The following is a 120223-nucleotide window of genomic DNA, read 5'->3' as shown; positions in this document are numbered from 1 at the left end:
TATTAGTAATAAGTCGTATCAAATCTCTATCAGATGTTGACTTGAAAATTTGAAAGTGGTAAGGTAGCAAGCTTAAACTGTAAATGTTACTCATTCCTATGCAAATTGGAATACCATCAGTGAAATTTATTTGTCGTTGAATATAGTCTTTTCAATAGTTTTCACTTCCTAGAAAAATATTTAACCTCAGACAGTATGTAACCTGGTGATTTTCGGGGTTTTTTTTAAGTTTTTTTTTTTCCAGGAAATGTGGTGTCTACAACGTTTTAAAACTTATATGCCTATATTCCTTTAAAGTCCGCTGATGTTGATTGTAGGCAATCATGCAAGTTAATTGTGTTTAGTAACTAAACACCTAAAAGGTATGATAAACGGAAACTACGCCGTTTCTTGTCGCCGACGGTAAATACCGAAAATGAGCGGAAAATACGTTTATTTACGATGATTTAGTGGGCGGGAAAATGGGCGGAGCTTATTTTATCTTCTATTGAAAAACGCGTAAAGCTGGATTATGCTGATCTGAATCATGATGGTTCGACAATGTAAAGCTAAGAATGTAACTTCTGTTTTGAGTATTTGAACACTTGGTATTGCTACTATCAGTTAATGTTTTGTCGTTTAACAAATTGTATTTTGTTGAAATGCATGTTTACAATGTTAAATCGGCAAACTCAATCCAAGTATGCAACATTGGAGTTTACAAACAAAGAAATACAATTGTATTTTTTCCATTAACAAACTGTTCAACTCAGATCAACAAGGCTGGATTTTTGGCAACGAATAGCCTCCATATAGAAAGACTATTGAGACAACACACTGACTAAAAGAAACTTGTTTTACAATAATTGTTTCTAACTTCATAAATGTGTTTTGAGTTTTCCTTGTATTCATTTTGCATTCATATGTCTTGAAAAGTAATTAAATGAACTCATGTGTGGGATTACGTGATATTCGTACTATTATATTATATTTTTATACTCTTAACTGTCTTGGAAATTCGGACAGCAGTGACACTTAATAATTAAAGTGTCAAATTAAAGGGACTCCACTGATGTCTAAAAACCTAAAAACATAAAGTTTTAATGTCATACAGATGGGGCACTTAAACAGACATATATGTAAAGATAGTTAAGAAATGTACTTAGAAAATAAATTGAAAATTGTATTTTTATGCTTTTCTTAGACCGATTTGTATGAAAAGCGTTGCAACTCTTTTCAGTATTGGGCTTATTTTTTAATAATTTTAGAAAAGGAGTGAGCAAATGATCTGAAATTTTGCACAAAGGTAATTGGTCTTAAAATGGAAAAGTTATCTTGAAAAATTATTTTCAGTCCCGCCTTGTCAAAAAACCTCAGTGGTGTCCCGTAATGCTAACAAAGTACGGATATATGTTTGTTGATTTGTGTACACACTTTATAATATGCTTGATTTTTTTCAAAGGTCGGTCGATTTTGTCCGATATTAAGATTAACTTGTTTTGTTTTTTTTCTACTCAGCATAATTAAGTTCAACCATATATTCCCTGCATTCTTTTTGTTGCATTGATAAAGTGTATATTAATTCTACAATTATTTAGTTCAGATTATTTTGTTGATGTTTAAGGCTATGTTTTGACAATAGATTGGTTGTCCCATTAAAGGTAAACTTGTACTATACTCAAAGCTGAAAGTAATAATAACTTACAGTCGTCGTACATATAAAATGAACATTAATTGACTTCATGGTATGTTTAAAATTCTACACATTATCGATGGTCACAATATGAATATATACTGTCATTTAAGAAAATAACAGACTGTTTTTTATGAAAGGAACAACTTTACTTGTCCGGTTATAGAACAGCCAGCTTCCCAGTTTTAGTTTATTCATTCGTTTAGTCAAATTAGGCATATTCGGCAAGAATTTCAGAGGTTTCAATAAAATCTGTGATAAGCATATTTTTCTCAAGAATAAGCATAGTACATGTATATCTTTTATAAAATGTAACATTTGAGTGATAAGCAATCAGGTTGCGTGTTTCCATATTCTTATGCATTGTCTTATTTGTAAGATGATAAATAATAATTTATAAACTGTATTTGCATTAAGGCTATCATCTTGTTCCAATTTATTAGATTTTTTTAAACTTATGTTAAACAATCATTGACAGAAGTCAGATGTAAAACGTATATTATAAACAAACACTTGCAAATATAACGAATGAATGTCTTTGAAGAAATACTTATGCTCTAATTCGTTACACTCAAACGAACATAAATCATTTACATTCTTTATTAATACACCTTTGAAATAATAAACAACACAACACAGAGCTCAAAGGAGCTAGAGGGAGTATTTGTAAGCCGTCTCCACTAACCGTTTATTTTCCCAACAAACAAAGACAAAATGGATATAAATATACATGTCAATTTTTGTTAAGTTTGTTTGTTTGTTTGATTTTTTTTCCCAACAGTATTTAAGACATATAGGCGGGAAGTTTCCTAACGATCGTTCTGGAGAGTTACACCAGTACTAGACTACCTTCCTCCGCGCTTAACTACCAAAGCATCTCCCGGGGATCGACCCACGCCAGAGAGGTAACTGGATTAGAAGTCATCGACTCTAACCCCTCGACCACGGAGGCGGTAATTTTTATTAAGACAAAAGCCCAAAAAAGCTTCCACATGACTTACAGTAATAAATTTTCTAAGCAAATTCATCTGTTAATTAAAGTATAAAAAAAATTTTTCGTTGTAAAAGTAAAGAAAATATAAAACTTTCCCCAATATAAACTGAATAAAGAGAAGAAAAAAAAAACAGAAGTTTTTGAAAAATGTTCGAAAAGTCCAGTTTGCTGCGAGCGGGATTCCAACCCTACTCCAACGTTGGAAGGGGGATTGGTATTGTTGAAAGGTGAACCAGGCTCAATAACCAGCGTCTCTTCGAACCCATACCTGACAATTAAAAAACCCAAATTTAAGCGGTCTAAATTTGTATGTCATAATGGGAAAAAGAAACGAATTTTGGGGGAAAATTATGAATAAAGGCAAAGAACATATATAATTTCTCCCTGAAATGAATTCATTTCATGTACATAATTATATGCAAAACAGAAATATAATTCACAGTGAATCAAAACAGAATTAAATGAATATGCCTCATCGATTTTGAAAGTCCATGGATATTATTTATTTTGCGTTTAAAGTTTACTTTGCTCCGAGCTGTACATAATCCTGAAAAAGAAAACAATTGTAAGAAGCATTTACAAAACTTTCTGTATAATACGAAAATATTTCAATATTTTCAGAAATACAACATCCAAACGGCTTGACAAATAAACCTCGAAAGGCCGCTTTACTAATAATTAACAAGAAACTCGTGCACTATTGCCGCCAAAAAACATAACTTCGATTACTTCCTTATAAGGAAAATACTAAGTTACGGTTTATGATTCCGATAATAAATACATTTATGCTCTAATTCGTTACACTCAAACGAGCATAAATCATTAACATTCTTTAATAATATACCTTTGAAATAATAAACAACACAACACAGAGTTTAAAGAGGCTATAGAGGGAGTATTTGTAAGCCGTCGAAAATAAAGAACGGGACAAGTGCAAGAACACCTAAATTTTCTAAACTTAAAGAAAATATTTTATTAAGGTTAACATATAATGCTTCATACGTTAAAACAATTATATGATTATAACAAATTGAAAATATCACATCTATACAATGCGTTTTTAATTGACTTATTTTTATAAACCCAAGTTTTTGTAACACTCAAGTTTTCTTTAATGTTTTCAAGGAAGAAACCGTCCTTAGCTTTGACGCTTTTCCATCTCCCATGTTTTTTAAACAACCTGTCTGAAATATTGTTCATTGCGCTAACTGTCGCACCACCTCTTCTCAAACTAAGTGTTCCATAATCATCCGCTTTAAGAACCAGAGAATTTAATAATTCCCTAAACATTTAAGGACTGACGACTAGTATTTCTAAATACGTAATCGTTACGTTTTTTACAAAAGGAAAGTTGACGGAAGAGATAAAAATCGTCGTAAACTGAAATATTGCCCTTTTTGAAAAATATTTGCAAAATGTTTGAGGGACAAGTAAAATTGTCAGTTTTCAAAATTTTGATTATTTCCCCTTTGTTAGACTGAATCTGTTTGATCTTGATCGTACTTTCACTTCAAAAATAGTTTGCATGGAAAGTAATGTCACAACCACCTTTAAGCTATATAGTTCGGAAAACTCTCAAAAACCCTGCCGTCATAATGTGCAAAACCTATGTTTTACAAAAACTAGCGATCTTAGATGATACAAATTTGCGTTCGAGGATTTGGAGGATGCTTTCAAAGATCATATCTTACTATAATAACAGAATCTTATAGGGTTTTTTTTTTTTATTTTCGATAGGCTGACCGCATATTTTCATGGCAGAATCTAACATAAAAAATGACTATTTTAAAACTACATGGGTTCTTGACTTCCGAAATGTCATGTACCCATTTTAAACTGTAATGCAATATTTACCAAAAACAACGAAAGAAATGAAATCGAATGGTAACTTCTATTACTAGGATATGATTATGTGGCATCTAGCTTTATCGCAAAAGTAGACCCTCTAAAATTAAGTGATCCAAGTAAAGATTTTTTGTTTTCGCCAAGGACGATACTAGAATTGCTAAATTCCAGAACATCTTTAACATAAGACTTCCAACTCAAATCTTCATCTTTAAAGACTAAAGGCCAGAAAGCAGCGGATTGCCATCTAGGAACAGCTAGCACACCTAACGAACGACAACTTATGAGATGCAAAATCGCTTACACAAGCTAATTTAACGGGGGGAACCAACCAATTATTTTCACCGGACCAGTCTGCCGAAAACGTATTGACTGCCTCACAGTCTGGGTTCCAGAATTTAGAGTTGAAACGCATACTCTTCCTATTGTTGTAATTTGCAAATCTTTCTATTATGAACGGATCCCAGTTTGAATTGAGAAAAGTAAAAAATGCATCAGATACAACCCAGTCGTCAACATGTAATATTCTAGAATAGAAATCGGCGACTACATTATCCTTACGTGGAATCCACGATACTGTACTGCAACACAAAAATAATGGAATATTGAAAGTGCAAGAGACTGTAACTCTTTCTTTGAACTTCCTGACTGAACAATGATTTCACAGGTTTTGCTGTCCTTGTACCACTGTGCGTGTTAATTAACAAAAAACTTTGACAACGACATAAGTCCCCATTCAATGCATTTTCATTCCCTCCGAGTCGAACTTTTTGTTTTTTCTTGGTCAGACCATTGTTTGTGTGCAATGCATTCTTGCGAGTTAACTTTCTGGGGGGAAAGAAAAAACCAAAATCACTTAAACGTAGGAAAAACCTGGTGACAGAAACTTTTTTGTTGGGAAAAAAATTAGATAATTAAATTTGGGCCAAAATTTGGGGGACCCCAAAAATCTAATTCCCGGGAATTAACACGGGCCCCTTTGTGAAATAAAAGAATACTGAATCCCCGCTAAGACTTTCATTTATTTTTTTGTTAGAAACCTAGTATTAAGCGTGTTTTGATCACCTAAAACAAAAATGCAGGGAGGAAAACACCACCAGCAATTTGGTTTTGAGGGGAAGGGAAAGTTAAATCCTTTTTTGGGCTTATTTTTTAATTTGTAATTTTCCCGTTTTAGGATTATTTACCCCCCTTTGTTTTTTTTTTAAATAACCAGTTGAGGGTTGGGAAAAATAGGGACTAAACCCTCTCAAAGTTTTAAAGGGGATCCAGAATTTACTTTTTTACATCATTCGGTAAAAACCCCGATTTGCGTAAAGAAACTGGTATAAAATTTGAATTTGTAACCGCTTTTTTGTAAGAGGAATTAATTGACCAACTGTCGTCTAAATAATCATTAATTTTAATTCCATGTGTTCTCCAGTGCGCAAAACTTTTGTGAAAATAAAACCCGCTGAACACAAACCAAAGGGTAAGACGGTAGAAACAAAATATTTCGTTTTGTTTTTGTCTTTAACTGAGAAACCCAAAAAAGTTTGTTGCTTTGCCGATATATCTATATGATGGTAACCGGACTTTAAATCGAATTTAAACATAAATCCTCCTTTTTTATATAATCTAGTGCCAGAGTAACATCCTTGAAACGCATTTTTTCTTTCCAAACATATTGATTTATATGTCGTAAGTCTTATATGAGCTGCTTTCTGCCTAAACCGAAAGAGGGTTTTGAAAGAAACCACTAAAGTTCTGCCGGATTCTAGTAATTCTGAAATTGAATCTAAAACAAAAGGCATGTTATCAAAGGCTGATCTGTTATTTTAAAAAAAAAAAAATAGATTTTAGCGTATGAGTAAAAGGGAGTAATGTATCCCGTTTTGAATTACCTCTTTAATTATTAACTGTTAGCCCCAATTTTCTTCCCAAAATTTTATATTCTGTTTAAATCTGCCTTTTACCGACGTTTTATCTAAAGATTTATTTTCTTGAATTTAAAAATAGTCTCTGTGTTTATTATATGTCACAAAAAAAGAATGAAAGTTAGAATACTTAATTCTGATTTCATTAACTTCTTTGGAAGGCCAAGAGCTATTTATATGGCATTGGTGAAGTTTGTTTAAAAAAAAAGATCAGGAAACGAATTATCAGCTTTACTAATTTAAATATAGAGAGCGGACGGGTTGATTACAGGTATCGAGGGGTTTCCTTATTGTATATGTATTTTATCATTGGCAAATTTCATTTTCTACCTAAATTCTATTGATTCGACAATTACATTTATATGGAACGATTTATCTAAAAATAACTTTTAGAATCTTAAGAAAAGCTGAAAGCTTAATATAAGTATGTTTGTTTTAATGAACTGAAGCTAGCATATTATAATATGCTTGTTACTGTTTCTTAAAATTTTACCATTCTGGTTTGAATGCAGTCCATTTTCATTCAAAAAGTTATTCTTATATTCCTAAAATATACTTTTAGAGTTAAGATCAAATGGAAAGAATCTTGTTTAGTGGACCCTGGTAGTACCTTTGTTATGCATTTTTCCTGTTACAATGAGTTATTTTTGCTGTAGTTTTAAAAATAAATATGTAAGTCAAACGTGTATGGGGCTGTGGTGTCAGTAGCACCCAGTTCACAAGCATGCTGATATTATTTGAGCCGTGTCACGACAAAACCAACATAATGGATTTGCGACCAGCATGGATCCAGACCAGCCTGCGCATCCGCGCAGTCTGATCAGGATCCATGCTGTTCGCTTACCAAACCTATTACAAGTAGAGAAACTTCTTGCGAACAGCATGGATCCTGATCAGATTGCGCGGATGCGCAGGCTGGTCTGGATCCATGCTGGTCGCAAACGCATTACGTTGGTTTTGTCATGGCGCGGCTCATTTTATTTTGGCTAAAATAGCAAATTTAAGTAGTTTTTATCCTATGGATTTTGCATATTTAACATGAGGATACTTGAAACATAGCTTTCAGAGTGTTGGCCGTGTTTCTCATGTGCACCTGGAATTCCTTTAGACAGCTGTACCAGTATCGGTTTCATTTAATCACTGCAACACATACAAAAATAAAATTAAATTTATTTTGTGTTTCTTTCTTTAAGGCCTCCCCAAAATTCACAGGAAAGACAAAGTCAGCAACAAACTCACGTGATAAGATCTGTGTAGTGAGATAATGTACATGTGACATATGTGTTAATTATGTAACACACTGATGCTCATTTTGTAGTGACATTGTACAGTGAAATATGTGTTAACTGAATAACACCAACTTGACAATGATGGACCTCTCAAGTGACAATACAATGATTTAAAAAAGTATTAATGGACATGATATATGTATTAATATTCAAAATGCTGATTTTATCTTCTGAAATACATGTAATGTCTTAACCCATTACTTCATGAGCTTTTTGTGAAAAAATGGCTGTTTTCATTGAAAAGTCTCCCGTTACAATTCAAATTGCTTTAAAACTATCAAAACTGCTTCAATACTAATCAAACTTGGCACAAATGTCTGGCGTTCGTTTCACATAGGCCTTTTTATAATAATAATAATAATAAACACTTTATTTCATGAAGGCAACATATTAAGAAATACATATCTTATTTACAATATGGCCTTCAATTAAACAAGATAATCAAATTCACAAATATGTACACACATATCAAAAACATAAACAACAACCATTCAAATTGACAGACACATGCATACATCAGATTCATTTTAAAAATTGTATATCAAGTAAATATTTTTCCATATTTCTTTTAAAAGCATATAGAGACGAAGACTCTTTAATATATAAAGTTAAATTATTCCATACTTGCATTGCATTATTTCTAAAAGTTCTTTTAACATATTTTGTATTAGATCTTACATATATTATGTTTCTATTTGTAGTTGATCTAAGTGTATACTTTTCATTTTTCGAGAACACTATGCAATCTGAAATGTAGGAAGGAGTCAACCCTTGTATAGATTGTTCAAAATCTTATCCCAAATCTTCTTAAGCTAAAACAAAACGAAAAAGTAAAAGTGTGTGAAACGAAGACATATATACCTCTACGACACTCTATACCATGTTAGTTTTTTTTTTTTTTTTATCTTTTTGGGTGTTAGCACCTTTTCGTTATTCAATATTCTTTCGGTTAATGTGACGTCATTTCCGTATTCCGTTCGGAATAACCGAAGTTTTTAACCGTTGAAAGTAGATTTAGAAAATTTTCTATGGAATGTACAGATGAATGCGTTAATTTCATGACGTTATGACAAAATCTAAAGGTATTTTTTCTTAACTTCTCAAGCTGCGAAGCGAAATTTTAATGTCGAAACCACTGGTTTAGAGCGTTCAACGGCGTTCTGTACATGTTTTCAACAGCAACCGGAAGTAGATTATTGTGTACAATAATTGCTATGGCTTCATTTTAAAGAAATGATTTTTTCCACACCTTAATTGCTTGAAAGTATTTTCAGAAAGATTATAAGATATATTTTAACGAGTAAGAGAGGCGTATTGACACTCATATTTCTATCCTCCATGATAATATGCCCAATTTTGGCATTCGTTGAGTGAGCACGGACATGTTGAGGGGGGGGGGGGGGAGGGGGGGTCATACCTACAAGTATACTGGGTTTTTTAAACTTTTCCCATGATATCATGGGTTCTATGATATACAGATTTACATTTTCTGTTGGGGTTTCCAGATAAAAACAACATGGGTGATTTCCCTTAAAAAATTTTTCAATTTTCCCGGAAAATTTCCCCCGGGCCTATTTTTTCCTTCCTTTTTTAAACCCTTTTTCTATCTTCCCTATATTTAAAACCCCCGCTTGGGGGGCCTAGACTTGACGGCGGGGCAATTTACCCAAGGGTGTTAGTTAAAAAAACTGGGAAAAAAAGAAAATAAAAGGGGAAAGGGGAACCCCATTTTAAAACCATTAAGATTTGTTTACAAATTTTAAACGGATCATGTTAAAACGCTTGGGTTAAAAAAGGTTTGTTTCACTTTCGCTACATTAGTCCAAAAAATGCTAGCCAATAGGGGAAAATTGGGGGATGTGAGGAAAACCGGGGTTTAGCTCGGCCCTAAAAAGTTTCTCGGCCCCCCCAGCCCAGGGTCGGGCCCTTTTCCCAAATCGGCATGGGTCAAAACCCGGGCCCTTTCTTTTTTTTTAAATTTTTTTAATTTTTTATTTGGTTGGGTTTTTCCCAAAAAATTTTTTTGTTTTTTTATTTGTAATTATTTATAAAAAAGGATTGGGCAGTTTTTAGAACTTGCAGCACATAAAATGTGAAATTTTTTTTTTTGATGCTTTAAGTTTTTGGGGATTTTCTTCAAAAAAGAGGGGAGATTTTAGAATTTTCAAAAAACAAAGAAGGGAAAAATTTACATCAAAAAAAGGGAGATTTCCTTTTTTTTGTTTAAAATTCCCCCTTTTTTAAGGAAAAAAAATTTTTTAAAAAATTTTTACTGCAAAAAAGAGGGAGTCTCCCCTTAAAGGGGGGGAGAGTTCACAAGTATGGCCCGCAGGGCAGGCTTTTTTTTTATCAGTTTGGGAATTTCGAAATAAAGATTTTAACCCAATTTGGGGTATCTCACTTTTTTTTCTGACTTGTGGTAGGTTTAAACGTAAATTTTAAACCCCTTTAGTGTAAAAAAAGGGGTTTAAAATAATTTCTAGAGGAAGCTAAAATCACCAGCTTTTAATTATTTTTGGGAAAAAAAAATGATTTTAAAAACGGCCCAAATTTTTCATTCTTTTATAAAGTTTTTAATTTTTGTAAAGTGGGCCGAGTTGACCCTGGGCCCGTTGGTTTTAGGGGTTACTCTTTTCCCGGGTGGGGAGCCGGGCCTACACATTAGGGATTAACAAAAATCATGATTTTTTTTTTGGCCTGGGGAAAAAATTTGGGGGAAAAATTTTTTGTGTATGAATTTAAACTTGTTTTTACCTTTTCATTGGCAAAACATTGCCCCCAAAAAAGGACAAAAAAGGGATAAAAAAAAAAATTATGGATATCTTTACGAAATGTAACAAAAAAAAAAAAAAAAAAAAAAAAAAAAAAAAGTCAAAAAAAAAAAAAAAAAAAAAAAAAAAAAAAAAAAAAAAAAAAAAAAAAAAAAAAAAAAAAAAAAAAAAAAAAAAAAAAAAAAAAAAAAAAAAAAAAAAAAAAAAAAACAAAGAAAAAAAAAAAAAAAAAAACAAAAAAAAAAAAAAAAAAAAAAAAAAAAAAAAAAAAAAAAAAAAAAAAAAAAAAAAAAAAAAAAAAAAAAAAAAAAAAAAAAAAAAAAAAAAAAAAAAAAAAAAAAAAAAAAAAAAAAAAAAAAAAAAAAAAAAAAAAAAAAAAAAAAAAAAAAAAAAAAAAAAAAAAAAAAAAAAAAAAAAAAAAAAAAAAAAAAAAAAAAAAAAAAAAAAAATAACTTTAACAAAAAAAAAAAAAAAAAAAAAAAAAAAAAAAAAAAAAAAAAAAAAAAAAACAAAAAAAAAAAAAAAAAAAAAAAAAAAAAAAAAAAAAAAAAAAAAAAAAAAAAAAAAAAAAAAAAAAAAAAAAAAAAAAAAAAAAAAAAAAAAAAAAAAAAAAAAAAAAAAAAAAAAAAAAAAAAAAAAAAAAAAAAAAAAAAAAAAAAAAAAAAAAAAAAAAAAAAAAAAAAAAAAAAAAAAAAAAAAAAAAAAAAAAAAAAAAAAAAAAAAAAAAAAAAAAAAAAAAAAAAAAAAAAAAAAAAAAAAAAAAAAACAAAAAAAAAAAAAAAAAAAAAAAAAAAAAAAAAAAATGTTTGCCACATACCAACCATCATGTTATAATGTAAAACCATGCATTCCGTAAATTTACATTTTTCAATAAAATTTGAAAAATATAATAGAAATATATGTTTTAATTAGTAAAACATACGGATTATTTAATATTAACACTATTTCATTAAAAAAATAAAGTCTCCGTGTACAGTATACCGGGATTATATATAGAGAGACAGTGTTAGCGATTTTCCCTAACTTTACTGAGTACCTGGGACTCAGTGCTAATAGATCTGTTACGTCCCAATTCAAATGGAACGAGTCCTCAATTACAAAAATGTCAATGTTTGCATAACTTCATAATACAATCAAATTTGTGACTGTTGATGTTCGCGGATACCATTGATAGGTTGGCCCAAAACGAGGCCGAGCACTTGCTCCTAGTCTACGTTTGGGATATAAATCTGCATTGCTAATGAGAAAGGAACAAATGAAAATGAGGTGAAAGTCAAGTTCTTATAATACAATTTATTTAAAGTGAATAGAAAATCATTTTCAAGCAGAGCAAAAAAACTTAAGAGAGAATTGACCAATTATCGGGGAAAAAAGTGTTTCATCCCAGGGACTCAACAGCCCTTTTTTTCTTTCCTCCCTGGCAATTTTAGAGAGTAAATTGATATGTTTACTCAGTAAACGCGAACACTGGAGAGAGAAACTTTTTTTATTTTTAACTTTGTTGTTTTCTTAAAAATATCATTTATTTCATAAATTAACATTTTTGAATAAAAATTGAAATATATATATATATTAATATATAAGCTATAATTGGTCGTATATACAGAATGATGACTATTTTAGGGGAAAAAGAAAAGTCCCTGGGAACTATTCTTTCAATAGGAAATGCTGTTCATAAATGATCCCCGGGGACTATACCGGGATTATATATAGGGAGGGACATATTTCATTTTAAAGTTTATGTCACATGCTACCGAAGGGAAGTATTCCCGGGAAGAGGGTTTTCTTCGGGGGCTACAAAACCATTTTTGAAGTTTAAATGCTAAAGAAAAAAACTCTGGCATGAGTTTGATCCCTGGGAGATGCTTTGGTAGTTTAGCGTGGAGGAAGGTAGTCTAGTACTGGTGTAACTCTCCAGGAACGATGGTTAGGAAACTTCCCGCCTATATGACTGAAATACTGTTGGGAAAAGGTTTAAAATGAAACAAACAAACAAACAAAGAAAAAAAAACAAGAAAAATAAAACGCTTAGGTGATCAACAACACATCTGCCTGCACAGTTTTTTCTGTTATTAGAGTGAGTTATAATTGTAATCAAAACAATGCTTGTTTTAAAGTAATATCTCCACTTTTTATATGCCCGTTTGAAAAACGGGACGTATTATGGGAACGCCCCTGGCGGGCGGGCGGCGTCCAATTTTGTCCGGAGCATATCTCCTACATGTATGGAGGGATTTTAATGAAACTTCATATAAATGTTCACCACTATGAGGAGCAGTGTCGCGCACATGAACCAGGTCTCTAGGTCAAAGGTCAAGGTCACACTTAGAGCTCATTGAAAAATGCTTGTCCGGAGCAAAACTTCCACATGTATAGAGGGATTTCAATATTACTTGGCACAAATGTTCTCCATTGTGAGGCGGAGTGTCGCGCGCAAGATTCAGGTCCTTGCGGTCAAGGTCACACATAGAGGTCAAAGTTCAGATAAAAATATGAAGATGTGTATATGGACCATTTATTCATCATTTATTGAGGGATTGTAACACAAATGGTCATTATCAAGACTATGGCTGTGATACATATAATTTAGGTCAATATATACTAGGTCAAGGTCACTAAAGATGATGAAATATCCAGATTTTGTCCGGAGCATAATTATCTCCTACACGCATGGAGGGATTTTAATGAAATTTCATAGAAATGTTCACCATTATGAGAAGCCATGTCACGCACATGAACTAGGTCTCTAGGTCAAAGGTCAAGGTCACACTTAGAGCTCATTGAAAAACGCTTGTCCGGAGCAAAACTTCTACATTCATAGGGGGATTTCAATATAACTTGGCACAAATGTTCACCATTGTGAGGCTGAGTGTCGCACACAAAATTCAGATCCCTGCGACCAAAGTCAAGGTTACACATAGAGGTCAAAGTTCAGATAAAAAATTTGAAGATGTGTATAGGGACCATTTAGTCATCTTTATTGATGGATTGTAGCACAAATGGTAACTATCATGACTACAGGTGTGACACATTTAATTTAGGTTAATATTTGCAAGGTCAAGGTCACTGGAGATGATTAAATATCCAGATGTTGTCCGGAGCATATTTTCTACATGCATGGAGGAATTTTAATGTTACTTTATAGAATTGTTCACCACCATGAGACGTAGTGCCCTGCACATGAACCAAGTTTCTAGGTCAAAGGTGAAGGTCACAGTTAGAGCTCATAGAAAAACGCTTGTCTGGAGCAAAACTTCTACATGCATAGAGGGATTTCAATATAATTTGGCACAAATGTTCATCATTGTCAGGCTGAGTGCCGTGCATAAAATTCAGGTCCCTGCGACCAAGGTCAAGGTCACACATCCTGTGCATATCTTCCCTACTGATTTGTTTTAAGGTTCATTTAACAACACAGTGCCAAGAATAAAAACTTGCTTGCTAGATAACACTTATCCATAATGCCCCCATCTCCATCTAAAGCTTTCGTAAACGGGCGTATTTTGTGACTATGGCACCCTTGTTCAGATATAGTGTCTACAGGGCTTTTTTTCACAGGTTGGGGAAGCAGCCCTGCCCTTAATTTTGGGAAAGCAGCCCTATTCTGGCCCCTGCTATAGAAGGGAAAAAAAGCACTAGTCTACACACATAGTTTCATGTTTATTCTTAGTCTTCACACTCACTTGTTTGCACCTGCAAATGAGTCCTTCATTTTCAATGTGCAAGATTTTGCTCAGTGCTGAGAACACACTTCATATTTCAAAACTGAAAATAGCAAAATAAAATGCTCAACATTTTGGCAGCAAGCAGATCTTACCTTTACAGGCACCTACAAAAACAGTGTGTGCCAAATCCATAAGAGGTTTCTGTAACTTATTTTGAAATTGTTTGGAATTGTTGACCAATGTAAACTTAAGTTCAAAATTTTTGTTGCATAGTGTATTCTAATGACTCATGCAACAAAAAATTAAAATGGATTTGCCCTGCAATTAAGTTCTTTAAATTGTAAGTTTAGGTTTTTCAGTACCATAACAATGAGAGTCTTAGGAAAAATTATAAAATGGATTTGCCCTGCAATTAAGTTATTTTAATTGTAAGTTTAGGTTTTTCAGTACCATAACAATGAGAGTCTTAGGAAAAATCATAAAATGGATTTGCCCTGCAATTAAGTTATTTTAATTGTAAGTTTAGGTGTTTCATTACCATAACAGTGAGAGTCTTAGGAAAAATATGCATGTCCAGGCAATGCTCTTTATACTAGTGGTATATTTTTTTGCAATACTGCATCAGTCAGCATACAGAAGGGTTTATAAATCGATAAATTTTTATCAATGAAATTAATGGACTTTGGCCCCTGAAACCTCTTTCTGTTTGTCATTCTATTTTGTTCTTATATTTGAACTTGATGGTATGTTATAATCATTGAATAAAATGTCTTTTGGCTGGTAAATGATTGAACATTTTCTGGCAACTTTTCAAAATATAAAACCCACCTAGACTGGGTCAATTTAATGGTTTGTCCTACATAACTTTTTATTTTTTGTAACCGGTACATTTGAAAAGTTTACATATTATTAAGAAAATGTTTATGTTTGTACTTAGTATTTGCATTTTAATGAGTGTTTTTTTTGAAAAATAAAGTTTTTATTTATTTATACAGGATTTTGCTGACTAATATCTTTTATGGAAATTAAATGTTCAATTATTAAATCAAGGTGAAGGTCACAGGTATTATGATATTCTACTGTTTAATGAACCAGCTGGTAAACTTTTCAATAACAGGAAATTCTATATGATTTATATATTTCAAAAAGATTAATTTTTATACTTTTCTTATACTGTCATTATCACTGGATATATTTTGGACTACATTTCTTTGCTTTTTCATGCAATTCAGAATTGAATATTGAACGAAATTAAAAAAGATATTTGATAACATTTATAGGTTACAGGTACATTTTAAACATTGTATTGAATTGAACTATGAGCAATATTAACATTGTTTGTGTTCAGTGAATAACATGATGAAATGTCTAAAATCAATATAAGTACATTAATATATTACAACTTTGTATTTGTTACATTTTGTGAATGACCATACTGCACAACACTAATATTGTACTGTGAGGCAGGGCTTTTTACCACAGATAGAGGAAGGGGCCCTACCCTTAAATTTGGGGGAAATATTATACATGTATATGGTATGTTTGCAAAAGGGAAAAAAACTTGATGTAAAATTTAATTTTAGGGGAAAACTGCATGTTTTAAAAGTATTTTGCAAAAGGGGAAAGGCCTATTAATGGCCCCTGCTATAGAAGAAAAAAAATAACAAAAAAAAAACAGGTTATCAATGATTGTAAGATACAGTTTATTTATTGTGCATTTATTGGTATTAAGGCTCCCACGTTTACAATTTTTTGTAAACGTTTACACGACTGCAATTAAGAACCGAAACGATACCGTTTAAATGGTGGTACCTCTATGTACTATACACACCATGTATTTGAGTCGCCAAATGATGTCCTCCTTTCTATTTTTATGTACAAATAAAGAATGTGCAAGGCTCATCACGATTGAGTCAGCACACATTTTTTGCATTGTAACCCCATTTTTTACCAAAAATGTATTATGTCAAGAGCAATTTTGCACGGAAATGCTGTGTGGAGGGTTGTAAACACCCATTTTCCGTTTGTTTACTTTGGAATAAACCACTAGAATTGATAGAATCCATGATTACAGGCAATGATTAAGAAATTTTATAAGACAATATTGTCATTTCGATTAAACGGTTAACAATATCGTAAACGTTTATGAATGAAAATCGAAACGAATCCGTTTAAACGTGTAATCGTGGGGGCCTTAATTGGTATGCATTATTTTTCTTCTTCAGGAAACAAAATGGCTCAGTCCAATAACAACAATAATGACCTGAGTCTGTCTACATCACCTGATGGACTACCTGTGTCAGGACAAGATATGCTACCATCAGGACTCAAACCTAAACTGGACCTTATCTTCTCTGAAGTGGAGAAGAAACTACCAGATATAGACTTTGACTTGTCAGATGTAAGTTACTTATCTCTTGTATATCAGACAGATTTATCTACTGTTTACATCGTTGCTAGAAAAAACCTATCTTACACCCCCTATGTAAAACAAGTTGTTTTCTTTAACTGGTGTCATTCACACATGAGCCTTTTATGAATGAATTGTATTCCTAGGATGATAAATTTTGCCATCATGAAGTTGTTAATTCATATGCTACTATAAGAAACTATAAGAAACAAGTGCTCAATGAAAATATTGAGCTACAGTTTCCAGAATATGATTAATATGTAATATGCAAGGAAAAGAAACAAACACCTGCTGTTGTTATAGATGGTTATATCTAACTCTTGTGTAACTGTTTAGCGGAAACTAATGGTAAAGCTTCGTTTACTGTCATAAACAGTCTCCCTCACTTAGCTAGATATTTCAGTCTGTACCGGCAGCTGGTGTAAGGTTCTTACATTTTTGCTTTTGATGACTTTAACTGATCTGACTCAGTGACTCAATTGTTGTTCTTTTTTTAAACATTTTATGAGGAAGGGGACTGATCAGCTGATGATGTTTTTTTTTTGTTCTTTGTTTTTTTTTTTTGGTAGGGAAAATCTTGGCATATTAAGGGGATAAAGAAAAGTACTACTTTGATGGTTGTATTGCCATTTCAAATGAAAATAACCTGAAGTTTTAACATCATATTGTGTGCTTCAAATGTTTTTTTTAAAGAATAGTTAGTTTTTTTTTGTTTTTTTTTTTTTAAAGTAAAGTTAATTCATTATTTGTCAGTGAATAACATTGTAACTTTAAGTGACTGTATACTGAAGTTTCACCACAATACTTTTGTTTCTATCAAATAGTAATTCAAAATTTTGTCTTTAACAACAACATACAGTACTTGTATATATATTTACTCAATCTATGAATGACTCAACCCTTTACTCAGTCCGTTGCTTTTCTCAAAGAAGTTTAAGAAATACATAATACAACTTATTCTTTATGGTCAATCTTTGGTACAAATTATGTATGGAAAAACAAAAGTAAAACATCCTGTTGTTTAAGAAATAATATATCCCAAACTGTGATTTTATCGCTCAATAACAAAACTGTTTTGAGTTCGGATGCGAGGAATTATATCACGAGGGCGTAGCCCGAGTGATATAATGATGCGCATCCGAACGACAAACAGTGAAGTTATCCAGCGATAAAATCACCGATTTGGATATATTATTTCGATTCTAACACGACATCAACAAATAAACGTTGTCGTACCTGATATTAAGCAAAATTCCGCCTAATTTGTTTCCGTACTTATTGTCAGCGCGTCGGATTTTGTAGAGGTTACGTCACATGTATTATGATTACGTCACATGTCTAAATATAGAACGTCAAACAGTGATTTTTTAGCATAATAATACACACTTTTGGTTCTTCTATGTTCAATAGGGAAAAATGCGGGCCGTGTTAGAATTATTAACAATAAATGTTACATATATTGTTTAGGTTGATTCTGATAGTGAGGAACCACTGATATTTCACCAACATTTGAAATCACTTGAGGAAGATAAAGATTTGGACACCAGTCAGGGTAGTGATACTCTAGCTGATATTGCTTCATTCAATGATAATAAAGGTAGGTTTAAAGCTTCAACCTGCTGAAACAGAAAGTGGGTAGCCTTTTCTACGAGTATAGTGCAAGACCAGTGTGTGTTTGGGTTTGTTTACCCTTGCCATTGGAAACTGAAAGAGACCATATTGGCTAGCAAAGGCCAGCCTGTACACCAATGCAGTCTATACTGTTCGCAGACTCACTACTGATTCCAACTTTTCATATTGATATCAATGTGATTTAAAACAGACATTTCCAGACATGGAAGCTGAACAATTCCATTTAAGAAATTCCACAGATTAAGAGTTCAGAATTTTTATAGATTGTCATGTATAAATATCTGTAATGCAATTGAATTTTTTTATAGTTTTAAGAATTGAAGGTTACATGACCTGACACTTCGAACACAACTATGGATATTTCTGATTTCCAAATGTTTTGCCGTATAATGAAGTATATTATTGTTTATAAAGTCTTATGAATATGCAAGTGTATCTCTCTTAAACAATAATGAACTATTACAACTTTTTAAAATGTTTTTAATTTATTATTTTGATAGCTAAAGTGACAAGCGGAAGCCCTGTGACATTCTTTGATAATGACATCGCCTATGAGTTTCAACGTACCGGTATTAACATAGCTCCGCCCCCTGTTTCATCCTGGGCAGACATTCCTCTGCCAGCAGAAAAAGACAAAAACAAAAAGGAGAAAGAGGTCTCATCCTGGGGTGAAATTCCTGTAAAAAAATCAGTGTCTTGGAATGATATGCCTAAATCTGACAATGATATGCCTAGAACAGATAATGATATTTCTAGAGCAGATAACGATATGCCTAGACTGGAGAGTGACATTGACAATAGATATGCAACAGAAATCCATGGACAGTTAAGCTTGAATAGTTTAGATGATAAATTGATTCAGAAGAAACTGCATAGAGAGGCAACAAGAAATAAAGAGAAAGACATAGCCACAAATCTGTTATCACCTAGAGCACCAGTTTTATCAACACAACAATTAGACAACATTGATCTTGGTATGTTTTATTAAATAAGTAATGCCATCTGTTTACATAAACTAGAATATATTTATACGAAGATTTCATTTGACATTTTATTGAAAAATAAATATGAATCCATAAATTTTGCTGAGTACAGTGTACTACATATTTTCATCACTAAAATTTTCAGTAAATCATAGATAATTTAAAGACATACTCATCAAGTTATTACAAAGCCAGAAATATGATAGATCAGTTTAGATAGTAAGAGCAGTAAATGTATAGACCACTGTTACACAAGTTCAAGTTTTGCTAAGGCAGAATGTTGTACCATGAAAATATTGTTTGATGTTATTTACCTTGAACCTCAAATTTTTAGAAAGAAAATTAAAATTTAAAAGTATTAAGCACGGGAAAAGGGAAAAGTTTAAATGTGGGCCCAAATTCATTATGTTACTTTTTTACAGGTAAAAAGTTTTAATAAACTTGGGGTTAAAAAACCCAATTTAAAAAAGGGAAACTGTAATACATTTTAAATTAGTTATACAACAATGCTAATCACGGGTTTTTATTATTTTTTTTTTTCATTTTTTTTGTTGTGTGTTTCAGATTTTTTTAGGGGATTTTTAAACACAAAAATCAGAGGGCACCACCTTTCCCAAAGTCGGGCCCTGGTCCGATATTTTTAACCCAGTTCACGTCGGATAGGTAAAGGGAGGCGATCGCTGCGGGTTTGATTTTTAAAAAAAAAATTATGTTAAAAGGGTTTTTCCCATTTCAGAAAAATTTATATCATGGGGGAATGAGGGGTTTCTTTGAAATTGGGGGTGATATTTTTAAAATATATCCGAGATTTATACTTTAATACAAAAAAATTTACATTGTTTATGTATGTGAAAAGTTGAAATGCAAAATAATAACATAAAAAAAATTAATTACATCATTTGATAATAGGAAACCTTTTCGCAAAAGATTTTTGTGTTTCAAGTTATCTTTTTTTGTTGTTTTTTTTGCATGCATTTCATTTTAACCACGGGATTAAAAAAGATTTTTTTTAACTTTTATTGTTGAAAATGAGCAATTTCTACTTTTTGAATTTTTTTTGTGGGAAAAAAATAATAAATTTTATTTTTTTTATGCATAAATATTTTATTTGAAAAAATCTTTTTTGTCTTTTTAGAACCCACTCAGGATGACTTTTGATCAAAAAACTGGCTCAGATGTTCAATGACCCCAATACGGTAAAAGGTCTATCAAATTTAACCCTCCACTGGTGTACCAGGGGGGAAAGGAAAAAACAAAATAAAAAAAGGTTCCCAGGTAGATAAAAAGAGGGAGTGGGAAATAGAGGGTTGAAAATTGAGTCAGGGTTATGTCGGGAGGCAGGGAAAAGTATGAGAAAAAAACCCCGGTTGAAAAGGGGGAGAGAAATTCAGCCGTAAAAAAGGGAAGGGTTTTAATATTTTTATTTAGAAGAATATATGTTTAATCTTTTACTTACTTATTTAAAAAAAAAAAAGAAAAAATTTTTATGCCAATTTCCCTTTGGTTCATTGGGGATAAGGGGTTTAAAAAACCAAAATTTTAATGTTATGTTTAGGAAAAGGGGTAAAAAATTATTTGACAGATAACTTTTTTAGTTAGGGAACCCTTTTCCCATTTGGCAGTGTGAAAAACAAAAAAATTTAAAAACCCAGTCTTGATCTAAAAAAGGCATTTGTGGGTGTTTTGATGAAACCCCAATTTTTCATTTTTTATTTTTGAATTACCAATTTATTAAATATTACGGGTTATATAACATTCTAGCCCCGAAAAGAAAAACGCATCATGGGGAAACCCAATACCAAGGGACGGGCCCAACCTTTAAACGTTAAATTCACCAAGGGTACCACCCAAAAAAACACCACCCCATCCAAGTGCCAAACAAAAAGGGAATGGGAAAGTGGATTATCGTTTTTTAAAATGATGTCACAGTCACGATTTTTTCCAGGCCAATTTAGAAGTTTTTCCCAGAAATAAATTTTTTTTAAATAAGGGTTATGAATGCTTTAAAATTCTTTTGCTTATAAAAAAATGCTGGGGGGGCCGGGCCCCGAGTGTTTTAAGGTTTTTGACTTAAACCCTATTTACGTCATTTTTTGGATTCGAACCTGACAGAGCCCTTTTGGATTTTTTCATTTTGGGGTCTACCTTTTTCGGGTGCCCATTGGTACTTTTTGGGTGCCTGTTTTGCCTGAAATAATCCCATGGAAGGGCAATGCTTAAGGTAAAGCTGGAAAGGTCACTTTATGAAGCTATAATAGGTCATATAGTGACTTTCCAGCTTTATCAGGCTATATAATTGTTGATGTGACGTAAAACCCAACCCCAAAAACTAAAAGTAGAATGCTGAAGATTTATCTGTGAGAGAAAAAAAGTTACATCTCACTTCTTCATAATATGTGTAAATACCCTGTTCTTTTTAAAGATAAAATAGACAAGCAGAATGGAGAATAATTTCACAATAACATCATTAAATTAAGTGTAATTACTGGAATGTTGCGATGAAGTTGTAAAATAAGATTTGTTAATTTTAATGAATAAAATTTTTTTTTGTTAACTAATAAAGGCTTTGGGCTGTCAGAAATGTCTTTGGTTTGAATGGGGTGGGGGAAACAATCCCACTTTTCAGGGGTTGGTCTGTGGTATGAACTTTTAACGCACCCTGTGTTTCACTAAACCTTATATCATGCAAGGCACCTCATTGTTATCTCATCTTTGGTTAACTTCTTAGAAAGTTACTACTACCTGTGGATGTGCTTTCAATAAAAGTATCAGTTTTAATACTCTGAAGAAAATTAAATCATCATTTACTTATATTGGGGTCATTATTTTCTGTGTTCAGTTGAGGGACTGGGAAAGGTGATCAGGGGGAGGAATCTACAGTGTTTATAGATCTCAGAAACTTTGAACAGATCAGGCAGGAGCAACAACAGAGTATAGAGAGAGAACAAAAAGTTTCTTGGCATTCAACCAGAATCAAGGGTATCTGTCAACCTCTGCAAATTTTTTTTGATTTTCCTTTTTGTTTATGATAACTATAATAGATTACAAATTAAACTTGGTTACAGATTGATTTTTAAAACAACACTGTGTCATTATGTATAATTTTACATTTGGCCTCCCCCAATTGTGTTTTAAGTGATTTATAATAAAAAGTTTGGCAAAAAAAAGGGAAAATGTTTCTTTAGAATCCTCAGAACATGAGAAAAGTTGACTGGATTATGACTAAATATAAAAAAAAACATTTTATAATCAAAATTTAAAATTTTTAATTTTGTTCACTTGTGTGAAAAAAATGAGATAAAATCTTAAAAAAAAAAAGAAATTGGATCTTTTCCATTGTTGGTTGTCTTTGAAATAAGTTTTTTGAAAAAAGGGGATTGATTGAAACTACAAAAAAGATTTTCATATATAAAAACACTTCTATCTGAAAGGGGTTAATTTTTTGAAATCTATTTTTTTACTTATACTCTTGACTTTATTCTTCAGAAGATGAATTTTTTTTTCCATATGAAAGGGGCTCCCCAAAAAGCCTAGCATTACCCCTAAAGTCAGATTCAATAAACCAAAATTGCTCAATTTCCATGTAATTTTTTTTTGTGATTAATGCTTCCGAGGGATCACATTTCATCCAGATTTTTTGTTTTTTTTTTTTTCAAAAACCAAAAATGGTTATTTTTTAATAAAATTGTTTAGTAAAATCTGAATAATCCCTCAAAGGCCACAATGAAACTATAAGGGGATTTTATTTTTAGGAGATATATAGATAAAAGTAGTATTTTTGATCAATATTTTACTGATAATATTTGGTTACACTACTTGAAAGATAATTTGAAAGAAATTGATGCTAAAGGAACTTTTTACAAATGTTTTACAATTTTTGGGAAAATTTTTTAAAAAATTACGGAGATTTGTTTTTAATTAACACCAGCAAATTTTCCATAATCAATAGCATTTTTCTTTTTGTTTGGAATGTAACTTATTTGCGGAAAAGAAAATTTTTTTTTATTTTGTTTATTTAATTGAAAAAGCCCTGAACTAATAAACCCTGGATAGTTTTAATTAATTTAAAATATGAATCGGTAATTTTGTTTTTATTTTGTTTACAATTTTTAACATTGTGATTTTGGGAAGCAGAACTTAGAAAGTTTTTTTGACATATTAAAACTTTTTTTTGGCTTTTTATACGGGTTTGTAGTTGCTCTTTGATTTCGGGCGAGGGTTGGGGGACTTTGGAAGAACAACGCAGAAATTCAAGCAACATACCGTATCTAGTCTAAAAACAACCAAGAAAAAATACACTCCCAATGATAAACACCGTGTAAGATATTTATTTGTTTGTATTTTGATACAGATTTTTTGAACCTGATTTGTATGCATGTTTTGCCCAACCTTTTATACATGCATCAGAAAGGTTATTTTTTGACTTGGGGGTAAGGCGTTTTCAAGTGAACTTGGTAGATTTTTGGCTGTTTAAAAAAACAAAATGTTTTTTGTAACAGTTTTTAAGTTTTTCCCCCGACAAAATAAAAAGGGGGGGTACCAAAATTTTAATTTTTTAAGGAAAGGAAAAACCTCCATGAAAATCTTTTTTTTTTAAAAGCTTCAAATTTTTTGTTTTCGTTTTATGGGCCTTTATTTTCGTTCCCTTAATCTTTTTGAAATATTATTTTTGTTGCGGGTTTTAAAAGGGGTTTTTTTAATAAAATAAATTTTAATTTTTTTTTTTTAGAAAGGGCCCCCCGGAATAAAATATCCCCCAAGTTTTAAAGAAAAAAGTCCCGTCCCAAAACCAAAAAGAAAGGAATTTTGAGAAAAGAAAAAAAAGTAAAGTTTTACAAAATTTTTTCTAATAAAATACCTTTTTTTGATTCAATTTGACATTTTGTGATTTTTAGATGAATTTAATTATTCTGATGTGACACTGTCAGATGCTTGTTAATGTAGAAGTCATGTGTTTATAGTATTGCTTATAGTGAATTGAAACCTGGGTAGATTTTTGATAACAATTGAAATTATGCTCCTATGTAATTAAAGGTTTTGATAACAATTGCAATTATGCTCCTATGTAATTAAAGGTTTTGATAACAATGAATTATGCTCTAATGTATTAAAAAGGTTTTGATAACATTGAAATTAATGCTCTATGTAAATTAAGGTTTTTGATAAGCAATTGAAATTATGCTTCCTATGTAATTAAAGGTTTTGATACAATTGAATTATGCTCCTATGTAATTAAAGGTTTTGATAACAATTGAAATTATGCTCCTATGTAATTAAAGGTTTTGATAACAATTGAAATTATGCTCCTATGTAATTAAAGGTTTTGATAACAATTGAAATTATGCTCCTATGTAATTAAAGGTTTTGATAACAATTGAAATTATGCTCCTATGTAATTAAAGGTTTTGATAACAATTGAAATTATGCTCCTATGTAATTAATGGTCATTTAAAATACAGAATGTAAATTGACTTATCTCATGACTCATTAGTATTGACATTAAGGCTTCAGTTGTAATGTACTTATATAACAATATGAATTAATATCATCAGAATGTATTTGTTGGAGCATATATCTGTAGATATCTGTTTTCAAAAAGACCCTGTAAATTTTTTTTGCATAAACTGGGTCTTGAGGCACAAAGCAAAAGAATTAGTAAAATCATTTTGCAAATGAGCAAAATTTTACAGAGCAACAATTCATGTAAATAGAAATTACGAAAGAGCAAAGTTTCAGGTATTTTGCATTTTCAGGAAATTACGTGAACAGAGGGAAAGCGAGAGACAAGCAAAACTGCGTTTACAGAAAACGGTTCTCGATAGCTCTGAAACCCAGTGCTTCAGTCAGTGGTAGACAGGATCCTGCTGAAAATACTCCTACTGTATTTGAGCTGGTAAAATGTCAAGTTATTTATTTATTATCATTTGGGCAGCAACTGATAATAATATTGTTTCCTACTGCCGTTTGATTACTGTTGTTCAGAGATAAGTTGACCACACAACCAGCATAAAGTTGATCTTGTAGTTCATTATTATAATCTACTAGTTTTGATTAAATCTTCATCTGTTCATCTGAAATATAGTATTTACTTATGGAAAAAGATGCTGATTTATGAATTATATGTTAAAAAAATTTAATTTTCAGTCTTACTTGCTTTTACGCTTAACTAGCAGTAGTACAAAAAATTTGTGTTAAAAAAATCACCCACTGGAAAAACACTGCCCCTCTCACTGCTGTGAGTTTGAATCCTATCAGGGACCTTTGATTCTTCCATGTGAGGAAGCTATCCAACTAGTATATGGAAGGTTAGTTCTACTTGGTGCCCACTTGAGCCTGAAGAAATGCACAAAAGGGTCTTTACCAGCAATTTAGTTGGTAAATTTCTGTATGACCTTTATGGTGTCAGTGAGACTTAAATCCAACAAAACAAACAAACAAAATGGTACAAGTCTATCTGAAAAAGTTACTTTTCAACCTTAATCATTTGTTATATGACTTAGATCAAACAAACAAAAGATTTTTTCTTCTATTAAAGGAAGCATCGTATGAACCAGCTCCCCGTAAACTGCCCCCAGTTCTCTCACAAGAGACAGATACTGTTCTACTAACCATTCACCTGAGCTCAAATGGAGAGATTGTTCTTCACAGGGGTAGTGGAAATAAAAGTGTTGATACAGGTAGGTAATCTCTACTTTGTGTTTAACCCTTACTTAGTTAGATATTTTATATGGACTTGTCCATCTTTCAACACGACATAACTATTAATTATTTTAAGGGAATTATTCAAAATCTATATTTACTGAATAGAGAACACAGAGACAAGGTAGCACATATGTTTATAGCTATCCATGACGGCTGATACAGATTCAGTGGCTGCAGGCTAAGAGTTAAATATGGACTGGCTTTCATTATCGTGCCAATTCATGGATTTTGGAATGTGTTTTGTGAGGAAGTTATTCATCTAGCTTACGAATGATGTGATTCTACTCAGATGCCTGTTTGTACCTGAATTTATGCATGAAGGGGGCACCTGAGGTCTTCCAAAGTTTGAAAGTTTTCATATTACTTCAAAAATGTTGTGTGGTTTTGCATCTTGTTTTCAGTTATATTTTAATGCCAGGTTAGTTCCTTTAGATGGTAGTATGGTGCATGTTTTGATTTGGGAATTATATTAGAATTACATCTTTACTGATTTTTAAATAACAGGCAGTGGTTTATCAGCAAGCTACACAGCATTACTAACCTGGCTCCTAGCTCTTGTTCCCAGTAGCTTCAACTACCTCCAGGAAGGTGGTGTAGCTGAGTCATCTACACCATGGATACTGCCATTCTATGTGATTGGTCTACAACAGGTGCTTCTTGATGGTCAGTTGTGCCTAATTGTGGCTGTCACTCCTGTAGAGCAATTTGATGCTAAATTTATACCAGGAAAATCCAAGAAAAATAAGGTTTGTTTTGAATATTTTTGTTAAAGACTATTGTCTTTATTTTGTTGTTAAACTCATGGCAATTTTGCCAGTTAATGAAAACATTTTTGCCAGGTAAAGGTCACATTTATAAAGGTGAAATGTTGCTCTTTAAATTATATATTGATTATTCCTTAAAGGATTTTCTTGAACTTTTTTGCAAATGTTCACATCAACAAAGTGAAAGTGCCGCCTCAAGATTTAGGTCACCCTTGAAGGTGATATGTCAGACAATTTTTAGCATGACTATTCGAAGAATAGGAAGAGCTTTTGTACTAACCATGGTGTCTGCATCACACTAACAATTTTTTTATGCAAGTTAGTATCTCCAAAACTACTGAAGATTGAAACATCACACATTCTTGCTGCACGCATAGTTTAAACTTTTTCTGCAGCTTTGTGTGGATTGCATTTGCTTTTATGAAAAAATGTAGAAGACTGATTAATACTATCTGCTTCTCTATGCCCTCTATGTTCATTCTACTTCAGAGTATGAGACCAGTGTAGTTGCTGTAGTATATAAACAGAATAATGCATAAATATAATGACTTAAGTATGGAATTAGCATTTCTAAACCTTTAATTACTTTTTTTTCAGAAATCTGAGAACAAGAATGCTACAGTATTCCAGCAGCATCTACAGAAATATTTCTCAACCAACACTCTACACAGTGTGTGTCCATGGCTACAGAACATGGTTTCCATGGAGTTAGGACCGCCAGGAGATCAAGATTCTCCTGATCATGAAAATAGTAAGTAAAATTTATTGGGCTGTCCGGTGTCAGGACATTGTACAAAATACATTTGTAGAGGCTAAAAGACTCATTCTAAAGGTGATGAATTAAATACAGCCCGAGGGTGCCTGTGCATATGTTGGTACATGATTAAAATTTTTATAGGGAATTTCTGTAAATCATTAAAGATAGAATCAATTTGTCTATTAATGCATGGCCTTTGCCATGTTAATGACCTTAACAGTTCCCCAGTTTTATGCATGTCACCAGTTTGAATTGCTTATGTTTAGTTTTGTTTGTCTTGCAGGTTATGTGTACAAGCCACCATTACCAAACATAACCACTAAACCACTGTCAACATTTATACATGTGAACCCAGACCCTCAAGCAGCTGTCAAGGTATTTAATTCATCTGTCGGTTTCTTCTGGCAAACTGTCGACAGTGATGAGGCCAGTCTTGATCAAGACCTTCATGACGAAGGGATTAACTTTGACACACAGAACACTATATCTCTTATATATAAGAAAATTTATCAGGAACCCTCGGCTATGATGGGTATCTTAAACAGAGTGTTACAGTTAGGTTTAGATTTGTCTGGTATTAGACTAGTGTATCCGTCCCCGGAACAAATGAACATTCAACAGAGTGATAACGCGTCGGTTTTATCAGAACTTGATTTATTAAACAATGTTGGTGCAGTATTGGCATTGTGTATACGAGGCACAGCCGCTAGGTCCCTATGGTTAGATGCTGTTGGTCCCTCAGACCCAGCACTGGCACGACGTACAGACCCTAATAGTCTGTGTGCTTTATACGGGGGCGAATCTCGAGACGAGTGTTTGTTGTTCTGTCCAAGGACCGCAGCTCGTGTTCATACCGAACTTGCTCGCTGGTTTGGTGGCAGAGTACCACCGGGTAATGTAATCGATGTAGGAACTCCATACACTAAAAAAGACACTCTGAGAAGTGGAAGCCCAAAAGGAAGAAGGGGCAAGAAAGTGTCCTTTGCTGATAAAGACTCGAGTGAGAAAAACAAGGATTCTATCGATGAAGTTCATAGACCATTAGCAACACTGACTGCAACAACAAAAAGTGAAATACTGTTAGTAATGTCACCATTAGTGCCTCCAAAATGTTTTGGAATTGTTTTAGCATCGTGCCAGAGACGTGGTTATCAAGTTACAGGGGTTAGAAGGACTAGGTTGTCAAACAAAAGGGCAGCGGCAATGGGTAATATATAAATTTTCATTGTATTATTTGTTTTATTCCAGACCAAAAAATGTTCTGATGACTGTATCAAATAATAATATACATATAAATACAATTATGTAAACATAGTCTCAAGATAACTTTATTACAGTAAATATAAAATGTTAGACATTGTTTCATTGAAAAACCTGTGTTCTTAGTTCATTCAAGATCAATGATATGAGTGACAGAAAATTTATATGTTAATTGTGATATATAGTGTTTATTACATGCTTTTCGGTGGGTAACAAATATCCTCTATATATTAGAATATAGAGGATATTTGTTTAGTTCAGTGTAAGATCGGAATATATTTCACCGAGTGAGCACCAAAAGTTATATTTCACGAGTGGCGCAGCCACGAGTGAAATATGAACTTTTGGTGTTCACAAGGTGAAATATATTTCGATCTTACACTAAACTAGACAAATTTTCTTTTTATTATATGCAAAGAAACGTTTTAAAAAGACATTAAACCTAATACTGAATGAAAAGCGCGCCAAATAATAATACAACGTGACGTCATTTACGACGTCACGTCATTAAGTTGGTACCCAGTTCTGTGCACGCCGGTATTTCACTGAAACAACGTAAGGGGCTTAAATTCAAAACAGTGAAATTATCAAAGTGGTAATTTCACTGTTTCAAACAGTGAAATTACCATTTTTTTTTATCACTGATATATTTCTATAAACCACCGAAAAGCATGTAATAAAGAGTATTGATTATCAATTTTTAAGGAATAACTGGAGATGGTTTAAAAGCCTTTTGTCCCGGATCTGCAGCAGAATCTTATGATGCCTCACTAGCAGGTCATGTTGACCCTCAAGGTCACGGTCAGTGGCGCGAGTCTACATTCCCGTCAACCATTCTACAGTTACTGAAGGAGAATGCTAGTCACAGTGCGGCCAGTCTTGTTGAGGACTGTATGGTGCAACTAACACTACAAGGCATTATGGGTAATTTATATGTACACTAAATTCTATATTGCATGTCATGAAGTAGAGGAAATCTTTACTTCCTGCATAAACTTGTATGAAATGTATATAATTGAATAGTTCACAAGATGGGTTGGGTTTTTTTTAGAAGAAGTATAAGTAATATATAGGATATAGCTTTAGATGGACAAATAATTTCTATTTGTTGTACATTGATTCTAGATTCAAAAGGAATTGTTTAGCTACTTATGTTTTTTTTTATTCCCACATTGACAGATCAGCTAGCATATGCTTTTGCCATGTCCCACTCTCACTGTTCCACTTGTGAACATTACATTACACTTTTTTCTAATTATATCTCAGGGCATTTGTTTTTACAACACACATTTTTATTGTACCAATTTGATTACCAATTATAGTTTCTCTTTATTGTGTAAAATATTTTATATAACTTTGATATAGATAGTTGGATAAAAGTTACATGCTTTCTCAATAGATAGATAATTGGAAATTTCAGGGACATTACAAAAACGAGAAGGTTACCCACTAGAGTCTGTTCATATGTTCCATGCTGCCAGATATTCTGATGGTTTACTATCTACACTTGGTGGAGAATTCAGCAAGGTAAAATATTGCTTTATAGAGTTATTTTAATTACCTGGTTGCTAGGATTGATTCAGGTGCTTCAGATCTGAGTTAGATTCTTATTCACATATGATGTCTAGAATAGTTGATCAATGCTAGGCTATTGCTATGTGATATCATTTATTGCAAGTTGAACTGAGAAGGAATGCAGTTGAAATAAAAGACAATAGTTGTTTGTTTCTGTAGCACAAATTTGTCTGTTAATAACTTGGGATTCTCAAATAAATTCTCACATAAGCTAAGATACATATACCCATTACTTTGACTATCCCAATAACAATTAGTAATGTCTTAATTAATGTTATATACAAATTAATGTTATATACCTGTTTGCTGGATCAAATATTATTCAAAATATATTCTATATTTATTACTTGTGATTAATGATATAAATATTTATAAATTAGACGCATCACGACAAAACCAACATAGTGGGTTTGCGACCAGCATGGATCCAGACCAGACTGCGCATCCGCGCAGTCTGATCAGGATCCATGCTGTTCGCTTACCAACTCCATTACAAGTAGAGATACTGATAGCGAACAGCATGGATCCGGATCAGACTGCGTGGATGCACAGGCTGGTCTGGATCCATGCTGGTGACAAACACACTATGTTGGTTTTGTTGTGACGCGGCTCAATGTTTTAACTTTCACTCTAAATGCCAGTTGATATGTTTCGTTTTGAATATTTCAGTGTTTTGATCCAGAGGTGCAAATTAACCCAAGTTATGTAATACCAAAACTGTATACCAACCCAGAGCTTGAACAAATCACAGTCCTTATGCTGTTAGGGCATGATATTCTGAAAACTTCAGGGTTATACATTGGTAAGAAAATGTTCTTAACTTTGAAACTTGAAGAAGTGTGTTTTGTATCTTACCTCTAGTTTTATGCCAAAACTTTTTTATGTCATTTAGTCAGAAACCTGTGCAGAGGTATATGTATTTTTATTAGAGTAAAAAAGTAGCTATATTTCAACATAGTTATGTTTGATACATTCTATTTTCAACACAATACTTAATGTGGATGTCAGGTAACAGTAAACTTCAAATTTTAAAATGAACAAATTAACATAGGTTTCTTAAAGTATTTCAGTTGTCACTATTTAAAAATAGTGCACACCACTAAATTTAAGGTCTCCAGTAAAAGTTAACTGCTCAAACATTTGGTCAATAGTCTTTTTGTTATGCCATTGACATTATCCTTAGGCCTGCTGATATATACATAAGTAAAGGAGATACACATGACGGACAGGGCAAGCAAAATCTTATTTTGACTTGCCTGTCCATCTTATCTGAAGCATTTCTTTACTTGTGGGTATGATATTTATAAAGCAAATTCTGGAAAATAATTTTACTTTGTAGCTCGACTATTCGATAAGAATAAGTAGAGCTATTGTAGTCACCCGAGCGTCGGCGTCGGGGTAACCACTTATGTTAAAGTTTTTGTAATAGTTTAAATATTTTCAAAGTCCATTGACATATGGCTTTGAAACTTTGCACACTTGTTCACCATCATTACCCCAACCTGTAAACAGGAGGAGGTAACTGTATCAAGCATTTTGACAGAATTATGCCCCTTTTTCGACTTAGAATTTACGTTAAAGTTTTTGTAATAGTTCAAATATTTTCAAAGTCCAGTGACCTATGGCTTTTAAACTTTGCACACTTGTTCACCATCATAACCCCAACCTGTAAACAGGAGGAGGTAAATGTATCAAGCATTTTGACAGAATTATGCCCCTTTTTAGACTTAGAATTTACTTTAAAGTTTTTGTAATAGTTCAAATATTTTCAAAGTCTATTGACATATGGCTTTGAAACTTTGCACACTTGTTCACCATCATTACCCCAACCTGTAAACAGGAGGAGGTAAGTGTATCAAGCGATTTTTTTTACAATCAAGCACTAAGAATAGTCGAGCGTTGCTGTCCTACCGACAGCTCTTGTTTAATTTTACAGTTGATTTTGCACCCCCTTAACAAATTTTATGTATATCATAATTATTATGTCAAAGTGTTTAAACTTATAACATAAAATTTGTGTTATGATTTAGGTAAACTGTTGGGAATGTTACCATATAGCCGTCATCAGCAACCATTGCCGTTTAATGATGGTCTAGAATTATTAGGTATGAAGTGGGTGCCAAGGCTTACTGTCTCCCAGGCAAAGGAAGTTACACCATGTGAAGTAGGAGACAGACTATGGAAGGATAGTTTACATACACTTGCTACAGGTAGGTGATGTTATATCAATCAGAATGTTTTCGAATTAGCTACTCAAGTAACTTGTGTCAATTTTTTGTGCATGCACAGTTTGATAACTGTGTTATATCTCAAACATATCTGGTAAAAATCAAGTGGATTTCAAAATGGCGACAGGAGGTGTACCCACTTTATTGTTGGAAGAAATGTTTGACTGACATTACTCTTGAAAACAATTCCATTATGCAACTCTTCAATATGTGCAGCAAAATGATTTGTAGTGAGTTAAATTTTTGTAGCTTGATTTTTTTTTTGTCTTATTTAAAAAAAAATGTTCCATACTTTGTTTTATTCTTTTAAACCATGATTCCTTGTTTTAATTTTTATGTCGGATCATGTTCCTTAGATTAATTGTTTTATTTTATAGAACCATGTTTGGTACTGGCACTGCGAGGTGTAAATGCATTTGCCAAGCTTGAGAGTGTGGTACAGCCACGTCCAAGCCCCACATCAGGCCAGCAGTTTAACCTAGACATGATCCATGCCAGGACGGCAGAGGAAGCTTACACTTACACCAGGCTGTTCTTTACGGAGAGGGAACTGTTCTCAGATCCACTGGCTAGACCTATGTTACCATATATCCCAATGTATCACTCTAAACATGAATCACACCATTTTGCTGGGTAAGAAATTTCATTCTTGCTTTATACAAATATTATTTCTGTGTATGTTTTGAATTGTTTGTTTAAATATTCAGATTATTTCTGTGTTTGTTTTGAATTGTTTAAATATTCAGATTATTCTGTGTCTGTTTTGAATTGTTTGTTTAAATATTCAGATTATTTCTGTGCCTGGTTTGAATTGTTTGTGTGAATATTCAGAAAATTTACAGTGGAGACAATAGGAAAGGATAAATGTATTGCATTGTTTTAATTACTTGGCAGCTTTTCAGAAAAGTGCTTATAAGGTTTTAAGAAGAAATATTATCTGTATGGTGTAAACTTTCTTGATTTACTTGATGCTCTGTTATTAAGATTTGCTTAAAATTTCTAGATGTTGTGTTGCATTTAATAAATAAGTATATTATAAATAACTTCTTCCAAATTACACCATAGGCATATATTTCTAAAATACAACTTCACCTGTGCTAATCTTAATAAGACATATACAGTTAATGGCAATACATTATATGTTATTTTCAGGTCAAGGCATGTGAAAGAATCCAGTACATACCCTATAGAGGAATCTGTCTTTGAACAGATGCTATCAGGACCACGTCCCTATTCCACATTCCTTGTTATCAAACCTCGAGCTTTCCAGAGACATTTGTCTAAGATATTTAAGAAGCTTGCTCAAGAAAACTTCAAGATTGTCGCCCTTAAAATTCAGATCCTGACCACAGATCAAGCACAGAGACTTTTACCAAGGGATATACAGGTAATTTAACTTTACTGTTTGAAGAATGTCTTTTATATTGCTTCACAATGGAGTGATGAGTCATCAACACAGATGAGTTAACTTTTCTTATTCAAAACAACAAGCTAATATTTTAATCCCTAATATATAGTAGTTTATTTTGTATTATTTCTTGAATAACCACAAACTGTTGGAGATATTTAAGAAGTAAATCAAAGATATCATTTGTCTTGTTGTCCACAGTATTACAAGTTGCAGACATTGATTTTTGGTTTTTGTGACATATCTTTTAAATACAAAAAGACATTAATACCAACTGATATAAAATTACTTATTTTCTAAACAGGATTATTGTTGAAATACATGACAGAATCGTAAATAAGCAATAGAAGCATTGGAAATATGAGTATACACTTGTCTGATGTTTTATATGTACAGTCCAAGTTTACTCAGTAAATATTAGAATATCATTTTCTTGCATATCAGACAGGATTATCTACCATTTTCACCGGTGCTAGAAAACTGTGTCTTACACCCCCCATGTAAGATAAGTTGCATGCTTTAAATGACGTCATTGCATGCGCGCCTTTAATGAATGAATTGTTTTCTTAGGATGACTTCACTTAACCGTTATGAACGAAGATGTAAGTTCTTACGCTACTATTAGAAATAAGTGCGTAATGAGAATATCAGTTTTCGTAATTTCTGTTCTGAAAATAATTGATATGTAATATGCAAGGAAAAGAATCAAACACCGGCTATCGGTGCAGACGGGAATATCTAGCTTTAGGGTGACTGTTTACGGCGGAAACTCGGCAGAGCCTCGTTACCGCCGTAAACAGTCACCCTCAAGCTAGATATTCCAGTCTGTACCAGCAGCCGGTGTTAGATTCTTATAGTCTCTCACAACTGATTCAAAAATCATGTAGGGTAAGTAGTTGTTCACTTGCAGAGAAATTGGTATTTCTGGTGAGTTATCCAGAAAAGCCGGTTAGGTGAATCAACAACTGAGACTAGTCGTACTAGTAATCTAATGATCGCTAACCGCATGGGTTCAAACCTGTCAGGGGCGAGTCATTGTTTCTTTGAGCAAGAAACTTTATACTCATTGCTCAGTACTGGTTGGTTCCAGGAACGAATTCGAAAGTGTGTCTATAAGCTTATAGCTTCCTATACAATCAAACTAAAATTAATTTTGTATAAACCAACCACTGAGATAATTATGATAAAAAATGAGCCGCATCACGACAAAACCAACATAATGTGTTTGCGACCAGCATGGATCCAGACCATCCTTCGCATCCGCGCCGTCTGATCAGGATCCATGTTGTTCGCTTACCAACCCTATTACAAGTAGAGAAAAATAGCGAACAGCATGGATCCTGATCAGACTGAGCGTATGCGCATGGATCCTGATCAGACTGTGATTTAATGTGTTAAAACAGGCATAGAAAAACAAACAATTATTTGCATGTCCTATTTGTTACAGAATGAAGAGATAGACAAACATGTGAATCACCTGACATCAGGACCCAGTATGTGTCTGTGTGTACAGAGAGAGAATGCTGTAAAGAGATTACTCGACCTACTAGGACCCGAGGATCCTCAGAGTGCTAGAAGACAGAGCCAGTTTTACTGGAGAGGAGTGTTTGGTGGTGTTGATAGTGTTACTAATGGCATATATGGTAAATCATTTGTATAAAGTATCTGAGCCGCGTCACGACAAAACCAACATAGTGGGTTTGCGACCAGCATGGATCCAGACCAGCCTGCGCATCCGTGCAGTCTGATCAGGATCCATGCTGTTGGCTATCAGTTTCGCTACTTGTAATAGAGTTGGTAAGCGAACAGCATGGATCCTGATCAGACTGCGCGGTTGCGCAGGCTGGTCTGGATCCATGCTGGTCGCAAACCCACTATGTTGGTTTTGTCGTGACGCGGCTCATTTGTATATTTTAAAAGCTCCAGAGGTTACAGAATTAAGAGTTCTAGAGGTCATGATGTTAAAACTTTGGGGCTTCTGTGGATAAAAGTGAAGGCACAAATATTTTTTACTCATTTGATTTGGGCACTTGAGTTTTCTCTATAAATGAAGCATGCAAGTTTTAACACCCATCTTTCATTTCATTGGAATAGATGTTATATATTAATTGAGCATTACCATAATTGATTGTCTATTTATAGCATCTGGCACATATAAAGAGGCAGTGGAAGATGGGAAGTTGTTTTTCCCCGATGGTTTGTGTTGTGAGGAGTCAGATATAACACTGCAGGAAATGGTGAGTTCATTAGTGACCTTTCATTTCTTTATTGTTGGGATCGATATGTTTTTATATTGATTTCCAGTATTTTTAAAAAATTTATACTTTGGTGCCCTTTTGTGTCTGAAATTATGCGGGGAAGGGCACCTGAGGTCTAACTCCCAGTAAAGCTGGAATGTCGCCATATGACCTATATTGTGTTGGTGTGACATAAAGCCTAATAAAACAAACTAATAAATTTTATACCCCTATTTAGTGGAGGCTGGGAGAGGCATATAAATTTGCCCTTGTCTGTCAATAATGCTGTCAGACTGTTCACCTGTAGACTGACGAAAGAGGAATGGGGGAAGGCATCTGTGCCTTGTGGATACATTTCTAGTTAGATACAGTTCTAGTTAAAATTGTGTTACAATCTAGTGCTAGCAAATAAGTCCTTTCCCTTTTTGCACTGTTATATTGATAGATCCCCACTCTGACCTTTGAATAACAATAGATTTAACCTCAAACACTGACATGTGCTTGTTGTTAACAAATATAATATAGTGAAATTCTTATTGTATCCACAAATCTGATAATAAAAATTAGACACGTCAGGGCTCTATGCATTAATCTAGTGTTACTCAATTACATCTAATTACAGTGTTTTATATTTTATTAGTTTTGACAAATATAAGAGGGGTCAACTCAAATGTTCAAAACTTATGTTATAGATTTGTTATAAGTTGCTTATGTTTTTATGCAAACCCTTTTTTTTGGTATAAATCATTGCAATTCATTATAGTGAGACATGTGAAACAAATGTCTTTAAATTTGTTTTCATTCTGTCTTATTTTAGATATCATGTCCAGCTGTAGATCAGGAGATAGCTATTAGATTTACTACACAAAGAGATGTTGTAGTCAGTAATTCTAAAGATATAGTAAATACAGGTAATGATGATCCATTTAAATTTTTTAGATCGTTGTGTGTTTATATATAGAAACAGTATACATGCACATATAATGTATGTAAAGTTATTTTTGAGTTTACTGTGAGCAGGCATTGTAAAAATTGCCAGACAATCTGAGATGTCCAACATTCTCTGAGCAGATCTAGTTACTTCTCAGTAAGTGTCTAACCAGATGTCAGGCATAATTTATAAATAGATACAAGTTAGATAACAACTTTTGTTACTGATTATTTGATGTCTGGCAACACTGTTTTTTTGTTGGTTTTTTTGTTTTGTTTTTTGTTTAACAATAAAAAAAATCAAATCTGACAAAATTATTTTTCACCAGTTTCATAAAGCCTGTTCTTGGTTACAGGGTTTTTATTTTATTATGCTATGATAACAGATGCTTCACACAAGTTGTTACTACAGACAACATGTATTATCCTGACACCTTTGTTAATGAGGCAGCTAGGATCTCACCATGGTTACGTGGACGTTATTGACGGTCTTATTGCTCAAGGGTAAAATGTTCTAAATTTTCAAGATCTTTCTTAAATGTCTTACTTTTTCCTGATTTATAATAAGTCCATTAATATTAGTCAACAGTTATTTTTTCTGGCCGAGTGATTACATGCATGGCTTTAAACTACCAAGAACTTTTCATTCCACCTCTTTTAGTATAAGGTATGTACTAACTTGTAGTAATCCTGCGTTGACTGGCACATAATTTTAATATTTGAGACGCAGGTACTGTTTGGATATGTGATATCATAGTATATGTCTTTTCTAACATAATTTGAATACATGTTTTTTTTATGGAATAACCAAATTAAATGTAACAGTTTTATATTTTATCTTATGATGATGAAAGAACTGAATTTTTTATACATTATATTTTATTCAAAGTGACCATCTAGCTAGCTTAATGTAGTGTAAATCTAGACAGAACCAAAACAAAAACAACAAAAACTGTGTAAAGTGTAGTGTATATTTGTTGATTTTATATATATATATAGGTTTGAATTTGTTGGAGGAAAACTTGTTTGGTTCACCCAGGAACAGGCAGAACATTTCCTGTGCACAATTGAAGCTGGCAGTTTTCAGCAGGTATGACATGTTTCTTTATTTGTGTAGTAATAGCAGTCTGAAATATATTGCGTGTTTGTGTGAAAAATGTTAAAGTTGGATATCTTTCAAGTTGTTATTTCCTAAAAGAATTTTTCCTTAAAGTTGAATATCTTTACAGATGTAATATTTTTTTCTTATCAATTTTTATTGAACATCATTAAATTTTAGTCCCCAAACCAAGAATTGAATTCTGCAGAAAATCCCTATCATATTCAGGCTCAAAATTTTGGAACTCCATCCCTTTAAACATAAGAAATTCTTCCAACTTACAAACATTCAAAACTAATTATCTAAAACGGTGGTTCTCTGGTGGGCATCAAATAATCTAGCTATTGTTTTAATATCACATATATACATGTATGTCTCATATACATGTATGTCTCATAAAATGTTCAAATGTTTATATTCATTTTTGTAATGCATTTTTCAATAACTCTACTTTTCTATGTTGTATACATCAAGTCTTCTTTATTTATATAAATCTTTTGTTTTTAACTGTATACATGTTTATTTTGATTGAGGCTCATAGGGAAGACCGAGGTTGCCTATCTATGTAACCTCTTTAAATAAAGTCTTTATTATTATTATTATTATTATTATTATGTTTGGTAGCAACTGAACTTTGTTGATTTATTGAGGATTTTCATGTCTTTCTATAAGCACATATGTAGGTTGTTGAGCTTATGTAATATTGTAGTTCATGCAGATTGCATACTTTAAATACATGTATAAATACTACTGATTAAGTTACTTACAATGTATATATTTTGGTTGATATATTTTAGGTGCCTATGCTGGTAACAGGGCCAAGTTTAGTCCTGGCTTTACAAAGAGATAATGCTGTTCTAGCATTTGATACAATACTCAGGGAGTAAGTATTTCTCAAGTAGATAAACTGTATTAATGAATGCTCCTCATTGTTTGTATTTCCATATTAGCTTTGTAAATATGCAAAAGTTATATTGCAGAATCTTAGATATTCTACCATTTTAGAAAAGAGTTTAAATAATAAGCATATGTATAGGTAATTCTTTTTGTTGAATTTTGCATGTTAAAGTTATAATATCTTTAAGCAATTTTGCTAGCCTCCTAAGGTCATTGGTTCCATTCAGACATCTGTGTAGTCTTAAAGATGTACAGATCACCTAAGGCTTTCTTACTTTCGTATGACTGGAAACCTCTCCCAAAACTTAAATACATGCTTTCTCATGTCCTTAAGTTATATATAACTTTGTTTATGAATTTGTTTTAGAAAATCACAAGTCAAAAATTGATAAAAATACTGCATAAATATTATTTGTTAAGCTTTTAGGGAGATAACTATCTCTGACATTTCAGAGAGAAAATTACCTCTGATATTCAGGGAGATAGTTATCTCTGACATTTAAGGTAGATCATTATCATTGGCATACAAAAAGCATATTTGAATTTTCATATATTTTTTCTTTTTCTTGTTATAGAACATACAGTACAGAGAGCAGTCAGGGTAAATCAGTGACAGACTCAGTACTGCACAAGTATGGTAGACTTATTCTCAGACCATCTGATCTTAAACAGGTATTAATAACAGTGGTATCTTCTTCTATCAATGTATACCGACAGGGACTTTGGATTCTTTCATGTGAGGAAGCTATCCAGCTAGCTTACGGAACGTCGGTGGTTCTACTCAGGTACCCGTTCATGCCTGAAATAATGCACGGAAGGGCACCTGAGGTCTTCCTCCACCAGTAAAGCTTGAACGTCGCGATATGACCTATACTGTGTTGATGTGATGTAAAACCCAAAACAAAGTATCTGCATTTTGAAAAACAGAAGGTGAATGATCTGGAGTGATGGTTGTGAGGTGAACAGCTAGGGCATATTAAATGTTCTTCTCAAAGTGATTTAGTTAAATTAACTGGAATAATGGTGATCCCTCGGTAGCATTAATCACAACAAAATTACATGAAAAATCCAGATTCGTAACTTGCACTTAATTTGCAGTACCATCCATGAACAGGCTCAGTCAAAATCTAAAAACTTTCAGATTTCACTACAGATTATTATAAATAAGTTAGTAGGAATTATTAACATAGAACAAATTGGTACATATGATGAGCATTTTGTGATTTTAGACTTTTTGCATCTTATGTATCTGCCAATCTACTGAAAATGTCCTGAACATTATTGCCTAAGAAGTATGATAACAGTTAATTAGTAATCAGTGAAAGCCAATCCTTATGATTGTGTTCTTTTTGTTGTTGTTTTTGTGCATAAAATATACATTTTGGAACAGTTATTTTGAAACATGAAGTGAATTAACATTGATATTAATTATATACATTGTAAATATTACATTTGTTGTTTTTGTTATTTTAGGCAGAAAATGTTCTTGGATTCTTCTTCAACAGTTTGTTACCAAACAGTCTGCTTCAAATTGTTCCAAAGTGAATGCTTCAGTCATGATTATCCATTTTGTGGAATGAAAAATCAGTGTTGCTAAAACAAATCAGTTTTGTGAAAACATATTCTTAAAAAGGGGATCGAAGTAGCAAAGGAAGAAGTTCTGAAATGTTGTTGTTAGACTGTTTTAATGACAGAATTTTCCTTTGTTTGTTGCTGAATTGAAATGTTTTGATTTTTAAATGACTGTGTAAATGAGTGTGAAGAAAAGGGTATTGTTTGTACTGGTTATCTCTATATTTGATAGTAACTGAAGAGCATTTTGGCACAAACTGTTACATATTTTCTGAATTTATTGGTTTGATTTTCATGTAATGTTTTGGACATGAAACAGTTTTGGATTCTAGGCTTAGTCTTAATCTTTCAGACAACAATCATTTTTAAAAGATCATAGAGATACTGGCAATAAATGTATTTATTTTGAGTGAATATAATTTGCAATTTGGTCCTCCATGATGGCTAGGTGATTTAGATTTGTGACTCTAAAGTCACTTTCCACTCACAGATATGGGTTTCAAAATTTGACAGGGACTGACTTCTTTCATGTAATGAGCCTATCCACCTGGCTTAAGGAAGGTCCATGAATTATGGAATGGCACCTAAGGTATGTCTCCTAGAGTAAAGCAGGAAGGACACCATCATATGACCTTGACACTGTCAAAAGGACTGAAAACTGAACAAACAAACAAAAAAGAAATGTATAAAGTACATATTTTTACTAGCACAGTACTTAAATATGATAAAAGATAAGAAGAAAATGTTAGTGATTATAGAGTAATGAAATATGTCTCTTTGATTTAAGCACAAGTTCCTTTTATTGAAAGAAACCTGAAATGATATGATGGAACAGTATATTGTTGTTAACAATTCATCATTAGTGTCGGCCATTTTTACACCATCAATTTGAATATATTTTGTGATGAAATTTAATTTTCACGAAGCTCAACATTAGCTTTTTTTACTTACCAATTGAATGTTATTGATGCATATATTTATTTTTTTTAATCTGTCCTTTGTTGGGTATATTTGCCAAATGAATCAACTCTGTTGATTTGATGTATTATTTTATAGATTGAAAGTCTGAATTTTTGTGTTCACAGAATTGTTTCAACATTGTGTATGAAGTTGTAGATAAAGATGTATATTTTGTTTTTCATTTTGTGTATTTTGCTTCAGAAAAGATTTTATTTTTTACATTTTGAAAGAGGAGTTCTTGTGACTGTCTAAGAAAGATGTGCTGTATACTCTTTCATTTATGTCTCCTAACAGAAATAAAAATGGAACAAAAGTGAATATGAGAAATTCTTTCAAATTTTTTCCATAAGTTCCGACTATAATTTGTGTTACTAGTAAATTCTGAATTTTTATAATGGGCTTGTATTTGGAACTTTCCATTATTTTTAAAAAGGATTTTAATCTTAAAATACTAGAGTTAATGAGTTAAGACAACAAAACTGTCCGGCAAGACCATTCAGACTAACATGTGTCCTGGTATCAATTCATTAACACAACTCTTTCAAGTCTATGCATTAACCACATTTCGTTTGAGACATCAAATATAGAAAGAATACTAATGTATTAAAATATGATGTTATAACATTTTGTAATATTCTTTTGTTGTTATCAACAAAAGTATTGCATGGGTGCATGTATATAAGTGTTCATTTTTTCTGAATATTTACTTTTGAAGTAAAATGTTTGTGATTTATATATAATTTAATATAAAGAATGTCCCAGATTTATTTACATTGATGCTGTTTGAATTTTGTTCACTGTTTTTACAGTCAACAGTATTTATGTTAGTATACTACATTCCGTCCACAGGTATACACTAGATATGTTTGTTGCTTGTTTCCCTTTTAAAGATAACAACATGTATATACTATATATTTATATGTATACATATTTTTACATCGATTATCTCAAAAATAATTTCCATCCATTATACATTGCCTATTTGTTTGTGATAACAGGTTGTTTTTGTAGTATTGATTTACTATTTACATTAAGTATTATTTTGCTTTATGTTTGGAGCAAGTTGCATCATAACTTTAACCTGGTAACTTTATGGCATATTTGTCATGTATTTCAGCTAGAATCTATGAATATATAGCTAGAATCTATAGCATTCCAACTTGATAGAATAGTTCCAGTTGGTCTTCAAAAAGAAATTGTATTGCAGTTGTAAGTAATTTAAATAGTACATGAAGTAAATTGAGATATTGAATTGTCAAATTCTTAGTTGCCTGAATTTCTTTAATTGACATTACCTTCTGCATTTTATTGAAATTAAGCAGTCATCAGTGCAGAGCCTTTGGTCAAACGTCACAGATATGCATACAGCGGCATATGTTTTGTGTCATAGGCAAATTAGCAAAGTTGGACAAAAAAAAAACTATCAACAGCAAATAACTGACAAATATTAATGTTGTAAGAATACACACTCTATACTGGAGGTAAAGTTTTCTGCTAGCACTCAGAGTTCAAATGACAAACCTCTCACTGAGAAGATAAATAAATTTCATGAGTGTGTTGTTAGTGTTAAATATAAAATGTTTCTGTTTGAAGTTAGATATATTCAGTATTATTGGGGTAAAACAAAACAATTATTTTTACAGTGGTGAAATTTGTTGTTTCACACCGATCTCAAACTCAATATTGTTGTTATATGTTATTACATTCATAAAGTTGAGTTTTTCTCTTAGTATACCTGTACAATATAGCCTATCTGAATACTGGAACTTATTTTTGAAATGAATACTGAAACTAATGTTTCAACTTTTAATGAAATTCTCAGAAAATTGTAACATAATTCTCCTTTTTATACTCGACATACTGTGTCTTGCTGTTAACATGTTCTCAACCTGTTAATTTATATTTATCTATCTGGCTTTTGTTGCAGTTGTCACTGTTATGTGTGTTCACATTATTATCTGTTACTGTGATATATGATATAGCATTTTATGACACAAGGTTCTTTCTTCTGTATAGTGGAGAAGAAAAATTTATCTCCTGAAATTCATTGAAAAAATCTCTTAAACAATTAATTTGCTTTCATTTCTAAGAAATGTACAAATTCCAAGATAATGTTAAGTACTGGTAGATTAATTTCGGGAATTTTTTTCTGTGGAACAAGTATTTTGATTACAACCACTGCTCATGAATGACATTTATTAATGCTAATTAGTTTTGTAAAACATACAAGTACTTGCAAAATATTTTCTCTAATCAGCCGAGTGTCACATGATTACAGATTGTGGAATGCATCTTGCAACTTGTGGTACAGGGAAATTAAGAACCAAGTGTCACCTGCAGAAATATATGGGTGGGGGTTCAGTTTATTTTGTAAGCTGAAACCTTACTGTCATGTTTTATTTTAATAATTTATTCAAATTACAGTTTAACTTAAAAGAAATTGTATTAAAGTGTTGCATACCTAAATTGTGTTATGTTTTCTTTTTTTGAAGACATTTTGTCATTTCTAATATTTTATTTATTAATACAACACATTAAGTGATTTGTCCTTCACTTGAAAAGTTTTGTGATGCACAGGATTTAAAAAGGACACATAGAAGTGTTTTTTTTGCTAAATCTTAGCAAGATTTTGAACAAAGAGGTCAGTTTTTGTATGTCGTCAACAATTTCTAATCCGCTCTATATCTTTTGAACCCATGGAAGGAAAATTTTACTGCTTGGCAGAAATGTTAACCGTAATGAGATAATGTACAGAGCACAGGTATGGTCTTTCTCAGGTCAAGGTTATGTTAAAATTTCAAAAATTGTCCAGGGTTCACTTGATTTATACAAGAATTTTTTAGGACAACTGAACTACAAAGCCCAAATATTTGTTATATTTATGTTTTGATATAACATGCCTGTTGGGATGACATGAACATCTGATTTTCAACTCTCATTTCAAATGTACAAAATAACAGAAGTGACATCAAAGTCATGTCGCTGTAAAATGATGTGTAAGTAATAGCCCCAAAAATCTTTAAGAAGTCACAGTTTAATGATAATTTAATAACATGCGTGATATCTAACAATGCCAAAACATAACAGAATCATTGGGAGGAAACCAACAATTTCACAAAAAATTTGATTAAACAGAGTTATCTGATCGAGTTGATTGTAGAGTTAATCTTATGTATTCATATCATACATGCAAAAAAAACAAAAGCATTGATATCCTTCAGTTATGCAAAAACCAACTTCTACAGACAGATGGATGACCAAAATAGAATAAAAGGTAATTTCTTTTGTTTACCTCTATTGTTCTTGTTTACCTCTATAGTTAAATCCCATATGTATTTTCTGTAGTGCAGATGGACAGAACTGATGTTCCGTTTTGACAGTCCTGATTTTTAATTAAGTCTGTTACCACGATGCACGATGGTACGATGGTGAAAAAGCAATGGTAAGATGGTGAAAACACGCTTATACGATGGTGAAAACGTGATGGTACGACGGTGAAATCGCGATGGTATGATGTTACATCGCGTTTTCATCATCATACTATCGCGCCATTGTGATTTCACCTTCGTACCATCGCGTTTCATCATCGTACCATCGCATTTTCACCATCGTGCATCGCGGGTACAGACTAAATAAAGTCACGATTGACCAAACGGAACACCGTTCATAATACATCCTGAAGGTCTTGTGGCTTATCTATGCTGGTGGCAAAGGTTATTCAGTTCAGGTTTCATTAGTGTTGGCATGAAAAGACGCTAGTCAAACATGGCCCTGAATAGTCCTTGAAAATTGTTGGATGATAGCGATTTTTGCAGCCAACATTGGAAAAACAATTATTATGACCCGACTTTATAATCAGAAGAATGCAAAAAACTAATTCATTTAAATTTTCAAGACAACTTTTTTTCTGTATCACAGTTTATCAAGTCATGTAATATACTATATGTCTTGTTTTTCTGGAAAAAGTTTGTACCACTATCAGCCATGTTTTCGCTTTGAAACAATATTTCAATCAGCAGTATGGCCAGCCATGATGAGGAGAAAAAAAGTACTCAAAATCATTCATAATTTAAGTCTTTTATTAAACAAAATGACAAAATTGATGAGATTTCAGAAATATCTATGTTCTAAATTTTCTTACTATGGCAAAAAAGAATGAAATTGTGGAAACAAAATTTTTCATTCACAACTCTGAAACACCAGTGTTTGTGACATTGGCAGTTTCAACAACTTATTTCACAAATTGCAAGCTGATAGAAAAATGTGTAATCGTTTTTGCAATGCAATTTTTTTGAAAATTTAACAGAATAACTTGGTCATATTATCTTTAAGGTAATAAATGATAAACAATTGGCGATATGATGATGATGATTATAAAAAATTTGTCATGTTTTCATTGGTTCTTGTCCATCCATGGATTTGCCTTGTTTTTCTAATTCCGCCCTGAAATGAAAATAGAAGACTTTAAAATAAGCTGCAAATTTACGAAAATGAAGAGCAAAGTAGCTTGTACAATAAATATCTAACCTTTGCTAAAATTTTGCTAAGTGCTATCTATATTGCCGTATTTATTACCTCCAAAATATAAGGAAATAATATTTCTCTGTGATATTTCTGTTTTATTGACTTTTAAGTCACATTGACATGGTAAAGGTTATAATTATAAAGACTTTGCAGCTTTACTGGTGGAGTAAGACCTTTAGGTGCCCATTTGTGCATTATTTCAGGCACTAGTGAGCACCCGCGGATTTTAACCCACAGAGTCGAGGGGCATATGATTTGAAAAACCATTTGGCCTGACTGAGGCCTTAGATTTCCCAAAGTAGAATCATCAACATTCTGTTAGCTATTTGAATAGATTCTTGACATGATAAAATTAACATCATTATATAAATCAAACCTCCAATGTCAAAAGGCAAAATGATCACCTGTAGGCTTTCTGTAGCAAAAAACAAATTAAGAGAGACTTCAAATTTTTCAAAATACATGTATTCAAGATTACCTAAGTTGTAATGAGAAATCATCATCTATGTTATCATCATCCCAATTATCTTCCCATACATTAACATCCTGTTTGTCTTCCTCATCGTCAGCCCAATCTGAAAAATAAAACAGCATGTAGTACTTCACATAATCATGTTTGACTTAATGCTCCTAACATGAACACTTTTTTCTCTAAAGTTATAGTTAAGCAACTTTCTGTTAAAATGTCTTAATAAGCTAAAGAATGTGATTTCTCTTAATCATGAAATAAAAATTCAACCTGGTTGCATTTTCTTAGTGAATCTTTTGTCTTCAAAGAGACAAACTGACAGCTAATCTATTGGTTAGTGTATTGTTTAAATCACATCTCATCATATTATTGTTACTAACTATAAAAATTACATTGATATATATAATTTCATGCAGACCATTTAAAAACATTTAAAGGACTGTCAAAAATCTTATGCTAGATGGTTAATATTTCTATAATATAGTATAAAAAGGATATATTGAATGAGTGTAGGTTTAATACTAAATTTACTTAACCAGTTGAATAAAACAAGAACTGTCGGTAGGACAGCAACGCTCGTCTATTCTTAGTGCTTGATAGTAAAAAAAATGCTTGATACAGTTACCTCCTCCTGTCTACAGGTTGGGGTCATGATGGTGAACAAGTGTGCAAAGTTTCAAAGCCATATGTCAATGGACTTTGAAAATATTTGAAATATTACAAAAACTTTAACATAAGTGGTTACGCCGACGCCGACACTGACGCCGACGCTGGGGTGACTGCAATAGCTCTACTTATTCTTATCGAATAGTCAAGCTAATTATATGACGCTAGCCTCTGGCGAACATAATATTGTTTTATTCAACAAGTTCAATAAATTAAAATTTGAATCTACATGAATATAATATATTATTTAATTTTACCTATGAAATATGGTGCTATATCAGTCAAATATATTTCATATTTTTTAAAAATAAATATGAAATATAAATATGAAAGTGGGCGGAGTCAAAACTCGTATTTATTTTAAGGGACTTCTTTCGCCATTTTGTTTGAAAAATCTGATAAATACAAACAACTTTTTTGTTGAATTTTGTTTGAAAAACTATCTAGAATGATAGAAAATGGTCTAACTAAGAAAATAAATCCGAACACCAATATCTTTAATTCAGTCATTAACGCTGTATAGACGTTTTAAAAGTTGTTTACGTGACGTCACAATCTAGCGCTAAATATCGCGTGCAAAACAAGACGATACTTATATTACTGCGCGCTGTATAATTGCTGTTGCGTAGCAGGCAAGGGGGTTCATAACCATTTTTCTTTGATAATGAAATTAAATAAAAAGGTTATTTTTTCGTTTTTCGTGAAATATGGTATATTTTTTCACTCAACATGATAAAATGCCTCATATTTTCACTCGCCGTCCCGGCTCGTGAAAATATGTGGCATTTTATCATGTTTCGTGAAAATATATTCCATATTTCACTCAAACGAAAAAATATCCTCTTACTATTTATCACATATTTAAAAAGAGAGCAGTTAACAGATAAAATGAGTCATATAGTGTTACTGTAAATTCTTATGCTAACATTAACGTGCTTTAACGCTATGTTTACATATAGCGCAAATGACATCCTTCTTCTTTTTTCTTTTTTTTTTATTTCCTCCAATATTTGAAGAGCAAAACATATATACATACAAAAAATACAAATATTTACATGAAATAATAAAACACAAAACATATTATGAAACATAGCATTAATAACAAGTGAAGAGAGGCAATTTCCTTAAGACTGCACATGTCGAAAGTGTTATTACACTAGTGTAATGTCGTTTTAATTAATAGCTTTATTACACAACGGTGCTGTGGTTTAAGTTTATAGTGATAAGTTGACGATATAAGGGACTAGTTGACTCATTAAGGACATATCGATCAAAACTAGGTGACAAATGACTTGACAAAAAGGTAACGAGTTGACCACAGAAGGAGTTGACCACGGACGACGAGTTGACCTTACATGATAAGATAATGCGGTTCTAATCTTCGGTCACTTGCATGTACAGCCTGACCAAGACTCATACGCAGGACCCTTGGAATACCATACTGATGCTCTACTGAGCTATCCTGCTTCAATATAATGACACAACGTCCCACTGGCACTGGCCAGATAGGGGAAGTTATGGATATTTATTGGTTAGAAGATACAAATTCTTTTATATGTGGAAAATTGTACGTATTTTTCAAACTTAATTTTAATTTCATATCAACTGATTAATAAATTAGTTATTTAGCCAATATGGGATATTTAGTGGGCTAATGCCTATCCGAAGAACACAACATGTAAAAGACGCTTAGAAAAAAGTAAGAAAATAGAAATGACGATTCAATTTATTGTAAACAACGAGAAAATTATCTTCTTTTCATACCTTCAGCTGGAAACTCTTCAAATTCATCATCTTCCTCTAATAATCCCAACTCTGGCTTAGATTTTTGTTCAGTCATTTTGCCGTTTTAAATGCTTGCTCGTGGAAATTAGTAATTGTCACAATAAATTTTTCTAATGCTGACGATGAATTATGCGGATACCTTTTGTGTTTATGGTTGACCACTGTATGTTGACATCAAAATGAAAACAATTTTAACTTTTTTCTTAATTTTGCAGTTTTTGCAAACAGCGTCTACCTTTTTCGATATTGATGAGCTTAAAAGCTTTAACTATGGTATCGACATTAGAAATGAACCAATAGTTATGAAATCTCAGGTTTGTTTACAGTATTCACTATATCAGAGATAATTTGCCAGACAGTGCTTACAAACTTGACATCAACATGTACATTAAAATGTTTGTTATTTTTATAAAGTCTCCTTTTATTTCACTTTTTAACATTTCTTAGTGGCTTGACGCACAAATTGTCGGCATCCGAGAAGGGAGCTACTGGTTGGGGACCACCAAACCCAGACAACCATCAAACCTGGACAGGCCTCGAAAATGCTTAATATAATGCCTTATTCTCATCGATTCGTGCCTTCTCATCGATTCGTGACCTAAATAATTGTATGGTATAAATACTTCTGCAAGGACATACACCATCCGAAAACTACACAAGTTTTATTAGACACTCGATTTGACAATTCTCTCCAATCAAAATGCGTAATTGAACAGGTGTAAATGACCTTACCCTACAATCAGCTGGCGACCTTACTGGTTGGGGACCACCAAAACCGGACAACCACCAAACCCGGACGGCCCCGAAAATGCTTAATTTAGTATTTTCGATGTTCAGTGGTTTTCAGTCACTTTTTCATCAACAATAAATGCATGTTTCTACTAAAATTAAGTAAATAAATTTATATTAACCTCCCTAAATGGTAATATTTCAATGCCTTTTTCTAGAAAGTTGACATTGTCATTTGGGGGGTCAAGAATGCATTGCCTGACCTCATATATCAGCTATAATCATTTGCAAAGTAAACAATAGAATATCCAAAACTTAAGCATTTGTTGCTGAAATATTGTATATCATGATTAAAATCTAAAATCAAAACACCCAAGCTTTTATCTGAATTAAATCATGTGATGTACATATCTGTCCGGACACATGGTACTGTAGTGTAGACAATCTAGGTAATTTTGATACCCTCCTTGTCGAGCCTCAGATATAAGTGTCAATACAATCAGAAATAAACAAACTAGTTTGTTAGTTAGGAGAAGAACCTAGCTAAACTGTGTCAAATTTTAAGGTCTCTATGTTAAAAATTATGAAATCTGTACGGAAAAATGTTCAAAAAGTGTCCGGTTGATGGTCCCCGACCAGTATTACTTTAAAATATACGATATTAATGTTTTAATTTATCAAACACACTTACACTTAAGCCTACTTTTATTGGAGTTATATGCATTATAACTCATTAACTGTCAAATTCAAAAGTATCAGCTAGTAGAAATATGTTATGGGCACCCTGTTGTATAAGCTTTGGATTGACATTAGCAAATGGACTAGTAACTCAGCAAGTTTATTGACATGTTTTTCATTTTTTATAATTGCTAGAAGTAATAATTCATTTTGTTTTCCAAATGACTCTACTATGCTGGACTTGAACAACACTTAAAATTGAGTGGTTCTCCTTTGGGAAGGAATGGCTCTAGTTCATTGCTATCTGGACAAGCTATTTTTTATACGTTTTCAGGTGTTTGAGATAGATTGGTGTTTATAAGGGGTTGGTTGCTGTTGTATATGCTTTGGAAGATGCACCTTTTAGATGGTGCAGCAAAAATGTTGACATCTATTTTTAAAAGTTTTATAGATATGCACAGAAATGCAGCTCTTTTATTCTTTTAAGGTGCCATTTATTTATTATATATATATATATTCATTGTTGGACTATACATTAATAGATGAGCAGTTGGGTTTTTATGAATTTTGCATATCTTTCATACTATTTACTGCCATTTGTCTAATGATAGTATAAAATAAAACTTCTTAACCCATTAATTCATTTAAGCTCACACAATATGCTTCAGGCAGTGACCCAGGCATACACATTTGATGTTGCTAAACTTAATTTAGAGTTACAGGTAAAAAAACCTAGGCATTGGCCTTGAGCTTTTACATTTGAATTTCTAGTGGACTTGTTCAAAAGCTATTTGTATGATGGCCCTGGATTGAAAATCGCCCTAACTTAATGTGATCCAATCACTAATTTTCCTGATTGAAGAAATCTGAATTACGACCTTGCCACTGCAATGAATATTTATAACCTCATATCTGGAAAAGGTAGCAAATTGGTTGTATTTGATTGTTTTTTAGTCTCATAGTGGTTTTACATATGGGGACTATACATATAGGTTTACCCTTTGTCTGTCATTCTGTTCATCTAATGAAATCAGATCCTAACATAACTAAAAAAACTACAAAAGTTAGGCTGATGATACTTAGTATATGGATAGAGGATATAATATTGAGATAAAGAACATCATTTTGATTTTTTCATATATCTGTCTTGTCATAAATTTTTGTCTATCCAAAGAAATCAGAAACCTGAAATAACTCAAAGAGTCCATAACTATCATCAATCAAGCTCTTGACAGGATCTTGATTTCTTTAGACAAACAGGCAAACAGACATGCATATTAAGAACCATATAATCATATATAGATTGTGTATGTCATTTTAATCTAAGACAAGTTCTTTAAACTCAATATCCACATAAACATAGGTTGAATATAGGGAACCAGTCAACATGGTACAGTTATCAGCCTGCTGCATTGTCTGTGACAAACTCATGGTTTACTAGTGTCTTAATTTCTTGAAGCAGTATCATATTCCTGGGTTTTGTTCCAATACTAATCAGTGATTTCCAATTTCTCCTTTAAAGTCTTTCCAAAAAGCAGTGGAGAACAAATGGAAGTTTCAGTAATGTGGTCAGCAAAAGTGTCAATGAAACAGGGACCTTAACTTGCAAATCTGTTTGTCATTTCTGCCATTTGATTCAGATTCAGAAAAGTCTCAGGCTCAAACTTTTACATGACACATCTTTCATATTCATACTTTTTAAGGCTATTTTTATGTTTCTTGCATTCTCATTTTAAATAATTAATGGCTCATATAATTTATAAGGAACCTTGTTTATTACTGATAGTTTGTTTTATTTTTGTTTTATTTATTTAGTCTGATGATGAGGCAGATCTTAATACTGTACACCTTACCTCAAAATATGGACAATCCTACCAGTGTAGCTTTCCAAATACTGTAGAACATGAGAAGCAGAAAGAAGAAGCTGAAAAGGTTGCCATGGAGACAGGTATACCAGATTTACTGAAGCCAATGGAAAGTGCACCATGTTTAAGAAAGGTATATTTTCCAACTTTTGTGTGTTGCTTATTTCAGGAGCTACTTAATTTGTTTGGGACCATTGACAGCATAACCTTCAATATGAATATGCATATATTTGTAGAGAAAGAAGTTCAAACGATATAATTGATTGTGTAGTTAAATCAATAAATGGTATCTGAGAAATATCCAAGGATTTAACATACTGTTGTGGCAATTTAAGATTTAAAGGTGTCCCATTATCAAATACATGTAAGTGGGAATTCTTCTTTTTTTTGTCCCCTAGCCATTAATCGTCAAAGGGGCATAATTAAGTTAGTGTTTACCCAGTCTTTGTGCACAAAATATTCTAAAAGTGTTTAGTCCATAACTCCTACATGCATGTGTGAATTTAAAAATAAAATAGTACTCGGGGTCAAAGGGGTACGGCTCATTGAATTGTTCACAAAATATGTATTTGATGATAGAAAACATTTTTCCTAAGTCAGAAATGAATTCTAATTCCATTCCCATTACACTATATACTAATATTATAGTCTATATACATGTATTAGTACAAGAGTAATGGAAGTGGACTTAGAATTTCTTAAAATTTCTACCATCAAATACATATTTTGTGAACATTTAATGAGCCTTACCCCTTTGCTCAGGGTCATCATAATTAGAGAATGAGATGCATACAAGATCAAGGTCCAAAGGTCAAGGTCCTACCGAGCTTATAATTTTGTTGTTATTTGAAAGAATGTTGAATTATTTGGCATAATTATGCCTTCACCATAGTCATATTAAGTATCATACACAAATGACCTATCTCTGCACTATCAATGTCAAGGTCATACTTGGAGGTCAAAGGTTATATCATGTCAGAATGATAACTTTGTCTAAATACATAATGGATTGTCAAAGTATTTGGCATATGTCTTCACCAGAGCCAAACAAAGAGAGAGGAGCAAGACTCGCATTAGCACCTTCAATGTCAAGGTCTTACATGAAGGTACCTTGCTGACTGGCTTATGACTTTATCATAACTTGATTGATTGTCAAAATATTCAACATATTCCTTCACTACAATCAGACAATGTGTCACATGCAAGACCCAGGTCCATAGCTCAAAGGTTAAGGGTATGAATTTAGCGTATTTGTCATACAGTGTTTAGTGCAGCTGGAATTTGTGTCCGGTCAATATATTCTGCCTGCATGATGGGATTTAACCAAAAAAAAAAAAATTCACATGATCACTGTAAGTAGGCGATATGTTGTGCACAAGACTGGATAAACATACTTACGCAAATCTTTGACTTACGCAAATTTTTTTCAATGTGCTAGAAAATAAATTCAAGCATACTCACATGTTTTTAAATCTTATATATTCAATCTTTCATTTGCTCAAAACTTAATTAACATAAAATATAAAAACAAATACTTGCTATGGACATTAAAAGACCAATGGAAATTTTTGCGTTAACTTTAAGAATTTGCGTAAGTATGTTAGTGAAACGGTACCCTGATGTATATTTGAGTACATTTATTTTTAGATATCTTTTACTATTTCTATGCACTCAATTACTTGACGATACTTTTACTTTTTTAGGCATTACAGATTCAACACACATTTCTAAGTGTATGTCATATGACAGGGCATCCGTGTCATATGGACATATTTCTTGTTTAATAAGAAAACTAGGCTGAGATCAGACTTTATTCCACTATCTATCCTTAAAGTGTATGAGTTTTCCTTTTCCATCACAATCCTTCCAAATATAATCCCTGCGATTCCATTTGTGACTGTTGAAAAAAAATCATAACATTGATAAAATCATTCACATTGTCATATCTTACCTTAAACAGAGATTGAAGTCTTCAATAAATATGAAAAAAATACTATGAAGTAACATAAGAAAAATGAGCCGCGTCATGACAAAACCAACATAATGGGTTTGCGACCAGCCTGGATCCAGGCCAGCATGCGCATCCGCGCAGTCTGATCAGGATCCATGCTGTTCCCTTACAGACCCTATAACAAGTTAAGAAACTGATAGCGAACAGCATGGATCCTGATCAGACTGCACAGATGCGCAGGCTGGTCTGGATCCATGCTGGTCGCAAACCCATTATGTTGGTTTTGTCGTGACGCGGCTCAAATACATTGACTGACTACTAGGTTAAATTGTTCAAATAATTTTGATCTGTCAAAAATTGAAAGGATTCAGTTTCCATTTATTATTATGCATATCGAGAGAACAGCTAATCTTCTGAGAAAGTCTAGCAGGAGATAAAGGGCCATAATGGCACTTGTTTCCAAAATCTTCCTGTTAATATTTCAATTTTTACCTTTCCAAAAAGCTGTGCTGCCATGTCAATCAATGTGAAAAATGTGTTGTTATATTAATTATGCACAATGTAGTGTTGTTGTTGTTGTTGTTGTAGACAAAAGATTGGTGGAGCTATGAATTCTGCTATGGAAAACAGATCAAACAGTTTCACATGGCTGAAGGTAAGATATTTATTTAATAGTCATGTTTTAATGAACGATTAAGTTGGGAATTCAAACTTATTCAGAATTCTTTTCCAATTCTTTTACTGTAACTAGATAAAAAGGTCATTTGATAACCTTAATCTTGAGCCTTATGACGGAAACTAAGTATACATTTACCAATGCTACCAGTGCAGACGCAGGTCAGCCAGTGCACCAGTGCTTTATGATCATGGTCTGCACTGTTCACAATTCAGTCAATACATATTTTGGGTGGGGGGGGATTCTAAAAATGGTGAATGGTTTTGTCAGGATTGAAAGATGGATATGTTCATGTAGGATATTTAGTGTGGTAAGAGTTAAATATATAAAATATAAGGTTTGATCTTGAAAGGTTATTTTGGTATTTTATACTTGTAAACTTTAAGATAATCCACAATTAAAAAATGTTGCTATTAACATCATAGCATTTTTAAACCCTTAATGAATTAAATGTATGTGAAAATGAATGAGAAACACTGTTACTTGTACTCAAAATTTAACATTTTTCAGATGGTAGAATAGAAGGGGAGATAATTTTGCTTGGGCATTTTGAATCAGAGTATAACTGGGATGAAGATTCTAATAAGGTAAGCGGCAGTGATCTCCCTTGAAGGATGTTACAATAGCTAACATAGTGTGTTTTGTCAGTATTTTGCACCATTTTAAAGAGATTCACCAATCTGAAGGGTTCATTCAAACTAATTTATGTAAGATTTTCCAGTAATATGGGAAGTTCATGGTCACATGGGTAGATTCCAAGGATTAAACTCACTTTTAACTTTGATGGAGCAGAAATTTGCAGAAATCATGATCACGAAATAGAAAATTATCGCTTTTTTTGTCAAATTTTACATTTTTCATTCATTATAGTATATAAATTGGTGTGAAAAGATAAATTAGATGTTTTAAAGTGCATTTTGGTGTGGTGAAAAGCCGAGTTTTTAGCATTTAATCATTCAAGCGCTTTATCCGGTACATACCGGAATACAGTATTTACTTGTGGTGCACCAACACTTTTTTAGTCTCAGTCAGATTCAAAGCTAAGAAACTTTACATTCATTGCTTAGTACTGGTTGGTTCCAGGAACGGAGAGTGTTTCAATAAGCTTCCAACGCAATCAAACTAAAATAAATTTGTATAAACTAAAGCTAAGAAGTAATGTTTTTTTCTGTATGTAAGATTTTACAAAACAGGTTATTATATTTAATCTTTATTATGTTTCAAAAAGTTTAGAATACATAAGATATACAAACATACATAATTATATGTATATATAAAAATCAAATGTTATAATTTATATACTGGTAATGCTTAGCTATAAAATATGTGATTAAAATTTAAACTATTTTTTTTCTATTGAAATGTTTTTATTAATGGTTTATGAAAATGACATTGAATCATTGATTTAACATATTTATCATTTTAAAACAAATTTTGATAATTCTTATATATTAAGATGAAAAATAGTTAACCCCTGTACAGAATTAGAATATAAAATAGTTGTGTCTATAAATATAGTAACATTTGGGAAATAAAATAATGAGACAAAAAATATGACAATTACAAAGAGAAGTGTTAAAATATGAAATTAACATCTACTATAAAATTAACATTTTCAAAGTGATAGATATAAATAGCATATAAGATTGATATAAGTTTTGTCCAGTGTTTTACAACATGCACATTGATACAGAAATGCAGTTCATAAGGCCAGACCTCACCCCTACAGTTTAAGAAACCTGTTAGAGGGTATTGAATATTTACTTTTATTTAGAAATTTAATTAAAGACATTTTTGGGTCCTTTTTTTCTCTCATCATATTCTAATAACATGCCAAGTTTAAAGAAAATCTGTTGAACAGTTTTAATTCTGCCGTATGTCTATATGAAAACTCCCAAAAAACATCCTTAAAGACAAAATTTAAATTATGGACTTTGAAGGAAAAACAGTACCTGGTGACCTTTATGTAGTTTTCTCAGGTATAACACTGTACCTGTTAAAGCTGTACATTAGCCAACTAGAGGTTTTTCCGGAACAAAGATTACCCTCACTTACACATATTCAAGTGATTGTTGATTTACCCATTAATTGTTTGTTTATACATCCATCAATGCATCATTATTAAGTGGTCAATCAATTACATGGATATTGTTGTAAATAAACAGTCTATTTATAAGTAAAACTAATAGTAGCTACATATCCTAGAAAATACCTGAACCAGGTTTTGGGTCAATTACGTACCAAATGACAAGTTTAGATGTACCATGTACCGTTTACATGAATCAGGGGTGTGGAATTCCCATGCCCGACTTGTCCGACTCGGGACTTTATGCCTGCGGACAAGTAGATTTTTCAGTAGAACTTGTCCGTGGACAAGTGAAAATCGGAGCCAGTAGGAAAAACAAAATACTGTATTTTTGTCGCTTATCAATGGGGAACATTTATTGTAGTAAGTAAAGTAATGATTCTTGGTTAACTATGACGAAATACACTTTTTTATATCAATCATTCCAACCCATGGAAGAACTCTTGAAGGAAAGCAGGCTCCTTGATACATGCAGGCCATATGGAGGCAACCACTATGTAAAGTAAATTTTAAAATGCACATTTGGTAAAAATTGTAAAGTTGTTTTGGTTAAAAAATTTTCAAAAGGATAATTGTTTGGACATCATTTATAAAAGTTGTAGATTGTTTCCTCAAACTACAGAAATGATGTCTGGTCTATTCTCAGCAAATCCGTTCACATCTTACTATATGAAAGGACACTGTTACCTCCAATTAACTTTTGTTTTAACACATGGCCAATGTTTTGTAGTTTTATATGGGCAAGTACATTAAGCTGCGGACAAGTAAAAATTTCTGGAAAACTTGTCCGTGGGCAAGTGGCAAAATTTCATATTTCCACACCCCTGAATGATATTGTCACCTTAGTGCAGTAATGGGTTTTCTCCTATTAAATAATATAAGGAGTTAACCCGTTACCGCTCTTAGATGACGATATATTAATATAACAATGATAGGATATAATTATATAACTTTATATACAATATGAGCACTGGGTATAAACCCTCTTTTACTTGCATAGCATATTATATACAGTATACTAGTATCTACATCTTTCATCTTCATCATCATTGTATCACATTGTGTGTCCGTGCTAAATCTTGGAACCAGGCATCTGATTGTATAAAGGCAACTTTATTATTTACTGATCTTGTCACATGACAGGTGGCTATTTTTAGTATATCACTGATCAGAATCACTCAAAGAATAGACAGACTCCACCCAGACAATAACTTTAACCATTTCATTCACTTACTTGAGGTCAGAAATGGTAGTTGTTGGATTTTTTCATCAGCAAATAAATAATTTGTGTAATAAAGTTGATGTTAGATAAAAAAAAATCATTTCCTCAAGGTTGTTGTACATGTATCTTAGTTTTAGTGCCAAATAGTTAGAATTTCTCATAGTGTTAGAATATTTCTCTCCATATTCTTAATTCAATACCTGAGAATTTAATTTGTTGTTAGGGTCATTTTGTAAATAAGAATAGGCACATTATTTTGTATACATATATATCATAATCAAGTGTTAATCTGTAGGAATATTTTGTTTGATTTATAGCAAGTTTTGGTTATGAATCTTGACTTGAGGTGCTGATCAGCATAGATCTCATAAGCCCCTGGACGGTTCCATTGTGTTGTATCCTGTACTTAATGACCTTGCCAATGATCTGATCACTGATATAGAGTATGTTATCCTCCTTGTTGAAACATAAGGCAACAGGGTTGCTGGACGTCTTTTTATAGATCATACGGTAACGCCGTAGATCCGGCTTGATCACTTCAATAAAGGAGGTCATCGAACCACCACATACATAAATGTTGCCAAATCTGTCACTTGTTATTCCTACTGGAAGTGAAAGGTCTGTCTGCAAATATTAGAAATTATATTTAGATTTATAAGTTTTAATTATGATATTATTAATTTGCTCTTCTTTTTTCTTCATTAAAAAATGAAGAATGAAAGAACATTAGCTTTAAGAATCTTACACAGACTGCCAATGCAGCCTGAAATATCTGGCTAATGGGCAACTATTTAAAGAGGTTACAAGGATGTTGATCACTACACAGTTACATACTCGAGAGCCAGATATTTCTGTTTGTGGCAATAGCCAATTTTCTATTCTTATCCTTCATATAAAATATTACTAGTAATCATATTCATAGGTTGAAAAAATGACAAAATAATGTTTTTAGCCCTGTTTTTATACAGCTGTATAGGAAAAAATAACTTCATTCATAATGGCTGAATGCTGCCAACCTATTCATGTTACCATTTTAAAACAAGCAAAATTTAAAACATTATGGCTCATCTTACTCCTTGGATAGTGAGATAACATTTACCAATACCTGAGTATAAACACTCAAAAATCTAGTGTAATAATAACTAAATACGAAAATATGTAATAATGAAACATGTTTCCTAAAATTTTAAGCTGAAGTTAAACAGTTTGTTATATATTACAAATTTGACATGTACACCAACCTTGTGACGATATTGAAATGTTCCATCATGTTTCAGCATTAAAACCTCGTTCTCTAGTCTGTTGGTAATGTACAACCCATGGTCATTGGCAAGTAGGTTACAATCTTTATGTCCTGGTGAGAATGAACGCAGTGTTTTCATTTCATCTGTATTTTTATTGATATTAACTCTCTTGATTTCCCATTCATCATGCTCAGTGAAGTTGTGAGCTCGAATCCTTTGAAGCATATAAATCCGGTGATGATGGTGAGTGATTGAATAAAATTCACCCTCAACTGGATGGGTTCGTTCACGATTTATTTTGTTGGTATCACTATCAATGTGATAGAATTGCAATTTCCTTGTACCAGGCAGTGTTGCTGCAAGTGTTTCTTCAAACACTGCTGCTAATCCACAATACTTTGATGTGATACTTATTTTATCTAAAGGATTAAAGTCTTTGTCAAAAAGCTTAAGGCACCGATTTTTCCTATCGAACAGCACAAGTTTCTTGTCTGGCATAATAGTCATTGTTTTTATGTAACTTCGTTTTGAGTCGCCTTCAATTCCTGTTGAAATTTGCGCAACTTTAACCTTTGAAAAGTTCTCAAATGGTTTCGCTTTTTGTTGTTTATAAATCTCTTGTTGTTCCAATAGGTGGTTACTTTTCTTCCCTTCATTATCCTCGGACATTTTTCTCAGGTAATTTAAAGGAGTAGACCTGCCTGTGTCAGTGCTAGATGTGACACCTGATGGACTGCTTAACTCACTTTTGTTACTGTTCCATGCATCTTTAGATGTTTCAGTTGTACTTTCACTCATATGATGAGTGAAAACTTCATTGCCATCTTCATTTGTGACAAGAATCTTAATGTCTGGTTTTGTAGTGTTTATAGTCTCCTCAGAAGAATCCTGTTTTGCTTTAGATTTTTTCTTCATTGCAGCTTTGTCTTTACTTAGTTTTCCAGATGTTTCGATGTTTGGATATATTTCAAGATTTAGTTCTTTTAATTGCATATCGTGTCCATTTACTCTTCGAGTGTACAACTTTGGCTTTGCACCATTGTAGTCAGATCGATTATTCTCACCAATATCAAAAGAGTTATCCTCCTGTAGTAGAAGAGCAGTATCAGTTTCATTTTCATCAACAAATAATTTCTTATCCCCACCATCAGTAGTGTCGATATTCCTTTGTACATTTCTATTCTCCTTTCCCACCCCTGGGGATCTTTGTTTCTTTCCCTTAGACCTTAAATCTGATTTACTGCCTGAATTAACCAGCTTTGATTTATCACTTACATTATCCTTTGCTTCATTTTGTTCTGTAACTATGTCCTCTTTCTTTTCAGATTCAGCAGTTGTATCCAGTTTTACATTGTCCCCATAGATTGAGACTGATTCCTCTTCATTTGCATGTTCTGCATTTTCTATATCCAAATTAACACTTTCCTGACTTTTTCTCTTAATGTCCTTATTCTCGGTATCTTTGTTCATTTTAATGTTACTTTCCTTTGTCATGCTGTATTGTTTTGGTTTATAAAGTTGAGATGTTTCTGCTAAGTCAAGTTCTTCCCCTACTTTATGTTCTTGCTCTTCCAGTTTATGCCTTTCATCTTTGGACTCTGTAATTAGCTGTGCCCTCTCTTCTCTAAGTTCTTGTAAAACTTTCTGTTTTTCTTGTTCTTTGAGGACTTGTTGTAGTCTAGCAGTGTCTTTCTCTGTCTGGTTTTCCCTTTCCTTGATTGGATAAAGCTCTTTCTTATTTTCCTGTCTCTCCTGCCTCAACTCCTTCACAAGTTCCTCGTTTGGATCAATCATCAGTCTCTCTCCTATAAGTGTGTTTTTCTTTCTTTTCTTTGCTTTTTGACAAGTTTCCTCTTCAGAATTGATCAATTCTTCATCAGTTATGTCATCAATGTATGAAATGTCCTCTAAGTCAACAAGAACACTCGCCATAGGTTCTATATTCTGGTGGATCTCGCTGGTAAAATACAGAAGTCTGTGGAAAAAAGACAAGAAATAATATTATTTCAAGGGAAGATTTTATAGATAAAAAGACTTTAAGTACTTTTTATGTTAAGTCAAGTTTTAACAAACAACTCAGAATGTTGTTTTTATAAATTCAATTTGATTCTTTATTATAAGCCTTTCTAAAAAATAGTGCATTGTTTGAAGCTGAAGTAAATGGTAATATAATTACTAAGGCTATATAAAGCACCAGTAGTTATTCATAAGGCATTTTAGCAAGGTTGATGCCTTTAAGAACTACTTGCCCCTCTCTGCTTTAGGTTTGAATCCCATCAGGCACCGAACTTCAGATTTTTTCAAAGTAAGAAGCTTTCAAACTAGTTTTTGGAATGTTGGTGGTTCTGGTGCCTGCTCATGGTGCCTTAAATAATGCACATGCAGAGCTAGAGGCTCCTGAGGTCTTCCTTTACCAGTAAAGCTGAAAAGTCACCATATAACCTACCGGTATACACTGTCTATGTGACAAATAATCCAACCAAAAGAAAAAAAATAAAATGAAAAAGAAAACAAAATGAAAAAAAAGAGGAGAAAACATGACAAAAAAATCATGAAATATCACACAAAAAATGCCCTCAAAATTAATTATTACCATTTCCATTGAAACAATATATAGAATATTGAATAAATGTTAATTTCTCACTTACTTATAGCATAGAATTATTTTACTTAACTGATTCCACATCTGTCATTCTTATACTTTTATTCCAATGTTCCATAATTAAAATATAATTGATCATTCTTTATTTTAAGTTAGAAAAAGAACAATATTTAAATCACAAATCACGTTTTAAAGACAGATCTCCAAATTCATTATTTTTCTGTGAAATCAAAACTGCCTCCCAGTGTGTGTATTATATAAATGATGAAATCTGAACTTTTTCTGTAAAACCCAACTTAGTTGATGAGCTAGAAATAAATTTTATGATATCAATAAAACAAAGTGCATACAGGTAATGATTATAAAAGCCTGTTGTTTTAAATTGGTATTTTGTCAATTTTATAATATCCATAATGTTATAATTGTTTTACGTACATCACTGAGGCAGAATATGACGTCTTTTAAGATATATTTACAATAAAAATTGCAAGTTTTATACTGTATATAGCAGTTTTATCACAGAGACAGGAATAATAACCATTATTCAAATACTGCACACATATTAATTGTACTATATCATTTATAAAGGTGACATCTAGGAATACAAATTTAAATGAGGTTGACAACTGCTGACATATTGTAAAACCAATAAAACTTCCAGTAGACAATATCACACAGACAAAAGTCTGAACAAAATACTTTCCAGGTATATCAGTATTTAGATTAACATTTAAGAATATTGTAAAGAAGAAAATGAGAAAATCCAGCATATTTATCTATTTATTTTTTATTTTTTGAGGGATTGGGGGATGGCAGATTCTGGCAGCTGATGTCACTGGCACATAATACTGGTGATAAAAGCAAATCATAAATGCCATTTAAAGTATTAAAGGGAAAAAATCATAATATTGTGGCAACAAACTATTCAAATATGCACAAATTAAAGGGATTGCATTGGGGTTTTTTTGACATGACAGAACTGGAAATATTTTTTCAAGACTTGTTTACCATTGTATTTAGATCTGGGCTAATAACTTACGGTATCTGCAAAATTTCAGATCTTTCCCTTGCTGAATTTTCTCAGAATATTCATTTTTATTGTTAAAATGACCCAAAAATGAAAAGCAATGAAACTTTTTTACTCAAACTGAACTAAGAATCATATTTATTTTCTATTTAAGTCGTAGTTTATTTCTTTATTAACTTTTGCAGAGTTTTTCTATTTTAAGTGTATCACTTGATGTATGAGAACATTTTTAATTTTATGTTTTTAGGCTTTTTGACTTCAGCTTGGAGCTCCTTTAAATTTTCATCATACAAATGTAGTTTTATACTTGATATTTGATTTAAAAAATTTTTTTTTTTAAATTGTCTTTTAAATGTCATTTGAAACAAAGAGGCTCAGCAGATTTTTATACTTAAACAAAATTTTGGAAATTTTTCAATCAGTAAAAAATAAAAAGAATCAACTGAAGTTTTTACCTGTAACTATATATTCACAAACACAAGATAAATCCTCAAATGCTTTAGAATATTTTAATGTTCCTTTTAATATAATTTCTCAGGGAAATAAATTGTCTTTATGTAAGTTTACAAAACTCTATTAATTAACTTCTCATAATAAATTCCCTGTTTGCCAGAGCATGGCTGTAAGGTATGTAACGCAAAACACTGACAAAAACCATTACTGCCTGTGTTTAGTCACACAATATCCACTATGCCTGTCACAAAAATTTGGTTCATAAAATATTTTGTTAATGATACTTCTTAAGTTTTATAAATATTCTGTTTTGTACGTCCTTCTTGTAACATAGCTAAAAAATCTTTGTTTTAGGTCATTTTTGTAAATCAAAATGTTTTTTATTTGGTTATAAAATAAAGTATATGTTAGTGTTCATTAGTTAGCATTTACAAGATTAATTTAGTCATAAGCAGCACAATTTTATTTGGTAAATGCTTACTAAAGAACATTAACAAATGGTGCATAGAACTTATTTAAAGGTTACTAAGCTGATTCGCCATAGAAAATGTGTTAAGATTCATTTGAAATGCTGCAATCCTATTGGACAACAAAATAATTTCAAAGCCCATTTTTACTGGCATGATTGTTGCTGGTCTAATTACCTCCCTATGAATAATAACAGGTATGGCCCCAATGATATGATATTTGATTTTAAATAACATCCATAAATCTCAAATGTGACCTGGGTTTATGAGTGAGTTCTTCAACAGTGTCCAGGGTGGAGATTTGGGGCATATTTCCTGCTTTAAGTGCTTGGTATTTTTACTGCTTGGCAGGCCAATGTGGATAAAACTTGGTGTGGACTAGATCAACAGTGTTGATTGTAACAGAAGTTTGTATTTTCTATTTAGGCAGCCTTAAATATTACTAATAATTCCCAGTTATGCTGAACATTTGAAAACAATTCTTGTACTGAAAATTTGAATAAAACATTTTAGTTAGGGTCATATACTAATTAAGGAATCTATCCATTATAACCTATAGGGTATGAATATTTGTGCATTAAATTAAATGTCACAAGAAATCCATTCACTGTTTCAGTATTTGGCTTGGCCTTAGTTTATTTTTGATTAAAATATTTCTGATTGATTTTTATCCGTTTATTTGTCTGTATCTAATCTTGATGTTATCATAAAGCTACTGTCTTCTGGGAATACAATGGTCTTTTGTTTGTGTTTATAATTTGCCCCACATTATTTACTCTATTAAAACATTTATAGTATTTAATTGCATATTTGATACAAATAGAGCATTAAAATGGTGTCATTATAACAATTTGAAAATGTCAGTCAGAGATATTGAAATTTGCTCATAATTGATTAATCATGGCAGATATACAATACATTTGTATATGATTGATAAACGGAAGTTGAAATTAAAATATGGTTTTAAAATACAATAACACGATAAAGGTCATAAAAAGTGACTTTCAAGCTTTATTTGAGGTGTTCTTACAGGCTCAATTTTGTAAGGCAGGTGGAAATTGAGTGGAATCACAATAGATTGTAACCTGCTTCACACGAAATTCAACATTTTCAACCAAAGGTTATCAAGAGCAAGTGGTTTGAAGTCAGTGACAGCCATTTTATAAAATATTTATGAATGTAAGTTAAAAACATGCAGTCATTTGAAGTCATATTTCAGAAAACTCATTTGATTAAATGTAACTATATATATGTGATTCAACAACTCGGTCGTTGATGAAATGAATAATCTTGTTGGGTATAAATTAATTATGTGATCCATGAACAATTTTTGAATGGTATTTACCCAAGCCCCACCAGACATCCTGGACTTGTTTGGGAGATTTATACTGCTTGACATAGCATCATAATGTCTGGTTAACATCAGGTTTTGTTTAGGTACCATGAAAGATATGTCCTGCTGGCACTACGGGGCATTTAGACTGTGTTTTGTCATTTGACAGTCTTCTCAGGGCACAGCATTCATCAGGGTTGTGAAAATCCATGCATAATTCCCCAGCGATTGAATTAGTTAAAATGAGCTGATTCATAAAAAGGCAGGTGTTAATAACAGGTGAATCTGATTAATCTAATCAATTAGGGATTAATCAAGAATAAGTATAGATAGTTAATCAGTAAGGTAACCATCATATAGAAGAGTGATTAATTAAATTAGATGGATGTTAGTGATTGATCAAGACAGACAAAGATAGGTGTTAATTCAAGGTGTAAAGCTACTAAGTGGAGTACAGTTTATAAAGGTATGGAATATAATTCTATATATAGATAATTCACTTATCTTGGATATTTTGCCTGTCATTATATGACTAATAGACTGTACAGAGCAGGTGCTAATATAGTTTTAAGGACAATATTTGATATGATAAATAGTTCTGCAATTGTTGTGTCTTGTGGAAATCTCTGGTGCAAGATTTGTCACAGCATAATTGATATTGAAGCATAATAAATCTTTTTTTTTACCCTGCTAGAGCCAAAAGTGGTTTAAGCCATGACTATTTGATTTAGATCTTGGCTAATATCTTGTGTGCAAAATTTCAGATTTTTCCCTCGTTCAATTTTCCCAGAATAATCATATTTATTGTGCATTATGACACAAAAAATGAAAAGCATCGCAATGCTTTTCACTCAAACCGAGCAAAAAGCAATACCATATTGTAAAATAGACATAACTGTTCTGGTTTTTTGTTTGAAACTGTCCGTTGTCATTTTAAAGGGCCTCCACTGAGGTTTAAAAGCCTAAAAACATAACATTAGAATTTCTTACATAAATGAACTGGGGGGCTTCTCTACACCTACATCAAATGGTACATTTATCTGGAAAAAAATATTTTCAGTCCCATGATGTCAAAAAACCTCAGTGGAGTCCCTTCAAGGGATTTTTCTATCCCATTATGCAGCAAAAAGTTAATTTGCAGACCCATCATGTGCAACCTTACTATGTGGAATGGGTAAATCATTCTTTTACAGAGCATTGTTTAACATAAGTTTGGCTTGCAAAATTTGATTTAATCTTAAAATGACTAGATCCGATAAATATAAATTGTTATCAATCAAATTTTTTTTTCTCACCCAGTTTTTATAATTCCATTAAAGCAACTATATATTTAAAAAAAATCGTATCTTTTCAGTTTTTAAGTACAATTTATTACATGTTTTGCAGTAGATTACTGAATTATAACGGTTAATTATATTCTGATAATTTCACAGTAATGATTACCAAATATAATTTCACAGTAGCCGAACTATATTTGGCGTAAAATAAAATATTTATCATTAATGAATGTTTTTTTTCAGCGGAAATGTAGTCAATCATATAAAAAAAATGTACGTGATAACTGTAGTTCGTAAATATTTACGAACGTTGTGCTGAAAAAACATCTAAAATCTAAAAATAATCATGGAATTATATTTTGCTTCAACATTGTGACGTCATTATTTGATGACGTCATGAAGATAAGAGCATGACGTTACGCGGCAAAAATTCAGTAAAATGGTGTAAAAATCGTTAAAAAAATCATGAAATAAAACAGAAAATTTGTTTGTTTTACATGTAAGATCAAATAATATTTCATTCGTGAACCCCAGCTATTATATTTTCACTCGTGGCTACGCCACTCGTGGAAAATATTGCATCTGGTGTTCACTCGGTGAAATATTTTTCGATCTTACACTGAAACAAACAAATATCCTCTATGTATTCTTTTAGAAAGTATGAACATGAAAATGTTAAAAATGATTCATAAAGTCTTTAGGAAAATATTACTGAATGATACATGTATTCTAAAATGAGATATTTATGGAACACCCACACATAGATTTATCTGATATTGTTTTAAATTATATATTTTTATGATGAATCTATATATTCAATTTTCATCCAGAAATAGAAAAAAAAACTATTTGACAATTTTATGTTAATAATATAAATCCTAGGTTAAAACTCATTTTAATAATTAATAACAACTGTCATCTGGCCAGTATAAAGGCCGAATGAAAGTAAATTATATACATTTGCTTAATTTCATTTTTTAACATCACACATTCTTGTAAATATAAATCCATTAATAACATTCTGTAATGTTTAAAATATAATAAAAATATCTGTTTACCATGTTTAGATCCTCCTTTAGTCTTAAAACACACCTGCAAATTTTTGTATAAGAATTTTCCAATGTTTCCACCTAGTTGTTGAAAACTTCCATGAAAAGTATTGTCACTGTAAAACTGAAAATGAGTCAAACTCATTAATAATTTACAAAGTCAATAACTTTTAATAATCCATGCCTCGTGTCATATGCCGTAGAGAGTTGTACGGTTATAGGTCCTTGAAATGAATTTTTCATAATTAATAAGCACTATAATGATACATGGTATTGTAAAGGTGTTGAGTCTCACAAGAATTGCCTGTTCACATACCTGTATCTCACAGGTTATCCGGACAGATAATAATAATCTGTCCGAGGTTCCTGTTTTCCCTGTTTAGGAACTGACATCATTGACTTGTATGACAAATTAATGAAAGTACCATGACAAAACCCTCAGACAATACATTGAGTAGTATAGAATTATGGATCTTTTTTTTTTGAAGCTGTGTTTTAGTTTTAGCTTGATTTGTCTATAAGTTCATACTAGTTTAAGCTCAAATTAATGCTAAATTTTGAGCTTTATTCAACAATATGCTATAGTTATTTTGTATTATTTTTTTTAAGGGAAATTATGGAAAATTTGTTTAGACTGTTTTAAATTGAGTTTGACAAGTAGTTAGTATTTTATACTTTTAATATATTGTGTATTATATTGTAGTCATTTGAATTGGTAAACTCATTAGTTTCCCCTTTACTAATTTATACATTTTATCTTGATAGGTTGTTTAATATATTGCTATGATACTTTATTTTGCATATTTAGCTTAGTATTCAAACTTGTTTATTTGAGCTTGATAAGTCGTTAGTCTGTATTATAAGTTATATATATAATAACGGCTCTGGTTATATAGCAAACAATTGTTTATATTTGGCTATATAATTTGTCAGGAATTTTCAAAACGAATTTATAATATATTGCAAGCTTCCGTTTTTAGAGAAAAAAGTGAGATTTCTTCATAGATTGACTGTAGCCATGTATAAAACTATATAAACGTCAAGATTATCCAGCAGAAAGCAACATTACAAAAGTGCAGTATTATAAATATATATATAATTATTAACTATTTTATATGAGCTGAATGATTTAAACTGTGAATTATTTATGAATTGATATTCATGATATGTGAATCATTATATTAATTATTCTTAGGCAGTTACTAGTAAAGCCTGTAAAGCTACAGAACCTACATATCCGACCAGTACAAACCCAAGATCAGCCAGAATGTCCTTGCAATCTGATCATGGTCTGCACTGTTTGCTATTCAGTCAGTACATTTTTTTTCAATTTTCTATTAAAAAAAAAATAGATGGGTCCAGATTCCAAAGTGAAAGAAAGAAAAGTCCATTTGAGATATTAGCCGTTAGTATATAGTTAGAATAAAGCCAACCAAATATGAATAAGGCTTACAATGATAGGAATCTGATATATTATAAATTGAAAACAAAATTTTTTTTTTCAATTGATGCCCTTTTCAAAACTGTTAAATTGATGGCCTGAAAATTGAACAGATTCCCTGAACTATAGCAGCATGTTAAGTATCTAGAGTACTCATTATCCAATAATGTGTATATCATTTTCAAACAATGTTTGAACAGATATGGTACCACAATTTTAAAACCATTATCAGGAATCATCAATCAATACTTTGGTATAATGGAACAAAACTGGTATATGGTTAGGGTTTAATTTATTTATATCTTCCTTTACAAGTAGATTTACAATGAGGTTGTATCAAATTTCTAACCAGGACTTGTGATGGAACTGTTGAAAAGAATACTTCATTGTTAAATAAATTGTCATTGACTACTCTTTCATTCTTTATTCTATACTAATAATATTTGTCATAATTATGTTGTAGTTCAGATCAGAATATCCAATCCAAGACAAACACATGTCAGATATTTTTTCTTGCATATTCTACCATATTCCATCATATTTTAAATTCTTTACCTTAATAAAACAATTTTCCATGGAAATTTATGTCATTACATCCGTAACTATTTTCTTACAACAGCGTATGAAATTACAACTTTATTCATAATGGCAAAATTTCGTCTTCCTGAAGCATGTCATTGTGTAGCACGCAACTCATCATTCTGGCACCCCCCCCCCCCCCACCATACCAGATGAAATTTCGGGCATAGGTTAAACTAACGGAAACACCAGTCAGATATGAAGTATTGCAAATTACTTAGAATTTTAAAGCCTCTATAGCGCCTCTATCAAATGCATCTTGATATATATTTTTGAAAAAAAAAAAAACTATAATACACTAGCTGCCAACTGGTTATAATGCGCCCCATGATAATGCTTGACCTCATTATAATTTCTTGAGGGGTGGGGTAATAGTTTTTATACCAATTGCTAACAGACTTAGTATTTGAGAGATAAAATTGATAGCATTTCTGAGGCATCATAATGAGCCTTTAAACAAGTTATAAGCAGGTGAATGGTTAAGATTTTTTTGCAGGTTCATTCATGTAGCCAACTGTTGTTTTGTTGTTGCATACTGGTCAGACATTGTCAGAATCACAGAGTACTCCATTCAGTATAATAGTAGATAAATAAACGTATCTGACAGCAAATAAACATATCTGATAACTGCATCAAAGTCAATTAGTTCTTAATTAGTGTATAATGCATTAGTATAGAGCAGAAGGTAGCATGTTTAATGTTGTGTAAAAATTATTTACTTTGTCCCATATTTTCTGTTTGCATAAAGAGATGATAGCAGGTAGCTTCAAAGAATTTGATAAAATTTTCTCTCCAGGAAAAGTTCTGTTCATTAGCTATATGGACTATATAATATTGGGTATAGTTCAATTACTGTATTCCATAGCATGCTGTTACACCTTTTGAGTTTGCTATAATGCCACAATCTCAGGTGTGGATTCAAGATTATTTTTTTTACCAGAGGGGTTCACAATTTAGACAAGGGGCAAATTGCATATTCCAAAGGGTATTGACAATTTTCTAATTTTCCAGGTTGAGTTTCCTGATTTTTACCTGTATTTGTCTGGTTTTCATAAAAGTTAATTGATGTACAAATGTGAGAGAGGTTTCAAAATACTAGCAAAATCCCAGGGAGTGATCATGACCCCTAAACCCTAATATTATGCCCCCTCCCCCTGAGGAACTGCGCATGAAATCTTTGTCATTCTTGGCTATTATAGTATTTTGCTTTTGAAATCTCTCTTACTAACAACTTATAAGTTAAAAAATTGTCTCATATGCCCATTTCATGTTATATGCTTCTGGATTATGTCATGGTTCAGAAATTAAAGTTAATATAGTATTCATATTTATAGTTGATGTACTTGCGGCCATCAGACCTCAAAAGCCCCCCCAAAAAAATTATTTAGCATTATGATAGATTATGCACAAAGCATTTGAAACAATGGCCCTGCCGATCCCTAGGAAAGTTTTTGGGGAAATGAGCGTGGTTTATTTTCTTTTGTCCTTGTCCTGTCTCAAAATGGCTGGGTCAATTCGATGGTTTTATTTTGGTGTCAAGATAATAGCAGGGGAAATGTAAAAGCAGTATGGGGCATGAAGCTGGAGTTTATGCTCTGACAGTCCAAAAAGGACAAAGGCTTTTACCCAAACCAATTAGCCAGTTGTGAGAAGAGCACTGTCCAGGTAGTCGGGATTGAACAGAATTGAACACTATTACAGTATGCATAATATATACCATAAAAGGAATCGCTGTTAAATCCTACTTTGTACTGCTTTCTTATGAATAAGACATCAAGGTCATTTACAGAAGTTTGATAATTTCATCCAGGTGGCTTGTTATACCTGATATAATGCATGGAGAGTCATCTCCGTCAATGAAAGCTAGAAGCTGTCAAAATATTATTTTGTATACTGTTTTCGAACTATAACATTAGGCTACCTGCTTGATTAACAATAGCTAATGATAGACAAACCACTTCTAGATAGGAAAGGCATGTTTAAGTGCGCATGTTAGTGTGGTCAATATACAATTTAGATAATTATCACCTATGAAAAAAAGTCCCTTGCACCCCTTGTATTTATATTTTATAATGCATAGGGCGATATGAGTATTCTAAATAAAGGTCAAACAATGTGATATATAAAAGTAATAATGGGTCTATTTCAGTTATGCTTTGAGAAACAAGCTTTTATTTGTGGTAATTTTATAGTTTAACCTTATTGTAAAAACAAAACATAGCAAATGACAATGAGAGTCAATTTACAGAGTGAAATATGACAATGTCAAAATCAACATTGATAACAGACAATGAGAAAGCTGTAGAAATGCTGGGTAACAATATTGATCAGGTAGAGGGTTATCGAGGGAAGTTTCACGGAAAGGTTAATGAATTAATGGCCATGTGTCAATGCTGTGTAAAAGAATTGTTTACTATAAGCAGGGAGGTGGCCATGTCCCTGGTGACATTCGAGACACACGTCACGCTAGAAATAAAAGTTTGCATAATGCATGAGAAAGCTACAATATAGTACTCTTGAACTTGAAGTTGTAAACACGTATTGACTGTCATTTGGGTGTTGTATTTTCAGAAGTTTATTGTTACTATTTATAACTCTCTTGATCTGAAGTATCAGGATGAAATAGCAGTATGGTAGAGGTATATCAGTATGGTAGGGGTATATCAGTATGGTAGGAGTATAGCAGTATGGTAGGGGAATATCAGTATGGTAGGGGGTATATCAGTATGGCAGGGGTATATCAGTATGGTAGGGGTATATAGCAGTATGGTAGGGGTGTAAGCAGTATGGTAGGGGTATATAGCAGTATGGTTGGGGTATATCAGTATGGTAGGGGTATATCAGTATGGTAGGGGTATATAGCAGTATGGTAGGGGTATATCATTATGGTAGGGATATATCAGTATGGGTAAGGATATAGCAGTATGGTAGGGATATATCAGTATGGTAGGGATATATCAGTATGGTAGGGGTATATCAGTATGGTAGGGGAATATCAGTATGGTAGGGATATAGCAGTATGGTAGGGGTATATCAGTATGGTAGGGGTATATCAGTATGGTAGGGATATATCAGTATGGTAGGGATATAGCAGTATGGTAGGGGTATATCAGTATGGTAGGGATATATCAGTGGTAGGGATATATCAGTATGGTAGGTGTATATCAGTATGGTAGGGATATATCAGTATGGTAGGGGTTTATATCAATATGGTAGGGGAATATCAATATGGTAGGGGTATATCAGTATGGTAGGGGTATATCAGTATGGTAGGGGTATTCTCAATCAATTTCCATTCAGTGTCAACAAATTCCCTGCTCAGATATATTTCAAGTTTACTGAACAACATTATTGTAACATTCTTACTGCAATTTGCATATATTACACCATTTGCCTTTTTTTTAAAAAGTCACCAAAGCTACAAATAAGGAAACATTAAAACACTAGTGGATAAACAAATAGATCATCAATGCTGAAGCTCAAGAAAAAAATCTTCTGATGACTTAGTAATGAACAAATCTTGTGGATTATCCCCAACTTAAAAAAAAACAAATCAAAACAAAGTAATTTGATATGATTGTAAATCCATAATCACTAGGTTTCAGCATTAGACAAGCATGAATGAATATGCAAATTTTAGGAAAGTTTATCCAATGAAGTTACAGTCTGAAAGTATTGTCTGTAAAACAAATAGTAGACCAAAAATTCTAATAATATTGGTATTTTTAACCTGTTGTCAACAATAGAATATTATGCAACCTGAGATAAAAGGTAAAAAAATTTCCATAGGGTTATTAGTATTTTTGTGATCAATTTGTTTTGAATTCTGGCCAGCTTCAGTACATTTAAGTGATGCAATGAACTGTCACTGCAGATAAATGAGATCATCTCCTGGTCATATTAAATTGTATTTTTATTGTACAGTTTTTATTTCTTTGATATTTCTGACTGATAAAAATAGTTTATACAATATATTTTAGTTTGATTGTGTTGGAAGCTATAAGCTTATTGAAACACTCTCGAATTCATTCTTGGAACGAACCAGTACTTGAAGTTATTAGTCTAAAGTTTCTTGCTCAAGGAAATAACGGCTTTTCTCTTACGGGGTTTGAACCCTTACAGTCAGAAATCTTTAGACTACTAGTCTGACGTGTTAACAACTGGGCCATGCCGCCACTTATTAAGTTAATCATTAGATGTAACAAAATAGGCCATGAGATCGATAAAATAATTATTTGATCTTATAAAATTGGCTTTGAGATAGATAAAACATAATAAAATTGGCCATGAGATAGATAAAAATAATCATTTAAAATTTTGATCTAACAAAATGGCCAAGAGATTGATAAAAATAATCATTTGATATAACAAAATTGTATATGACAACAAAATTGGCCATGGGATTGATAAAAATAATTTGATCTAACAAAATTGGCCATGATATTGATAAAAATAATCATTTGATATAACAAAATTGGCCATGAGATTGATAAAAATAATCATTTGATCTAACAAAATTGGCCATGAGATTGATAAAAATAATCATTTGATATAACAAAATTGGCAGAGAGATTGATAAAAATAATCATTTGATATAACAAAATTGGCCGAGAGATTGATAAAAATAATCATTTGATGTTACAAAATTGGCTGAGAGATTGATAAAAATAATCATTTGATATATAACAAAATTGGCCGAGAGATTGATAAAAATAATCATTTGATATAACAAAATTGGCCGAGAGATTGATAAAAATAATCATTTGATATAACAAAATTTGCCGAGAGATTGATAAAATAATCATTTGATATAACAAAATTGTCCGAGAGATTGATAAAAATAATCATTTGATATAACAAAATTGGCCGAGAGATTGATAAAAGTAATCATTTGATATAACAAAATTGTCCGAGAGATTGATAAAAATAATCATTTGATATCATTAAACAAAATTGTCTATCAGATTCTAATAAAACATAACAAAAATTGGCCATGAGGTTGAGATCTGTTACATTATTGTCACAATCATCACATGTTTAAGTCTTGCCCCAGGAGTTATCGTTATTTTTGTCATGAATTTTTAATAAGTTAAGGGAAAATTGTTATATACATTATACAGAGCAATCATTGCCTGGAACACTGATCTTTGTGACATCAAAGGAATGCTGTTAAGCATTTCAATGAATATATTTATATTTTTAATCTAGCTTATGTGCATGTATGCTGAAGTCTTAAGGTTTTAACAAGGAAAAAAACTTGAAACAAGAGTTTTTGTATGTTATGTTGCTTTAGTGTTTTAAAACTGCAAGCCAAAATATTACAAGAAAATCAATCTTGAGAAAATTATACTGAGCTTTTAAGAAAAGTAAAAAGATTCAAGATAAAAGTAATAATTTACATGTTATGTGTGATTAATGACCAATTTTGCAATATTTTTCTCTTTTGCCTTGATGCCCCAAGGATTGCAATATAACTAGGGATAGTTAGTTGTTGAAGGTGTATAAACGCAAGCTTTATCTTGGTGTCAACACTTCACCACATTTATATATTTTCATGTAAATCATACATGAAGCTGCAGAAAGATTGGCTTTCGTTAACTTGAAGGACAAATTAACTTAAATGTTGTTTAATTTTAACATATATGTTAGGTAATGAAGCCGGGGCATCCGTGGCCGAGTGGTTAAGGTCGTTGACTTCAAACCACTTGCCCCTCAACGCTGTTGGTTCGAATCCTGAAAGGGACTTTGAATTCTTTCATGTGAGGAAGCTATCCATACTTGCGGCCATTGTCTTATAAGCAATTGTTGATATTCCAGTCTGATAGTGAGAAGAAGCAGAACAAAGTCCGGAGATATCATACGCAGCAATATGTGAATGGTAGTAGATGTGAACTCAATGGGAAATTGAGGAGGACTGAAATAAGGGTAGGTGTTTGTTGGTTTTACATCACACTGATACAGTATAGGTCATAATAGTGACTTTGCACGAAAGAGCACCTGGTAGAACCACCACCGTTTTGTAAGCTAGCTGGATAAAAGGGTAGGTGTTTTATGACGTAAACTGAAGTCAGTTTGGCTAAAATAGAAGCAACATAAGTTAAAGAAGATGCTTTGAATTCAAATCAGTGTTACTGTAATTAGAATTATTATGTCATATGAATAAAAGTAAAAATGCAATGAATTATCACAAAATTGTTTAATTTCATTGTATATTTAATATTAACTGAACTGATAAAAGTATATTTGGAAAATGGTCATGTATGAAAAAGTACATGAGCAGGACTTTTATTTGCTATGAAATATTTTGTCCTCCATAAATGTTATACTGAATAAGTCATTACTTGATGTTAAAAGTTGTCACACTCACTTATATAGACTTTGACAACACAAAGACAAAGCAGGGCAAATTTTGTTTCTTATAAATTATAAACTAAGAACAAAAGACTCTTTGGACTCCTTATGTTTACCAGGAATGTTTTATTAGATTGTTTCAAGGTTTAAAAATGTTCTTGTGTTGACTTAAGTAAATTGTTCAGGTTTAAATTGAAAGAAGTTCAAATTTTACTTTGCTTCATGATCTCGTCCTTTCATATTGGTTTATATCATTTACTGTTAAAAAGAAGCAATTACCAAAATAAAATGTACAACAAATTTTTTACTATCAATATTCACAGTTTATGTGTGAGGAGGGTTCAGCAGACTATATTTCCCGACTAGATGAGCCGGAAACCTGCGTTTACATCATGACTATACATACAATGAGAATATGTCATCACCCGTTCCTGAAACCACCGACCCCTACACAGACTGTCACCATCACATGCAATCCTCTACTGACAGTGATCCAATACCAAGAATATCTGGATCAGTTAGAAGGTTAGACTTTTTATGTGAAAGATTTACCAACATTTGATACGCAAAAAAATACTTGAGTGTTAAAATTAAATTTTGCAACTGGCTTATCATTGATATTTGGCGTTTGAAAGGTCTGTTAAAATGTAATGCCACTTGGCTTATTTATCTCTTATTTACACTGTTACAATAGACAAAAAGAAAGCTTTTCACATTATGATCAACTAGACAAAGTTGCGACGCATGCACATGATTGGCCAAAAAGATAATGTGGCACTAGTCTCTCATATTAAGTCCTGGATTGTAACCCCAGTTTGGGCATATTTTTTGTGATGTTTCATTACACTTTTGTAATAGTAAATAATTTTTCATAAATTTAGAGGAAGAAAAGAATGCTAACATTAGCATAAGTCTAAGTTACCTTTTTATGGACCAGAAAGATTATCATTATTGAAAGATAACTTTGTATTTTTATTGGGTTGTTATCTTCCCTTTACATTGAATCAAAAATTTACATAATGAATACTCAGCATGTTTCACTGTGGTCATTTTTATTTCATTATTCTCTGAATTGTGTGATATTATGATTTTGTTTCAATATCTCATTCAAAAACAGAAAATATCTCAACCATAAGGTTAGCATTTTACTGCATTTATGATTAATAGAGGTAACTCTGAGGGGAGTCTTTGATGAGATGGGTTTTAATATTCCACAACCACAATGATAGTTTCACAAAATGTTCCATTCATGCATTAGTGAAAGTTTCCACAATTTTCTACGTGCTGGGTCTAATGTGATTCGTGGAATATTAATTTTAATCTTCTAATTGAACATTGTTAGTAGAGTTTAGGGGATTGAATACTGCTAGCATACACAATTAAATTCACCGTTGCCGTTAAATGTAGAAATGGCACAAGGATGGAAATGTGATATGAACTGGTTTATTGTCACATCTGCAAAATTTATTGAACAATGTACTAGTATAAAAGTTGTTCTTCTTTTTTATGAGAGTAAAGATTTATATGCTGATTTTATAAAATTCTTGTTATAAAATTTCACTAAAGATTTGTTAACACAGCCTGCTATATTGGCTCTTAAGTTAAAGATACAAGAATCTCTTTTTATGAACCAGTTGATAGATCATTGCCAAATTTAAAAAAAAAAAAAAATGTTTGATGATGTGAACACAAACTACCTTGACCCCTTTTTAGGGTCCACTGAAGCTAAAAATAGAAATTTCCTTGAACTTCATCCTGAATTAACACTAGCTTTTTTGTATATAAAAACTTAACCTGGTCTGAAGTTATTCACATAAACTGCCTGAGTAATGTGTTGAATCTATTGAAACTTAAACAGAAAGTAAAATTCACACAGCTTGAATAACATCACCCATGCTTATCTGATCCTCTTTCCAAATTGAATTTTATATAATGTATCTTGAAGTTAAAGTAAAATAGTTCATGTAAACAGTTTCTTCTGGAACTATTTATCATTGTAGAGGTTTGGGTTAATCAAGATCCCTACGTTATGGCTGGAAGGGGCATTCTGTTAAAACAAAAACATTTGAGCCGCGTCACGACAAAACCAATGTAATGTGTTTGCGACCAGCATGGATCCAGACCAGCCTGCGCATCCGCGCAGTCTGATCAGGATCCGTGCTGTTCCCTTACAAACTCTATAACAAGTAGAGAAACTGATAGCGAATAGCATGGATCCTGATCAGACTGCACGGATGTGCAGGCTGGTCTGGATCCATGCTGGTCGCAAACCCATTATGTTGGTTTTGTCATGACGCGGCTTATTTGGATTCTTAAAAAAGAACTACAAATAAATGTCTTGAAATCAGAGTAAAGCTAGTGATGGTTAGGAGCATGTGGTTCTATTTCAACAGTCTCAAACTGTCTCAACTTTGTTATATATATAGATGTTACCATGAAGTTATTTGAAAACTGATTATATTGTTTTAGCAAAAGAAGAAATGGAGAGATTAGAGGAAGAAAAGAGACAAAAAGCTGAAGAAGAAGAAAGAAGAATTAAAGAAGAGAAAGCCAAATATTTTAAAGAAAATAATCCAGAAATAGGTGAAAATAGTTTACAAGTTAAATAGTTTGTAATTTCATATGTTAAGCCATACCACATTAAATTGTCTTGTCCATTCATCATTTTTAGGGAAAAATTCAAAACAACTATTGACAGAATAGTAAATATTGCAGACCATGATCTGGCATGGTAAAGGTTTTATTTTTCATTCCTATTTATGTATTTCTCCTGTTTAACAGTCCTTATTTCTCCTGTTAAACAGTCCTTATTTCTCCTGTTAAACAGTCCCTATTTCTCCTGTTAAACAGTCCCTATTTCTCCTGTTAAACAGTCCCTATTTCTCCTGTTAAACAGTCCCTATTTCTCCTGTTAAACAGTCCCTATTTCTCCTGTTAAACAGTCCCTATTTCTCCTGTTAAACAGTCCCTATTTCTCCTGTTAAACAGTCCCTATTTCTCCTGTTAAACAGTCCCTATTTCTCCTGTTAAACAGTCCCTATGAAATTTATGTTGAATTCTGCTTAAGCTGGTACAATGGGGTGTTGATGGTAACTTGCACTTTCAGTACTAGCCATGTACAGGCTCAATAAACCAAACCTGCAACATTTTCAAGTTTACCGTTTTGAAAGCTCTTTAGGAATTTATTTTGCAATTTTATACATGACCTCTTACCATTGACCTTTCAGAGGAGGATGGTATAGTTGAGGTAGAGGATGAAGAACCAACTAGTCCAGCAGATCTTTCTACCGGGGACCAGGATAGCTTGTTTGGTAATGACTGGTCCAGTCTGCTTAAAGATGCTAAAGCAACAGGTATTGTACTCATCACTGAATATGCAGACAGTTTGGTTTATGATTCATCTCTTTCTCCATAACATATTCATTATCTCCATAAAAAACATTTTTGTTAATTTTTACTTATTATGGCCATGTATATTAAAAAATTAGGCTTTATTTGGCCATCACATACTTTGCGTTATTTATTTGACGTCACATTCAATGTATGTTATAATTTTTAAGAGGCTATCTAGAGAAACATGTCATTAAATTTTAATGTTGTAGTTACACATTGTTGTTGGGCTTTTAATTTTTGCTTTAAACCCTCATATTTATTGTGTACTTAACCATAATCTTTCCGTTTGTAATGTACTTGTCCTATTTTGAAATTAAAATTGGAAATTGTTGTATCAAGGGACATCAATGTCAAATAAGAAAATTAAGCAACAAACAGCTTAGAGACTGGTCTGTGCAGGATGCACTGGTTCGAGATTGCAAAGTCCTGCCAGTCACTGCTAGTGTTTGAAGAGAGTTTTAAGTATTTTTTCATTCACTTTAAAGTTAATTTAGCTTCCTCTTATGAAAGAATCCAAAGTCCCTGTCGGGATTTTAACCAACAGTGGTGATGGGCAATTGGTTTGAAGTCACGACCTTAACCATGTGGTCATGGACGGTCCAGATATTTTACTGATATTTCTTTACAAAATGTTAACATGTAATTTTTTTATGAAGTGCAACAAAGGATTACTTTATGAAATGTAGACCTCTGTAAACCTTTTGAAATTTAAATATGTATTTCTTCAACCTATAATATAATTAATAGACAATACAAAATACAAGTTCGTTCTTCATAACATACAGATATAATTTATTGAAATCCTTGATATTGAACCAAATTTGTTTAAGTAGTTTAATTTAGATTAGATATATTTATAATACTGCATGTTTGTAACATCACTTTTCATTGGATAATTGTGACTTTTGTATAGTTTTATGTACACAGCTGCTGTCAATTATGAAGAAATCTCACTTTTTTTTTCTAAAAAGGAAGTTAGCTGTATTATGAATTTGTTACAAATATTCCTGACAGGTTATATGACCATATATAAATGGTTGTTTGCAATATAAACTCTTTATAAAGGGCCATATAACACATCAAAAATCTTTATAACTAACAGTATAATGCCTTTATCTAATGAGCAGTCATATACCGGTATGAATAAGTATTGCTAGTAAAGTATCATTGTAGCTAACTAGAGTTATTTAACTACAGGTGATGGTAGTCCTGTTAAAATGAAGACAATGTACAAGGTAGTACAGTCACCTGAAGATCTTAAAGATTTCCTTAAAGACACAATTGCAGAGATGAAAAAGTTGAAGGATGAGAATAAAGTAGATAATCCTGGAGAATTAGAGGAGGAAGAAGATAAAGAGGAGGAAGGGGAAGATGGAGAGAAAAAGATGAAAATACCAAAGATACCTGAGAAAGGAAAACCACCAGTGTTTAAAGAGTTAGTAAACTGTACAAATTTAGTACACAGAACAAATTTAGAAATTCAATGGTTGTAATATTATTAGTTATGTTAAATTATGACAGTTTCATGTAAGATTCATTCATAATAACAAGAATATTTTATAAATAAACTATGTACATTGTGTATGTATGTTACCTATTTACTAACTTGAACTTAATGAATTTTTTTTTAAAAGTTCAATGGAAAATATTTGTGTTTCAAAATAGGTAAAGTGTATCACTTATAATCAAACAAAATTATTAAGATGGGCAGATAATATAAAGTTTTATGGCTACATTTATCTCAAAAGTTTATTTGTATCGATTTATTCAGGAATATACATAAACACATACAATATTGTGTCACATATATCAACATGCATATAAAAAACACACAAAAAATGCAACAAAAATAATTATCAAATTGATTAGAATGTTTTATGTTACCCTACTGTAGGATTTTTGCCCATAAAGCTAAAAGCTTATTTCCAATGGGGTATGTATTCTTGCTTTCATGACCTGTTTAAACTTTATTTTGGACATTTTTATGCATAGAATTGACCGCATTCATATTGTCTCTCTGTAATAAAAGTTGTGTTTTTACTGTTATTTATAGATTATATACAGTAGATGATGTAGATGAAGATCTAGAAGATGCAGAACTAGATGAGCTTGATACAGGTAAAGTTTTACACATTTTTGCTCATATATCCTAACCGCTTTTCTTAGATAACTAACCAGTTATTACCAATTTCTCTGCAAGTGGGATAAATAGTCAGTCACTTGCAGAGAAATAAGTAATTACTGGTAAGTTATCAGAAAAGCCGGTAAGGTTGAGTGACCACCTAGATATGATGGCAAGCATAATATTGTTTTACTCAACGAGTTCAATAAATTTAGTATTGAATCTACACGAATATAATATTCTATTTATCACATATTCAAAAAGAGAACGGTTTACAGTTTAAACAAGTAATTTTTCATTGACAGGCCTATAGTGTAACGCTAACATTAGCGCACTTTAACGCTATGTTTATATATAGCGTAAATGATGTCGGGTCAAAGTATTATTACACTAGTGTAATATTGTTTTTATTAATTGGCTTTATTACACTGCGCTTCTGTTTATGTGATAAATGAAATTATTAAAGTTCTTGTCTGTTGAATGGATCTTTTATTGGTACGATGAACAATTTTTTTTACCAAAATCTCCTCCAAATGAAACTACTGTTCAGATTTGAGAAGATTTCTGAGTGTGATTAATGAATGTGAGTCAAAGGTTTCCTGTTAAATTTTAGGCAAAGATTTCCTGTTAAATTTTAGGCAAGGTTTCCTATTAAATTTTAGGCAAGTTGTGACTAATGTTTTTCTGTGATAATGTGATTGAACCCAACATGTTTACTGCCATTTGTCAGCCTCTGCTGTTTCAAGTAATTTTTGTGTTTACGGACAAGTTTACAGTTAATTGGAGAAAAAAATAGTTTATTCTTTTACAGAATCAATGAACATTATACTGTTTGTTTACTTCACACAATTGTATGGCTGAAATACAGTTAAAACTGGCGCTAAATCTAATAATCTTATATTTGATCCTTGACAAATTGAAAATAAACTGAAATGAAATCTATCCAGTGCTGGCAACCTTTATCCTGATTTGTAAAATGTAATTTACTTAATTAAGTCAGTGAAATGATATGTACTGAAGTGTGATAGCTTTTCATTTATTATTCATTGTACATAATACTTTAATGTTAAAAGGCTTTTATAGTTATAATAATATTATTATTAAGATAGGAATGAATATTTGAGCCGCGTCACGACAAAACCAACATGATGGGTTTGTGACCAGCATGAATCCAGACCAGCCTGCGCATCCGCGCAGTCTGATCAGGATCCATGCTGTTCGCTATCAGTTTCTCTACTTGTTAAAGGGTTTGTAAGTGAACAGCATGGATCCTGATCAGACTGCGCGGATGCGCAGGCTGGTCTGGTTCCATGCTGGTCGCAAACATACTATGTTGGTTTTGTCATGACGCAGCTCTTTTCATGTTTCAGAAATTAAAACATTGAAGGAACGTTATAAAAACAGAAGGGACAAGCTCACTGGCATCAAAAATAAAGTAAAATCTTCTATGGAATCTCAGTATGAATCTATTATAAAAGAGGTATGAATATTTTGATTAACACTTAGCCAGTTGGGGGCGGGGGGCAACAGATTCTACCCATGTCACCAGTGCAGGCCGTCAGTAAATACAGAACTATCCTGACCATGAATGTAAACAATATAAAGTGCATTTTATTAATATTTGCTATCTAGTAGTTTTGAATTTATTTAAAATCTAATTCTTCATGTGAAAGATATACTATGCTCGTCCTTGAGTGAAATGTTTTAATCACAGGAATTTATTGAAATCTATGAAAATCTAACTGAATATGTCTAACTTGAATAAAATAATAAATAAACAATGTATGGGAAGCTGCATTCTCTATTACAGGTCAAGTAATGACACTATATATTCATATTGTGGCCACTGTGAGCATTGTATATCTTTAATTCATCTTATCATTATTTTGTTAGTATAAATGTACTTTTTTTATAAAGGCTAAAGAAGAGTTGGCAGCTGATGAAGGTTTAGAGAATGAGGAACAGATTAGAGAGAATAGACAGGCAATCAGACAACTTACCAAGACTATAGATCATCTTCTAAATAAACTTGATAAAACAGAACAAGGTAAGTTGATCATAGAAATTATACTCCACCACATAGTCAGTTTAAACATATTTATTTTAGCTCGATTGCAAAACAAGTTATATTAACTTATATTACTTATATTAATACGGAATAGCAGTATTATATTATACAACTTATATTAACCACTTTCGAGTCCGCTTCCTGGAACCAACCAATACTGGTGTCATATGAAGAGTTATGGTTGTGATCCTAGTAGGGCTTGAACCCATGATCCCTGGGTTGAGAGGCATACACCTTAACCACTAGGTCACCGCTCCCCTTAAACATAGTTGGGGACTATATAGGAGTCACTTTAACCTATCCATCATAGCCTGTCACCTAGTTTCCAGATTTGATTTTCTTTGATAACATTTGAACCATAGAAAATATTATATTAGATGTTAATTTCACACTTGAAATGTATATGAAGGGTATTTAAAATCATTAGATACCTAGTGAATTTGGTTCTGCATTTAAAGAATTACATTGTGTATACACCCTTTCTGACAAGAGCGTGTAAGTGCCATCAAGTCCCTCTTGTTTTATATTGTTATATTTTATTACCTTTTGTTGTAAAGTCATGAATTATGTTTCAGTGTAAACTATAAATCATGCATTAAATTCACAGTTTTTATTAAAATGAAAATAAAAGGTACTCATTTTTCAGTGACACTTTCCAATATTTAGATCATATTTTCATGAATCACTGAATATCAAATTGTGGCAGAGCCCAGTTTCCTCATTTTAATGGCATGTGATATTATTGGAATTGCTAAAAAAAGTTAATTGTTATATGTCATAAAATTGTTTGCTGGCATTTATGAAATTGAGTTCTGTTACCAGTCTTTTGGGTCATTATGTATTAAAATTTTGTATCAAATTTCATAGGTTGATGATTTTGTGTTAATGATATTCAAAATAGTTTTGTACAAAATGAGACAGAGAGTTGATTGAAATATAAATTAATCAATTTAATGTGAAAAGGCTTGATGGATTTTTATTTTAAGTCATAAAAAGAACTGATGTCCTGACTTAATGTCATATCATTTATATAGATAGTCCTGGAAAGGTGTTTTCATTTTTGTCATATCCTCTGTTCAGAAAAGAAGTACTGTACATCTTATTGTATATTTATTTTTTTTCCTGAGATTAGTAATTTTATTATTTTCATAACTTTAACATTTCTGTGTTGACAATTGTATATGATATGCAAATATCTCACATGTTGCATGTTATGTATAAATAAAATCAGTGAAGATTTTTATGCCGCCGGGCATATAGTAATGGAATCATCTGTCCGTCTGTCCATCTGTTCGTCCATCAATATGAGGTTAACTTAAAACTGAAAGTTGGATTTTTCTTAAGTTTTACCTGTACCAATGCCTAAATGATTTATACATTTACTAATCAATTCAAAGTACAGTATCTGGGCAAGTTACATAACTATGGTTTCCTTTTTAAAAATAACAGCATTTATATATGATTTAAACTCTACTCTTACTGATCAATGGGCTGTGGATTGGATGCCCCAACATAAGACATCTCATTTAGTCTGTAGTTGTCCCATTATGTCCCGGCTTTAATAATCAGCCAAAAGTCATTTATTGTTATGAAACAATTTTGTTCAAGCTCCTCTCAATTAAGTTTGTGTTACAGTAAATAGCTGATTCTATTTACATGAACCTGTTGAAAGTTTTAGTAACCTATAGAGTGTAAATGCCTTATCTCTATCTCTCAGGGCCAGTCTGCATTTAATAAGTGCAATGTTACAGGGTCTTCTTGATGGTTGTTTTTTATTATTTTATATTGAAATATTTCATACAGTAATGGACATTGACAGAGATTATGCATTCATAGATAAAATCATGCACCCATGCACTATTGTGTCACGTAGTTAATAAGCATGACTGGGGGTGCCATGTTAAAAATGCTTACTGCAAAACATAACTATCAAATGATATTGCCTTTGTATGCGAAAAGCATATGACAACACTGACCTCTTTGTATGAATAACAGATAGGGAAACAGTACTAAACACAGATTTCCATCAGACAAAAAATTGTAATATGAAGAATATCACATATAATTTTTTTAGGGGCATTTATATCTGACCCTAGTAGCCCCCAGACTTATTAAATCTTTTCTTGTGCCTCTGCAGATGTTTATGCATGAAAAAAGTATAGTATTCCTCTAGTCTGAACACTTGATTAATTCACTTAGTAAAAGGGTCACACCATCATAATGGTAGATTTCCTAATCACATTATTACTATTACGTTATCCTATCTTTTGTTTAGAGATAAAGTCAGTTGATAAAGAATTGGAACAGATAGCGGAGTATGACAGTAATGAGAAAGATGTAAAGTCTATACCACCAGTAAAAGACTCAGATACTCTCACAGGTGATTCAGCAGCACAAGGTATGTTCTTTCGTTATTTCAAGACTGCAAGACTGTTGTAATTTTAGGTACTGCAATTTTGCAGTCCACCCTCCATTCTATTGGAAGAAAAGGGAGAGCTAATATTCTCATGCAGCGTCAGTTCAGCTTTGGTGTCACTTTTTAATTAAGATTTTGCAAGCAAGTTGATATTTCTAAAAATACAAAAGAGAATTGGTTGAAACTTCACACACTTATAAGAGGGCAAATTAGAATGTCACTTTCCAAAGCCCATAACATTAATTTTGACAAAATTATGGCCCTTTTTGTACTAAGAAATTTCTATTTTATTCGGGCACTTGCCTTACTATTAAGCACCAACAATAGGCTAGGGTCTGTCCTACCAACAGCTACTCTACGATATGTAGGCATGTATACACATACAAGTATTATGTCAATTGATGTTGAAACCATGATAATTTGTTAATTTGCCCTGATGATATGTAGAAATTAGTCAACAGTATATTAGAATGAGAAATATCAGTTCGTGTCAGTTATTTATACATATTGGTTGAATGAGGGTAAAAGATTTAGTTATAGACATTAATTCTTTAAACTTTAGCTTTGTTTGTACATGTAAAAATTTGCCCTGGTTATGGTATGTAGGGGAAAGGATTGAATTGATAGTTGTACCTTGGTTTTTCATGTTTATTTAAATCACAGGTACAGCACATGTATTTCTGTAAGGATGTTTTTGGAAACAAGTTGTCATATTTCAGTTGTTTAAATAAACCATTTTAAGAAGTTGGCTTTTATTTATTAATAATGAAAAAACACCACCAGTTAAGAACTATTCATAAACTCTTTGATATGCCTGAAGCAAACAAATAATTTTTTATTATTATTAAAATGTCATTGAGATGGACAAAGATTTTTCCTTTACTAATTAGGTCGATTTGAACAGCTTACCAACTCAGGGGAGACTAACCATAATGACACATGAAGTTAATTGTGTAGAGTTGTTCCCCTTCAGTTAGAACCAATGTTTTTGACAATCAAATAATGAAAATATATAAATCTATTTTTTTCTGCTTAAGTCTCATACAATATTCCAATTTTCTTTTAAATGCTTGAAAGTGTTAAAAATGCGTTGCTTCATTGATTGGCTAAAACATGTTACAAACTCAAAAGATTTATAAAGGTGGGCAGACATAGCTATAGATCTTGTGGAATATGTTTCTCTAAATGATTACGATAGGACTGACCTTATTTGATGACCTTACCATTTCATTTGTAATATTGAGGTCAAATGTCAAGGTCACATTGATGACCTTACCATTAATTTGTAATATTGAGGTCAAATGTCAAGGTCACATTGATGCTCTGTACTGGAGTAAACTTATTTTCTGTTAACAATTAAATAAGATTCTGTATGATGTAGAACGGCAGATGTATTAAATATTTGTATAAAGTTAGTGGCAAGGTGGCAGAGTGCTTAATTTAGCTTCAAACTATGGATTGCTGGCTGCATGTGCACAAACCACGATAGGGGTAAACAGTTATTCTTGAACAAAATTCTTCACACTCATTGCTTAGTACTAGTTGGTTCAAGGAATAGATTTGAGAGTGTGTCTATAGCTTCTTATACAATCAAACTAAAAAAACTTAAGTTTGACAGTTGGTATCTGGAACTGTATTTTGTGAGAATGCATCATATGATTTTCTGTTCATTTGGAAAAGGTTTACAAATGAGTAGGAATTTGATTGTGTCTGGACTCTAATCTTACTTTGACAAAAAAGTATGAAGTAAGAAAATATAAAATTTTTATCATGATGACACTTCGATATTTGGACTCAGAAAAACTTCTAGTAGCTTTTGCATTGAGGCAGTTTTGTTTGCACGTCAAAGTTTTATACATGATAATCATTATCTTCCTTTATATACAATATAATAATGTAGACAAAATATGCACAGCAGTCTGTATGTAAATTACATTATTTTCTCTACAGAATAATAACTAGACATTTTAATAACGATGATACGCTTTTCGTCCCATCAGAACACCTGTCATTTGTGTCTATTTGAGGTGTTATTGCACAACTGCTGTAAACTGTAATTCCGGATCATTTGAGTTACGCCAGTTTAGGTTTGAATCTCTTGTTAATGCCACCTGGCGTACAATACAGCATGACAGTGTGGCACATTGTAACAACTATTCCTGTCAGATATATGTTAATGTTGTAACAACAGATATTACAATATTTTGACTTTTAATGTCAAGAATGCAGTTCTGGAAAATGTTTGTAGAGTAAAGGGAAAAAACTGGTGTTTAGATAACATTCATAAATTTCGTACAAATATTTTATCTGAAATGCAATAAAAGAACAAAAAAAGTAGCGAATGTATAAACCAAGTAAAAAAAACAAAACACAACACAATTCAATCGTGTTGTTGATGTTAAATATGATACCTGAATATATTATAATATGTTTGGAAACTTCAATATTTGTTGAAAATTAGTTTTTCTAATTCACTTCATATGTTACTGATTATATATTATTGTTGTTGAGTATATGAGATTTTATGTTTTGTTTCTATTTGAATCGTTTTATGGTAGGAACACCTATTTTACTATCAAATAAAACAGTTTGATGTGCAGTTATGAAACTTATATAAGATAAGTGCATCTAGTTAGCAGATCATTATTTCTTCAAGGGTCAGCTGCATACTTTATTGACTAGGATCAGGTAAATGACCCATGTAATTTTACAAATCCTTCAGCTAAAGGTCAAGGTCAGAATCACATGAAGGCTATAATTAGCTTTCTGCTGAACAAGTACAGAAAACTTTGATTGTAAATAGCCAAATGTCATAGTAATAATGTTTGTGGTCTGCAGAAAACTTGAAATGGTCTAGGGGTCATTAAAGAAAGGAGAAGGTCACTGTGGCTCTAAAGATAATTTTCCACTTATCTACTTTTAGCTTTGGCTTCATTTGAGCTATCAAAGTCCTCTAATGATCAATAATTTAGGCTTTACATTTGTGAAAAGTTTAATTAACATTATAACTTACCCTTTTTTTGCAGGTAAGTATTAGGGACAGAATCATGTGGTTATAAGCTTTGTTGTAAGAGGATTACATTAGTACAATTTATTCTGGTTAGTTCAATTATCAGACTCCAAAGTTATAACTACATGGAAAAACTTTTAATGCTCCCGAAAAAAAAAATCCTGGGTGCATAATATTAGTCACCCTTTCATCTTCTGTACTTCTGTGTCATATAGTCTATTATTATTGACTGATGTGATTCATATTTAGTAGGTAGATACCTTTTATGGTTCTCTAACTTCAGATTAAGTAAGGAGTCGCTAGGGTCATGGTCAATGTCACTAGCACTTAAAATAAATGTATACACTTTTGCTCATACAGTCTGTACATATTGACTGATGTTCATTAAATTACACAGACAAATGTGCAGGTTCAAGAAGCACCCATTTCTTTAGCAATATCATAATCTTGTTAGTCCCCTACCGGTTTAACCGGAGGGGACTTTAGGTTTACCCTCCGTCCGTCTGTCCGTCTGTCTGTCTGTCCGTCTGTCCGTCTGTCTGTCTGTCTGTCAGTCCGTCAGTCCGTCCGTCCACCAAACTGGATCCAGCGATAACGCAAAAAGGACTGAAAATATTTTTATGAAACTTGACATATGTATAAATGGCAGTATGAGATTATGCGTGTCTTTTTCTTTTCTTCCTATGTTGAAAAATTTGGTTGCTATGGCAATAAATAGATAAATATGGCAAATTTAACACATAAACTGGATCCAGTGATAACTCAAAAAGTACTGAAAATATTTTTATGAAACTTGAAATATGGGTAGATGGCAGTCCGGAGATTATGCACATCTTTTTCTTTTCTTCCTATGTTGAAAATTCTGGTTGCTATGGCAACAAATAGCCTGAATTTCAAGATTTCTGATTTAAATTTTTCAGCTTTTTCACTATATGTTCTTTATTTCTTAAGGTGTTTACTTCAAACTTTAAATATAAGTTTCTGGTCATCAACCACATCATATGTGACAAGGTTTATAACTCTAGCACAAAAAATATCAGTATTACCTCCCTTGAACTTAGTTTTTTAGGGGAAAAAAATGTTGTCTTTTTTAAATAACTTCTTTATTTCCTAATGTATCTACTTCCAACTTCATATATATGTTTCTTATTATCACTCGACATTTTTGAGAAGGTTAAATACTCTAGCAAGACTATTTCCAGAATTATGTCCCCCTTGAACTTAGATTTTTTTCGAGAAACTGGTATTTTCACTCCAACTTCTTCATTCCTTATAGGATTTACTTTAAAATCCCACATCGTAATAATATGACAAGGTTGTATAACATAATTTCCTTACTAAGCATGGAAACTTAACACATTACTGTGATATAGACAAACTTATTTTATTATGTTTTGTGGTTGATATTTTCAAATACAGACTTCATCCTCAAATTCATTATAAATGGCAATACACAGGAGTGTATGACAATTAAAGAACTTTTTGAGGGACCGGTAGGGGACTACTGTATTGCCCGCAATACTATCAAATGCTTGTTTCTCATAACAGTTATCTTAATTACTTAATTAGATAATTTTAAGAATAAATATTTGTTTGTTAACAACAGCACTTGTTTTCCCAACTGTCAAAATGGCAATCATTGAAGAACATTTTGTGGGATACTTGGGGGTTTAACATAATGTGTTTTTACTGAAATTAATCTCCAATACTTATTGTTCTCAAGGATTTGATTTTGTGGATCAGTGCAAGTTTGAGAGCCATAAGCCATAATGATTTTGACAGTATGTAATTGCTTGCATGATTTTAATTAAAATGAGAACTTGTTAATAAGACCACCCCTGTAGTAATTATCTTGACGTACTGACATACTAGTAAACATATAGGCTCGCCTTGCAGGATGGGGGAATTTTTATAATAAGTAATATTCATTAAATAAATTACATGGTTTAAAAATCAACAAAATCTAATGCCCATAAAACCATTTTATATATACTTAATCCTGTCTGATTGGATGTCGATTAACGACTGATTAAAGCAATCTAATGAATATTGACCCTGTCAGAATTAAACGATTCTGATGATATCTAGACATGTCAGATATGAGCCGCGTCACGACAAAACTAACGGAATGCGTTTGCGACCAGCATGGATCCAGACCAGCCTGCGCATCCGCGCAGTCTGATCAGAATCCATGCTGTTCGCTTACAAACCCTATTACAAGTAGAGTAACTGATAGCGAACAGCATGGATCCTGATCAGACTGCGCAGATGCGCAGGCTGGTCTGGATCCATGCTGGTCGCAAACGCATTACGTTGGTTTTCTCATGACGCGGCTCATATGAAGTTAGCAGAGGGCATTCTCCTGCACTCGAGAGTATGTTACTTGTTACATATTTAATTAAAGATCAAAGTCATGCAAAAGATTGAAATCAAGAGGGTGAATTGATATATATTTACAATTCTATATACTGTAAGAAGTGGGGGTATTTATTTATAATAAGTATTTATCTTTAATGATAATCATGCACTATCTATATCAGCTGCAAGAAATTTACCTCAGACTTTCATAAACCACAGTAGATAATGTATAATTTTTGCTGAAATATCTCTAGCCTGATATTTTCAAGATAAAACATCGCCCTTCTTAATAAATGTATCCGGCTAAATTGAAAATTGAAATAAAATCTAGCAGTGTATGTGATACGCTTGATATAAAGATAATATTTAAAAAAAAAAATAAGCAAAAAAAAATTTTATTTTGCATTCAGACATACAGACAATAAAACCTAGATAATTATACTGTATGAGTAAAAACAAAAAATATTATATAAGTTGATTCCGCAATTCTCTATGATAACACAGGTAAGCTAAGTTCATATTATAACAAATTTGCTTAAGTCTTTATATGATAAGTTGGGATTTTTGTGTGATGTAGATAGATTCATCTTCAATTTGCCTCTCCATAATCACTTTATTTTACAGTCTTATTTTTTTTCTTCAAGGTGCTTCCACTGCAGCATACTTTATTATGAGCCAAACCTGCTCAGAATTTGTGTACGGTTTTTGTAATTAATTTAACCTGCTTTGAATTCAGTTAAAGTTTAAGTGATTTCAATACCAAAATGCAAAAAGTGAGCTACCAACAGTATACTCTGAGCCTGGTATGCCTGCAGAGATGTTATATGTTAGTCAGAGGCTCAGACCCACGTAGTTAAGAGGGTTAGAATTTGAATATTATCCAGCAACAGTTACAATAAGCCATTTCAGGTCTCTCATTATTTGATGCATTTTCTATAGATATTGTGTTGTTTTATAAACTATATACAATCAAAAATGTTTCTAAATGGTGAAAAGTCAATTATTGAAGAATGTGTCCAGTTCTTAAGTTTAAATTCATTTTTGATACAAAATTAAATAATGAAAAAAAAAGAGATATTTTTTTTATGAAAAACATGGATCATGAACCTAGATTGTGACAAAACATGATTTTTATTATTTAATTTTTCAGTAATTGTATTTTGAATTCAGGTTAAAACAAGTTCTTGTTTTAATGTATTATATTACTCACTGAAAACAGTCATACTATACATGTTTGACCACCTTACAGTTTCCTGGTGATATAGTTCTGTTTGATTTAAGTGATGTTCAATTGAAATTGTTTCAAGTTAAGTTCGATTTTGCTATAATCCTCCCTGATGGAGGAAGCGTGTAATTTCATTTTGTATCATCTTTTTATAACTAGCACAGTTTACTCAGTGTGAATGTATATCCCACTTAGAAATTAATATCATTTTTGACTGAGATTACCATCAAGGTTTACAGGAGAGTTAAGTGGGGCCCACTTCACTTCCTTTTTACTTCTGACAGTTAATTATGGGTGATAATTGTGTAACAGTATGATTCGTTGTATCGATGACAAGATATATGGCAAACTGCAGAAAGCTTCAAAAGTGCATGGGTTTTCCTTGATTCACATGTTTTAATCAAAGTTTACTCTGTTGTTTGATCTAAGATATGAAGTCTTTTATGTTGTTCATTGGTAGGAACTATTTTGTAACTCCCCAAGAAGTGGCGTAGAGAATTGTTATTATTCAATGTTGCCTGGGTGTCTGCTACAATTCTGATTTATTGATGATATATAGTTGTATTAATTTATGATCTAAGACATATAAAAATTATCTCCCCTTTCATCCATGAGGCATCAACACTAATACATGTATATATACAAATGTAGATGATGAGAAATTGCTTTTTCATTAAAATGATTTCCTGCTTATCAAGATGTTTTTGTTTTATAAACTTATTAAGCATAATGTTTTAAATGGTAAAATATACAGAATGTGTTTAATTCATTTATACAAACTTAATTTAATAAAAAAGAGACTTTATCGTTTCTGGAAAAACACAAACCAGTACTGAGTAAATTGGGTTTTAAAGATTTTTTGGGTCTCACTGAAACAAACGACTTTGACCCCTTCAGGTTTTGAATAGCTCTGCTGGATAAGCGATAAATTAAGATTCAAGTAGTTCGAAGCGTTAACCCTCGTGATAGCGCTAGTAATTTCATTTGTACACCTTTAAATCACAGTACAAGTGGAAATATCACTTAGAATTAAATAATTTTTACGGGTTGGTTAACAAAAAATTAAGTGCCATTCATTCCTTACTTCTGACAAACTGGCTTGATAAAGTGTTGGATCAGCAACCTTTATCATGCAGTTATGAACTGAGAAACTTTGTTTCCTTCGAGATTCACATGTTGGAATCAAGTTTTTTTGTTGGTTTGATTTTAATTAAATTTTTGTGCTGGAATATTTTGTAACTAAAAGTGCGTAGGAAATGTTAATACAGTTTGGTTCCACAAAATTGTGTTGTATTTTATTAAATATTGGTATAAAAAACCCTCGGACTACTTTTTTGCGTAACCCCTTTATTACCGTAACATTCAAAACTTTAACCACCGTATTAAAAAAAAAGATGAAAGTCTTTAAAAGATGCCTGCTTATAAGATGGTTATTGTTCTTTTAGGAGGAAATTTCTTATACTCCTTAAATCTCGAAAAGGCTGGAACGTTCCCAGGACATTATGTAACTGTGTTGAGAAACCCTTTGTCATAAGACTGTCGTTAATCTATTTGTGGTGCATGCAATGTAAAACCCAAACAATAATAATTTTAAAAAATGCCACCCTTAAAGTTGTTTCATGGATTTACCCTGCTATCCATTGTTAATTTTAAGGAATTTAATATAGGAATCAACCCCGAGTATATAGTCCAAATAGAGATCATGATCAAATTTAAGATGTTTTAAACATTGAAAATTCATTTTAAGCTCCTTTTTTTCCAAACAAAGCAACCCTTAATTGTCATGACCAATTCAGAGTCATTGGTTAAAGCATTTGGTTTAGATTTTCATCATAACTTTAATACTAAGGCAAATACTATTACCAGTCTACTATCTAGCATGTGAAAAAAAGTTGAGGGCACAACTTTTCCATCAGTTTTGTTCATTTCTATAATTTCTTCTTTTTTTAATAGTCCAAACAATCAAGGTTTTCTGTAATTCTTCATGAACAGGTGTATTTAAATTTTGATTTAACCATGATTGATGTATTGTTTGTTTGTTATTGAGGTATGTTTTAAATGTATTTATATGGTTATCATCACCTCATGATTCCTAATGGAATCCATCTTTCATGAGAGTTTGAAAGATGAAGCCAAAACAAAGATTACATTTTCAATTTTTCTTTTCAATGAGAAAATAACAAACAGCTGAGTCTGAGGGAGAATAAAGATTCTGCAGAGTGCAGCAAAAAATCTCAAGTTTGAATGTTGCACAAAATTTGTTTTTCAGGTAGGAAATGTAGGGGCCTGGTATTTTGTTACACATACTCTGACTTACTGTCAATTCTAAAACTGGTCTTGGATGTTGTTATTTTTCCAGCTCCACTTTTCAAAGAAAAAAAGAGGAGGTGTTTTTATGACTCTCTCGTTGGCCTCGGCATCAGTGTTGGTTAACATTTTCATTAACATCCATTTCTCAGAAACTGTAAAAACTATTCACTAAATCAAATTTTGTGTACTTGTTTATTGTCATGAAAGTACTCCATTTCATTTCCATTATTAGTCATGGCAAATATCTGCTTCCTTGGTTTCTAAACCAGTATTTGTACCATTGTGGCTTGAAGAAGTCCAAAGACAGTCAGGCGTCTGGTAGGATTCGAACCCATGACCTCCAGATTATATGAGGACTCTAGTAGTCTCTTAGCTCCTCCACTCACGAAGTACAGCTAACCTTCAAAAGCTATATATAGCAACATTTAAGCATTCAAGATTCTGTATAACAATAAACTGCAAATATATATTTTAATATTTTGGAATTTGAATTATTTTACTTAATTAATGCTTGTTAACACATTTGTGAAAGTATAATTAGGGGATGAGCCTCATAAAGGCATACCTCAAGTACCGGAAAATCAGAATAGCTTGTAATAGCTCATAAAATTATAAATATACATCAAAACTGCAAGAAATGCCTTCAAGCACATTTTACAAACTGTAATTATAAATAAAAGAAAATTGAAAGAAAATTTACCTGATTAGTGGCACCTTTGTTTGGAGTTCTGCAGATTATCTCAGGAGCAGTTTTTGCTGATGTTATTGCACATTTGGTGAGAAGAGAATTAGAAAGTCTGGCTGAAATTGCTAGATCAGACAGGTCTGCTTTTATCAGAAGCTATTTCTATTTAGAAATCTTTAATTACTTTACGTCATGAATTACGTAAAAGGTAGATATTTAGTTTATTAATGGACCTCTGTGTAGGTATTTTTAAAACAGTGATGATAAATTAAGTATGTAAATCCTTAGCCAGCTGGTGCCCACAGTTTCTACCCATGCATGCAACTGATACAGTGACCAAGGTCAGCCGTGCTGTACGATCAAGGTCTGGAATTGCTATCAGATCATAGTCTGCACTGTTTGCTTAAAATTCAGAGACCAACGTCAACCATCTGAAAGTGATTTCTGACCAATAGTCTGCACTGTTTGCTATTCAGTCAGTGCATAATTATGAAATTTCCCCTAGAACTGATAAATGGTTTTGTCCAGATTGAAAGATGGACAAGTCCATTTAAGTACTTTAGTGTGATAAGGGTTACTCTAATTTGCTTGTTTGATAATTACTATTACTAATATGACTGTTCTCACAGATGTATTTCTGTTTTAAGAAAAGGCACTTTAAAGTTTTTAAAATATTTTTATTGGCTTATGTTTCATCATATTTATGAACTCATTTCTTAATTATTCACTTGTATGAACTTTGCCATGAGTCAACCTGATTCTAGTGTTTTGAACGTACTTTAAGGTCTATTATAACGATTTAATTTACATAATCCGAAAGTAATTTTGTAATATTTCAAGTTTTATAACATATTAGAGGGCTATGAAGTACAGAAAATATGTTTTTAAAGGTGAATTAGTTCACAGAATGGCTATATAATACAACTGCATAGGTAATTTCGATACATTTTAAAGGCAGTCATAAATGTTAACAATTTTAAGCTGTATTATACTTTATGATATATTCCAGCTGCAAGTGTAGGAATCAAATAAATGCTAAAATACATGCATTGGAGCCGTGTCATGACAAAACCAACATAGTGCGTTTGCGACCAGCATGGATCCAGACCAGCCTGCGCATCCGCGCAGTCTGATCAGGATCCATGCTGTTCGCTATCAGTTTCTCTACTTGTAATATAGGGTTTGTAAGCGAACAGCATGGATCCTGATCAGACTGCGCAGATGGTATTTAAATTTAGCTGCTAGCATACCAGATTTATGTCAGATTGTATCAAGCTGTAATTTAAAAAAATGGTTTTAAGAAGTAAATAATTATGTTGTCATTAATAAACAAATTATTTGATTTATGATCAGTAGACTTATTTTACTATGACTTATCAAATTATGTAAAAATTCCTATTACTCTCTTTGTAACTACTGGTATTTGGTCAGTGTTTCAGTAATAGAAATAGTGATTTCTGCCATTATCAGATAACCGGATACCATGAACAGACCACTTGAAAAATTATGACCAAAAATGTGTTAAATTTGGCATTAAAACCACACAATCTTTGTGATGAAAATTATGGCAAGCCAACTTGGCCACATGGGTTCTCCCACTTCCAAATAAAAAAATCTGGAAAACATGGCCATAATTATAGCGAGCTCGAAGAGCTGGCCCGAAGTACCTGCTACATAGTGATGGTTTTATTAATAGTAATGTTACTAACACATCGCAACTTTTCGAATTGCAAGATAACAATAAAAGCCGAGGTATTCTGATTGAAAACGGATGCGTTGTCTGGTGTTCTGCGCAATTATATAGGAACCATAACAGGACAGACAAGCAGAATCAGTGTATAAAATACCTAATGACAGTTTTAAAGCAAAATGTAAAATAAAAATGAGCGATTATTTTGTACAATTTCACGGTAACAGTAAATTGAGCTCGCTAATTTTGAGGCTTTGCCTTTTTCATATTATGACTTGAATTTCAGTCTTTTACTGATAATAATTTTGATATACACATGTACTTACTACTGTTCATACATGTATATATAGCATTCCATAGGTATAAATGGTAATTAAATAATTATTCCAGTACTGCAACTTAATGTAAATTTAATAAAGATAAATGGCATATTCGCAATTGTTAATATTAATACATGGAATTGATGCCAAAAGCTTGTACATGTAGCTCCTTCTTTATGTCATATTAGTTACAATTGTATTGCAATAGGCCTTCAGTTAATTATTTATAGATGTATATATTATTCTACAAAAGATTCTCAATATCCAAGGTGAGGGTCAAACAGATTTCTTCCCTTTTCAAAAATGTTATGAAAATTGCGTCAATTTTTCATCTCATTTACGAACTTGTATGAAAAACCTAGTGCATGTACATGATATGCACAGTGGGGCGGAAAGAAACCTTTTTCTTTTTTTTCTCCATTTATTGTTAATACTAATGCCCCTCATTTAAAAGTAATTTAGAATTGCGACAGAAATTTAAAGTTATTTTCATCAGCGTTTATTATACACTCTCTTATTTAGGGTAAGTGAATCGTGAAAGACAAAAATGAATTTAAAAAAAAGATAATTACTTCTGTTACAGTGCAATTTAGAAAAAAAAAGCTTTTTCACTGATTCTTAAAGCAGTTAATGCATTTTTCTTGCTCCATTAAGACGAAAAATATGAATGACTTCCAAGGCATGATTTATGTCACTGAGATCTGGGGTTACAAACAGGTTATTTATAAAGCCATCGCAAAATTAGCAGTATATGACCTTCTAATTGAAAAGACTTACATAAAGATTTTTTTACAAAGTTGTACAATAAGTGACTTGTTGCAGAGAAAAGAAAAATGTTTAAAATTTTATCTAGTCGATAAATTGTACATTATTATACAACATTTACATTTTTTCAAGAAAGAAAGACTGGGTTGGAAAACAAGTAAAGAGTACTTATATCATTAATTTTCTTTTTTGAATGATCCTAATTTTATTTGGGAGGTAGAACCATGTACTGTGTCGCCTATAACACACTTTAAAGAGATTAAAGAATGTTAAAATGAATGTTTTTTTAGAGATTATTTGTGAATACATGATGTATGAATTTGAAGAATATTCCAAAAGAAAAGGTCCAATAAGGTGTTTTATTCTTGTTGGTGAAATGATTTGTTGATACTAGTAAATTAAAGTTGCCATCTTGATTGATATCCCAAAAGCTTAAACACTGAATGCTATTAAAGAAGTTATGCCCATATGGATTCATTGAAGTGGTAACAACCATAGGTATTTGAACACAATACACCAGTAATGCTTCCTTTGATTCAGTAAGTTTGTTCTAACTTTCTTTAAATATTCTTTAGTTTCTATTGATAAACCAATGACTAATGGTTTGGATCACTCTCCAGTTTCAACACTACAAGTTTTGATTTGTGCCAGGTGCTTTGAATTCTTTTAAAAGTGAGAAAGTTTGCAGGTATGTCATGAAAGGTCTGTGGTTATTCTCCAGTGCAATTGCAATTTCACTTCTCATGTCAAAACTAATTTCTTGAGGGAAAGCTGAAATTTTCATTCTGGATATATTTTTTTAAAGCAGCATGCCTCCAGATTCATGCAAATTTTTCATGAAACTTTTAAAAATGTATTTGAAAGTAAAATATTGTGAAGTGAGCAAAGACAGTAATTTACATATTGCAAAGGGTGCTTACAAGCCATGTAAATTACCAAAAGGAGTTCAAAATATGCCAAAAAAGCTCTTATGCTATGTATACATGCAAAAGCCGAAGGCTTTATGAAAATAATAGCTCTTTTAACTGCATTAGTAACAAAGTAGAAATATGCTGATAAATACTGAAAAATTAGTCATTAATCGCACATATCATGTGAATTATTACTTGAATCTCATCTTTTTACATTCCTTAAATTCTTAGTACATTTTTCTCATGTTTGATTTTCTTTAACTATTTTAGCTTATCTGGAAGCATGCAGCTTTAAAAATTTATAATTGCTATGGTTGCATTTAGACATAAGGATCAAAATAAATGAAAACTGTATAAAATAACTATAGAATTTATTTAATCTTTGCATGATCTTAGATTGTGATAACAATCAGTTTAAGCAAAAGAAAGAAAAATTTGGGATAACATTGCTAATGTTTAGCATGATAGGGAGAGCTACTATAATTTTACTCACCCCTGAGTGTTGACATCAAACTTTGGTTAAGTCTTTGTGTGCAAGTTGGTATCTCCAAAACTGAAAGGAATTGGTTCAATCATTAAAACTTCACACACTTGTTCTCTGTGACTATCTTACATGATGGGCACAGGTCCCATAACTCTGAGTTACCTTTTTACAGAGTTATGCCACTTCGAGCATACTTTCTTAGGGACAGCGCTTGTTCAGTTACCTGTCTATATGTATCTATAACATACACCTGTCCATTTCCCTCCTGAGGCAATCCTTTGTGACCCTAATTGTCTGAGTAAGTTCATCATTAGTAACAAATACATTATTTTCTGAATGCAGGCACAGTATGTATGATTGTTAAAAGTACAAGTTTATCAGTGCAACACTAATAATGTTTGGTTATTTTTTGTTGTTGAAAAACCTGAAATGAGAATGTAATTAAGATTTTTTTCTGGTAGAAAACATTTTAATTATTTACCCCGCAAATGACCTGGCTGACCCTGTTGTAGTAGTCTTGTTATAATGTTTTGTACTTGTGACCAGGTTTTATGAGGGGAAAAAAACAAGCATTGTTTACAAAATGTCAAACTTGTCAGCTCCATAATGTCTGACCCACCTACATGTCATAATTTAACAAGGTCAAAGGTAATTATGAAATTTTGTTGTTGATTATTAAAATGAGTATAATGAAGAATTATAGCCAGATATGTGATCATGAATGGTAGATTGTACAATTAATGGTAGGTTGTGACCTGACAAGTGTTTACCTTTTGGTTCATTTTTGGTCTTTGGGTCCTATTTCCCTTTGTGTTCTTTGGTACCATTTATACCTGTACCATTAAATTGTTTGTTATTTTTTCATCAAAAATTTTAATTTGAGCTGGCAATTCTGAATTAATAAGTAAATACAGGATAAGTTTAGGGTGTGCCAACAATTATGAACAATTTTGCAATATAAAAAGGCATAATTATAGTTTATAAGTGCTTGATATCAGTAATTTACAGACATTTTTGTATATCTTATCTACCATTGCATGCAATGTATGAATTACGGTCTGAAAAGACCTATGTATTTATAGCTTGTTAAATTAATTGGAAATTAAAGGCTTATTCGTATGATTATAATATGACGTTCATATGATAATTATGTTTTATAAATCCTCCATTTTGAACAAAGTTACAATAAGTTCCCTATAGCCTGCTCTCACAATTTTATAGCAATTATATCTTTTTGAAAATGTGTGCTGGCTTTTGTATGTAAGATTATCTTTAATTGAATGATAATTAATAAGTAATGTGTTTTTTTAAGGTTGTGAAATTTTTTATGCATTGCTTTGAAAAAGATGAAAAAAACCAACTAATTTATGATTGTCTGTCTAAGATAGTTTGTCTACAATAGTTTTTATGTAAGTTAAGGACCCAGACAGTAATGAAAAAAAAAATTATGTCTCCGACCAGGAATGCAGGTAAACTGTTATTCATTATCTTAGTGCAGTAAGGAGTTAAGTCCTAAATATAATAGGAGTTAAACAGTTATTGAACTAAGATGTCATATTGTTTGATACAGTGAATTTTTATTATGCCCCCAATTCAAAGAAGAGGGGGTATATTGCTTTGCATTTGTCTGTCAGTCGGTCCGTAGACTAAACGGTTTCCGATCAATAACTAAAGAACCCTTAGGTCTAGGAACTTCAAACATGGTATGAGGATTGGTCATGACCAGTAGATGACCATTATTGATTTTGGGGTCAAGGGGTCAAGGTCACATTGACCTTGTAGGTAAAAACAGTTTTCGCTCAATAACTAAAGAAGGCTTAGGCCTAGGAACTTCAAACTTGATATGATATTGTTCATGACTAGTAGATTACCCCTATTGATTTTGGGGTCAAGGTGTCAAAGGTCAAGGTCATATTGACCTTGTAGGTAAAAACGGTTTCCCATCAATAACTTAAGAGCGCTTAGGCCTAGGAACTTCAAACTTGGTATGATGATTAGTCATGACCAGCAGATGACCCCTATTGATTTTGGGGTCCAAGGTCAAGGTCACATTGACCTTGTAGGTAAAAACGTTTTCTGATCAATAACTAAAGAACGTTTAGGCCTTAGGGAACTTCAAACTTGGTATGATGATTGCTCATGACTAGTAGATGATCCCTATTGATTTTGGTGTCAAGGGGTCAAAGGTCAAAGTCATATTTATATTGTTGGTAAAAAACAGTTGATGATCATTAACTTGACAACCCATGAGCTGTTGGCCCCCAAATTTCGTAGGTGCATTTGACTTAACAATTAGATGACCCTTACTGATTGTCAGACGTTAGTCTGAGTGGGTCCACTAACTAAGGTGACTTTGTCTTATTAACAAAGGAACTTGCTAGACAGAGTAATAAACGTCTTCCTTGTGCTTCTGTACTTGCTGCGCTTCTAGACTTGCTGCAGGTTTGGACTTGCTGCACTCCTGAACTTGCTACGCTTTTGAACTTGCTGCACTTTGCTGCGCTTCTAGACTTGCTGCACGTTTGGACTTGCTGCACTCCTGGACTTGCTACGCTTTTGGACTTGCTGCGCTTCCTGGACTTGCTGCGCTTCCTGGACTTGCTGTGCTTCCTGGACTTGCTGCGCTTCCTGGACTTGCTGCGCTTCTTAGACTTGCTGCGCTTCCTAGACTTGCTACGCTTCCTGGAATTGCTGCGCTTCCTGGACTTGCTGCGCTTCGTAGACTTTGCTGCGCTTCTTAGACTTGCTGCGCTTCCTGGACTTGCTGCGCTTCTTAGACTTGCTGCGCTTCCTGGCCTTGCTGTGCTTCTTAGACTTGCTGCGCTTCCTGGACTTGCTTCACCACTTCTGCAGAAAACTCTAAGACAATACTGAGAGGTCCTTATTCGGGAACTAAGTTTTTTTTTTATTTTTCTGATCTTCTATTAATGAACATCCAGGTTTCTTTATTTGTCTCAATATATTTAGCAACGGCACGAACCTGATAGAAAACAATTGACGTGACGTCACAATATAATCAACGTCGCAGTAAAATAAAACAAAAGTGTGTTTCTTTTGACGCACTAAAATACTTATAACTTGAGTTTAAAAATACCTATCAACATGAAATAAAGTGCAAATTAAAATTCAGCTAAATATCTAAAAACTGATTTAAAAATGAATTGAATCAGATTCGTGCTGCTGAAACAAGCATTAAATAAAACGATAAAAATACTAAAAAAAAATACAATCTTGACAATAGCCCCTCTTTTCAAGTGAATATATATATTCACATAAATAAGTCAAGATTAATTCAAGCACTCAGGTTCTTAGGTGATCCTCGGTAACTTCTTCTGACATTTTCTTTTCCTCTTTATGACGAGAAGTCTCTCTGCTTAAACCATGACAGTCTCTTGCCAAATGACCTGCCTTGTTGCAGATGAAGCATGTCTTCTTTCCTCTATCAAAATCATTCTTTCTTGCACGTGGTGTTATAATTTTACTTTGTAAAATATCATCTATCTCCCTTGGAGCACTGCTCGAGCCTTGTTTCGAAGCTTCAAATCTTCCATCATGTGCCTCGACATACTGCTCTGCCATTTGGCATAGATCTGTCATCGTCTTTGGCGCCCTCTCCTTCAAAAACATGGCCAGGTCTAATGAGCTGCTTTGGATAAACTGCTCTCTTATCATCACCTCGCACAGTGATTTATAAGACTGTTCCCCCTGTGCCATGTCAGTCCACCTCGAGAAGTATCGCCTTAATCTGGAAATATATTGATGCACTGACTCTCCTGCCTCTGGCTTGCTCTCTCGAAATTTTACTCTAAATCCTTCTTCGGTCAGCTGGTACCTCTTAAGCACCGCTGTTTTCAGCATTGTGTAATCACACGCTTCCTCAGGGGACATGCTTGTATAAACCTCAAGTCCCCTCCCTGTCAGAAGGGAACTCAGACTCATTGCCCACGTCTCCTCTTCCCATCCTTGGCTTAATGCATACCTCTCAAATCTTTCAATATATGCATCCATATCGTCATGAACTTCGTCAAATCTCGGAAGTTTAGGATGAGTCGTTCTACCAGGCCCTTCTACTGACGGTCTGGTTAATCTTATTCTTTCTCCCTCTAACTCCTTTTCTTTCAACTGCAACTCGTGTTGCATTTCATGTAACCTTCTCTCTTCTTCTCTCCTAAGTTTCCTTTCCTCTCTGTCAAGGAACTCTGCTTCTTTTTCTTTAATGAATGCCGCTAGGCTTTCCCCTTTTAAACCTAGTCTCTCCCCCAACCTAATCCACTCGTCATAGTTCATGTTACCTTTTTACGTTAACCTTTTTATAGTAGATCCCGGACGAGCCCCCAATTTGTCAGACGTTAGTCTGAGTGGGTCCACTAACTAAGGTGACTTTGTCTTATTAACAAAGGAACTTGCTAGACAGAGTAATAAACGTCTTCCTTGTGCTTCTGTACTTGCTGCGCTTCTAGACTTGCTGCAGGTTTGGACTTGCTGCACTCCTGAACTTGCTACGCTTTTGGACTTGCTGCACTTTGCTGCGCTTCTAGACTTGCTGCACGTTTGGACTTGCTGCACTCCTGGACTTGCTACGCTTTTGGACTTGCTGCGCTTCCTGGACTTGCTGCGCTTCCTGGACTTGCTGTGCTTCCTGGACTTGCTGCGCTTCCTGGACTTGCTGCGCTTCTTAGACTTGCTGCGCTTCCTAGACTTGCTACGCTTCCTGGAATTGCTGCGCTTCCTGGACTTGCTGCGCTTCATAGACTTGCTGCGCTTCTTAGACTTGCTGCGCTTCCTGGACTTGCTGCGCTTCTTAGACTTGCTGCGCTTCCTGGCCTTGCTGTGCTTCTTAGACTTGCTGCGCTTCCTGGACTTGCTTCACCACTTCTGCAGAAAACTCTAAGACAATACTGAGAGGTCCTTATTCGGGAACTAAGTTTTTTTTTATTTTTCTGATCTTCTATTAATGAACATCCAGGTTTCTTTATTTGTCTCAATATATTTAGCAACGGCACGAACCTGATAGAAAACAATTGACGTGACGTCACAATATAATCAACGTCGCAGTAAAATAAAACAAAAGTGTGTTTCTTTTGACGCACTAAAATACTTATAACTTGAGTTTAAAAATACCTATCAACATGAAATAAAGTGCAAATTAAAATTCAGCTAAATATCTAAAAACTGATTTAAAAATGAATTGAATCAGATTCGTGCTGCTGAAACAAGCATTAAATAAAACGATAAAAATACTAAAAAAAAATACAATCTTGACACTGATTTTGGGGTCAAGGAGTCAAAGGTCAAGGTCATTATAAGCTGATGGCCCTCAAACTTTGTGGGTGCATTGGTCTTGGCCAGTAGATGACCCCTATTGATTTTGGGGTCAAGGGGTCAGTGTCATATTGACCTTGTACTTAAAGACGGTTTCTGACCAATAACTAAACAACTCAAGTTGTCTTGGTTGATATTTTTATATTAAACTAAAAATTCTTTTCATATACACATTTGAAGGTCTTATGTAATATAACAACTTGGCTGTCATTAATGAGGCCTTAGTAACATGATTCATAAAATTTATGCACATATTATTTGGTAAGATTAGTAATAACTTAAATTGCTGCACACAACCTATGGGGTCACAATAATTATTACCTTGTCACTAGTCATGACCAGTAGATAACCCTTATTGATTTTTTTGTTCACTTGGTCAAAAGTCATGCATAATAACCTGATCACATGACTAATTGGCAGCCAATAGGGGGCAGACATGTTTTACAAACATATCTTGTTACTTTTGAAAATGCATCAATTTTAGCCCTAAAACTGGAAAGACATCAGTTTTGTTTCCACTGCTGATTTAAAGCAGTGAATGATCTGATATTAATGTTGTATACAAGTTGTCGAGTAAATCAGAAATGTTGCATAAGTCTCGAAAAATGTTATTCCAGCCCCTCTATGTCAAAAAAATCCTCTGTGGAGTCCCTTTAAGTTTTGAAAATGAAATTGTTCATTATAAGACAGAGATGTCATTTTATTGCACAAAAAGTAGGAAAAGCTGTGAGAAAAGTGTTATTCAGAAAATGTTATCTAGATTATCTATATTCATATCAGGATAAAAATCTCATTCTAGACTGTAACATAAAGCTGCGAATTGTTTTATATACATGGTTTTTTATGCTTTTTATGGAGAACATATTGGTTATGATAATTTTGAAAGACAGAAGTGTGATTGTTTTGTTGTTGTATTATTATGCAAAATTAAAATTGCTTAGTACATAAACTCATTTGAAATTCTGTGGATAACAAAAATCTATTGATATATATTTTGAATATTTTGTAAGAAAAACATGGTTTTATTACTGTTAAAAGAGATAGATAATTGCAAGCGGCAATGATATTGCCTTTACTCCTTTAGATGCTTTCTTATTAACAGAGAAGATAAACTGTAAATAGAAAATATGAGTCAAATGTGCATATTGTGACATGAAAAGGACAGATTTTATAAACCAACATTTTCCCTGTCATATGTTATAAAGTATTGAATAATTATTTTAATATGCACTGCATACACATCCCACAATACATCATAAGTTTATATGAAACTATTTAGTGATGTCAGTCAACAAATATTTTTTGAATTATTTATTAAAATTTTACAAATTAGATTCAATGGCTGAGCGGGTAAATTTAGCAAGTCGATGTAAAATGTAACATTTTTATCTTCTTATCATTATTTATGATCACCGTGTTTTGAAACATGGAGTAAAATAAATTTAGATACAATCTAACATATTAAAGTAAATTAAAATACTTTATTTGTCACTATCTCTTCTTATCGCCAAAAAAATCTTCACTGCTGCGTATCAAAATTGCATGTTACATCAGAGAGCATGGATTTAGACGGGGGGGGGGGGATCGGGGGATCGTACAATAATAGAGTCTGTAAACAAGAGAATTGTGATGTTAGAATTTGAAACCTGTAATTTCCGTTGTATAGCATGAAAACCCATCACAAGCATTCTTAATGTTAAATTGACCAATTAAAGTTGATTTGTATCACACGAGTTGTTGTCTTTTTCTCTTTATTTTTTACAAGCTTGTTGAGCTAAGTTGTGGTTTAAGGAGAGTTGAAAGGCACAATTTGCTCTTTATATCCTATCAAACTGAAGAAAAATTACCATAAAAATTTTCTTGCTGTGAAGATTAAAAAAAAGTCTTTAAAGCATTTGAAATTGTTTATCTTTTTGTTTTCATTTTATGTGATTCCTAAAAGGAGATTTAACACTTAAAAGTGTTTATGTTATTTAGTCCCACAAACTAATTTAATGTTATAAGCTGATGGGACATATATGTGGCTATTTTAGCATGATTCTGATCATCCTGTGTCAATACTGTTTAATTTCTGGGATAATTTTAAGCATAATGTTGTCAATTTAGATACATTGCTATTGATCTTAACAGATGCAAGCAAGTAACAGTTTCTGCCAATAAAAGACATTTTGGGGGCATCCGTGGCCGAGTGGTTAAGGTTGTTGATATCAAACCACTTGCCCTTCACCGCTGTGGGTTTGAAATCCTACATGGACTTTGGACTCTTTCATGTGAGGATTCAGCTAGCTGACAGAAAATCCTTTCCTCCACCACCAAAGATCATTGTTCGAAATTTTAATTTACTATTATATAGAACATCCGTAAAAAGAATCATTCGAATGAGTTCTTTGTCATTCTATTTGGAGTCGCAAGGATTCAAACTTGTGACCCCTAGATGTGTGTTAGTACTGGACCTTTACTTCTGCTGTCTTAAAAGATGCCCATTGATCTTGCATTAATTATAACAACTCTACACCATCTCACTGAAATATGCTGATTATTCTAACACTCACGTGATTTTGTCACTATAGACAAAGAAGGAAAGAAACTGGTGTTAAACTGCCAATAAACACCGGTTAGGGACTACTTGTAAATGCGCTGTTATGTTTTCACCCTCGATTGTATAGTTTACAAAGCATTTTAAAGCAACAATAAAAAGCATTTTTATTTATATTTTCAGTTCGTATAATGTTTTCTTTTCATACAATACCGAAATAATATCTCACATACACTAACGCCACATATAAGATCCATATCAGTTAATAAAATATTTTGACAAAACGGCGCCAATCGTAAGCAGCGTCGTGACGTCATCCTAAGTAAACAACTTATTCATAAACAAGCTGACGTTATTTCATGCAGACAAGAATGATAAATGGGGTACTGATGTAAAAACAATACGACGTAAGTTTTTAGTGTTGAAAACTTGATAAAATAACGTTTTTTTCTTATTATTCCTTTTGTTTAATAATTTCTATACCTTCGCAACAGTAGGGTGCGAAAATCGAACAGCGTTATATACGAAAATCGGCACCGGAAGTTATTTCCGCTTGAAAAATAACATTAGTGATTTTCCTTATTTCATCGTGTTAGAATCGAAATAACATCGGCCTGAGAGGTGTATATCGGCTATTTAACACCGGTTTTGTCGTTTTGATGCGACAAAATTAACCACTCAGGCCTACGGCCTTCGTGGTCAATTCTTACGCATCAAAACTCCAAACCGGTGTTAAATAGCCGATATACACCTCTCAGACCGATGTTATTTCTTAAATAAAAAAATCTATATTAAGGCTAAAATATTTTCTTTTGAAACCTGACCGAATGCATGCCTTAATTTAGAACTTTGTAAATTTTTTAAAGAGATTGTGTTTGTGTATATTTAGTGAATTTTCATTTAATACTGGTAAGCATTTTTTCTCTCCATAGAACATCAGTGGTAATAGTTTACGTAATATGTTTCTTTAAAAGATATCTATATCACAAACCTCTACTCTAGCAATTTCTTTTATAATCCTTTTTTTTCTTTTCATTTATTTTTTAAAAAGCCTTAAAAGCATATTATTTAAGTGTGATGCAAGATTGTTGTAAGTCATTAAAACTATAAAAATGAGATACAATTTTTTGGCGGGGATACCCTCGTTTTTTATCAGGATAACAATCTTGATGGAATGAAAGAAGAGACAGAGCATGCGGGTCGGTAATCTTAAATTACCTAATACGGTAACAGTGTGTGTTATAATTACCTATGTTGTAGAATAGATTCATTTATCCTTGTGAATTTTTCATTCTCATAAATTACCATCAAATAGTTTATAATTTTATTATTGTATTTGTGAAATAGGTAACTCCCAGATGTTTACCTGTGTTATTAAATGCAATTAGCAGTTTTTCATATAAAGAAATATTATAAATTGTACTCCCTTTTTTGTGGGAATAATATGTATTACAGATACGTGATAAAAGAATAATCCTTTTAAGGTATAATTTATAGTTTCATTTTATATCAAAGATATGTATGAAAATTGTGAAATACAATTTTCATATTTTTAGGTCATTAGAACCAAAGATATAGGATGATTTGTGAGAATAAAGGGGAGATTATACTCAGGCATTCAAGGTCAGATGCTGTGTATTAAATGATTTTGTTCTCTAAATGAGCCGTGTCATGACAAAACCAACATAATGGGTTTGCGACCAGCATGGATCCAGACCAGCATGCGCATGCGCACAGTCTGATCAGGATCTATGCTGTTTGCTATCAGTTTCTTTACTTGTAATAGGGTTGGTAAGCGAACAGCATGGATCCTGATCAGACTGCGCGGATGTGCAGGCTGGTCTGGATCCATGCTGGTCGCAAACCCATTATGTTGGTTGGCTCATTTCTGTTTAGCCATCTTGTAATCACTCTCAAACAGGTAATCACAAATAAACATCTACAGGACTGATTCTTTTGAAGCTTTCTACAAAACATATTAGATACATGTACTTGATTATCATCCAATGAATGCAGCACATGAAGGTCTCAGAAGCTTCATGTAGAAGATGACAAAATGACCTCTTAAAATATCTTTCGGTTATGTAAATCATAGTATTTTTGGTCAAATTGAAAAATTAGCAAAACCAAGCAATTATGGGCCCACTATTTTGTCTGAGCACCCATTACTGAACCATGGGATTGTTCAGTTAATGTAACCTTTGGCCATAAATTATTGAAAGACCATTAGCATTTAATAGAGAAGTTTCATCAAAAAGATGACAACCATACGTTACAAATAAAGTCGAATATGTAAAAGGTAAATGTAAATGTGCAGAACAAGCAAAGGCCAGAAGTCTTCATGTTTTGCAATGAGCTGTTCAGCAAACCAGTATTATGACATCTTGTAAATACATATGTATGTCTATTTTCAGGTCCAACAAAAACCATAGACAATCGTGTAAAAGTACGAGTTAGACGCATTAACAAGGATGGTAAGAATCCTTTAGCTGGAGACTTACAGACTAAACAAACATCTGATTTGGAGAAAAGTGTACAGAAAGAACTAGAAAAGGCAGGTCTTGGAAACGGAGGTAGGTTATTCAAAATTTCATACAGTACGAAACAGTTTGTATACTTTGATAATCGTCTTGAAAAAATGTATGGTAGAAAAATAATTAAATGCATTGTACATGTATATGTAATGGAAGTAATTTAAAACAAATCATGAAATAATCTGTCTAGTGACTTTGCTCATTCATTAAATGTCTTATTTTAGTGTGGACTTCTTGTGCTCCCTGTAAAAGTTCACAGGCTCTATACTGGAGGCAAAGGCTAATTACCTTGGATTCCAGCAGATTGAAATTAAATTATTACAGCTTTAATATGACAGAACCATCATCACACTATATATGTTCTATATATGTTTCCATTTCACCTTGTATTATTTTCAGATAACATTCAGGTGAAGATAATTACTACAGGATATGTTGATGGGGATGATGACACCTTGCATATTTTATCAGATGAGGAGTCCGAAACTTTCAAGAATATGATAGTTGACATGATTGTAAGTTGATACATTACTCTATGATAGTACACTATTCAGTGATAGTGTATCACTCAATAGTAATAAATACTAGTAGATTATTCAGTGAAAGTGCATTATTTGATTATAGTGCATAACTCAATGATAGAACATTATTCAATGATAGAACATTATTCAGTGATAGTGCATTACTCAATGATAGATAATTTAGTCAATGATCGCGAATTACTCAATGATTACTCAATGATTTCTTAGTAGCCTTAGATATAATGTTTAATTTTTTGGTTAGGAACTTCAGTGTTAGTGTCATGATCTTTCATGATTTTTTTTAGCTCACCTGACCACAAAGTCGTCAAGGTGAGGTATAGTGATGGGGCTATGTACGGCGGGATTGCTGTGCATTGTCAACATTTGGGTTGTTAACACTCTAGCAGTCACAGTTTTGGTTGGATCATTATCAACATTGTCAGAATGTTAGTCTTAATGAATTACAGGTCAAGTTCGAATATGGGTCATGTCGTTTACAATTTGCACAATATAAATAGTTTTGATGGGATAGTTATGACCATCACTTTACTACTAGCTTTCCTTTCTTGTATTAACTAGAATTATTTGATAATATAGATGATGATTTTTACAGGGAGGTCATTCTGAGGTTGATAAAGAGCAGGCCAGGCAGGATGAACAAGAAGAGAACTATAGTTTTGTCTGGGGGAAAAATTCACCAGCATATCCAAAAACTCCAGTCATATCAGATGGTACATCAAACAAAGAGGATACAATACATGCAGAGGAGAGTACTACAGACACGGAGGGTAATACTAACACAGAGGAACATCAGGATATAATTGTAGATATACAAGAAAAAGAGGAAGAGTCTATTGATGATGTGGAGAATTCATAGCAAACTTGTCGTAATCTCACTGATATTTTCTTGCAAATAAATGAACCAGATAATGTGATATTCTTTTTACTATTATGAAATTTTGATAATTCTATTCCTCTTTTTGAATGTCCAAATTATATATCAAGGGTTTGGTGCAAAACAGCTTTAGTTCATATAACATAATGAAGGAGTTATGTCCGTTTTGCACTGATCCATCAATATGTTTCTTTGACACTCTAAGTTCATATTTTATTTCATTATTTTACAAACATACATACTTTTTTCTAGGTGTTTACTTACTTAATCTGATTTTTTTTAGAAAAAAATAATGCCATAAATCTGTATCACTATTTCTGTAAAAATTATATTTTATATGAAATTTTTATTGCCTCCTTAATTGTTATGCTTGATTCGAAAAACAGTTAAAACACCTTGAAAAAAAAAAATATAATCTTTATTGTAATAAAATAGTTCAATTAAGACTGAAGGAAAGCCACAGAAATCCATCAATTTTGTTTAAGATCATTGCATCAATGTAATTTTAATTGATGGAAAGATTAGAATACAATATGGATTGATATCAGTACATTTTATTTGCAGGTTAATGGGTTATGAGTTGTTAATGTGTTCACGACCATGTGATAATTTTCCGTAAGTTATAGGGGCAAAAAAAATACATATTTGAAGATATTAACTTTTAAATGTTTTATTTTTTTGTTCAGATATTGGCTGTAGATATATAATGTTTAAACATGTAAATTACATTTTATGGATATTTTGTTATATTTCAGAAAATTATTATAAATTTTGAAGTTTAAAAACATCCTAATTATTGAATTATTCATCGTGACATGGCTGATGAAAATTTGTTGTACTCAAAATTGTGTTATTGTATATGGAGCTTAGATTTGAGTATTATACTTTTAAATTTAGTTTGAATGTAGATATTAGAAAAGAATTAAGCAAATAATATTGTTTAGATCATTTCCAAGATATTTTATCAGTTATATTTTGGAATTAACATATCAGGAATATAGTTGCAGTGGTCACCCCAGCATTATTTCAAAGCACAGATATAAATCTTTGACTGATAATTTCATGCATTGAATTAAAGTAGAGATAATACTTTCAATTTCAAAAGTATGCTAACACTAATACTGACTAAGCATTTCAAGCGTTAAGTAAAGCTTTCATAAAAAATTTCGAGCACTTATTTAGCTTATTTTAAAAATTCGAAGCACTACATTAAAAATTCCAAGCACTAGGTAAAGCTTCTTTTAAGAATTTCAAGCACTAGATTAAGCTTACTTTAGAGATTGGTTAAGCTTACATTAAAAATTTCAGCACTGATTAAAGCTGTAAAAGCTTATGAATGGAAGAAAGCTTTAGCCTAGTAGCTAAAGTGTCTGGCTCTCAAACCAGAAATGGAGGGTTTGAAACCCTATACAGGGCTTGCAACTATTTTTCTTATATGACACTAATACTTGCAAGTTCTTGGTTTATTTAGAATTTATTTTAGTTTGATTGTGTAGGAACCTTATAGCTTATAAACACTTTCTCGAATCTGTTCATGGAACCAACCAATACTGAGCAATGAGTGTAAAGTTTCTTGCTCATGGAAACAAGTGCTAAAGTGCATTTAAGAATTTCAAGCAGGGAATTAAGTTTCCACTATAAGAATTTGTTAATTCAGTCAGACAAGATTTAACTACCTAATAAATTGACAGAAGAACAAAAAAATTTCAACAACAGAAATACTCCATGCACAATAGAACTCTTAATAGTACAGAGCTAGAGCTAGGATTATTAATTGCAAGTAAAGGTAAAGATAATGTAATTATCCCCCGCCGATGGAATCGGGAGGGGGATATAGTTTTGGCGTTGTCCGTCCATCCGTCCGTCCGAATTTCGTTTCCGGAGTAGTTCTCTGCAACTACTGGCTGGAATTCAACGAAACTTTATGGGAATCATCAATATCAAGAGGAGATGCGCATATCATCGGCTTATTCCGGTCCAACCATTTAACTCAGAGTTATGGCCCTTGATTAGTTATGCAGTATGCATATAGAGTAAAAATCGTTTCCGGAGTAGTTCTCTGCAACTACGGGCTGGAATTCAACGAAACTTTATGTGAATCATCAATATCAAGAGGAGATGCGCATATCGTCGGCTTGTTCCGGTCAGACACTTTAACTCAGAGTTATGGCCCTTGATTAGTTATGTAGTATGCATATAGAGTAAAAATCGTTTCCGCACTACTTCTCTGCAACTACTGGCTGGAATTCAACGAAACTTTATGGGAATCATCAATACCAAGAGGAGATGCGCATATCATCGGCTTGTTCCGGTCAGACACTTTAACTCAGAGTTATGGCCCTTGATTAGTTATGCAGTATGCATATGGAGTAAAAATCGTTTCCGCGCTACTTCTCTGCAACTACTGGCTGGAATTCAACGAAACTTTATGGGAACCTTCAATACCAAGAGGAGATGCGCATATCGTCGGCTTGTTCCGGTCAGACACTTTAACTCAGAGTTATGGCCCTTGATTAGTTATGCAGTATCCATATAGAAAAATATTTGTTTCCTCGCTACTTCTCTGCTACTACTGGCTGGAATTCAATGAAACTTTATGGGAACCTTCAATACCAAGAGGAGATGCGCATATCGTCGGCTTGTTCCGGTCAGACACTTTAACTCAGAGTTATGGCCCTTGATTAGTTGTGCAGTATCCATATAGAAAAATATTTGTTTCCTCGCTACTTCTCTACTACTACTGGCTGGAATTCAATGAAACTTTATGGGATACTAAGAGGAGATGTGCATATAGTCGCCTTGTTCCAGTCAGATACATCTCATTGGGATTTCCAGATTTTACTTTTTAACACAAAGTTATGGCTCTGTTATTGCCCTGAATATTTATCAAGTTCAAAGAATATTACTGTTTATGCCATGATTAATATATAAATAAAGCCTTATGTCTTCAGTTGTTGTGTTAATAATAACCAGTACTCGGCGGGGGATATAAATTCAACGAATTTGCTTGTTATTCTGACTTTTTTGTTGTTGTATTTTTAATTCAGCTTGGTAAATTAAGTCTGCAAATAAATTGTTCAAGAACAAGCAAGGTTAAGATACCCAAATGCTTAGATTTTATTAGTACAAAGATACATTTGTAGTAGTTAGTGACCAAGAAATTTAACCTTTTTGAACTCAAGGTTACAAAATCAAGTCTGAATTTCTTTTGTTAAAATAAAATATTGTCATATAAATCAAAATCTATTTAAACAGTGCATAGTATATTATAAGACAGTTTCAGTGGCTTGCCTTCAAAAGACATATGAGCCGTGCCATGACAAAACCAACATAATGGGTTTGCGACCAGCATGGATCCAGACCAGCCTGCGCATCTGCTCAGTTTCCTACTTGTAATAGAGTTGGTAAGCGAACAACATGGATCCTGATCAGTTTGCATGGATGCGCAGGCTGGTCTGGATCCATGCTGGTCGCAAACCCATTATGTTGGTTTTGTCATGACGCGGCTCATATATATTTAGTGCTACCTGGAAATATTTATTTTTAGCTTTTATTTCATATTCTGGCAGCAATTGAATTTTACAAATTCAACCAGTGCAGACCATGATGTCTGATCATGGTCTGCCTTGAGCTTACTTAAAGTTATTTCCCTATAAATGATAAATGGACTTGTCCATACTGAAAGATGGACAAATCCATTTAAGATATTTAGTATGATAAGGGTTAAATAGGTTTAAAGTTTATAGCATAGATAAAGATTTTAGATAACGTAGATGTTTTTAGTGTCTTTTTGGTACATTTTTTGGATTAATTTTGTTTATGTTTTGTTGATGTTGTATGTAATTTTTACGCTTTCTATAAGATTTTCTAGTCAGATGAGTCAGCACTTGTGTATGTTAACTCAAGGTTGTTGAGTTTAAAAAGATAAGTTTATATTATTTCTATAATTCCTGCTTTCATTAGTATTTTAAGCAGAAAGAATTTGCTTGATTTATTTCTATTTGGTGCATTATTTCCTGTCTGCTTGATTAGATATAATTATTTGTGTTTTCAAAAAAAATGTCATGGAATATGTTCAACTTCAAGGCATGTAATAAAATGAAAACAAAATCATAACATTCCACTATTTTTTTTTACTTTGTTTTGGTGTAGATATTATAATAAACACAAGGAGGAATTGGCCAAGGTCACATGGTTGTACTCTCCTAAGCTTTGAATATCATTAGTGGCTGGACATAAAAGGCCTTCTGCGAGATATTTGTTATATTTTGGACTTCAAGATTACTGAAATGCATGTAATTTGATTTTACTTTAGAAAAAATGGTAATATTTATATCACATATAAATTTTATAAGCATAGAGTATTTTATTTTTATAAATCAACATTTTTATAAAATTATTAGAAATTGATTCAGTTATGTTTGAAACTAAAGAAGTGTAGTATTGAAGTAGTATATTGAAATGTGTTCACTAAAAACAACAGTTATTAATGAGTATATCTAAACTATTTGATAGATCCATATATTTTTACTTGTGATATACATGTAGCTTAATGAGTCATAATTTAATTGATTTTAGAAATCCAGAATATAAATTAATTTAGCTTGTTACAAGTTAAATGTTTTGTGTTGTTGTATGTATTTAACTTGTGTTATAATATTACATAGCAGATATTTATATTTTGTTTTCTTTATTGTAGTTTATGTAATGAAGTTGCATGCATCCGGATTAACTAGAATAAAACTAAACGAAGTGAAACAAATTTTGTACCTTTATAACATAGTAACATAAAAAAGAAAGAGTTTTTAAAGCTCTGTTTTACAGACTACTTCCTAACAACAACAATGGGTTAGGCTAAATTCTTAATGATATACAGGAAAAAAAGGAATTGTGTTAGTCAGACTATTCAATTCTTGTAGTGTTGTAAAATGTTAAGAAAGCCATGGTTTTTGCATATGATATACATTAAAATATCAATTTAAAAAGTGGCTGTTTATTATCTCAACTGCTTCCAGTTTTGAATATTTTTACTATTACATCAAGATGCCTGCAGCTTCAGACAATGTTAATTGTGTTCATTATTATTTGTAACGTCTGTTTTGCACTCTGTTAATTGTTATATACACATATAAGTAATTATGTTTAGACTGTCGTTTTTAGCTCCATTTTTTCAAAGAAAAAGCAACACTTTTGTCATGACCCATTCTGTTTCTTTGGTTAACATTTTGTTTAAATTTTTGTTTATTTTTTTTGGTATTTGCAAAGAACAAGTTGCTATTGCTTCAGTGGCCAGAAAATATACTGATGTAAAAAGTTTCCTTTAAACATAAATTTTCTATCACAATTTTAACTTGCTTTCAGACCAAAGATTTTGATAAACTGCTATAAGGACATTTATCATTCCATTATAAAATATGTTTTCATATTTTTGTAGCTTAATGGAATAATGTACAATAATAATGTTAAAATGTATCAGTGTTGTTTCTTGGATATTTTATTCAAACTATTTGATTAGAATTTTGGTAATTTTCATTTTTCAACTTAATTGTTTCAAGATCTATCACAGTAACTTTAATTGTGTAATTTTTCTCTTTTTTTTTCATTTAATCATGAAGTCATTCACCTGAACATGTCAGGTAACATTTGTTAATAAAACATTTATAATATTGAATATTTGTTGAATGTAAGGTTACAAAAATGTAGATATCTTTAAAAAAAAAATTGCACTCAGTACATGCTGATTAAAAAACTTGTATATTGAAATTTATATTATAACAAGTTGATTGCGTCATGTTTCAGAGAAAGTTTTGATATCAGATGAAACGTGCCCAGACATTCATTTAAAATTAGTTAAAATTAGCGAGGGAGGGACACTTTAATTTTTTTTAATAAAACTATTAAACAAAATACTTTAATAACCAGCAAATATGTTAAATTGTGTTGACCTTTTAAATTTCACTGTGTTGTATATATGATTTGCTTCAGATATATTGTTAACATTTTCTTTACTTGATTACATTGTACGTAAACAGTAACTACCAATTATGTTTAATACGCATTGGTTTTTCACTTCTATTAAACCATCCTCGTATATTAATAACGCAAATTATTAAAATTCCTCCTGTTTAGATAAAAGGGGGTTCTTTTCTCTTTTTTGTTCAAAAAATATGCAATAATTGTGGGTGGATTTTTGATTATGTATAATACGTTTGGTAATGAGTTAATTTTATATGTATTGGTTCTGTTTTTTGTTTTTTATAATAAAAAGTACAGGCATTGTTCATGGTTGGTTTTTTGTGTGTTTTTTCGTCATTCCCACATGCTTGTCTGGTTTGCTAATGTTTTCTGGCATATGGTACTGAATTTATGTAACCAGAAATATTGGTTTGAAAATCTTTAACAACCCTTATTCTACCACTTTAATTTGTGGACATAATCTAACAAAGAAGTTGTACCATGAAAAAATATGCAATTAAAATTTAAAAATATGGTAAACAAGATGATGTGGCAGTTTATTAAACACAAATGTCATTTTTATTAAACTTACGGTATGAAAAGAAAACATTGAGGTTCTAGTCAGCTCGTCATTATGGAATGTTTCAAAGTGAGCTGTTAGTATGAATGGAGGGTGCTCTGCCTTAAGATGTTAAAAATGATCCTCGTTTTTTGAATCCACAGTTCAGACTTTGCAGTCTAGTAACCCTGTGACTGCCTATTTTGTACGGAACAACATTTTTAAGCTTTTAGTCAGGAAAAATTTACAGACATATTTTCTAATAATCCGTTGGACGGACCTTTATCGAACCGTTGACGGTTTTGTATCACTTCTGCTAAAATTGAAGCAGCAACTTTAATAATGTTAGATAATCTCCAAATTTTGCCTGTACATAACGTCTTCCGGGTGTTCTCAATCAAATTTGCCCCTGAAAGAAATACCGGTCCCTCCAAGGAGCAGACAAAAATAAAATATACATGTATATATCTACTAAAAGAAAAAAGTAAAATACACAAAATCAAAGCACTGAATGTACTGATGGGGAGGCTATGAGAGAATGTTTCAGACTTATAGTTTCTTTTCTTTTTGCTTAAAATATGCTACCAAAATAAAAAGATATGCACATTGCGCTATTTATCCTTACTGTTGTGTTCAACCATTCATATATATGGTTAATGTGGTTGACTATTCATTTTGTTAATATTCCAGAACATTTAATTGAGGTCTACATTCGGACTGTTAATCATGCAAATTTTGAAAAACCTAAACTGTCAATAATAAATGACATACCAGCAAGTATGACGACTGTTCATTATCAGATAACAATAACATTTTACAACTGACGGTTCCTTATCAAAATATTCTAGGACTGTTCATCATAAATACTTTATGTCATTTTAATATTATTGAATGATAATAACAACTGCAAGTGATGCAACATTTTTATTGAACATAAAAATTATACACGTTTAGATGTACCATAATTGAGATCAATAAGATACTGTCTTGTGATGAGTATTAATATTCATGCTCTACGGACAGAAGGTTGTCTTCTCCAGAAGCAAATCTCGAATAAAATCACGTTTCAGAAAATTAATCCCATTTCATTACTGACGGCGTCGGATAATATTAAAGCTAAATATTTCTTGAAAAAATACATCTCTGCAAAGCTTATTCAAAACTGAATCAACCTAAGTGAAAATTGATCAGGAAGTTATATCTTCTTTTTTTACCGCCAACACTCAACCAACTTATGGTAGTTGTATCATAGTTTGGAGACCTTTCTGTTGAAAATGTGCCAGGGTTAAATCGTATACATATACATGCACAGTGCGTTAACTGGAGTGCGGGTATTAGTTACCCGCACTCCAGAGCATGCCCATTGATTGGCTCATTTTTGCTGGGGTTTACATATTGCGACGGCAGAGAAAGGGAATGCGACAGAAATATCATATTTAGATGTTCGTTCATTGGTTCATTTTTGCCGGGGTTTCATATTGTGACAACAGGGAACGTGTTTTTATGTTTGACTATGATACAAAAGAGAAAGAACACCAAAACACTCGGCAATCTGATTTATACTCGGGGGCTACGCCCCCTCGTACAAATCAGATAGCCTCGTGTTTCGGTGCTCTTTCTATTACTTAATCGATAGATTCTACGTGTATTTTTAAACCTCACTAGCTTGAAATATATACTGCGGAAAATCTGTTGTTAACAGGGTGTGCGGTTATTACGTAGGGTTTTCCCTGTCGACCATTTCCCGCAAATAGATGAGAACATCGAAGCCGTCAGTGCTATGAATGGTGTTATAAATGGCGTGTTTTGGAAGTTTTTGTTGAAACTTCTCCAAATACCTCCAGAGGCGTGCACGTCGCGGAGAGGCACACGGAAGGTCATAGTCAAGTCATCATAAGTCCAGAGGTGATTGGTTGACCTGTCGTGACTTACTCTGGAGGTTTGGCGCTAATAGATGCCGTTTTTGTTGTCGTCAGTCAGAAAGTTGATGCCTTGACGGTATTGTCGTCTCCTTTACCACCAAAGAACGAAGAATGGGCTTCCAGGAAGAATCTGCTTGAAAAAGACGTCCCAGATGCTATAATCTCGGACATATGGTTATTCC

At 32.3% G+C, this 120223-nt stretch overlaps 4 protein-coding genes across 5 annotated transcripts; 2 read left to right on the top strand and 2 right to left on the bottom strand.

Annotated features, from left to right (window-relative positions):
• The first annotated feature begins 8670 nt into the window (after positions 1-8670).
• On the top strand, positions 8671-43993 carry LOC132725388 (dynein axonemal assembly factor 8-like). Its single transcript, XM_060710489.1, has 23 exons — positions 8671-8798; positions 16378-16553; positions 18030-18159; positions 18695-19168; positions 24931-25070; positions 25713-25854; positions 26384-26625; positions 27241-27394; positions 27684-28607; positions 29366-29584; positions 30081-30187; positions 30905-31037; positions 32266-32445; positions 32841-33096; positions 33616-33850; positions 35319-35514; positions 36014-36108; positions 36926-37019; positions 37425-37542; positions 38038-38128; positions 38935-39020; positions 39610-39706; positions 40508-43993. The coding sequence occupies exons 1-23, from the start codon at positions 8783-8785 to the stop codon at positions 40577-40579; spliced, it is 4377 nt and encodes a 1458-aa protein (XP_060566472.1). The 5' UTR covers positions 8671-8782; the 3' UTR covers positions 40580-43993.
• Positions 43994-45634: 1641 nt separating this feature from the next.
• LOC132725396 (26S proteasome complex subunit SEM1-like) lies at positions 45635-49131 on the bottom strand. Its single transcript, XM_060710502.1, has 3 exons — positions 48990-49131; positions 46569-46665; positions 45635-46009 (listed from the first exon to the last, which is right to left on the bottom strand). Exons 1-3 carry the CDS (start codon positions 49063-49065, stop codon positions 45952-45954), a joined length of 231 nt encoding a protein of 76 aa, XP_060566485.1. The 5' UTR covers positions 49066-49131; the 3' UTR covers positions 45635-45951.
• A 58-nt stretch (positions 49132-49189) lies between these two features.
• On the top strand, positions 49190-115567 carry LOC132725386 (protein OS-9-like). Its single transcript, XM_060710488.1, has 16 exons — positions 49190-49324; positions 52233-52415; positions 54822-54888; positions 55420-55496; positions 75507-75614; positions 76364-76565; positions 78510-78623; positions 79268-79393; positions 80631-80868; positions 81487-81551; positions 82926-83035; positions 83473-83602; positions 85899-86021; positions 110070-110228; positions 110589-110704; positions 111324-115567. The coding sequence occupies exons 1-16, from the start codon at positions 49190-49192 to the stop codon at positions 111585-111587; spliced, it is 2217 nt and encodes a 738-aa protein (XP_060566471.1). The 3' UTR covers positions 111588-115567.
• On the bottom strand, positions 57830-68039 carry LOC132725394 (myb-like protein X). Of its 2 annotated transcripts, none has more exons than XM_060710500.1 (3): positions 67679-68039; positions 59459-61436; positions 57830-58841 (listed from the first exon to the last, which is right to left on the bottom strand). In XM_060710500.1, exons 2-3 carry the CDS (start codon positions 61391-61393, stop codon positions 58545-58547), a joined length of 2232 nt encoding a protein of 743 aa, XP_060566483.1. In that variant the 5' UTR covers positions 61394-61436; positions 67679-68039; the 3' UTR covers positions 57830-58544. The 2 variants fall into 2 exon arrangements, with proteins under 2 accessions (XP_060566483.1, XP_060566484.1); XM_060710501.1 differs by lacking the exon at positions 67679-68039 and adding an exon at positions 63546-63728.
• Positions 115568-120223: the final 4656 nt, after the last annotated feature.

The sequence above is a fragment of the Ruditapes philippinarum genome, unplaced genomic scaffold, assembly GCF_026571515.1.
Source record: "Ruditapes philippinarum isolate M1 unplaced genomic scaffold, ASM2657151v2 ctg428_1_1_1_1, whole genome shotgun sequence".
NCBI lineage: Eukaryota > Metazoa > Mollusca > Bivalvia > Venerida > Veneridae > Ruditapes > Ruditapes philippinarum.
This window is presented reverse-complemented; position numbering and strand designations above follow the sequence as displayed.

Excerpts from the sequence above, each read along its gene's own strand:
- LOC132725388 (XM_060710489.1), top strand. Across the intron at positions 28,608-29,365 it reads CAAAAGGGCAGCGGCAATGG|GAATAACTGGAGATGGTTTA; the intron begins GTAATATATAAA and ends TCAATTTTTAAG. Across the intron at positions 36,109-36,925 it reads ATATAACACTGCAGGAAATG|ATATCATGTCCAGCTGTAGA; the intron begins GTGAGTTCATTA and ends GTCTTATTTTAG.
- LOC132725396 (XM_060710502.1), bottom strand. The coding sequence starts at position 49,065 with ATGACTGAACAAAAATCTAAGCCAGAGTTGGGATTATTAGAGGAAGAT. Across the intron at positions 46,666-48,989 it reads TGAAGAGTTTCCAGCTGAAG|ATTGGGCTGACGATGAGGAA; the intron begins GTATGAAAAGAA and ends TTTATTTTTCAG. Across the intron at positions 46,010-46,568 it reads GATTTCTCATTACAACTTAG|GGCGGAATTAGAAAAACAAG; the intron begins GTAATCTTGAAT and ends TTTTCATTTCAG.
- LOC132725386 (XM_060710488.1), top strand. The coding sequence starts at position 49,190 with ATGAAAACAATTTTAACTTTTTTCTTAATTTTGCAGTTTTTGCAAACA. Across the intron at positions 54,889-55,419 it reads ACAGTTTCACATGGCTGAAG|ATGGTAGAATAGAAGGGGAG; the intron begins GTAAGATATTTA and ends AACATTTTTCAG. Across the intron at positions 110,705-111,323 it reads ATATGATAGTTGACATGATT|GGAGGTCATTCTGAGGTTGA; the intron begins GTAAGTTGATAC and ends TGATTTTTACAG.
- LOC132725394 (XM_060710500.1), bottom strand. The coding sequence starts at position 61,393 with ATGGCGAGTGTTCTTGTTGACTTAGAGGACATTTCATACATTGATGAC. Across the intron at positions 58,842-59,458 it reads CATTTCAATATCGTCACAAG|ACAGACCTTTCACTTCCAGT; the intron begins GTTGGTGTACAT and ends TAATATTTGCAG.